Here is a 133,292-nt window from a genome sequence, read left to right as displayed (position 1 = left end):
TGATGCTTCTCATCTCTCTCTGTTCCTGTCTTTCTGTCCCTATCTATCCCTCTCTCTGACTCTCTCTCTCTGTCCCTGTAAAAAAAATAATAATAATAATAAAATTAAAAAAAAAAAAAGAGTGAGGTAAGTAAAGGAGATAGGGCTGGAAGTTAGTAGGGCCAGGCCACTCAGGGCTGAAGAACATGGCTGTTCTCTAGGGTCTGAGTCCAGAACTGCTTTTTATCCCTATTTGTGGCAGGGGTGGGCCATGCCCCTGATGCCAGAACTCCATCTGAGAAGCTGTGGGACTGAGCTCAAATTGCCCTGAAATCTAACCGTAGAGCCTTGCTAAGGCCCCAGTGGGAGCTGCAGGTGTGTGACCAGAAAAAGGGGAGGTATCGGATGTGAGGGCAATCTGGCTGCAACATCTGTTACCCCATTGATCGCCAGGGTTGATTCAGCTGATCTGGCTGGCTAGGCAGGTGTCCCCTTCCTCCCTCACCGCTCCATGTGCGGCCCTCCCGAAGCTGCGCACTTGGTCAAAGAGGACGACCTTTCCAGATAGAGGAAGGCCGTTCTTTGGTCAAGGGTATACGAGTAGCTGCGCTCCCCTGCTAGAACCTCCAAACAAGTCTCAAGAAAAAGGGGAGGTGTCCAAAGCTGGGGAGTCCTGAACCAGGAACCACCCAACCTACCAACGACTCACTGTGCTTCTCCTTGCTCTGGGCCTCAGTTTCCCCATCTGTCCTCCTCACAGCAGCCTTTAAACCATCCATCATATTTTGTGGCTCCCATCACACTCAAAGACAAATCCAAATTCCTCACTGCAGTCTACAAAGTCCTGTGAGACCTGGCCACCGAACCGATCCACTTGCTTCTCCCCCTCCACCGCAGCACTCGGGTCTAGCCACATTGACTGCTTTGCTCTTCCTGAGTCACGCCCTACTCCTTCTCAGAGCCATTCTACTTCCTGTTTTGTCTTCCTAGAGTAATGTCCCCCAGGTTTTCTCAGCCTAGTCCCATTCTCAGTGCTTGGTCCATCCAGTGTTTGGCATGTAGCTGCTCACTAAATATTTGCTGAATTCACAGGGATAGATGACAGGACCAGGGCTGGGTATGACAGAACTTCCCCATCACCACCAGGTGGTGTTGCAGACACGTCCCTGAGTCATGACCTTACTTGCATTCAGCCTCCAGATTTGTCCTTTAAGCAAAGCCTCACAGGGCTGTGCCAGGCGGTGCTTTGGGGCACCAGCTGACTCACCCCTACCCTGCCTGTCCCCCAGTGGCTACTGGTAGACATGGGTCCAAGGTATCCACAGAAGCCTGGAAGGAACGGAGGGCTGGCTGCCTCCCGTGGCCTGTACTTCTAGGCTCATTCTGGGAAGAAAGATATGCAGGCAGGAGGAGGTCCAGTAGGGAGAACTGGGATGAGGGACTCTGGGGAGGCCTTGGACTTGGAGTCTGTGCAGTGGGCCTGGGTTTGTATCCCACCTCCTTCAGACCACCTCATGACTTTGACAAGCCTGGTCTTGGCTCTGAACCTGTTTCCTCATCTGTCAACAAGGGACAGAAATATGAGTAAGATCTGCAACCCTGCCTGGCCGCCCTGTTAGGATGAGGCTGAGGGGCTTTTAGGGGGGCCTCCCTAGTGGTGGGTAGTGTGTGAAGGTGGTCAGTGTGTGGGTTTGGGGAAAAGGCAGGTGGATATCAAATCAGCACCCCCCAGGGTATCAGTCTCCTGCTCCATCAAATTAACTTCCCTAGGCATCCCTGCCCTGAAGCCTAGGACCTAAAGTGTATGTCTGTGAGTGCTGGGTATACATGTGTCTATGTTTGAATGAAATGCATCTTTATGTGTCCACACCTGGAAGTCCACAGATGAGCACAGGCTGCCTCTCACCTTGGTGGAAGAGAATGGGGGATTCCAGAGGAGAGGGGCCCCCCAGCACCTGGTAGCTAGATCTTCTCTCCATCCCTTCCCCAGAGCTCCCTGTGCTTCCTGATCTGCATTCATTCACTTAAGACCCCTCAGATTCTCCCTCATTCTCATTCCTGCCATCCTAATATCACAGGCTGTGGGCTTCCTGAGGGTCAGGGGCCAGGGATTAAGTCAGAGGGGCTCAGTACCCAAGCACCCTACTTCCTCCTATAGAGAGTCAGCCTGACTTGTTCCCTTCTCAAGATATAATTATTAACCACTTACTGTGTGCCAGAAGCTTTATATACCTGTTCATTATGTCCTCATGACAGCCTTGTAAGGTAACTTTACACTCATTTCATAGAGGAGATGAGGTTCTAGAGAGATGAAGTCACTTGGCCGAGACCACACAATAATTGGGATTGGAACTTGCTCCTTCTATCCTGGTTCCTACCCTTCTGGTAACAAGCCATCTGTCCAGCCACCTGGCTCTTCCTTTTTTGGCTCAAGTGACCCCCCTGAGGAGATGAGGCAGTAGCAGTGGTAGAGGCTGAAGACAGAGAGGTTGAAGTTTGGAGGTTCCTGAGCTGATTCAGCCTTGCTGTACACAGCCATCCAGTCTAGCCAGGAGGTTTTCCTCTGCACTTCTTTCTCCCAGACAAACTGAGCCAGACATCCCTCAGCTTTAAATGGCCCTGCTCAGACACTGCCTGAAGAGGCCAGCCTTCTAGGCCCGGCTTCAAGGCCACTTCTTCCTGGAGGCCCTCTCAGATGCCCCATCAGACGTGGTCTCTCCTTCAGCACTGCCCCTTGACTCTGGACTTCTGAGCCACCTGCAGGCAGATGCATGTTTAATTCCCAGGACATGGAACTGAGTTGTCAGGGTAAAGATCCAGTGAGTGCTTGTTCAGGAATAATAACAATGATAACAAATCTACTACCACTTGAGCGCTCAGTGTCCGGCCACTGAGTGTTTTCCAGGAAGGTTTTTTTGTTTTTGTTTTTTTAATTTTTATTTATTTATTCATTTTAGAGAAGAGAGAGAGTTAGAATGAGAGAGAGAGAGAGAGAGAGAGAGAGAGAGAGAGAGAGAGAGAGAGAAAGGGGGGAGGAGCAGAAAGCATCAACTCCCATATGTGCCTTGACCAGGCAAGCCTAGGGTTTCGAACCGATGACCTCAGTGTTCCAGGTCAACGCTTTATCCACTGCGCCACAATAGGTCAGGCTCCAGGGAGTTTTTGCAGCAGGTGTTCCTATAGCACCTCCATGTGAATTGCTTCCTATTATTATCCTCATTTTATTGATACAAGTGAGGAAACTGAGGCATAGAGAGGTGAAGTGACTCACCAAGGTCACTCAGCCAAGAAATGCCACAGGTACCTTAGCCGGGCAACTCAATTGGTTAGAGCATCATCCTTGTATACCAAGGTTGTGGGATCCTGGACACATACAAGAATCAACCTATGAATGCATGGGTAGGTGGAACAACAAATCAATGTTTCTCTCTCTTTCTCTCTCTCTAAAATCAATAAGTAATTTTTTTAAAAAAGAAAAGAAATGCCACAGGCAGGTTTCAAACTGAGTCTCTCTGGGCCCAGAGTCAGTGTCGCACTGAAGTGAACTATTAAGAAATAGAGATTCTAGCCTGACTTGTGGTGGCACAGTGGATAAAGTGTTGTCTTGGAATGCTGAGGTCGCTGGTTCGAAACCCTGGGCTTGCTTGGTCAAGGCACATATGGGAGTTGATACTTCCTACTTCTTCCCCACCACCCCTCTCTTTCTCTCTCCTCTCTAAAATGAATGAAGTCTTTAAAAAAAATAAAAAGAAACTGAGATTCTAAGGGCTTGTCCTCACTTGGGGCTGTGCGCCTTGGGGTGTCTCACACTACCACCTCTAGGGTGGGCTGGGCAACATAGGTCAATCACAATTGTCACAGGGCTGGAGGCCAGAGCACTCTGGATTCCAGCCACTGCACAAGTCACTGTTCTCCTTCGAGCTTTCATTTTCCTATTTGCTGAAAGAGGATTATGGCCTGTGCCCAGCCTCTCAGGGCAGTTGTGAGGATAGAGGAGTCAAGGCACCATTTTCAAATGGATTTTTCCAGGAGAACCTCATTTTCAGTCATCATCTTATCTAGAAGGCCACCATATGAAACTGATAAAAGAGCATGTTTTATCAGCATAAATTTCTAAGCTCAGAGTGCTGACAGGTCCTTAGCCTGAAGTCACTTGAGAGGGTGTGTGACAATTGTGATGGGTGTGGGTGAGAGTAGGGTGCCGTTGAGAGCTACTCCAGAAGTCAATCTATTTCTGCAGCTTACCTGAGCTTCATGACATCAAGAAACTTTGAGGCTCACAGGTATAATTATGTGTTTTTTTTTCTGAAGCCGGAAACGGGGAGAGACAGTCAGACAGACTCCCACATGCGCCCGACCGGGATCCACCCGGCACGCCCACCAGGGGGCGACGCTCTGCCCACCAGGGGGCGATTCTATGCCCCTCCGGGGCTTCGCTCCATCGCGACCAGAGCCACTCCAGCGCCTGGGGCAGAGGCCAAGGAGCCATCCCCAGCGCCCACTCGGGCCATCCTCGCTCCAATGGAGCCTCGGCCGTGGGAGGGGAAGAGAGAGACAGAGAGGAAGGAGAGGGGGAGGGGTGGAGAAGCAGACGGGCGCCTCTCCCGTGTGCCCTGGCTGGGAATCGAACCCGGGACTGACTTCCGCATGCCAGGCCGACGCTCCACCACTGAGCCAACCAGCCAGGGCCCATAATTATGTTTTTAAAAACTGAATTCAAGTCAAGTTTTAGAGATAGCTGTAAAGCTCAGCCAGGAGTTCTAGGTGTCTGCAGAGTCCACCTGATGGCCCTCAACCCTGGCTGTGGGACCCCGGGCAAGTGTGTTACCCTCTTTGGGCTTTAGGAGGTACAAGAGTCCACCTCCAGGAACCCACCTGTTTACCTTGGCAGGTCTGGATTTGGTGAGGGGAGACACTTGGCCAATGGCCTGGCTCCCCATGGCTCCACAGAAGCCTGGTCAACGTGGGTCAGGCAACAGAGCATGTGTGGAGAGAACTGGCCTAGGGACTCAGCTGGGATGTGGGAGACAGGGTGAGCAGAATGAGGTGTGGTGTGAAAGGGAGGGAACAGGGAGCTGACCAAGCTGTAAGAGTTTAAAAATAAATCCTGAGTGCTGTCAGTTATAGCCAGCCATGGCTCCCAAGGCCTGGTGACATCATTAGGGTACAGGATGTCCCTGGCAGGGGCTGGGGGTAGCAGATAGAACATGGCAGGGCAGTTGGGGGAGGGGGTCCTGATCTGCCCTTTCTGAACCTGGGAGCTATTTGTGTTTGGGGAGAGCCAGCCTGCGTCATACTGGGCTTGAGGGGTTGCCCAGGTTCCTCAGCATTTCTCATTTTGCATCTGAGAAAACTGAGGGCCAGGGAGGTTATGGCTTGTCTAAGGCCCCTAACTTTGAGAAATGTGGCAGCTCCAGAACTCAGAGCCAGAAGTTCTGGCTCTCAAATATTGGTTCTTGAAGCATGGTGGGCATCGGATGGGGAACCATTTGGGGAGAAGTCTCACCTAGATGGAGGGCAGCAGGAGGCAAAAAATGAATAATGGAGCCTGACCAGGCAGTGGCGCAGTGGATAGAACGTCGGACTGGGATGCAAAGGACCCAGGTTCGAGACCCTGAGGTCGCCAACTTGAGCGCAGGCTCATCTGGTTTGAGCAAAAGCCCACCAGCTTGAACCCAAGGTCGCTGGCTCCAGCAAGGGGTTACTCGACTCGGTCTGCTGAAGGCCCACGGTCAAGGCACATATGAGAAAGCAATCAATGAACAACTAAGGTGTTGCAACGTGCAATGAAAAACTAATGATTGATGCTTCTCATCTCTCTCCATTCCTGTCTGTCTGTCCCTGTCTATCTCTCTCTCTGACTTACTCTCTGTCTCTGTAAAAAATAAATAAATTAATTAATTTTAAAAAATGAATAATGGCTAGCACTTTGCTCAACACTGGTCAAAACTAACAGGCTCTTCCTGCCCATGCATTACCTCTGTTCCTCACTCTGACCCCAAGCAGGAACTGGCAGGGACTAATATTGTCCCCATTTTACAGATGAGGAAACTGAGACCCAGGGAGACAAAATCACCTACTCCAGGCCACACAGCCAGCACATCATACCCAGCTGGGGTGGGGGTCCAGTCTCCCCTGGCAGTCCCCAGCTTGAGTTGCTGATAGAGAGAAACCTAAGGTGGAAGGAACCAAGGTAGGTATATGAAGGTGGGGGAAAGAAGCACTGCCATAGGTTTACAGGGAAGGGGTGGGAGGAAGGCCCTACTGTCTCTGCTGTTGTGGTGCCCCCATTCATTAGGCTGCCTTCCCATCCCTTCGCTTCTTCACCCTTCCTCCATGGGGCTCTGTCCTCCCTGACATTCCTCCTCCTCCTCCTCCAAGGATTTGGTGCCCTCATGTACTCAGGACAAAGTCCAGCCTCTTGGCCTGGCTGAGACCCGCCCTGCACATCCAGCCTCATCTCTCACTACTTAGCACATACTTAGCACACTCTAAGCCTCAGCCTCACCAAACTGCTCACAGATCCCTACAGCAACTGCTATTTCAGGCCTCTGAGTAGCTGAACAAGCTGTTCCCACTGGCTGGAAGCCTCCTCCCGTATCTTCCTGGAGAACTATTCAGTCTCATAATTCAGCTCTGAGCCCACATGGCTTCTCAGACCACAACTATGCTTGTGAATGTGATCGCTGTTTGCTGCCCACCTCTCTTCCTGAAGCCATAGATCTCTGGGGGGCAAAAACTATATTGTATTTCTTTCTCCCTGCCGTGTCTATCTAGTGGATGAAGGAATGAAACTGAGTCCTGATTCTGCTCCTTTCTTGCCAGGGATTTTGTTCAAGCCATACCTCCTCTGTGAGTCTCATGAGTTGAGGATAAGGCCCATTTTGCAGAATTGCTGGTGAACAGTGATATTTACTGTACCCCTGAGTAGGCATTAAAGGGCTTTATTGTGGGGGTGTTGCTTGAAGCAGGCCACAATCAGATATCCTTGGGGCCAAGTCCTCTGTCTACCCTCCTCCCAGGCCATCACTTGCTCTGCCTTAACCTCTCCCCTCTGCCTGGTCTTCTATCCCACTCCATCAAATCAAAACAGGGGTGGTTCCATCCAGCCTCTCTCCTGCTCTTTGCTTGCTCCCTACCAGAAAGGCAGTCACAGACTCCTCAACCTTAGAAAGCCCAGGATTCCCCTAGTGAGCCTGCTTCAAGTGCAGAGTCGGGCCTCATCCCCAGGAGGCCCGTTCAGTTGGGCCTGGTATAGAACCCTGGAATCCGCATTGTTAAGTAGCCTCCCAGTGATCACAATTTAGCTTTAGAAACCTCCTTGGGATGGAGATGGGGGGGGGGGGGCGCAGTATAAAAGCCCAAGATGATGCCCTGCGCCGAAGGCGGACCCACAGCCTAGGAACACGCTGCACAAGAAGTGCCGGCAGGCCTCGGGGAGGTCTGCCGGGAGACGGATATAAATAACCGCGAGGCCAGGCCGGATGGAGGCAGGGTGAGCTGGAAGGCAAGCACCGCCGCTGGCGAGCAGAGGCGGCGACTGTGCTCAAGAGGAAAGGGGCGGCTCGGGCAGTGTCCTTTGGGCCCCCGGGGACCTTCGGGGAGAAGGCGGGGGCCCCGGGCCTCAAGGCGGAGCAGCAGGCTGACCTGCTTCCATATGGTCCCCAAGCGGGAGGTGTGACAGGGCTACTGGGCGCGGGTCCCGGGAAACGGGGAGGGTCTGGGAGCAGGGCCCCGCCCGACCCGGCCCTGCGCTCCTCTGAACTCCACCGCCTACCCCCTCCAGCTCCGGGGCTCCAGGGACGCGGAGAGCTCTGTTCTAACTCCCGAGGCCCAAACAGCTGGGCTTTGCCTAGGGGCGTCCCCACGGGTTCCCTCCCTCCGCGCTGACGTCCCGCCCCCAGCCGCCCATTACATAACCCTCTCCCCTCCCTCATTACTCCGCTGCGGCGGGGTTGGAGTGGGGAAAGGCAAGGCTGGGCCCTATCCTTTGGTGCAGCCTTACCTGGCCCAGCACCCCACCATTGCTTAGTGCCCAAGGGGAAACTAAGGCCTCTGTCTAGCGAGAGGGTGGCCGTGGGGATGGGATTACAGCCCTCCATAGGATTCTTGGGTCTCCAGGGCATCCCAGATTGGGGTGGGAGACACTGCTCCTCCTGGGGCCATGGCTTCTTTATCTGACCAAGGTTCCCTCCCTGACTTGGAGGCTCTGGGGGTGCCATGCTGGGAAATCCACCACAGCTGCTCCTTCCACTCCACTGTGCTTGAGCTACTATTGGGTTTCTTGAAATCTAAAGTCAGGCATTGAATCCCAGTGTGACTCATTCATTCCTTTACCTATACACTGGGTGATCTTGGGTAAACTTGGCCTCTCGGAGCCTCAATGTTCCCACCTATTTAATGGGCTATGATAGGTTCTTCTAGTGTTGTAGAGAAGAAGCAAGACAAGTCAGCACCTGCTGAACACTTACTTAGCAAGGAAGCTCAACTGTCCTAACCCTCTCCACACTCCCTGTAGGATATGAAACAGTGCAGGACCGGGGCCTGGCTCTTGGCTGGTAGGAGGTGCCCCTCTGGGCCAGTCAGCTCCCTGTAGGCCTTGGCTTTTGCCCAGGGACCATGTGGTGCAGGCCTGCTCTGTGGCCTGCTGAGGCCAGCTGGTCCTAGGGGGCTTGTCCCACAGGCTGATGGAGCACAGGGGACCTGCCCAACTGCCCTCTGAACAAGGCCCCTGGGAGCACTTGGGGGATCCCCTGCAGTGTCAACCATGGTCTCACTCCTTGAGTAGCCCACCTAACACCTGTTTTGAGGGCAGATTTAGGATGAGTGAGGCATCTGCTCAGGCCTCTGCTCTGCTGAGAAAACAAGAGAGCCTCAGTCTCTGCATCTGCAAAGTGGGGATAATCCCACCTCCCTCCTTCCCCTCTGTCCTGGTTTCTGCCAGGAGGAGACCAATGCTGCTATTTCTGCTCCCACTTATCCCATTTATTGGAGCCTGAACTGAGAACCCCTACTGGCTTTATGCTGCTTTTATCTTCAAACAGCAATCTGGGGTGAACCGGTGTTCTTTTACAGTTGAAGAAACCAAGAGGTAGAGTAACTCCAGCAGGTGGGATTACCAGTGGCCCCGGTTTGCCCAAGACTGAGAGATTTCCTGTGATGCATCACTTTCTTTCTTTCTTATTTATTTTAAGAAAATTTAATTTAAATTTATTTAATAAATAAATTTTTTTTTATTTATTTATTTATTTATTTATTTATTTACAGGGATAGAGAGAGAGTCAGATAGAGGGATAGATAGGAAGAGGGATAGATAGGACAGACAGGCAGAAATGAAGAGAGATGAGAAGCATCAATCATCAGTTTTTCGTTACGACACTTTATTTTTATTTATTTATTTATTTATTTTTTCTGAAGCTGGAAACGGGGAGAGACAGTCAGACAGACTCCCGCATGCGCCTGACCAGGATCCACCCGGCACGCCCACCAGGGGAGACGCTCTGCCCCTCCGGGGCGTTGCTCTGCCGCTACCAGAGCCACTCTAGCGCCCGGGGCAGAGGCCAAGGAGCCATCCCCAGCGACCGGGCCATCCTTGCTCCAATGGAGCCTCGGCTGCGGGAGGGGAAGAGAGAGACAGAGAGGAAGGAGGGGGGGTGGAAATGGGCGCTTCTCCTATGTGCCCCAGCCAGGAATCGAACCCGGGTCCCCAGCACACCAGGCCGACGCTCTACCGCTGAGCCAACTGGCCAGCAGCCTCGTTGCGACACTTTAGTTGTTCATTGATTGCTTTCTCACATGTGCCTTGACCGCGGGCCTTCAGCAGATCAAGTAACCTCTTGCTTGAGCCAGTGACCTTGGGTCCAAGCTGGTGAGCTTTTGCTCAGACCAGATGAGCCCGCGCTCAAGCTGGTGACCTCGGGGTCTCGAACCTGGGTCTTCCACATCCCAGTCCAACGCTCTATCCACTGCGCCACCGCCTGGTCAGGCTCTTTCTTTTTTTATTCATTTGAGAGAGAGAGAGAGAGAGAGAGAGAAAGGGGGAGGAGCAGGAAGAATCGATTCCCATATGTCCATTGACCAGGCAAGCCCAGAGTTTTGTTTGTTTTTTCTGAAGCTAGAAACGGGGAGAGACAGTCAGACAGACTCCTGCATGCGCCCGACCGGGATCCACCCAGCACGCCCACCAGGGGCAACGCTCTGCCCACCAGGGGGCGATGCTCTGCCCCTCTGGGGCGTTGCTCTGCGCGACCAGAGCCACTCTAGCGCCTGGGGCAGAGGCCAAGGAGCCATCCTCAGCGCCCGGGCCATCTTTGCTCCAATGGAGCTTTGGCTGCGGGAGGGGAAGAGAGAGACAGAGAGGAAGGAGGGGGGGTGTGGAGAAGCAAATGGGTGCTTCTCCTATGTGCCCTGGCCGGGAATCGAACCCGGATCCCCCGCACGCCAGGCCGACGCTCTACCACTGAGCCAACCGGCCAGGGCCAAGCCCAGAGTTTTGAACCAGTGACCTCAGCGTTCCAGGTCTCTGTGCCACCACCGGTACATAACTTTCAATGGAAAAACTGGAGTCACCCTACCTCTATGCCATACATTTTACAAGTGACAATGCCTGAGTTCAAAGCCTGGCAATCAGGCTCTGGAGGCCATACTCAGCAGCACCAAGCTATTTCCTTCAATCCATATATTCTGAGTGACTGAGTGTGTCCCTCCCCAACCTGCCCCGGCCCTTGCTGCCTGCCTCAGCTCAGGTATCTGGATCTAGTTTGGACCCTGCCAGGAGTGTCCTGTGGGAAGCAAGAGATGTCTCTGGGTTCAGCTGCTGAGTTCCTGGGACCCTCCTAGGCCCCTTGCTGGTTCAGGTGAACCTGAGGAAGCCCCCCCCCCCCGCATCCACCCATCAGCACCTTACCTTTCTGCCTACAGGGGAGGCTTGGGTTTCCACTGAGGGAGCCACTTGCCCCTAATATCAGCTGTGCCACTTTGCTTATTGGAGCTCAGTTTCCATACCTATAAACTGAAGGTGATAAAGCCTGCTTTCTGGTTGCTATGGGGACTCAGGACAACGTAGGTAAAGCTGGCACACAGGGGCCCTTGATACATAATTGCTGTTGTATATTAATGTGGTAATTATAGCAAACTACTCCATCAAGTGCTTCCTCTAGGAGGGTAACTATACTGAATGCTTCCCACACATTCAAGGCTAAAGAAGCAGATGGCATTTTCCAGGTGAAGATCTGAGTTTCAGAAAGGTCGTAACCTGCCCAAGGTCAACACAGTAAGGGTCAAGGCCAGTGTTGGCAGGGTTCTGTACTCTTGCAGAATTTACCTCGACTGATGGCAATTAGTGGTGGTATGGAGAAACTAAGTCACAGGGTAGGGAGAGATTGTTGAGCTGCCCAAAGGATACAGGCCCCTGCCTCCCTCCCAGACAAGCTGGTCCCCTCCTTGTTCAAGGTAGCAGGCCATGGTATAGGAAAAAGTTCTTTGCTCTGGCCAGGCTGCTCTCCCTCTAGTTGGCTGGCTGCCCATTCCCTCTGCCAGTCACTGTTCCCTGTCCGGCAGCCAAGTCGTGGAGCAGTCCAGGACATTGTGTCCAGAGAGAAGGCCAAGTGGGCCCCCCTACTGGTGGCCCCTGACCTCCTGCTCCGCCTCTTCGGGCCTTAGGCCAACCTGGCCCTGGCCCTGGCCCTGGCATGAGTAGGAGGCCAGAGCTGCCTTCTCAGAGGTCAAGACAGTCAGTGCCCCTGCTCCAGCCCACACCCTCTCCCCAGAAGACAACCTAATCTCTAGAGATTGGCTCCCTAGGGTTCCTCTCAGGATAAGCCACCTGGGCTCCTGAGAGGCCTATTTTCCTGCACTGTTGGTATTTTTTTGGTTTTTCTGTCTTCAAATCCAGCCAAGCCAAGCTGAGAGGCCCACTTAGACGGACAACCAACTGTGTCTACCCTCGTGAGCTGGGTACAACCTTGTCTCCCCACTAAAGAAAGTTGATATTGGGATTCATGCAAAGTCCTACAGCCAAGCTGAGACACCCCTCCCCCCCACTAAGTGGGAGCAGGACAAGGACTAAGGGACAGTGAAAGTGGGGAGGGTACAGTCTCAGAGAGGCAGGGGTATGTGAGACCCTTTTAGTTTATTTACCACTTGCCCAGAGACACATAACACCCACCCTCCAGGATGAGGAGTGCTCTGGCCACTCATGTTTGGTTGCCTTAAGGATATTTCTCTGCATGGCTTTTCTTGTTTGCCAGATGTATTGTTCATCTTGCCCTCTAGAACAGGGGTCCCCAAACTACGGCCTGCGGGCCACATGCAGCCCCCTGAGGCCATTTATCCGGCCCCCGCCGCACTTCCGGAAGGGGTACCTTTTTCATTGGTGATCAGTGAGAGATGCAAAGCATGGCATTGCTCACATACAGTACTACTTCCAGTGACGTGGGATGCACGCCTCATGGCTCCGGAAGCACGTCACATCACTTGTTACATCTAGCAGTGACAAATATGGAACCGGACATTGACCATCCCATTAGCCAAAAGCAGGCCCGTAGTTCCCATTGAAATACTGGTCAGTTTGGCCTGACCTGTGGTGGCACAGTGGATAAAGCGTCAACCTGGAAATGCTGAGGTCGCCGGTTCGAAACCCTGGGCTTGCCTGGTCAAGGTACATATGGGAGTTGATGCTTCTTGCTCCTCCCCCCTTCTCTCTCTCTCTCCTTTCTAAAATGAAAAAAAAAAAGAAAAAGAAAAAGAAATACTGGTCAGTTTATTGACTTAAATTTACTTGTTCTTTTTTTTTGTTGTTGTTCTTTACTTTAAATATTGTATTTGTTCCTGTTTTGTTTTTTTACTTTAAAATAAGATATGTGCAGTGTGCATAGGGATTTGTTCATAGTTTTTTTTTTATAGTCTGGCCCTCCAATGGTCTGAGGGACAGTGAACTGGCCCCCTGTGTAAAAAGTTTGGGGACCCCTGCTCTAGAACATGAATCTGGTGAGGACAGAACTTCATTTTGTCCCTGCTGTATTTCCTGTGCCAAAAATAGAATCTCTCACAGAGTAGGTAGGTGGTTAATACATACTTATTGAATTCCCATCAAACTTCCAATGACATTTTTTAAAGAAATAGAGCAAAAAATCATCAGATTTATATGGCCCCTTCACGATTGCAACAAAAAAATAAAATACTTAGGAATACATACTTATTGAATGAACAATTGTATTCAGTTGTGCCTTTCAGCATTTCAGACATGTTTGGGCTGCTTCTTCTTCTTCTTCTTCTTCTTTCTTCTTTCTTCTTTTTTTTTGACAGAAGACAGAGAGTCAGAGAAAGGGACAGATAGGGACAGACAGACAGGAACAGAGAGAGATGAGAAGCATAAATTCTTCCTTGTGGCACCTTAGTTATTCAATGATTACTTTCTCATATGCGCCTTGACTTGGGGGGGGGTACAGCAGACCGAGTAACCCCTTGTTCAAGCCAGCGACCTTGGGCTCAATCTAGTGAGCCTTGCTAGGGACAGGAGAGGGAGAGAGGAAGGGTTTAAAAATGGGAACAAGGAGCCTGACCTGTGGTGGCGCAGTGGATAAAGCGTCGACCTGGAAATGCTGAGGTCACCGGTTCGAAACCCTGGGCTTGCCTGGTCAAGGCACATATGGGAGTTGATGCTTCCTGCTCCTCCCCCCTGTCTCTCTCTCTCTCTCTCCTCTCTAAAATGAATAAATAAAATAAAAATTAAAAAAAGAAAAGCTACATATTAAAAAAATAAAAATAAAAAAATAAAAATGGGAACAAGGAAACTTGAGGATGTTGGTTATATTCTTTTTTTTTTTTAATTTTATTTATTGATTTTAGCGAGAAAGGAAGGGAGAGACAGAGACAGGAACATCAAGCTACTCTTGTATGTGCCCTGACTGGGGATCGAACCGGCAACCTCTACACTTCAGAACAATGCTCTAACCAACTGAGTTATCCAGCCAGGGCCACTGTATTTATTATCTTCATTGAATTGTTAATAGTCGTGGGTACATGATATATCAAAATGTACCAAATTATAATCTGCTAAATTGCTTTCTGTTGTTATATGCTAAATTGCTTTCTGTTGTTATATGATCAGTTTGCATTTTCTAGAATTTCCTATAAATGGATTCAGTCTGTATTTTTTGGGGGGAGGGGTCTGACTTTCAGAGTTATTATTATTATTATTATTCAGGGACAGAGAGAGAATCAGAGGAGGGATAGACAGGGACAGACAGACAGGAACAGAGAGATGAGAAGCATCAATCATTTTTTTTCGTTGCGCATTGCGACACCTTAGTTGTTCATTGATTGCTTTCTCATATGTGCCTTGATCGTGGGCCTTCAGTAGACCGAGTAACCCCTTGCTGGAGCCAGCGACCTTGGGTCCAAGCTGGTGGGCTTTTGCTCAAACCAGGTGAGCCCACGCTCAAGCTGGTGACCTCGGGGTCTCGAACCTGGGTCCCCGGCATCCCAGTCTGACGCTCTGTCCACTGCACCACCGCCTGGTTAGGCTCAGCATTATTATTTTGATAGTCCTCCATGTTATTGTATGTATCACTTTTTCACTTATGTTATGGCTGCATAGTATTCTGCGGTGTGGCTATACTGGATTTGGCTCAATCATTCAGGCCTTGAAAGACATTTGGATTGTTTCCAGTTTGGAACTAACAAATAAAGCTGCTATGAACATTTGTGTACAAATCTTTATATGGACATATATTTCCTTTTCTTATGGGTAAATATTTAGGAACGAAATGGCTGGATTACATTGTAAGTGTGTTTAAATGTTTTTTTTTTAAATTAAATTTAATGCAGTGACATTGATAAATCAGGTTACATATGTTGAGAGAAAACATAAAGGTTTTTTTTTTGTTCCACTTATTTTTGCATTTATTGTTTGATTTTTAAAATTTTTTTTACAGAGACAGAGAAAGAGTCAGAGAGAGGGATAGATAGGGACAGACAGACAGGAATGGAGAGAGATGAGAAGCATCCATCATTAGTTTTTTGTTGCAACACCTTAGTTGTTCATTGATTGCTTTCTCATATGTGCCTTGACCAGGGTGCTACAGCAGACCGAGTGACCTCTTGCTCGAGCCAGCCACCTTGGGTCCAAGCTGATGAGCTTTGCTCAAACCAGATGAGCCCGCGCTCAAGCTGGGGACCTCCACATCCCAATCCGACACTCTATCCACTGTGATTCTTTTACTTTTTTTAAAATTTTAGAACAGCTTTAAAAAATTTTTACTGACTGGCCCTGGCTGGTTGGCTCAGTGGTAGAGTATCGGCCTGGCGTGCGGGGGACCCGGGTTCGATTCCCGGCCAGGGCACATAGGAGAAGCGCCCATTTGCTTCTCCACCCCCCACCCCCTCCTTCCTCTCTGTCTCTCTCTTCCCCTCCCGCAGCCAAGGCTCCATTGGAGCAAAGATGGCCCAGGTGCTGGGGATGGCTCCTTGGCCTCTGCCCCAGGCGCTAGAGTGGCTCTGGTCACGGCAAAGCGACGCCCCGGAGGGGCAGAGCATCGCCCCCTGGTGGGCAGAGCATCATCCCTGGTGGGCGTGCCGGGTGGATCCCGGTCGGGCGCATGCGGGAGTCTGTCTGACTGTCTCTCCCCGTTTCCAGCTTCAGAAAAAAAAAAAAAATTTTTTTACTGACTGATTTAACAGAGAGAGAGAGAGAGAAAGAGGAATACCCATCTGTATGTGCCCTGACCAGAATGGAACTGAGAACCTCTGCTTTGGGACAATGCGCTAACCAACTGAGCCATCCGGCCAGGGTGGTGTATGTTTAACTTTTTTTTTTTTTTTTTTTTTTAAATATTTTATTTATTGATTTTTTTTTTTTAGAGAGAGAGGAGTGAGAGAGAGACAGAGAGAGAGAGAGAAGGGGGAGGAGCAGGAAGCATCAACTCCCATATGTGCCTTGACCAGGCAAGCCCAAGGTTTCGAACCGGCGACCTCAGTGTTCCAGGTCGACGCTTTATCCCACTGCGCCACCACAGGTCAGGCAATGTTTAACTTTTAAAGAAGTTTCCTAATTATTTTCCAAAGCGGTTGAACCATTTACATTCCCACCAGCACTGCATGAAAATTATTCATTCCTCTACATGTTTACTAACATTTGGCACAGGCGGGCACAAACTCAGGCAGACAGTGAGGAACAGAGCAGGGTTCTCCTGCCCTTGTGACTTACCCCCACCCACCCATCTGCCTCTTTTTTTTTTTTAAATTTTATGTATGTATGTATGTATTTATTTTACAGAGACAGAGAGTGAGTCAGAGAGAGGGATAGACAGGGACAGACAGACAGGAGCAGAGAGAGATGAGAAGCATCAATCATTAGTTTTTCATTGCGCATTGCAACACCTTAGTTGTTCATTGATTGCTTTCTCATATGTGCCTTGACCGTGGGCCTTCAGCAGACCGAGTAACCCCTTGCTGGAGGCAGCGACTTTGGGTTCAAGCTGGTGGGCTTTTCCTCAAACCAGATGAGCCCACACTCAAGCTGGCGACCTCGGGGTCTCGAACCTGGGTCCTCTGCATCCCAGTCCGACACTCTATCCACTGCGCCACTGCCTGGTCAGGCTCCATCTGCCTCTTTAGGGAGAGACAACCAGCATGTTTCAGGACACATATGGAGGGCCCATCCCATTCTGAGGCTGAAGGGTGGGCCCCTGAGAGGAGTAGTGGCAATCAGCATACTTTACAGAATGCTGTTTACCAGGAGACAAGCAGCCTCCCACCTCGGTCCACCTCGACTGAGGAGAGAGTGGGAACCAGCCTAGGCTCTGCTGCTTAGAGAATGGAGTTGCATTTTCTGCTCCAGCCTTGTCTTGCTGCTGGGTTTTGGCCTGTTGATTCAAGGACACATCTTGGACTGAGTTGGCCAGTGGCATTTGAGGATGGACCATAATGGCCCTGATGATGAAAATGATAAATTGTCATTTACTCTGGGCTGGCCACTGTGCTCAGCATTTCCCACTTATTATTTAATTTAATTTCACAAATAAGTGCAGTTATTATCCCCATTTTATTTGTCTTTTTTTTTTTTTTTTACAGAGACAGAGAGTGAATCAGAGAGAGGGATAGACAGGAACAGACAGACAGGAGCAGAGAGAGATGAGAAGCATCAATCATTAGGTTTTCATTGCGCGTTGCAACACCTTAGTTGTTCATTGATTGCTTTCTCATATATGCCTTGACCGTGGGCCTTCAGCAGACCGAGTAACCCCTTGCTCAAGCCAGTGACCTTGGGTTCAAGCTGGTGGGCTCAAACCAGATGAGCCCACACTCAAGTTGGCAACCTCAGGGTCTCGAACCTGGGTCCTCTGCATCCTAGTCCGACGCTCTATCCACTGTGCCACCGCCTGGTCAAGCTATCCCCATTTTAGAGGTAAAGAAATGAGGTGACCCTGGCCGGTTGGCTCAGTGGTAGAGCGTCGGCCTGGTGTGCAGAAGTCCAGGGTTCGATTTCCGGCCAGGGCACACAGGAGAAGCGCCCATCTGCTTCTCTACCCCTCCCCCTCTCCTTTCTCTCTGTCTCTCTCTTCCCCTCCCGCAGCCGAGGCTCCATTGGAGCAAAGATGGCCCGGGCGCTGGGGATGGCGCCTTGGCCCCTGCCCCAGGTGCTAGAGTGGCTCTGGTCGCAACAAAGCGATGCCCCGGAGGGGCAGAGCATTGCCCCCTGGCGGGCAGAGCGTCGCCCCCTGGTGGGCGTGCCGGGTGGATCCCGGTCGGGCGCATGCGGGAGTCTGTCTGACTGTCTCTCCCCGTTTCTAGCTTCAGAAAAATACAAAAAAAAAAAAAAGAAAAAAAAAAAGAAATGAGGTGACACAGTAGTTGAAGTGGTTTGCTTGAGGTCGCCCAGCTAGGGAGTGGCAGGGGTGGAACTTGAATCTGAGTCTTCTAAGGGAGCAGAGTCCAGATTCTTCCCTGAAGGGTATCTTCCTGACAGGTTCTCTGGGGAGGGGCCTTGGCCTTGCTTTTTTGCTTCCTAACTAACTCCTACTCTTTCTTCACCTCTGGATCCTGGTCGCTCAGTCCCTCTGAGCACATCTGCCCTGTAACTGCTGTCCCATCTGTGCTTCCAGAGCCGGTAAAATGCATACGCTAGGTGCATTATTTATAGTAACATAAATAGGAATGAGTGCAAGGGACCCGGCAGCCCATAGATGGGCCAGTAGCCTGGACACAGAGATATAGGGACAGGCTGTGCTTCTCCATGGCAGAACAGAGGAAAGTGAGACCCCTGGGATTGGCCTCATGTCTGGCAGGCACCTTGAACTATGGCTTCCCTCTGCTCAACAGACCCTGTGGGAGGAAGTGGTCCATGGAAGGTTGGACATCAAGGGCTCCTAGCACCCTATGCAGAAGTGCATATTTGGCTTGAGAGGTCCTAGGCCCGGGTCGTGCTTGGGAGGGGAGGGATCAGTTTTGGCCTGTTGGAGAGTGAGGGGCTTAAGAAGATCCCTATCTTTTTTTTTTTTTTAATATTTTTATTTTTTTTATTTTTATTTATTCATTTTTTTTAGAGAGGAGAGATAGAGAGAGACAGGGGGGAGGAGCTGGAAGCATCAACTCCCATATGTGCCTTGACCAGGCAAGCCCAGGGTTTTGAACCGGCAACCTCAGCATTTCCAGGTTGATGCTTTATCCACTGCGCCACCACAGGTCAGGCCAGATCCCTATCTTATTGATGCCCAGAAGAGCTGCTTGCCCATTGCCCAGCCTAGAGGCAGCAAAGTCAGCTCTCCCAGGTCTGTCCCAGTGTCACCATTCTGTAGCTGTTACATTTTATACATGAAAAAGCCATATATGGGTCAAAACCTCAGCTTTCCTACCTTCTAGCTTTGTGAATTTAGTGGGTAATCTAACTTGGAGCCCACTATTCCTCAAGGTATTGTGGAAATAATACTTGTATCACCAGTATCTGAGGGTGGAATAAGATTCAATTAATACCTGGCTGCCCTCCTTAACCCAGGGGCCTTGGGAGGGGAGAATGGGAATCCCTGCTGGGGAAAAAAGGTACCAAAGAAGGTTGTTGTTTCTTCCCCTTCCTCCCCAACCATGAGCAGCATTAACAGGGGCCAAGGGGAGAGGGAGTTGTTTCAACTCCTAGGGAAACTGGGTGGGGAGCTGGCTCCTCCCCAGCCCCATGTCAGGTGGGCCCTCTCACCCCTAAAGCAGCTCCAGCTCCTGAATTGCCCAGCTCAGACAAGAATCAAGTTTTGGGACAGAACCTGACTTAGGTGGGTTCTTCTCATCCTTGCCTCCTCCTAAAGGTTTAATGGTCTGGACTCAGCAAGTGCTAGATCTAGAGCTGGCTGAAGGGATTTGGAAGGTGATCCCTCTCTCCGCCTCCAAAGAATAGGCTGTTCCTAAAAGAGCCACCAATCCATTCTCAAAGCTCTTCTTCCAGTCCTGGCCCCACCGTCTGTGTGTGAAGGGAGCTGGTGCACTTGCTAACCTCCTGGAACCTGTCTCCAATGTGGAAAAGAACCTGCGGGAGTGGGTACTCTGGTGTCCTGTGTTGATGGGATAGGTGGTAAAAAATGAGCCTGTGACACTTATGCCCAGCCAGGGGTCAGGTGAGGATGAGCAATTTTCTTGAAACCGGCAGGGGCTGGGCCACTCCCACCCTCTCCATCCCAAATCCTGGCCCAGGAACAAAACAAGCCAGGAGCAAGCAGAAGGCTATTATGTATCATGCTTTTAATACAAACTTAAAAAAATCTGGAACAATATAAACTGTACAGATTTGATCAATCTTTTTTTGTTTTTAAACTAAATCTCTAAACACACCAACGTCCCATTCCAAAATATTGCACAACATTCTGAATACAAAACGCCAATTGTATTCCTCCTTCACTAACGAAAACAAGTTCATTGCCCTATTCCCCCAAGCCCCTCTCCGCATTGCCTCAATGCCCCCTTTCCATTCCTAGGGGTCAAACCAGAGAACCTACTACAGCTCATTGCACTGAGAAAAATACATCATTCTGGACTAAATGTTTACGTTCTTTACAAGACAATCCACCTTTTGATTTGTTCCTGGAAGAGGGGTAGACAGAGGATGGGGAAAGGGGAGAAAAAGGTTTTATTTTCCTTTTTTATTTTAAAGTTTGTTTTTCCTGAAAAAATATCTTTCTCTCCTCTTTTTAAGAAAAAATCTTGAAAAGAAAATTACATTTTACGTTAGAAATATACATATATTATATATACCTCTTACATTTTACAAATGTAGCAAATTATCCAATACAAACGGACACCAAAAAATGTAAAAAATAAAAAAAAAGGTCTTCCTACGAAACCAGGTAAATTAGTGCAGATTTTTGTTTTCATTTTCTTAAAAAAAATAAAATTGAAGCAAAAATGCCTAGATTTGAGACAAGATAGACTGAACTGGGCCTAAGAGCCCAGTACTGGAGTCATTCTCAACACACATTTTTCTTCATATTTCAAGACACTATGGGGTTGGTTTCGCCCTCTCCCTATATGTGGCGAGAAAACAAGCTGACCAGAAGTGGTGGGTATGTGTGCACAAGTTCGGGAGGAGGGTGCAGGGAGGGGGCATAAGGCAGCATCCAACCTTTCCCAGAGAGCAACAATCTGCCTGGGCCTGCCACCTGTGTCGGAGCCAAGGGCTAGGGAGAGTGGTCTAGACTGGGCATGCCCCTGAGAAGTCTAGGGGAACAGATTGGAGCTAGCTGGGCTGAGGAGCCAGGACACTGACCACTGGGGGAGGTAGAACTGGTGCCCAGTGCAGGGAGGAGGCTGGCAGTGTCTGTCTGGGCTAGACCCACTGCCACAGCAGTTGTCACTTAGGGTGGCTGGGGAGGATGGCATGGGGTGCCAAGGGCTTTGGTACTTTCCAGTGATGGGGGCTCTGATGCCATGTGACCCACTTGCTAAAAGCACTATGGCATGGAAGCTGGTCTACTAGGGTTGGGTTGGAGAAACAAGTTCTCTTCCAGCAGAGTTGGGGAGTGAATGTTTTTCTGAAGTCCAAACACCCCAAAGCAATGGCTAAGCCTGGCCTGCTAGAAGACTACTCTTCATGGCATCAAGGCCCAGTGGAGTTGGGTCAGCAGTGAGTGGGGATGGCAAGAGGACCAAAGTTCTCAAGCAGTCAGGGGTAGAAATGTACTAAAATATCTACCTCAAAAGGACCAAAAAGTCTCAATTCGAGGCTCAGGATTACTTATTACAGGCACTGACCCAAAACTCTCCTCTCCTCCCAAACCAGGGTACTTAGGTGAGCAGCTCCACTCCCTGGCTAAGGTCACATGACAGGAGGTTAGGCCTCAGAGGCTGGGTACTCACTCCCTCAGCCCCTCACAGCTAACCCTTTTTTTTGAGGGGGGGAGGGGATGTAATAAACAAAAGTGCACATCCCTTTGCAGTCTAGAAACCAGTTCCTCTGCAGTGCTTCCCCTGGGAGTGTCTTAGGCCCAGCCTTGGTCTCACTATACCATGTGAACAATCCTACAAAAGACAACCTGCCCTGGCCCATTCTCCAACCTCAAACATAAATAAGCACTTGCTACAACCCAAAATCACACCCAGAGGGGAAGTTTACATGGCTTGGAATCCTTTAGAACAGGAGAGCAAACCATGCACACACATATACTCAAGCGCCCCCACACCGGCCCCACCTCCCTACCCACAAGGTCAGGCCTAGGAAAGAAGGGGCTGTATGAGAGGCCACACGTATCAATGGCTGGGTCTCCAGGGACATGGTGAGAGTTTGGGAGGCAAGGTGAGGATGGTAATGGGGCCACAGTACAAAGAAGAAAGGAATTCAGACAGAGAGCTAACCTCCCGGCGTTAGACATCAGCTCTGGGGGGAAGAGTGTCAAATGGCCAGCCAGAAGCTCCGTGACCCATGCCTGAGAAGGAGTAGGGGCTGGGATCACACCTATTTGGGTGGCAGGATACAAGAAGACCTGCTGAGGTTGGATGGCTTTGAGTGAGAGGATAGCTGGGTGATGGATGCAGTGACATGGAACAGCCCCTCCCTGTTCTGAGGAGCACCAGGCCTCAGCTGCAGCTCTTCCTTCCCTGTGAGCTTGGACACACCAATCCTTAATCAGGTGTGTGAAGGAGAAAGGAAGGAAGAGAGCAGCAATTCACATCTGGACCATTCTTAGCATAGAAAGCCACTAATTAAGGATGTTATATAGAAAACTACATGTTAAAAAAATAATAATAATAAAGACTATAAAACCCAAACCAATGAAATAAATCAGAGGCAGGCAGGAAAACAGCAGGGCAGTTGAGTTAAACACGATTCAGGTGTGGGGTGTTGGGGAGCCCCCTCCCACTCTATGTCTTGGTTGCATCTTTTTTCTAGACGTGTGAGTGAGAAGATTGGGAATCTTGTATATTTTTCTTTTCCTCTTTTTTTTGGCCTTTTCTTTCTTTTCTCTTTTCTATGGTCTTGGGTGCTCCTGGCTCCGCAGGCAGGTAGGTGGTCAGTTGGCCAGCACAACGGGCTGGAACGGCTGGCTGGGATACTGCATGGTATTCAGGTTGTAGCTGAGGCCTTCCACAAAGGGTGTCTTCTCCAGGAAGAGGCTGTTGGCACCACCTCCAAATACCTGGGCCACGTCAAAGCTGCTGCTGTTGCAGGTGCTGGCCCCACTGCCCTGGCCATCGGCCCCATCAAAGAAGAGGCTAGGAGAGCCATCACCATTGTACACGAACTCCTTGGCATTGGGTGAGAGCTGGGACTGAGAGGCAGGGTTGGGCGTGATGAAGTTCAGTGAATGCATAGATAGAGAGAGGCTCTTAGGCTTCAGCAGGTTGTTGGTGGGAGAGCGGGCCATGCGAGGCTGCTGCTGTGGGGGCTGTTGGCCACCTGCCCCACTGCTGGCCACACCCCCACCACTTGCTGCCCCACCACCCTTCTTCATCTTGGTGGAGCCAAACTTAGTGGCAGCAAAGGAGGCAGTGGTAAAAGTGATGGGCTGAGCAGAGCGTGGGATGAAGGTGGGGCTGGGAGACTGGCCAAAGGATGGTGATGGGGAGTTGGATAGGGAGCTGTCCTGGCTGCCGATGGGCACAAATACCTGGGCATCAGGGTTGAAGCTGCTCTTAATCTCCTTGTCCAGCTCTGGGGCAACACAGCCTTCACTGTCATCCAGGTACAGCACTTTCACAGCCCCCTTCTCACCAATCTGGTAGGATACCTCAAAAGGGTCAATCCAGACGCTCAGCTCCTCAGGCACATTGGCCCGCACATCCTCCACTGCCAGGCCACTCCGCTTGGCAGCCAACTCCACCACAGGGTCCACTATCTCCCCAATGTGGACACAGCGAAAGCCAGAGCCCTTCAGTGGCTTGTCAGGGTACCAGTGGCCTTCATATTTCTTTTTCAAGAGCCGCTCTAGCTCCTCCCCAAACAGGTCTGCCCGGCGCCGGGGCAGCTTATTATACAAGTAGGAGATGATGAAATTCAGGGCCACTTTGATCTCCAGCTGCATGGTCCTTTCCTAGGCAGAGAATCAGTGCAGGGCACAGGCACAAGCCCAGGGCAGTGGTAGAAGAAGGAAGGTAGGCAGTTGTGGGCTCCAGATGGCTCTGGGAAACAAAACAGGGCATCATGAGTAGATACAGAGTCAGGGGGGGAATCTATGGCATAGGACAGAGAGAAAAGCACCAACTTCTGTTCATGGAGACGCAAGGTTCCATTTCTCCCCCCTAGTGACTAGCTTCATCGTGTGATTGTGGGTAAGTCATTTTTTCTGAGTCTTACTTTCATCAGCAACATGAGGCTATCATGAAGATTAGGTTAGTTCAACAATGTCAACCTCCTCACGCCGTACTTGATATTTAGTAGGTACTTGATTAAAATAAGCTATTATTTTTTTAAAAAATTATTTATTTATTCATTTTAGAGGAGAAAGAGAAGGGAGGAAAGAGCAGGAAGCATCAACTCCCAATGTGCCTTGACTAGGCAAGCCCAGGGTTTCAAACCTGCGACCTCAGCATTCAGGTCGATGCTTTTATCCACTGCGCCACCACAGGTCAGGCCAGCTATTATTTTTTTAAAGTAATTCTAAAGAAATAGGGATGCTGTGGTTTACATTATTTTGAGAATTCAGACTACTGAATGACTACTATAACTGACATGACAAAGACTGAGCTCTTCATGCAGCTGGAGAAAGGGAGGCTCCTTCCAACTTGTCTCTGCAATATCTTGGTGAAGTCATACTCCCAAATTGTGACAGGTCAAGACACAAGTTTAAAATCTTTAGTTTTCCTCCTTAAATGGAAAGGGATACAGGTCATTGAACAAGAAGGTGCACTGTCAACTTTGGACTCAGGGCTTGGACTCTACTCACATCTAATTTGTCATCCCGGGCTCCCTGGGTGTGTGTGTGCTCTGGCTCTCACTCTGAGTTTGTGGAACTGATTTAAGAGCTGCACAGTATAATGTAGGCAAACATTGCCATCAAGATGGCCTCCAAGAATAGGGAGCATGATCCCCAGGAAAAAGTCAAGACCTATCAAAACCAGAGGGCAGGGCCAACAATGAACTGCTGACATTGGATGCTTCAGGGTAGCAGAAGAAAGGAGAGGGAAGGAAGGTTCTGTTGGCCAACAAACCTTTAACCGCAGTACTAACGTGGCCTGAGGAAATCGCTGTAGTTTCTGGCTAGAGGATATGTGATGAGGGGAGCATACAGAAAAAAAATTTCCATCACTCCGTAGCTTTCAGCTAGGGATCCATCATCACTCAGTCTCCCAGGGACTGCCTGACCACCTGTCCTTGATATCAGATCAGATTTATCAAGTGTTCGGAGATCCCTGGAGAGGAGGCAGCCCAAGATAAACACCCAGATTGTTATTTTGGGATTCTCTGACAGCCAGATTGCAGAGGTCAAACAGGTTTATTCTCAAGTTCTGGGCCAGCTGCATGTCTCAGGAAGATGATCTGTAGGTCCTAAGAGCCAGTGAACCTCATCTCCCACTTTCTCCAAAAGAACAGCTCCAAACTCATGCTGTGGGTGAACTGAACTAAAAAGGCCACCTTTTCCAGAGCCAACAAGACCAGAACATGTTCCTAACCAGACCTCTGGGTGAAATTGCTGCTGAGCTCAGCACAGAGACAAGATTGATCTATGATCTGTCAAGGGCATCTTCTGTCCTGTGATAGTCCTGGAGCTGGAATTTGATAATCCCTCTGGGACCAGCACAGAGTATGCAGGGGCTAATTCTAGACTTGAGGATCTTCAGTTTTCTGAACACCTGCCTCAACTCACATCCCTGTAATTCTCAGACCTGGGCCATGGCTTTTAGGGGCATTTTTAGGACTGAATCCTCAAGTGAAGTTCTTTCAGATGAATTTCAGAGAAGATACACTGGGTCAATTTGGAGCATCACACTTGTTAGCTAGGTCTAGTCCTGCCCTCATTACAGGTCTGAGCAGGCAGAGGGTCACATGGGGAGTCCACAGAGGTGCCAAAGCATGGCCTCTTCCTCTTCCATGCCCTCCACAGGGATGCTCAGGATTCAGGAGACTCTTATCTCCCCTCTATCCCAGCCTCCAACAAAGACTTAATCTCTAAGTTGCTTCAAATATCTATTCATAGTTACTACAGATCAATTCCAGGGTGCAGTTCTTCAATTAGTTTTAGTAGAAGGAAGAAGAATGGTTAAGATAAGGGGCTCTCTGTTTTTGAGGACTGGGTTGATCATCAAAGGAAAAGATAAGTCACCAGGAACTTGGGCCTCACTCAAGAATGGAGGTATGTAAGGGCAACGGTAGCCTACTAGAGATGTCTAACACAGAGAATAAAAAGTTGTGAAGAAAGCTGACATTGGTTCCCAAGAATGAGACTGAAGTTAAAGACAGTGCATTCAGAAAAGTGAAACAGACCTGAATTCAGTATATGATACTTCTCAAGGGAATCACATAGCCTCTTGGTATGGTATGCAGATCAAAGGGCTCCTCTACTTTTCTAGCCTTCCCCAAACTTTGATGCATATTTGCCTTCCAAATTCCCTAAACCATTTAGTCTCAAAACGGCAGCATTTTAAATGCAGAACTAATTCACTGGAAAATAAGCCTCCCACCTCAAAATACAATAGAATCACCGTCATCAGCTCTGCCTAGCTAGCCTTTTTATGCAGCATCAGCAACTAAAGCTGCACACTAATTTATAACTCCGTGATGCTGCCACACAAACAAGGAAGTATATATAATGTCACCTTTGCCTCTTTAATTAGAGAACAGGCCAGGCCAGATGGCTGTAGGGTGGAACCTTACAAAAATGCCAGATAACCAGAATGAGATTTTCTGCTCTACCAGCTCAGGCTCTAATTTTGACTTCAAGAAGCTTATGGAACAGAGGATTAAAGAACTGGTGCTGTCTTGTCTTTAACTAAAGATAGAAGTGACCACTCTGATGAGTTTGATCTTCTTCTTCCTTTTTTAGGGGGTTTGGACCAATTCTAGAGCTTGTATATAAAATATTCATAGAATGTGGTTAAGATCAGAAAGTTTAGAAACAACAATCCTTCAATAAAAGGAACAAGTAGATCTGGGTTAAGCTGCAGGAGAAAGAACTCTAAGAACTTTTCCAACCTTGAGTCAAGGGCAAAAGGACAGAAAAGTGGCAAAAAGTGTTTTAACAATAGGAAATCTACCATTTTTCAATATATTAAAAAGTTGCACATGTGAAAATAAATTGTTCTCTTATTCAGAATCTTATATCCTTCACTTATTTCCAGCAGCAAAATTAATCCTAGAATCAGATCCTTTGTGCTGACTTGTGTTTTGAAAAAAAGTGCATAAAAGGACAAAAAAGGCCCTGGCCAGTTGGCTCAGCGGTAGAGCGTCGGCCTAGCGTGTGGGGACCCGGGTTCGATTCCCGGCCAGGGCACATAGGAGAAGCACCCATTTGCTTCTCCACCCCCCATCCCCTCCTTCCTTTCTGTCTCTCTCTTCCCCTCCCGCAGCCTAGGCTCCATTGGAGCAAAGATGGCCCGGGCGCTGGGGATGGCGCCTTGGCCTCTGCCCCAGGCGCTAGAGTGGCTCTGGTCCCGGTAGAGCGACGCCCTGGAGGGGCAGAGCATCGCCCCCTGGTGGGCAGAGCTTTGCCCCTGGTGGGCCTGTCAGGCGCATGCGGGAGTCTGTCTGACTGTCTCTCCCCGTTTCCAGCTTCAGAAAAATACAAAAAGGACAAAAAGGACAAAAAGTGGGAGGTGGAAGGCAGCTGAAATCAATGATACAGTAACAGAAATTCCAGAGAAAACGTCTAACAAAAATGCAAAGGAAGAATTTTAAGAAAAGTTTTGTCAGTTACATTTTAAAGGAGAAAAGGAGAGATAATGGCAAGGGAACCCACCAGGTTCCTAAAAAAATACTCAAGTACCTGAAGCCTTAATATCCAAATCCTTTTACAATCAAGCAAAACTGTTTTCAAATGAGTGTGAAAAGAGGAGTCAGGGAGTAGGGAGTAGTCCTCTATTTTGACAAGGCCAATATGTGTCACAAACTGGATGCCAGGGAGTGAGAGCTGAGTTCCAGGGGGGGGACAGGGGACATACCCACCCCACCGGTCCAGGAGCACCTGTCTGGCGGGTGTGGTTGAAAAGCTTCCAGGAATTGTGCCGACTGACTGCACGACCTCGCCCTGAGTTTCACACCTTATCCCCCTAACCCGGGCTGGCACAGCTCAAGTCTGACTGGAAGGCTCCCTCGCCTAATAGGGCCTTTCTTACAGCACCCCAGGTTCTTCTGAAGCTAGGAAGACTCGACTGAGCCCCAAGGTAAGTGGGCAAGCCGGCGGCGAAGTCGCACTCTGCACCCTGGGAATTGTAGTCTGGAAACCTCACGCTCGGGTTGAAGCAAGTGACCTAGTTTCTCTGCACACTACACCTCCCGCGTACTTTGCGAAGGCTCGGTCAGCAAAACTACGCATGCCCAGTAAGGGGAGCCGGCCGAGGGTTGGAGAACTGAGGAAAAGTTTCCGATGCACATGCGCGCTGTGGCGGACGGCCCCTTCCCCCGCCCACCGAATAATGTATTTTATATAAATTCTCTCCATAAGGCCTACATGCCGTATTGTTAGCACATCCATGTTTTGGTTTCCCGAGAGGCTGAACTTTTTCTCCCTTTCTCTTCACCGCCTCCCATGACAGCTGAATTAGGAATCTGCTTAAAAATGAGTTTTTCCTGGCTAAAGGCGGTGGTTTGGTATAAATTCGCATTCCTACCCCCACCCCTGACGCTTAATCTGTATTCCTGGGGCTTGGAGGTCTCCGTCTGGAGTTGCTGTAGGGGCGATGGATTAAAAAAGAAAAGAGCCTTTTCATTTAATGCCCAGCAAACTTGGCTCCAGCACCCCAACAGCCAGGAAAGGCAGGAATTAAAAAGCCAGTTCTCTCGTTCTCTCGGCCAAAGAAATTCCCAGTTAAACTGCAGGGAGGCGCAGGGCCGACAATCAGAAGGTCCGAAGCCAGCAGGGCCCAAGCCTCACGCCTTTTCCATCCCAAGTACGAGTAACCAGACCCGTTGAGGCAAATGGGAAAAGGTTCCCGGGCAGGGAAGGGAAAACTGTACATCTGACACCTGAACATCATCTAATACTTGAGTCTCCTCCCACTGCAAGGCCTGCTCTCTGACCAGACTTACCAGATCCTCGGCAAAGCTCCCCTACCAGGTGTTAAACCTCCCTAATCCTTCCTCCCACACAACTTCTTACGCTCTCCATTTAAGAGGGAGATGGGGACAAATGCCCAAGAAAGCAACAGGGGTGTTTTTCTACTAGAAAATCTAAGATGAGGGACCCACTCCTAGCGTAGGGTAGGTAGGAAGAAGAAAAATGTTACATACTAAGCAGGATCCCAAGAGCCCCGCCGCTGGCCCCTAAGTTGATACTTGTGTAGGGCTCTGGATTCTCTGGGGTGTGTGAAAGGGCCTGTCAGTTGCCCTTCCTCTCTCTGCTCCCTTCCCCCTCCCTTTCTGGTCAAGGACACAGTCCATCCTCAGGACAGGAGGAAAAGGAGCTTAAGAGTAGGGCTCTTCCTCCCAGACTTCATCAGGATCAAACAGAATCCACTCACCGGTATTGCTCTAAAGGTACTTTTTTCTGCCCAGTTTTTCCTGAAAACACTAAAGAGGATAAGAGCTTAAGCCCAAATGGCGAATTTTGGCTTAGTGGCCAAAGGGCAGTCACCAGTGACCGGTCCAAAAGGGGATGTCCACCCTTCACTCCTTAGGCTTCACAGGGCCAAAAATAAACCCTATTAATTATTACCCCTTTTCCCCCCACACGGGAAAAGAAACAAGCAAAGCCTGAATCCCCTTCCTTCCTCTGATTTATTTAATGGTGGTGAATTAGTTTTTTTGGAGGAACAAGAAAAATCAAGCGAGTCTATAGAATAAGAACTGAAGGAGGCGGACAGGGAGGAAGTGCACCCCACCCAGGAGGGGGTCACACTTGGAAGAGGGAGAGAAGGGGGCTCTAGGGTACTCCAGGATTAGGGAGAGCGTGAGGAGAGGTAATGGGTTACAAGGGGAAAAGGGAGTTCTCGAGGGGAGGTGGAAGGGGAAAGAAAAACGCTGGCCAGGCGTGAGGCGAAGGCGCGACAGCTACGTGAAACATCCAGCAAAGCGAAAAGCGAGAGTGGGAATGGGTGTGGGAAGCTGTTCGGACTGGTGGGTTTCAGGGGGCCCCCGCCCGCACGCCCCTCACGCACTCACTCGGGTCTCCGCGGCGGCGGGGCGGGCTGCCGACCGCGGTGCGGCTTCTTCCTCCAGGATGGTTGGTACTGAGCGCGGGACAGAGGTCGATCTCCCTTCCTCACGGGCGCCGATGTGTGTGTCCTTTTCTTCAATGTGGGTTAGGGGGAGACTTGGAGGGGCTATGGACTAGGACTCTCAATAATAACTCTTTTAGCTTTTTGGAGGTAGGGCTCACCGGCAGGCGGGCAGGCCAGCGGCGACGACGCGGGGATGGCGAGCCGGAGGGCGGCTCGTATCACGGGGTGGAGGACGGACCCGGCTGTGGCCGGCGGGCGGTCCTGCCCTTGTAGCCCCGCGTCTCCTGAGGCACTCACTTCTCTACACCGTCCACCAGCACATCCCCGCGCCCGGGACCGAAGTGAGCAAAGTCAATGAAAAGTTTCACCCTTAGCAACCCTGCGCACGGATCCGGCTTCCCCACCCCTGCGTGATGCGTCCCTCCGCCCTGCAGGGGCGGGGCTGGAGACGGGCCGGGACTACTTCGGAGGCGGCGGGCGGCTTAACCCCTAGTGTCACGAGGCCTGCGGCCGGCTAACTCATGGGCATTTGGCGACCCCTGCTCCAACACCACCCTCCAGTGACCGATCCCGTCTCAGCACTCGGATCTCAGCTCAAAAGTCAGCAAGGCCGCCTATCCTCCCCATTGTGGCGCCGCCTCGTAATTATTTTTTTCATAACCCAAAAGTGCTCATCGTGTAAGGTGTTTCCCCATGTTAACAGCGAGTTCGGTGAGGGCAGGGGCCTGGACACTTTGGGTGTATTGGATGAAGGGATATTGAGGGCAGGGGAGTGACCACGCTGTGTTCGGTCCTGCAAACCCCTCCTCCCCCGGCGAGTCCCTCCAGCTCTGGGCGTCTGACGTCCCCGCGGCCCTCACACTGCCCTAGTTATGGGTGATGGTGGCGGGGGTGGGGCGGCGTTGAGGAGATGACACGAGCTCTGCAAACGTTTCGGACCTTTCAACTCGAGTTGGCCTGACTCTGCCCAAGCACCTCGTCGTACTTCGGTGGGGAACGACCGTAACATCAAGGGAGGGCGAGGGAGAAACTGGGGCTCGGCACGCTGATCCGGAGAAGGGGGGAGGCGAGGGAGTCCGGACATCAGGAAAAGGAAACGCCTCTGCTGCCCCGTTACCTCGCGGCAGGCCCAGCCCCTCTGAGGACGCCTCCATTCTCTTCCCGGCTGGCGACCTCCAACGCAGGATAGTAGAAAGCCACATTTTTTTTTTTTGTGACAGACCCAGCCGGCGGGGGGTGACGCCTTCTAGTGCCAGGGGCACTGGGCTTGTGCACCGGAGGGTCCCTAGTGGAGCGGTTCGAGGCTCACCGAAGCCGGGACGTGGCGCTCTAGGCCCGTGCGCTCTAGCCTCTTGCCCGGGCTCTGGTCACGCGAGCTCCCGGACACTTGGTGACTGCGTGGAACGCGGAGTTACGGGTAGGGAGGCCGGTGCCCGGACTGTCAGGTGGCGAGTCCCGGGGCTCCTGAAGCTTGCGCGTCAAGTCCTCCCCTGTTCCTTCTTTATTTTATTTTATTTTTTTTAATTTTTTTTTACATATTTTATTTATTCATTTTAGAGAGGAGAGAGAGAGACAGGGGTGGGGGTGGGGGCAGGGAGCAGGAAGCATCAACTCCCATATGTGCCTTGACCAGGCAAGCCCAGGGTTTTGAACCGGCAACCTCCGCGTTTCCAGGTTGACACTTTATCCACTGCACCATCACAGGTCAGGGCCCCTGTTCCTTCTTTAATTGCTTATTCTCCAGTTCTCTCCCACCCTGACCTTTATTCTCTTTCCAGAAGGTTCCAGCCCAACTACAGTCGCTGAACCACGTGGGGTGGTGAGATCCGAAAGTTTCTAGATACGAACAGTTTGCATCCCCCCCCCCCCCCCCCCCCGTCACTCTTTGGCAAGGACAGAGAGCAATAGTAACGTGGGGGTTTTAATTCGATTTCCTAGACTGCAGCAGAGAACCGCCAACTGGAGGGCAAACTCCACGGGGGGCAGGCAGGTGCAAAGGAGCGGGAGCCATTGAGTCCCCATCCTCCACACTCGAATAAGAGCTTCGCCTCTTGGGGCACCTCCAGGGACTACTTGCCTTATGCGTCAGGGACAGACAGAGCGTCACATACACGCCCCCTCCGCTATGCGCCATTCCTCCCCTCCCCTTTTTTCCCTCCCACTTCACTTCACTTCTCTACCCTCCCTTCCTTTTCACTTGCCTCCCCTCCCTACCCTCCGCTCCTCTCCCCTCTCCTTTCCTATCCTGCGTGTTCCAACCTGGCAAAAGCCCCACCGATCCACACGGTGCCAGACAACTGAATAGCTAAAAATATAACTGGTGCTAGCAACAGCCTGCCCATTGGTCGGGTAGAGGGAGAGGCGGCATCTGATTGGGTTTTCGATTCAACGGGGACTAAGGTTGGAGGCAGAGAGCTGAGGAACCAGGGCCCTTGGGGAGAACGAGCATTTGCAAGCATTTGCGCAGAGAGGCATTGCAAGGGATTCTGGTATTTGTAGTAATTAGAAGGCAGCCATGGAAATAGGTGGGTTTGAATCCCAGTTCTACCACCAATTATTACCTTGATTTAATGTCAACAAATTTCTTTTTTTTTTTTTTTAATTCTTTAAAGCTCTAAACCAGGGGTCTCAAACTCGCGGCCTGCCGAACAATTTTGTGCGGCCCGCAGACTAATCCACGAAGTTCAAAATATTTTGGATAAAATTAAGTAAGCCTAGGGGCCTACTTGTATTTTTCATTTCTCTAGCATCCTAGCTAGATATTAGCTTAGTTAACAGCAGTTGTGATGCGAACTACAGTTTCTGGTCGTTTTGTGACACTGAGTAAACTGCATGTACGATTGTGCTTGTTGTACTGATTTTTTTTTTGTTTTTAACTGCAGTGAGAAAAGTGTTGCGTAACAGTTGCCTTTTGTAGACCTAGTGCGGCCCGCCGACCGGCTGTGATCTTGCTCTGCGACCCACATGCTGAGTTGAGTTTGAGACCCCTGCTCTAAACATTTCTATTTATTTATTTTATTTTTTATTCATTTTAGAGAGGAGAGGGAAAAACAGAGAGAGAGAGAGAGAGGAGAGACAGAGAGAGAAGGGGGGAGGAGCTGGAAGCATCAACTCCCATATGTGCCTTGACCAGGCAAGCCCAGGGTTTCGAACCGGGGACCTCAGCATTTCCAGGTCGACGCTTTATCCACTGCGCCACCACAGGTCAGGCCAACAAATTTCTTTACTTCATCAAACCTGTTTTATCATACTTAAAAGGGAGATCGTGGGGGATTAAATATGGTAACTGTATGCAAAGCCTGGCTCAAACAGTTGCTATTCTTAACCATTCTTACAAATTTACATTTTATACATTTGTGCTCAGTTCACTGTACATTCCACAATAAGAAACCTTATAAGACAGAATGATTAGAAAAGTGAGGGTGAGCTGAAAGGAATTCCAGGGTATCTCAGGAAGGGGTGCTGGTGGAGTCCATATAAGCCAGTGTTTCCCAATGTGGGGCCCACGGCCCACAGGGGGGCAATTCGATAGTCAAGGGGGGGCAATTTGAAAATGGACTCGGCACGACTAACTTTCGCCCTGGGCCATTTAAATGCAATGCTAGATATCGGTGCCAAATTTAACAAAAAATGCAATTCTTAAATAATTTCGGTAAATAATTATTAACTATAATTTCATTTGATGAGACCAAAATATCAACTGGGTGATTGGCGTCAAGTAAACTTCGTCCTGGGTTCACCGCGGAGCGTGCCGTCTGCCGCGGGGAACCCCGGACGTTTTAAAAACTCGCTAAACAACGCAGTTATTCTCACCTAATTGGCCCATCACAACTTCTGTAGTGTTTCACATCATTCAGTTGGTGTTAATTTGAAATAAGTGTCAGTCAAAACTGTTGTAAAAGCTCGTTGATTTAATAAATATACATATATATATTGCATAGATATAATTGGTATTTGATTTTATTTTTATCAATATTAAACTCTTTATTAAGTACTTCTTGCATTGGGGCTAGAAAGCAATAATATTTTATAAATATTACTGGGGCTATCATAGTGCATGCACGACAATTTTAATTTTAGAAGCATAACTTTCCATAAAATTTTGTCAAGTGGAAAAAATATAGATACCTTTTGATTTGTGGTGGTAGTGTAGTAAATGTGTTATATACATTTAAATAAATATGAATTTTTAGTATATGTTTACTCTGTCACATTGAATATATTTTAACGCATTTTAATGTTTTTTTTTTTATTTTTTTTTTAGATTTTATTTATTCATTATAGAGAGGAGAGAGAGAGAGAGAGAAGGGGGGAGGAGCAGGAAGCATCAACTCCCATATGCGCCTTGACCAGGCAAGCCCAGGGTTTTGAACCGGCAACCTCAGTGTTTCCAGGTTAACGCTTTATCCACTGCGCCACCACAGGTCAGGCGCATTTTAATGTTTTTAATTGATCTTATTTTTATTATACTCCATAGTAAAATGAGTGGTGCAAGCAAGAAAAAAATTCGTCAATATTTGGAGGAATATTTAAAATTTGGGTTCATACCTGCTGTTCATGATGAGCGGATTCCTTTTTGTCTTTTATGCCAGCAATGCTTGACCAAAGAATCAATGAAATGAGGTCATCTTGAGGCTCATTTGAAGGCGAAACATAGTGCTCATATTAATTCAGATTTGAGTTACTTTAAAACTTTAAAGAAAAATTTTGAAAAAAGAACATTAAAGTCTCTATTTACTGCTCATACTTCAACTAATAATCGTGTTCTTGAGGCTAGTTATCAAATTTCTTTATTCATCGCTAAAACTGGAGAAAATCACACTATAGGAGAGAATTTAATAAAACCGTCAATATGCCTGACCTGTGGTGGCGCAGTGGATAAAGCGTCCACCTGGAAATGCTGAGGTTGCCGGTTCGAAACCCTGGGCTTGCCTGGTCAAGGCACATATGGGAGTTGATGCTTCCAGCTCCTCCCCTCATCTCTGTCTCTTCTCTCTCTCTCTCTCTCTCTCTCTCTCTCTCTCTGTCTCTCCCTCTCCTCTCTAAAATGAATAAATAAAAAAAAAAAAAAAAACAAAAACAAAAAAAAACCCGTCAATATCAGCATTTCTTAAAACAGTTCTTGAAAAAGATGACAAAGATGTAAAAGCTATGCCACTCAGTAACAATTCTGTTAGCAGAAGAATAGACGAAATGAGTGAGGATATTGAAAAATAACTTATTGAAAAGCTGAAAACAAGAAAATTCTCCTTGCAAATGGATGAAACAACTTTGAGAGACAGTGAGGCAGTATTGATAACTTACGTAAGATATATTGATAAAGGACATTTTGCTGAAGAAATGTTGTTCTGTAAAAGATTAGAAAGCACCACTACCTCCAAAGATATATATAATAAGCTAAAAAACTACTTAGATGTCAATGATATACCAATGAAAAATATAACATCTTGTGCTGCAGATGGTGCTCCCAATATGATGGGCAAGAAAAAGGCTGCTTAAAATTGATGAAAGATGCGAATCCAGAAATGATTCTTGTGCATTGTGTTATTCATAGGGAAAACTTGGTAGCTAAAAACATCTTGCCTGTTCTGAATGAAGTATTACATACAGTAATAAAGTGTGTTAATGCTATTAAAGCTAGTGCCAAATGTGAGCGTCTTTTCAAGCTATTTTGTGAAGAACAAAATGAAGACCATGTGAGACTTTTACTTCATACTGAAGTAAGATGGCTATCTAAAGGAAACTGTTTGAAAAGATTTATGGAACTGTTTGATACTCTTAGTGATTTTTTAAGCGACAAACCTGAAATGAAGTATCTGTTAACAATAGATGGTAAAGCATTTGAGTTATTAAGCCGATATCTTTGAAAAACTAAATATATTAAATAAGCAACTTCAAGGAATAAAACTCTTGTCGATGCAAAAGCAAAGATATTTGGTTTCATTACCAATATTGAGTTATGTCAGAAACATATTAACAACAAAAACTTTAAACAGTTTCATTGGCTCCAAAAATGTGAAGTAACTGATACCGCTTTACTTGTTATTGTCAATCATTTGAATATTCTATCGGCTGATTTAAAAGAAAGATTTTCTGATTTAAAACAAATTGATTTCCCAACATGGATGATGCAGCCAATGTTAGTGGATTTGTCTGATATATCAAATATGCAGTATCAAGAAGAACTCGCAGAATTGCAAAATGATGAGTCAGTTAAAGCTTTATTTAATATCAAAGGAGCGATGGCATGGCTTTGTGAGGAAACAGAAATCAAATACCCAAATTCAACCAAATGTGCAAGAAAACTATTGCTACCGTTTCCATCTTCATTTTTAGCTGAATGTGGATTTAGTGCTGTAAATGATTTACTGGTAAAAAAAAGAAATCGGCTGGATATAACACAACGTGGAGACTTGAGACTAAAGCTAACCAAATTGGAACCTAATATAAAATCTCTGTGCAGCAAGCATCAAGCGCAAGGATCACACTAAATTAAAATAATAAATTAATATAGAAAAATCTGTATTAAAATTATTTGGAATTTAAATTTCTGTTTTTCATTATATGTTTTGAAATTTTACTTACTGTGTTAACAATTTCATAGTGATTTCTTCCTAGAACCTATCATTTATGTTTATTAAGTGAACAAATCAATTTTTTAATGTTAAAAAAACTATGTATGTTACATAGGGGGGGACATAAAAATTTTAGAAAGGTTAAGGTGGGGCATGGCACAAAAAAGGTTGGGAAACACTGATATAAGCAGTAAAGGATAGACAACTTCTACCATTCAGTGCAGACTGAGATAGGGTGTTGAATTCATGTGTTCATGCTTTTTTGTTTTGTTTTTTTGTGTGACAGAGATGAGAAGCATCAACTCTTCATTGCTGCTCTTTAGTCTCTTAGTTCATTGATTGCTTTCTCATATGTGCCTTGATGGGGGGAGGGAGCTGCAGCAGAGCTAATGACCCCTTGCTTAAGCTAGCTAGCAACCTTAGTCTCAAGCCAGCAACCATGGGGTCATGTCTATGATCCCACGCTCAAGTTGGTGAGCCCATGCTCAAACCGGCAACTTTGGAGTCAAACCTGGGTCCTCTGCGTCCCAGTCTGACACTCTATCCACTGTGCCACTGCCTGGTCAGGCCATGTGTGTCCATGCTTTCATTTGAATATCCCCTTCACTGCTGGAAACACAGCAGCCCTGAGCAACATCACTAAAAATCTGAGCATCCTTTTCAGTTGAGAGTCTAAGGTAAAGGGTTAGCATGTAAACAGGAAAAGATAAAACAGGGAAAAAAGGTAATTTGCCTTTTTTTTTCTTTTGTGACAGAGAGAGGAACAGACATACTGGAAGGGGGAGAGATGAGAAGCATCAGTTCTTTGTTGTGGCACCTTAGTTTCCCATTGATTGCTTTCTCATATGTGCCTTGACCGGGGGGTGACAGCAGACTGAGTGACCCCTTGCTCTAGCCAGAGACCTTGGGTTTAAGCTGGTGAGCCTTGCTCAAACCAGAAGAACCTGCGCTCAAACTGGCAACCTCAGGGTTTCGAATCTGGGTCCTCCACATCCCAGTCTGATGCTCTAACCACTGCACCACAGCCTGGTCAGGCTGTAATCACCTTTCTAAACTGCTGTCATTTATTTATTTTTTTATTTTTTTTTTAAGGTAGTTCGATTTTCAATTTTTTTTTTTATTATTTTTTTTAAAGATTTTTATTTATTTTTATTCATTATAGAGAGGGGGGAGAGAGAGAGAGAGAGAGAGAGAGAGAAGGGGGGGAGGAGCAGAAAGCATCAACTCCCATATGTGCCTTGACCATGCAAGCTCAGGGTTTTGAACTGGCAACCTCAGTGTTTCCAGGTTGACGCTTTATCCACTGCGCCACCACAGGTCAGGCGCTGTCGTCATTTATGAGAAAAGTTTTTCTTCCTCTTCCCAACAAGATTTCATCTTGCCAGAACCTGTGAGCTGAATTCCTACTCAAGCATTCCAGAGTCCCTTCCCATTTTGAGTAATTATTCCTTGAAAGGCACACACTATGTTTTAAAAATGGTGAGCTTCAGAAGCAACCATGTGCAGAGGGAAGAAGTGGGGGCAGCTCTGCTGTCTGAGTAAGCAAATTATGCCAGATTTTTTGTTGCCGTGACAAGTCAAGCTGGTCATAATTAGTACCAGTTCATTCTCAGGGGTGAGTCACTCCCAAATACAAATACACATGTCAGGGTGGGAAATTTTGTAGTTTTAAATAAGTTATGCAAAAGCCCTGGCTGAGTAGCTTGGTTGGAATGTTGTCCCAACATGGCAAGGTTGTGGGTTTGATCCCTGGTCAGGGCATCTGCATGAGTCAACTAATAAGTGCATAAATGGGTGGAACAGCAGGTTGATGTCTCTCCGTATCTCTAAAAATCAATAAATTAAAAAATTTAAAATTCCTCAGTTTGATTCTTTTGACCCACTGCCAAAGCAGGGCAGGAGCAAAGAAAGCCACGGCAGAAACACTTTGGAGAAGATTGGGTACACAGAGCAAATGATTTGCTGTTTATTAATCACAATCAATATAAGTGAATTCTAGTAAATAAGAAACCTATCTTTTGCTAAGACTCCAAAACTGGTGTTTGAATGAAAGTAACATTATTGTCTTGATGATGGCAGATAGGCCACTTAGGGATAGAGTTGATAAGGAACTGAAAACTTGGAAAAGATGGGAATTAGAATTTTTTTTTAGGTAGGAAAATTCCAACTAAGGAAAAGAATCTTTCACCTTTATGTCCCAGCTTCAAACTGTTACTAAACAGTAGGTCAGAACAGAGGGACAGTCTCTCTGAAATTTAGTTCAGTTCAATTCCTTGGGAAGTTAATTTTCTTAATTTATTTAATTTTTTTTATTTATTGATTTGAGAGAGAGAGAGGAAGGGAGAGAGAGGAACATCGTTCTGTGCCCTGACCAGGGATCAAACTGGCAACCTCTGTGCTTCAGGCCAAAGCTCTAATCAATAGAGCTACCCAGCCAGGGCACTTTTTTTAAAGGCTAATTGGCAGGCCATGATCTACATCTAGTGGATGTATTATTTTTGCATGATTTAATATATTAAAATTTAAAAAATGAGGTTGAGAGCCCTGGCTGGATACCTTGGTTGGTTGGAGCATCGTCTGGAAGTACAAATGTTGTCAGTTCAATCCCTGGTCAGGTAATAACAGGAACAGATCGATGTTCCTGTCTCTCTCCCTCTCTTGCAAAATCAATAAATAAAAATAAAGATCTGTTTACAATGGGCATTGAAACTGGCAATTGTTTGGAGTTGAATGGCAGCCCTCTCCTTTAAAACTGGGCCTGTGCTCCCTGATTCTCCCAAGGTCCCCACCACTCCTTATTGTTTCCCAGACAGGGAGGCCAAGGGTCTCATACCATTTATCATTGTGTTTGGACTATTCTTCTTACACCCCTCCCATTTCAATCAATTCTATTATTCACCCATACTCCTAAGTCTGTGGTCCCTTTTCCAGTTCATTGTAATAAGTAATTTTTTCAGTGGCTGCTAGTTGTGTGCCCTGTGGTGGAGGAAGGAGCAAGGATTTTATGATCTAATTCATTGTTTTTAAATTCTGGGTCATGATCCATTACTGGGTCATAAAATCACTTGGTTTCATGAATTTCAGCCACAAACTTTAGAATGGAAAAAAATGAAAATATTAGAGAGTACAATACACATAGTAAAGAATGACCAGGCGGTGGTGCAGTGGATAGTGTCAAAGTGGGACACAGACGACCCAGGTTCAAAACCCTGAGGTGGCCAGCTTGAACGTGGCCTCACCAGCTTGAGCGCAAGGTCACTGGCTTCAGTGTGGGATCATAGACATGACCCCATGGTCACTGGCTGGAGCAAGGGGTCACTTGCTCTGTTGTAGCCCCCCTCCCCGCCATTTCTCACAAATGAGAAAGCAATTAATGAACAACTAAGGAGCCACAATGAAGAACTGATTCTTTGCATCTCTCTCCCTTCCTATCTGTCTGTCCCTATCTGTCTCCTGATCCGTCTGTCACCAAAAAACAAACAAAAACCACAAATAAAAAAACAGGTAAGTACTGTTTCACAAAACTTTTGTTATGTGTATGTACTAGGAATGAACATAGTCCAACTGAGAGCTTGTTGTGGGGTTGGTGCCTCTAGAAGCATTCATGAGATGTCAGGCACTTAGAAGGAAGAGGTACCAAGTTGGCAAGCTGATGTCAAGGGGCAAGGGCATTTCAAACAAAGGAAAACAAGAGAGCCAAGATCACAGGGAGTGTGTAAGGAATATCCCTTCAATTGCCTAATGAAGAGCATAGAGAAATAGAGGGGCCTGACCTGTGGTGGCACAGTGGATAAAGCACTGACCTGGAATGCTGAAGTCCAGTTCAAAACCCCAGCTTGCCCAGAGAAGGCACATATAAGAAGCAACTACTACACGTTGACGCTTCCTGCTCATGTCCCCCCTCGTTCTGTTTCTTCCTCCTCTTTATAAAATTAATAAATATGGCCTGACCTGTGGTGGCACAGTGGATAGTGTTGACCTGAAATGCTGAGGTAACCAGTTCAAGACCCTGGGCTTGCCTGGTCAAGGAACATATGGGAGTTGATGCTTCCTGCTCCTCTTCCCCCTTCTCTCGCTTCACTCCAAAATGAATAAAAATCTTTTTTAAAAAATCAATAAATAAAATCTTAAAAATAAAAAGTAGAGGAAAACCTCAGGAGTAGGGGAGAGGGAACAATTTGGAGGACTCTTCAGTGCCAGGACTTAAATGTTTCTCTATGAAGAAGTAAAGACCCACTGTAAAAGAACCACCATTTATATAAAGACTTCCCAGTCAAGGACAGGCACTTAAAAGGTCAAGTTTAATCCTATGACTGAAAGAGGAAGACACTACTATCATTATTTAATAGATTTTAAAAAAGAGCCTGATTGGTGGTGGTGCAGTGGATAGAGTCAACCCAGAACACTGAGGTTGCCAATTCGAAACCTCGACATCCCTGGCTCTGAGCATCGACTTGCTGGCTTGATCCCAAAGGTTGCTGCTTTGAGCAAAGGAACACTGGCATGGCCCCAATCAAGGTATGTACCAGAAGCTCAACGTGTAACTAAAAGTGAGAGCAACTACAAGTTGACTTTCTTGCTCTCCTCTCAGAATCAATCAATACACAAAACTAAGTGAGAGCAACCATGAGTTGATGCTTCTCACCCTCTACAAAAACAAAAAACACAAAACACAAAGCACAGAAAGTCTAAATTGACTCAGTAAAGATCAATAGCAGAGCAAAAATCAAGATCTGATTATAAAGCCTACATATTTCTCAATACTTTTTTCAGCAGGAGCAATGTAATAAGTGCAATGTTTAAAGGAGATTAAATTTCCATGTGTGTATAGTGAACTTGAGAAACTGGAAGCAAGATGCTCATCCTTTTTAGAACCTAGAACTTAATACTTAAATAAATAAAATAGTAATAATCATAACTAGAAAAGGGAACCACTTTCTCAGGCTGGCTATGACAAGGTCAATTTCAACTAAACCTATGTAGGCAATGCTTACTTCAACAATGGAGAAAAACAATTTTGAAGACCATTTAAATTAATTTTTCCATTTTGACTTTTTGTGGCCATACACAGATCAATATGGTTAGAGATTAAAATTAAGCTTGTGATGTTTGCCCAAAAGAGAATTTGGTATCATGTCAATTAAAAAATTATTTTATTTTTTTGTAAATTTTCTTTTCTAAATTTATTTATTTATTTATTCATTTTAGAGAGGAGAGAGAGAGAGAAAGGGAGGAGGAGCAGGAAGCATCAACTCCCATATGTGCCTTGACCAGACAAGTTCAGGTTTCGAACTGGCGACCTCAGCATTCCAGGTTGACGCTTTATCCACTGCGCCACCACAGGTCAGGCAAAAAAAAAATTTTTTTATTCATTGATTTTAGAGATAGAGAAAAAGGGGGAGAGAAACATCAATTTGTTCCACTTATTTATGCATTCATTGGTTGAATCTTGTATATGCCCTGACCAACTCTCAATTTGCAAACTTGGCTCTCAGGATGACTCTCTAACTAACTTAGCTACCCTACCAGGGCTCATTATGTCAATTTTCAAAATCGAAAAGTAATTTCTAAATGCCAAGGTAGAAAAAACTAATTAAAAGCACCATTATTGTCTAAGGTGTTTTTATTTATTATTAAAAAAAAATTATCTAGGCCCTGGCCAGTTAGCTCAGTCGGTTGAGTGTCATCCCAAAATGACAAGGTTGCGGGTTCGATCCCTCGTCAGGGACCACATAGGAAGCAACCAGTGAAGGCACAACTAAGTGGAACAACAAATGAACGCTTCCCTTCTCCCCCGCCCCCCCCCCCCGTCTCTCTAAAAATCAATCAATCAATCAATCAAAAGTCAAGCCCTGGTCAAGATAGCTCGGTTGAAGCGTCATCCTGAAGTGCAGAGGCTGCTGGTTTGATCCCCAGTCAGGGCACATACAGGAACAGGGCTTGATATTCCTGTTTTTGTCTCTCTCCCTCTGCCTCTAAAATAAATTTTTAAAAAAGTTATTTTTAGGACGAGAGACAGACAGAAACATTGATCTGTTCCCATATGTGCCCCGACTGGGAATTGAACCAGCAATCTCCGCACACTAGGACCAACCAAGCTATCTGCCATGCTTTCTCAGGTGTTTTTAACTCATTCGTTCTATTGTATTTTTCTCTTAAATCTGAAATACTGTATACAAACCAAGAATGGGATTAGGAAATTAGGTGACAGAGTAGAGTTCAGAGGAATTCACTGGGCTAAGGTTGAACTTGCCACATTGGTGATTACTGTGGAGGTAATATGCCCTCTGACATCCTACTGGGAATTAATCTTAAATTTCTTTGCAAGACCGTTTATTTATTTTTATTTTTTTGTGTGGCAGAGACAGAGAGAGTCAGAGAGAGGGACAGACACACAGGAAGGGAGATGAGAAACATCAATTCTTTGCAGCTACTTAGTTGTTCATTGATTGCTTTCTCCTATGTACCTTGACGGGGGGGGGGGGGGGCGCAACAGCAGACCGAGTGACCCCTTGCTCAAGCCAGAGACCTTGGGTCCAAGCTGGTGAGCTTTGTTCAAACCAGATGAGCCTATGCTCAATCTGGCGACCTCAGGGTCTCGAACCTGGGTCCTCCTCATCCCAGTCCTATACTCTATTCACTGCACCACCGCCTGGTCAGGCTCTTTGCAAGACCTTTAAAGGCATTCACCCAGAAGCTGACAGAACACTTGAGGTGGTATTTTGTTGAAATTAAGAGTAGCTATGGCCCTGGTCGAATAGCTGAGTTGATTAGAGCATTGTCCCAAAGTGCAGTAGTTACTGGTTGGATTCTCTGGTCAGGATACATACAAGAACAGATCAATGTTTTTGTCTCTTTCCCTTCCTTCCTCTTTCACTAAAATCAATAAATAAAAATTTATAAAAAGAGAAAGGAGTAGCTATGGAAATATTAATAAATACAAGATGTGGACCAGCGTGGTTAAGCAAACCTGAAACTTTTTTTTGCAAAACATTTTGACTTACATTATACATTAAAACTAAAATTGCTAAAGAATCAATCACAAATTCTAATCCTAATCTGAAAATGATCTGTTCTCTGCACATTTTTGTTATACCATAACCTTCACCTGCTGCTTTAGAAATGCTTAGAGATCTCCCCAAACATACTATTCTATGCAGACTATTTACCCCCCAACAAATGCCGTCGCCTGTCCCCCCCACCCCCCCACCACTCATAGGTTCCAACGTGCTTCAAAGCCCAGTTTATTCTTTGGTTTTCTTGACTTCAATTATTTATTCAATACAGAGCACCTGCTATCTGTTGGGTAAAACAGACTTGCTTCCTGCCACCACAGAACACAGCCTACTAGCTGACGGTCAGTAATTACCAAATGCTATAAACAAAATGCTTATAGTGCTATGTAGAAGTATAAGGAGGAGGAACTAACTGAAATTGGGGGTCCAGAGAAACACCTTTAAGGAAATATTTAGCTGAGGTCTGAAGAACAAGTAGAAGTTAGCTGAGTAAGAGTGACCAAGCACTGGAGAGGGGTTAACAGGTAAAAAGCAGAGGTGGGAAGGACAGCACTGTTTTAGGAACTGAAAGGAGCCTGAGTGGCTGGAGTGCAGGAAATAGGTGTCAGGAGACAAGATGAGGAAGCCTTAAGGATTATCTTTAGCCCTACAACCATGACTTTCCCGTCACCTTCCTGAGGTGCCCCCAAGCTAGACCAAGAACCCCTCCTTTATGCATTGTCTGGGTTATACTATAACTGTTTCTGGTAGGCTCCTTTATTAAATTCCTAAAGGCAGAGATTATCTTAATTTTGAACACTTAATACATCAAAAATATAGTTTTGTTGACCCAAACCACAGAAGTCAGAAGACTCATTTCTTTCCTTGACTTTGCCACCAAGCTGCAGCACAATCTTGGGCCAAGCCCCTGGATCCTCAGAACTCACCTTTTTCAAATCAATGGTGCCTGTCCAAAGACCTACTTGACCAGATGTCTCAGATTATGAATGTGTCTCCTCAGGGTACCTCTCTTATAACCTCTAGTGAGCACATAGTACAGATAGTTGAGTTAGGGTAAAGTTATGTATGAATTTGCCCTCAGTCTATTAATTTACTTTAAAAAATCCTTAATGAGGGTGTATATGCACTTTACAGAACAACTAAATTCAGTTCTCCTATCTCATCAATCTGAATACATTTTGTTCATTCTTTCTACCATTACTGGGATATTCTCCAGTTCAAAATTAAGCTGGACAGGAAGAAAAAATAGTAAGTTCCTAAAACTGACTTTGGTTTACCTATAATGAAAGGCATGGATAGTTCTTTTGTTTACTTGTTTTTTTTTAGCAAAAGAGACAGGAAGAGAGATGAGTAGTTGTGGCACTTTACTTGTTCATTGATTGCTTCTCATATGTGCCTTGACTAGGGCAGGCAGTGGGGGGACTCCAGCAGGTGACCATAGGATCATGTCCATGATCTCATGAGCAAGCTGGAGAGCCTGCACTCAGCCAGATGAGCCTGTGCTCAAGCCAGTGACCTCGGGGTTTTGAACCTGGGACTTCAGAGTTCCAGACTGATGCTCCATCTACTGTGCCACCACCCATCAGGCAGGCATGGATAGTTTTCAATTCCTTCTAGTAGTAATAAGAAAACGAGATGCTCAATGAACCCCAATATCTCTTTCCTGAATCACAAATTAGGGTGACTCAAATTCCTAGAGTTAAAATTTAAATTGGATGGCGACCGACTACCAGAAAATAAACACCTACTTTATTAATACAATAGAGCAATCGAGTTTCCAATTTAGAAGAAAAACAACATGAACCAGCACCACCTGGAAAGTGTTACAAGATTGAATGCCCACACTGCTGATGTTTCATCAAAAACAACTGCCATCAGAGCTGCTCTAAGAACATGAGTAGCTTCATAGTCAACTCTTCAAAAAGAATACTAAAATATTATTCCTGTTTTAGAAGCTCTTGCTGTAAGTAAAGAGAACTTATCAATATGGAAAACAAAATTTTGCTTCTTGAATTCAAGAAAAACCTTGAACTAATCATTTATTCTTTGATACAGTCTACCAGAATACTCTAAAGAATCCTTTTCCATTCCTACCACCTTATCTGGGTGAGAGGAAAGGAAAGGGTGGAAAGGAGCTGGTGTACTGACAGGTGGTTTGGCGATGTTCTGTGCTTCATTCCCTTTCTGTTGGCAGTAGTAGGCCTCTTTTCTGGCAGCTACAGCAGCCTGATGAGGGGAGGAAGAAGCCACCCACCAATCACCTCTTCTTAAAGCCGTATTTTTTGCGTTCATAAAAGAGATCTGTCTTAGAGCTCCCCAAATTGACAATCTTTGGGCAGCCATCTCTCTGGAAAAGAAAAGAACGAGAAGTTGTTAAAAGTCTTTAACCCTATATTGAAAGGGATTTGACATAAAATTAACTTTTGGATTAACAGTCCAGGCATTCATCTTGCCATTTCAGTTATCCTACTTGATCAATTGTCAAGAACTTACTAAGTACCTTGAATGTCCCCAGGGCCTGTTACCCTCAATTCAGGGGCCTACACTTACAGGTTAGATTCTTTTTTTTTTTTTTTTTTACAGGGACAGAGAGAGAGAGGGATACATAGGGACAGACAGGCAGGAATGGAGAGAGATGAGAAGCATCAATCATCAGTTTTTTTTTTTCATTGCGACACCTTAGTTGTTCATTGATTGCTTTCTCATATGTGCCTTGACTGCGGGCCCTCAGCAGATCAAGTAACCCCTTGCTCGAGCCAGCGACCTTGGGTCCAAGCTGGCGAGCTTTATGCTCAAACCAGATGAGCCCGCGCTCAAGCTGGAGACCTCGGGGTCTCAAACCTGGGTCTTCCGCATCCCAGTCCGACGCTCTTTCCACTGCGCCACCGCCTGGTCAGGCACAGGTTAGATTCTTAGCCCACTTCTGTTGCTAAAATGATATAGTTGAGGTAGGATCTAAAAAATCAAGATGTCCACAAGGTTCTCTTCTAGTAAAAGGTTGGAAAAGGTTACAATCATCTACAGATGAAGCTCTCTACATCTCTTCCACTATCCCAAGAAAGGAGAGAATACCACCAAGGAAAAAACCTAAAGACTTTAGGAAATAGTACCTTACGTTTTATTTATTTATTTATTTTTGTATTTTTCTGAAGTTGGAAACAGGGAGGCAGTCAGACAGATTCCCGCATGTGCCTGACTGGGATCTACCCGGCATGCCCACTAGGGGGCAATGCTCTGCCCATCTAGGGCGCTGCTCTGTTGCAACCAGGGTCATTCTAGCACCTGAGGTAGAGGTCATAGAGCCATCCTCAGTGCCCGGGCCAACTTTGCTCTAATGGAGCCTTGGCTGCGGGAGGGGAAGAGAGAGACAGAGAGGAAGGAGAGGGGGAGGGGTGGAGAAGCAGATGGGCGCTTCTCCTGTATGCCCTGGTCGGGAATCAAACCAGGGGCTCTTGCACGCCAGGCCGATGCTCTACCACTGGGCCAACTGGCCAGGGCCTTACATTTTAAATATCACAGGAGAATACTGGGTTTGAAGTGTCCTCATTAATTCATTCAATTTGACACATGGTCTTGGGGGAAGAGTGCCCCTGTGCCATAGATGTTGATGGTTCTAACTCTGATTTATAATGACATGCGCCCCTGGCCATTTTGTGAGCTTGAGTGGTTTCAGTAAAGCCCCTCACGAGCTGTGTTCTGCAGAAATGATATTTCCATCAGTTAATCTTTTTTTGTTGTTGTTGATTTTTTCTTTTCTTTTTTTTCTTCCGAAGCCAGAAACGGGGAGGTGGTCAGACAGACTCTCCCATGCACCCGACCGGGATCCACCCGGCACGCCCACCAGGGGGCGATGCTCTGCCCATCTCCGACCAGAGCCACTCTAGCGCCTGAGACAGAGGTCACAGAGCCATCCTCAGCGCCTGGGCAAACTTTGCTCCAGTGGAGCCTTGGCTGCGGGAGGGGAAGAAAGAGACAGAGAGGAAGGAGAGGGGGAGGGGTGGAGAAGCAGATGGGCGCTTTTCCTGTGTGCCCTGGCCGGGAATTGAACCCGGGACTCCTGCACGCCAGGCTGATGCTCTACCACTGAGCCAACCGGCCAGGGCCTCCATCAGTTAATCTTGAATGATGGAGGAAAACTGGGGGAGTTGCTATTGGAAGAAAACCTTCACAGGTCTGATGATTATTAAACATCCGTGTCAAAAAAGGTTTCTTCTTGTGACACTGAGCTATAAAATGAATCAATGAAGTCCTTAGACATCTCATTTCTAATTCAGTTGATTTCTTTTTAGGGACTCATATCAACATTAAAAAAATGTCTGAAAACACAAAGAGCCAATATTAATATTTCATTATTTTCTAGAAAACATATACCACTTATTACATTAAGAACTACCATCTGTGGCCTGACCAGGCGGTGGCGCAGTGGATGAAGCATTGGACTGGGATGCGGAGGACCCAGGTTCAATACCCCGAGGTTGCCAGCTTGAGTGAGGGCTCATCTGGTTTGAGCAAAGCTCACCAGCTTAGACCCAAGGTCGCTGGCTCGAGCAACGGGTTACTTGGTCTGCTGAAGGCACATATGAGAAGCATGTGCAATCAATGAAAACTAAGGTGTCGCAATGAAAAACTGATGATTGATGCTTCTCATCTCTCTCCATTCCTGTCTGTCTGTCCCTATCTATCCCTCTCTCTGACTCTCTTTGTCTCTGTAAAAAAATACCAAACCAAAAATAACAACAAAAACCAAAACAAAAAAAATACTACCATTAAAAAAATAATAATAAAAGGAACTACCATCTGTGAAGTTTGGTGCGGGGTCCATTCCTACCAATGGCTCGTTAGGTGATCTTTAGTAAGTCACATAATCTGTATTAAAAGTCCTGGTACAGCCTGACCTGTGGTGGCGCAGTGGATAAAGCTTCTACCTGGAAATGCTGAGGTCGCCGGTTCAAAACCCTGGGCTTGCCTGGTCAAGGCACATATGGGAGTTGATGCTTCCAGCTCCTCCCCCCCTTCTCTCTCTCTCTGTCTCTCCTTCTCCTCTCTAAAAATGAATAAAAAAAAATAATAATAAAAAAATAAAAAAAAACTTCCCAGACAAGGAAAAACTAAAGGAGTTCATCACCACAAATCAGTATTACAAAAAAAATGTTAAAAAAATAAATAAATAAAAGTCCTGGTACAAATGAAGAAACAGCTGCCTCTTTTGACATTAAATACAACAGTGCATTAAACCTTCAGATATGCTATGAAATTTTGTGGTATGATGATAACCTGTTTAGGCTTATTGTGCTTTACTCACTTGTGTGACTCTGGGCAAGTCACCTCTCTATGGACTTATATTCCTCGACTGTAAAGTGGGTAGACTAGTCAATATTTACAAACTAGTATTCATCTAGCCATAATGAGTCCTGAGATGGCTGACCAGGCAGTGGCGCAGTGGATAGTGTTGGACTGGGACATGGAGGACCCAAATTCAAAACCCTGAGGTTGGCCCTGGCCGGTTGGCTCAGCGGTAGAGCGTCGGCCTGGCGTGCGGGGGACCCGGGTTCGATTCCCGGCCAGGGCACATAGAAGAGGCGCCCATTTGCTTCTCCTCCCCCTCTCCTTCCTCTCTGTCTCTCTCTTCCCCTCCCGCAGCCAAGGCTCCATTGGAGCAAAGATGGCCCGGGTGCTGGGGATGGCTCCTTGGCCTCTGCCCCAGGCGCTGGAGTGGCTCTGGTCGCAACATGGCGACGCCCAGGATGGGCAGAGCATCGCCCCTGGTGGGCGTGCCGGGTGGATCCCGGTCAGGCGCATGCGGGAGTCTGTCTGACTGTCTCTCCCCATTTCCAGCTTCAGAAAAATACAAAAACAAAACAAAACAAAAAAAACCCTGAGGTTGCCAGCTTGAGAGGGGGCTCATCCAGCTTGAGTGTGGGGTCACTGGCTTGAGCGTGGGATCATAGACATGACCCCATGATCACTGGCTTGAGCCCAAAAATCACTGGCTTGAAGCCCAAGGTTATTGGCTTTTACAAGGGGTCACTTGCTCTGCTGGAGCCCCCCATTCCACCCCTTTAAGGCACATATGAGAAAGCAATAAATGAACAACTAAGGAGTTGCAATAAAGAATTCATGCTTCTCATCCCTCTCCCTTCTTGTCAAAAAAAAAAAAAAAAAAAAAAAAAAAAAAGAGTCCTGAGAGGTGCAATAAACTGTGTACAGCTCCATTACCACTAATAGCCAAATTTAAAACTGTAGGATCTGGAGCTAGGCTACCTGAATCTTGATAAATTATTTACTTCCCTGTGTCTCTTTTTTGGTCACATATAAAACTCTTACAACAGCAGAACCTACCTCCTAGAATTAAGAATCAATAAATAGCCTGACCTGTGGTGGCACAGTGGCTAAAGAGTTAACCTGGAATGCTGAGGTTGCCAGTTCCAAATCCTGGGCTTACACAGTCAAGGCACATGCAAGAAACCATTACTACGAGTTGATGCTTCTCGCTCCTATCCCCCTTTCTAGCTCCTCTCTCTAAAAGCAGTAAATAAAATCTCAAAAAAAAAAACTAAAACAAAAACAAAATAGGCCCTGGTCAGTTGGTTCAATGGTAGAGCCTTGGCCTGGCATGTGGATGTCCCAGGTTTGATTTCTGGTCAGGGCACACAGAAGCAACCACCTGCTCATCCACTCCTCCCCCTCTTGCTTCTCTCTCTTCCCCTCCTGCAGCCATGGCTCAATTGGAGCGATTTGGCCCCTGGCACTGAGGATGGCTTTATGGCCTCTGTCTCAGGTGCTAAGAGCTTGGTTTGCTGAGCAACAGAGCAACACCTCAGATGGGCAGAGCATCGCCCCCTAATGGGCTTGTGGGGTGGATTGTGGTCAGGGCATATGCAGGAGTCTAGTCTCTCTGCCTCCCCTCCTCTTACTGAATAAAAATAAAAAACAAAAAAATCACCCAAAAAACATAATTACTTGTGTGTGTGTGTGTGTGTGTGTGTGTGGCAGAGACCGAGAGAGTCAGAGAGAGGGACAGATAGGGACAGACAGACAGGAAGGGAGAGAGATGAGAAACATCAATTCTTCGTTGCGGTTCCTTAGTTGTTCATTGATTGATTTCTCATATGTGCCTTGACCGGGGGGCTACAGCAGACCGAGTGACTCCTTGCTCGAGCCAGTGACCTTGGGCTCAAGCTGGTGAGCTCGAGGTCTCGAACCTGGGTCCTCAGCATCCCAGTCCAACGCTCTATCCACTGTCCTACCGGTCAGGCAAAAAACATAATTACTTATAGTAACATAATTACTTACAGTAATGTTTTATATATATAATGTATCAATAAACATATATAGAACAGTGCTTGGCATATGGTCAGCTCTCCATAAGATAGAAGAAATTGCCAAAACCAAATATCAGTAATTTCATAATGGTTCAAAAACACACAGTATAATTGTTTTGAAGAGAGGACACTAAATATTTTTATAAAAGGTGAGAAATAGCCTGACCAGGCAGTGGCGTAGTGGATAGAGCGTTGGGCTGGGATGCAGAAGACCCAGGTTCGAGACCCCGATATCGCCATCTTGAGCACGGGCTCATCTGGTTTGAGCAAAATCCCACCAGCTTGAGCCCAAGATCACTGGCTCCAGCAAGGGGTTACTCGGTCTGCTGAAGGCCCACGGTCAAGGCACATATGAGAAAGCAATCAATGAAGAACTAAGGTGTTGCAACGTGCAATGAAAAACTAATGATTGATGCTTCTCATCTCTCTCCGTTCCTGTCTGTCTGTCCCTGTCTATCCCTCTCTGACTCACTCTCTGTCTCTGTAAAAAATAAATTAAAAAAAAAAAAAAAAAAGGTGGGAAACCAGTCCTGGCCAGATAGCTCAGTTTAGACTCTAAACTTTAGAGCAGGGGTCCCCAAACTATGGCCCGCGGGCCGCATGCGGCCCCCTGAGGCCATTTATCCGGCCCCCGCCACACTTCTGGAAGGGGCACCTCTTTCACTGGTGGTCAGTGAGAGGAGCATAGTTCCCATTGAAATACTGGTCAGTTTGTTGATTTAAATTTACTTGTTCTTTATTTTAAATATTGTATTTGTTCTCGTTTTGTTTTTTTACTTTAAAATAAGATATGTGCAGTGTGCATAGGGATTTGTTCATAGTTTTTTTTTTATAGTCCGGCCCTCCAACGGTCTGAGGGACAGTGAACTGGCCCCCTGTGTAAAGTTTGGGGACCCCTGCTTTAGAGCATCCTCCTGATATACCATGCTTGTGGGATTGATCCTTGGTCAGGGCACACAGGAAAAGCGACCATCTGCTTCTTTTCCCCTTCTCATTTTCTCTCTTTTCCCCTCTCCCAGCCAGTGGCTCAACTGGTTTGAGCATCAGCCCTGGGCACTGGGGAGAGCTCAGCTGATTTGAGCAGATAGATGGGGGTTGCCAGGTAGATCCCGGTTGGGACACTTGTGGGAGTCTATCTCCCCTCCTCTCACTTAAAAAACCCCACAAATCTTTTAAAGATGGTACAAAATATTTGTGAGTTAAGCTAGAAGATATTTTAAAACATGTGCAAATGTCTGACTCACGTGTAAATAAGTGCTCTGGCAGTAGTTTTTTTAGCAACTACAATATGCGTGAATACTCAAAATGTAATCTTCACTTAGTCTTTCCAGAGAACTGACAGATTTCCCCATTCCTAGCACAGGGAGCTATTATTTTAGGCAGCTATGGCTTGAATTGAGTGCCCATGGTAAGTTCTTAATTTCTTTAATACTTAATTTCTAAAATTTCACAGAAAAGTAGACATTGTACTGCTGAGTGCTTATTTCCCTTATACTAAACATGCCCACTCACACATCACCAGGAGAACCCTAAGCTGTTCTACAGCAACCACCAAGGAGAACTCAGTGACTTTGTGTTGCTTTCCTGTGGAGGGATGTGGGCCCAGTCCATTTCTATGGCAGAAAAGCAAGCTACAAAAATTACCCTGTACCAGTGATGAAAACCTAGGACTTTCAAGTAAAACTTTAACATTAATATTAATCATGCACCAAAATATAACTAAAGGGAGATCCATACAGAACTGAAATGTAGCAAAAGGCAATTGAAATTTTTTTGAGGCAGAGAAAGAGAAAGTCAGAGAGAGGGACAGATAGGGATGGACAGACAGACAGACAGGGAGAGAGATGAGAAACATCAATTCTTCGTTGCGGTTCCTCAGTTGTCCATTGATTGATTTCTCATGTGTGCCTTGACCGGGGGGCTACAGCAGACCGAGTAACCCCTTGCTCGAGCCAGAGACTTTGGGCTCAAGCTGGTGAGCCTTGCTAAAACCCAATGAGCCCGTGCTCAAGCTGGTGACCTTGGGGTCTCTAACCTGGGTCCCCTGCTTCCCAGTCCGAGGCTCTATCCACTGCGTCCCTGCCTGGTCAGGCAGCAATTGAAAATTTTAAGATCTTGCGGGAGTCCCAGGTTCGATTCCCGGCCAGGGCACACAGAAGCGCCCATCTGCTTCTCCACCCCTCTGCCTCTCCTTCCTCTCTGTCTCTCTCTTCCCCTCCCGCAGCCAAGGCTGCATTGGAGCAAAGTTGGCCTGGGCGCTGAGGAATGGCTCTGTGGCCTCTGCCTCAGGCGCTAGAATGGCTGATTGCGGCAGAGTGACGCCCCAGATGGGCAGAGCATCGCCCCCTGGTGGGCATGCCGTGTGGATTCGGGTATGGCGCAGGGGGGAGTCTGTCTGACTGCCTCCCCATTTCCAACCTCAGGAAAAAAAAATGTAAGATCAGAAAAATATAATTACTGACAATAAGTCCACATCTTTCTTAAAATGGTAGCAAAGAATAATGAGCCCTGGCCGGTTGGCTCAGCGGTAGAGCGTCGGCCTAGCGTGCGGAGGACCCGGGTTCGATTCCCGGCCAGGGCACACAGGAGAAGCGCCCATTTGCTTCTCCACCCCTCCGCCGCACCTTCCTCTCTGTCTCTCTCTTCCTCTCCTGCAGCCAAGGCTCCATTGGAGCAAAGATGGCCTGGGCGCTGGGGATGGCTCCTTTGCCTCTGCCCCAGGCGCTAGAGTGGCTCTGGTCGCAACATGGCGACGCCCAGGATGGGCAGAGCATCGCCCCCTGGTGGGCAGAGCGTCGCCCCTGGTGGGCGTGCCGGGTGGATCCCGGTCGGGCGCATGCGGGAGTCTGTCTGTCTTTCCCTGTTTCCAGCTTCAGAAAAAAAAAAAAAAAGAATAATGAACAGGTGCTAGTGACAAGACCTGCTTTACTAACAAGCTTGAAAGTGAAATGCTAGCCATTAACTGTTTAATGAATACCCTTGATGTAAAAACCAGACTATATGCTGTTTTGGGACCTAAGGATAGTGTCATGTTTTCTATCTGAAAGTTTATCTTTAAAGACCTTCAAACTCTCAGTATGCATCCTTGAGATAACAAAATTTATTACTTCCTTTTTGTAGATTTCCCCAAAGGTACGCATAGCATGTTTGAAGCAAAGTTTTGAACCTGGGCTTTCTGGCTTTCAGTCTGGTATTGTTTTTTCTTTTCTTTTTTAGTATTTTTTTGGGTCTTAACACATGCACTCGTGCTCCACCTCCCCGGCGCGGCGGGCGAGACGGGCCGGTGGTGCACCCTTGGTGGACTGGCGAGGCCTCGGGATCCCACCTCCGCCAGCCTTCACCTTCATTGTGCCACGGTCTTTTTTTTTTTTAAATGTGTCTTAATGGGCGTCTCAAGCCAAGCCAGTGACCCCCCCCTCTTTTTTTTCTTGTGGGAGAGACAGAGAGAGTCAGAAAGAGGGACAGATAGGAACAGACAGGAAAGGAGAGAGATGAGAAACATCAATTCTTTCTTGTGGTTCCTTAGTTGTTCATTGATTGATTTCTCATATGTTCCTTGACCGGGAGGCTACAGCAGACCAAGTGACCCCTTGCTTGAGCCAGCAACCCTGGGCTCAAGCTGGTGAGCCTTGCTCAAACCAAATGAGCTCGTGCTCAAGCTGGCGACCTTGGGGTCTTGAACCTGGGTGCTCCATATCCCAGTCTGATGCTCTATCCACTGTGTCACCGCCTGGTCAGGTCAGTGACCGCTTGATCAAGCCAGTGACCTTGGGATCATGTTGATGATCCCACACTTAAGCTGGCAAGCCCACGCTCAAGCTGGAGACCTCAGGGTTTCGAACAGAGGAACCTCAGTGGGTGGATGCTCTATCCACTGTGCTACCACCAGTCAGGCAGCTGGATGTTTTTTCTAACAGGACTTTATAGAAGGAAGAACCAAACTTTCCACATGGTCTACGCAGCTAAAGATAATGATAAATTTGTGAATTAACTTTGAAAAGTATCACTTATCTTTTACATCTATCTAACTGTTCTGCTGTTCATTGAAATGGGAAAAGAATGGTAGAAATAGCAAAAGAAAGAGGCACATCCAATGAATATAGTGAGGTGGGTTAGTTAAGTACTTTGAGTTAGACCATGCATTCTGAAATGAGATGAAAACATCTTTGACAATATAGTGGTTTATAATCTAAAGCTCCTCCTAACCCAACAAAATCTTATACCTTAGTATTTAATTCTTTTTGTTAGGTAGAAAAATATTTAAAAAATATTTTTTTTCATTGATCTGAGAGAGACAGGTATGAGGGGGAGGGGAAGGGGAAGAGAGGTAGGTGGAAGAGAGAGGAGAAGAGAGCGAGCATGTGCATCAACTTGTTGTTACTTAGCTGTCCGCTCATTAGTTGCTTCTTCTATGTACCCTGATTGGGAACTGAACCCCTGACCTTGGTACGTTGGGACAATGTTCTATCCACTAAGCCACCTAGCCGGGGCTTTTTTTTTTTAATCTAAGGAGAATATTTAATTTAAATTTAAAATTTTCTTCTTAGGGACCAAAAATGAAAAAAAAAAGTGTTGAAACTAAAGAAAAAAAGTCGAGAAACACTGAGCTAGATAGACCTGGGTTCTAGTCCTTGATCTGCCACTTATTAACCATGTGACCTAGAGCCAAGTTGTTTAACACTTCTAAGCCTTAATTTCCTTATCTATATAATACTTGGAAACGAATGTGCAGCCTTGTATCTGGTACATAGCAAGAGCCCCATAAATATTAGCAGCTATTTTGTCCTGTTTGGAACAGCTGTGGAAAATGTTAAAGAAGAGGAGTAAAGGAATTAAGGGTTACAAGAGATTAAGATGATGCTGCATTAAAAGAAACTACAAATTAGTCCTCTGGCAGCAATGCCTATAGTATTCTTTTTTTTTTTTTTTTTTAATTTTTTAATTCATTTTAGAGAGAGAGAGAGAGAGAGAGAGGAGAGAGAGACAGGGGGAGGAGCTGGAAGCATCAACTCCCATATGTGCCTTGACCAGGCAAGCCCAGGGTTTCGAACCAGCGACCTCAGCATTTCCAGGTCGATGCTTTATCCACTGCGCCACCACAGGTCAGGCCCTATAGTATTCTTGAAGCTTTGAAAAGCTATAGAGAACATCCAGCTTAGTTTATTGGTCTAATTCCCTTAAAAATGATGAAAGTTTCAAGAGAGAACAATAGCAAGGGTTGCTTTGGTTGTGGGAAGATTTCTGCATAGGAAAAAATCTTAGACACTTAATCTACATGATACTGCAAGGCTAAGAGGCTGGATCATGTCACTGCACTCACTGCTTTGTGTTCCTTGGAAACTACTGCTGAGTAAATGTAAGAGAGGTGCCATCTCAAATATCCTCAGAACATTCCTGTATAATGTGAAGCAGGGGAAGTGACATCTAGAATAATTCTCAGGGACAGAATAAAGCACAAGGATCCAAAGGTATCAGGTCACACACATGTAGACAAGTAAGACAGCAATTAACATTTTTCCCCCTTGTAACATAGAAGCAGGGAGGCAGAAAGACTCCCGCATGTGCCCCAACCAGGATCCACCATGCTCTATCCATCTATGGCCCTTGCTCTGTTGCTTGGCAACCGAGCTCTTTTAGCACCTGAGGCGAGGCCATGAAGCCATCCTCAGAACCTGTGGCTACCCTGCTCCAACAGAGCCATGGCTGTTGGCAGGAGAGAGACAGAGAGAAGAGAAAGGGGGAGGGGTGGAGAAGCAGATGGTCGCTTCTCTTGTGTGCCTTGACCAGGAATCGAACCCAGGATATTCACATGCCAGGCTGATGTTCTACCACTAAGCCAACCGGCCAGGGCCAACAATCAACATTTATTAATTAAGCACTTTCTGGTAACAAACTTTTTCTAGGTAACAACTCTAGCTATAATCACAGAAAAGTTAAAAAAAACGTTCTTAACGGACTCTTTAGCTAGTTTAAGATTAATTGTACTTTCCTCTTCACTGTTGTTTTACCATAGTTTCACTGCTTATAGACTATAAATAATTATCAAACACCTACTTTGTACCAGTCTGTAGGGGGAACTCCTATAGATGACTCATAGGGGCAGCACCAAAAACATGTCTCCGCTTATACTACATGTCAGGCACCAGAGAATAAAGTGGAGAAAATGAGATACAAATACACAAACCAAAGTCCTTTCTCTAAAGGAGTGGAACCTAGCTGGTAGATCAGATTAAGCAGGATATGATTTGACAGTCAAAGGTAAATAAATGCAAACCAGAGTTTAGGGTCAGGAGAAAGTTCAAATCACCAACAGAGATCGTGTTTTTCAGACTTTATCTGTAGCACTTCTCATCTTCCTAAATAAGAGAAGACTTAACTGGGTAAGAAACAGTCTTATCTGGCCCGGTATGTCACACTCACTGGGGATAGAAAGGATCCAAATGCACAGACTACTGAGGTGGCTGAGTTGTTTCTCCTCAACATGGGCACATCCCAACAAAAGTATTTATAAAAGGACAACTCGAGGTAATCGGGACACCATTAGGTTAGGTCAGTCTGGGCTTGCTACTGATTAGCTAGGTGAGGGACTGTAAAGTAGGGATAATAATGATCCCTATTTAACAAAGTTATTGTGAAAAACAAGGAAGATAACATCTATATAGTACCTACTTTTTGGTCATGGGAACATTAAGAATTATATCTTTTTACTTATCAGAGATTAGGCAATCAGTTACCTTCATTAGCATACTCATACTGTATCACACTTCCTTTTGTGTCATAAGAAGAAACAAGCTGATTCATGGAATTTCTCCCCCAAGAAGTCTGTTAAAGAAAAACAGTAAAACTTGCCCTTTCAATAGATCTATAAGCCCTCTTTCCTGTATTTGGTTCAAGGAGTTGAATGGCTAGCCACTGCCACCACATAACATCAAGGGGCAAAAATGTCCTTAAACTCACAATCAGGCCCTGGCCGGTTGGCTCAGCGGTAGAGCGTTGGCCTGGCGTGTGGGGGACCCGGGTTCGATTCCCGGCCAGGGCACATAGGAGAAGCACCCACTTGCTTCTCCACACCCCCTCCTTCCTCTCTGTCTCTCTCTTCCCCTCCTGCAGCCAAGGCTCCATTGGAGCAAGGATGGCCCGGGCGCTGGGGATGGCTCCTTGGCCTCTGCCCCAGGCGCTACAGTGGCTCTGGTCGCGGCAGAGTGACGCCCCGGAGGGGCAGAGCATCGCCCCCTGGTGGGCATGCCAGGTGGATCCCGGTCGGGCGCATGCAGGAGTCTGTCTGACTGTCTCTCCCTGTTTCCAGCTTCAGAAAAATACAAACAACAACAACAACAACAACAACAAAAACCCTCACAATCAATTCCACAGCATCAAATCAAAGGCATTCATTAACCACTTAAAGCTGAAATCAACTTGAATTGTCTCAAATTCAAATGTCATTACATCCACCCAAGCAGTACTTAATGATAGTAAAGAAAATTACTGAGTGGCTATTACATACCATCATGTGCTGTACTATGACTTACAAATGCAGGGTGTTGTTCCCAAATAAAAATAATCAGAAACACATCAAAGGAATAGAGAGCATGCTCTCTAAATTGCCGGCGTTGTCAAAGATTTGATTGGCTTGCATTTTTACCCTTGATGGAAAACAACTGCCTTTTATTGGACTATACCCAGTTTGGCTCTCAGAATTTGAAGAAATTATAACCTAGGTGGCTAGCTGAACACAGTAATCTCCATAGACAATGAGAGTTTGCTATGGATAACACAATGTGGTTTTTTGTTTTTTTTTTTTTTCATTTTTCTGAAACTGGAAACAGGGAGAGACAGTCAGACAGACTCCCGCATGCGCCCGACCGGGATCCACCCGGCACGCCCACCATGGGGCGACACTCTGCCCACCAGAGGGCGATGCTCTGCCTATCCTGGGCGTCGCCATGTTGTGACCAGAGCCACTCTAGCGCCTGAGGCAGAGGCCACAGAGCCATCCCCAGCGCCCGGGCCATCTTTGCTCCAATGGAGCCTTGGCTGCGGGAGGGGAAAAGAGAGACAGAGAGGAAAGCGCGGCGGAGGGGTGGAGAAGCAAATAGGCGCTTCTCCTGTGTGCCCTGGCCGGGAATCGAACCCGGGTCCTCCGCACGCTAGGCCGACGCTCTACTGCTGAGCCAACCGGCCAGGGCTCACAATGTTTTTAAATAAAATAAAGATCAGATGAAAAGCTTAGAATATACTCACATCCTTCTCTTGGATGGTGCACTCCTTACAATAATAGGCATCAGAGACTCCGGGGCCTCCACAGATCACACAGCGTCCCTGATAGGAGCCGTAGTTACACTCATCACATATGCGTACCAGGGTGCAGGGACGCACATAAGAGTCACAGATCACACACTTGCCATCACCTGTGAGGAAAAGAGAATGGAGTTAGGCCCACTTACAAATACCTCAAGTGCTTTGCCCTCCTCCTATTATGGGGAAAAACACTAGTATCCTTTTGACAGTGGCTATAAGACCTACTTTGGCATTACAAAACTTGGCTTACTTAGGGATCCATCTAATCCCCACAACACATACGAAAAAGTCAATCAACTAACAAGCAAAGAGTTTAGAACAGCAGTTGGGAGATGATAAAGCCACATAATTACACAAACTGTGTGTGGATATGGGGTTACACCACTTCCTGAATTTTCTCAAAACCTAAACATAGTGGCTGAAATGTGCAAGTTGGAGTAGGGAGGTGAAGGAAGCCTTTGGTTGAAGCCCGGCATTCGGTGTTCACATGCTTCCAGGAACATCTGCTTCAAGTCCTTTGTGGCACCTCAGGAAAGGCTCGTTTGCTGGCTCCACAGAAACTGAGTGCAAGGGGAGGGGTGTTCAGGAGGGTGTGTTCCACTCACATTTTTCACACAATCTTCCGATGGCTGCAAGATCAAAGATGATAAACAGTACCATTAGAAGACAGATTCTGAAGAGAAAAAAATCCTCGAGCGTGGAATTGGGTACAGAAGAAGGGACTGCAGTGAACCCAAGCAATTTCATTCACCATATCCTCATAAGCTTTCCAAACCCACACTTTTTTTTTTTTTTTTTTTGTGGCAGAGACAGAGTCAGAGAGAGGGACAGACAGACAGGAAGGGAGAGAGATGAGAAACATCAATTCTTCGTTTCGGCTCCTTAGTTTTTCATTGATTTTTTTCGTATGTGCCCTTGACCTGGGGGTTACAGCAGACGGAGTGACCCCTTGCTCCAGCCAGCGACCTTGGGCTCAAGCTGGTGAGCCTTGCTCAAACCCAGATGAGCCCGCGCTCAAGCTGGCGACCTCGGGGTCTGGAACCTGGGGCTCCAAATCCCAGTCCGAGGCTCCATTCACTGCGCAACCGCCTGGTCAGGCTAAACCCACACCTTCTTGAAGCCCCTCCCAAGTCCTGGGCCATCCGAGTTTCTCCGGACTCCACCCTGGATACCCGCCTCCGGCTCCGGGCACGGGCGCCCTGCCCTTTTTTCATTGGACGCTACAAAGCCGCCACGAGGCGGGAAACGTAGCACCTCTGAGGCAAGACCCCAAGCTTGGGAACCCTCGCTTCCCAAACTCCTAATACCACCCCAACCCAGAGAGCAGCGGGAATGGAAGCTGTCTCACCAACACCAGCCTGCTTGCGGCAAAAGATCAAGTCTGGGTGATGTTTAGCCATAGCTCGCACTCAAAGCCGCCGGAAGCTTCGGGAACTTCCGCCCGACCTTTAACCCACATTGTTCCTGCCTTCTTTTCACCGTGATTGGTCCTCTACGCTTATAGGCCTAGATTTCTGCACCAAGCCCCGTTCGCTCTCGCGCGATCAAAACCTTAAATTCCAAAGAGGAGTTTCTGTCGTAGCTAACGGAGCAGGGTCTTGGCAGGTTTGTGAATCATAAGAAAAAAAAAAAAAAAGCCTTTCCCGGATTTGGATAGAAGAGACAAACTGAAGTACAAATATGTAATTTACATTTCTATAAGACATCTTTGTGCAGTTATTTACTTATACAAATGTTTTTATGATTTTTCCTCTTCTGTGTTAGTTGCTAATATAGGAGCTCCGCCCACTGCACTCGCGGGACTCTGGAGCCCTGCTTCACTGTGACGCCTTTCTCTTCAGGCCACGCCCTCTCCGCGAAGACTTTAAATAAGCAGTGTGTAACGTCACTTTCACGCGACCTAATCTTTGTCAGTGCACAAAATGGCGCCTTACAGTCTCCTGGTGACCCGGCTGCAGGTGAGCAAGTTCAGGGCCCTTTGGGTTCACGGAGGCCGGGTGCCTCCCACTATGCCTGCGGCTGTGGGCGAGGCGAGGCGATGAAGGCCCGATTGCAGTGACTTTGTGTACCTCTCCCGGCCATGGGCTCAACTCCTCTTCCCGGCCCTCCAGCTCCCGAGGTCAAGTCGTCCCCGCTCTGTCAGCTCTCCTAGCCCTGTCCCCGCCCCGCGGGAAGTGTGGGTCTAAACAGCAGCGGCCGAGTGAAGAATGGAGGCATTTCTTTCTCCTTTTTGAGAATTGTACTTTCCTTCCCTGTAGGGTTCCTTTCTGTTCCTCAAGGTGAGGACAAGGTTACTGGGGGTATGGTCGTTGTTCAGCCTGCTAGGCCCAGAGCCTGAAGGTCTCATTTCGCACCTCAGCAGTAGGGACTTGCTAACTAGGTGCATCTACAGTTGCCAGGCCTGGAGTCTGCAGAGAAAATTAGTATTCTGTTCCATCTGTTGAGGATCCTGCAGAACATAAAGCCAAGAATAAAAGGGGTTCGTTGAACCCAAGATGTAGTAAATAATAGTAACAGTAATCTTTTACCTTTGCACGAGATTGTAAGACTTGTACTTCCTTACCATATTTTGAGTCATGTAAAATTTGGTGAGATGATTGTTCTTATTTGATAAGTAATGAAACTAGTAGAAAGTAGGTGAAAGTTACTGCTATCACCAAAGTGGCCCGAATATCTTGTTCTATAGCCCCTCTGTTCTCCTTGTTCATAACAGTCTGTCTTTACAGAACTTTATGAGCCAGAGTTTGATTTTTGAACTAACACTTGTATTTTTTGAGAGTACCAGAATGGAGTATTTTGAATTCACAATTAGTTACCTTTAAGTTACTAGGTGGAAGGGTAAAGAGATTCAACAGATGACCTTGACCTTTTGTGAACCATCTGAGAACTGACTGGCAGATGGGTTTTTCACTCCTGACATAACAGCCCTACCAAGGTGCTATACTAAAAGGTTCAATGTCAAGCATGTATTTTGTTAATTAAAATAAAGCAATTATTTGTAAACATTCTCTGACAGCCTTTTAACTTTGTGAGTCTACTTTGAATCAAGTGGCACAACTTTGACTTAAAAAATTATTACATGCTGTACTCTCAGGAAGCATTGTGCTACTAGAAGTTTTTCTTCTTTTTTATTAGTTTGCTTAAATTTAAACCATATATTTAAAGTGAAATCATTTATCTTAAAATACTTCTGATCTCTCAATTCTGGGCAAAGAGAAGGGATTTCCTCCTAATTACTTCTTCAGAGCTTTTTTAATCTCCAGGTTTACAATGTGGAAATACTATATAGTTCTTTTTTCCTGATCCTGCTGTCTGTCCCATGATGTAGTAAAATCAGGAAAGATTATTTAAGATAAGTGGTTACAGAGTTATTGAGCTTGAAAAAGAGAACTGATATCACAGTATTTTTTAACTGAAAAACAGACCTTGGAAAGCATAAGTGTTAGACCAATATAGAAAGAGATCTGGGCTATATAGTTCATATTCCACCCTGACTCTAGCCTTAAACAAGTTACTTCTATATCTTAGTTTCTTTTTTTTTTTTTTTTTAAGATTTTATTCAGCCTGACCAGGCAGTGGCGCAGTGGATAGAGCGTTGGACTGGGATGCAGAAGGACCCAGGTTCGAGACCCCGAGGTCGCCAGCTTGAGCACAGGCTCATCTGGTTTGAGCAAAATTCCACCAGCTTGAGCCCAAGGTCGCTGGCTCGAGCAAGGGGTTACTCAGTCTGCTGAAGGCCCGCGGTCAAGGCACATATGAGAAAGCAATCAATGAACAACTGAGGTGTTGCACAAAAAAACTGATGATTGATGCTTCTCATCTCCCTCCATTCCTGTCTGTCTGTCCCTATCTATCCCTCTCTCTGACTTACTCTCTGTCTCTGTAAAAAAAAAAGAAAAAAGATTTTATTCATTTTAGAGAAGCGCAGGGTGGGGGGGTTTGGAGAGAGAGAAGGGGGTTAAGAGCAGGAAGCATCAACTCCCATATGTGCCTTGACCAGGCAAGTTTGGGGTTTTCAAACCAGCAACCTCAGCGTTCCAGGTTGATGCCTTATCCACTGCACCACCACAGGTCAGACTATATCTTAGTTTCTTTATCTGTCAATTGGGGATAACCTTTAACGAATGTTTTATTGATTATTTGGTGATTAGCTTCCGTTCAGATTGTTATGATTATTATAAAGTTATGAGAAAGGAGAGTGTATTTGTTTATAATCATCATGTAGTCCAACTTCCTCTTTTGCAGATAGACAATCCAAGATCTTGAGAGCCTGGGTGACTTCTAGGAGTAGAGTCAGGATTAAAATTCAGGTCTCTTCGTTAAGGTGAATGAACAGCGTTAATACTGCATTGCCTCCCAGTAGCCAGGCTATGTTAATAATGGCCAGCTAACATTGTCCTTTGAAAACCTTGTGAATTTACCTTTTTGTGTTTAGCTCCATTTGAGATGTGATGGTACTACCTTGAGTGTCATGTCTGCAGAACCCAGTCTATGCATTAATTTTTTTACCTCATTCACTGCATATTTACTAAGCACCCATGGATTGCTTTGGATACAATGATAATCAAAGCAGACAATTCCTGTTATAATGGAGTTTCCACTATATTCTAGTGTATTTTACTCCAGAGAGCCTTGGAGATCTTTCTCAGCCAAAATGTTTTTCTTTTGTTTGGACCAAAGGTGACTACTATCACTAAGAGTAGATAACGTTTACCTGACTGTGTACCACTAATCTTATATGAACCTGCGAGATAAGGCGAACCTATTATCCCTCTTATAGATAAAGCAGGAGTTCAGAACCTTTTTGACTGAGAGAGCCATGAGCGCCACATATTTTAAAATGTAATTCCATGAGAGCCATACAATGACCCGTGTATGTTATGCATTATCCAATAAAAATTTGGTGTCCCGGAGGACAGCTGTGATTGGCTCCAGCCACCCGCAACCATGAACATGAGTGGTAGGAAATGAATGGATTGTAATACATGAGAATGTTTTATATTTTTAACATTATTATATTTTTATTGAAGATTTGTCTGTGAGCCAGATGCAACCATCAAAAGAGCCACATTTGGCCCTGGCCGGTTGGCTCAGCGGTAGAGCGTCGGCCTAGCGTGTGGAGGACCCGGGTTCGATTCCCGGCCAGGGCACACAGGAGAAGCACCCATTTGCTTCTCCACCCCTCCGCCGCGCCTTCCTCTCTGTCTCTCTCTTCCCCACCCGCAGCCAAGGCTCCATTGGAGCAAAGATGGCCCGGGCGCTGGGGATGGCTCTGTGGCCTCTGCCTCAGGCGCTAGAGTGGCTCTGGTCGCAACATGGCGACGCCCAGGATGGGCAGAGCATCGCCCCATGGTGGGCGTGCCCGGTGGATCCCGGTCGAGTGCATGCGGGAGTCTGTCTGACTGTCTCTCCCTGTTTCCAGCTTCAGAAAAATGCAAAAAAAAAAAAAAAAAGAGCCACATTTGGCTCGTGAGCCATAGGTTCCCTACCCTTGAGATAAAGAAACAGGATTAGAGCAGAAACGTTAAGAGCATAGATTATTTTTAAGCGAGGGAGAGGACAGACAGAAACATTGATCTATTTCTTTATGTGCCCTGACCAGAGATTGAATTGGCGACCTTTGCATTGGGGCAAGGCTCTAACTGAGCTATCTGGCCAGGGTGAACATAGATTCTGATTTTTAAAAAAAATTTTTTTTAAGATTTTATTCATTAGAGGAGAGAGAGAGAGAGAGAGAAAGGAGGGGCAGGAACAGGAAGCATGAACTCATCATTGCTTCCCATATGTGCCTTGACCAGGCAAGCCCAGGGGTTTCAACTAGCAACCTCAGCATTCCAGGCTGACACTTTATCCACTGTGCCATCACAGGCCAGGCAAGAGCATAGATTCTTATATCACACTACCTTATTTGAATGCTGACTCTAATACTCACTAGCTATGACTTTGGGCAAGTTACTGCCCTTTTTTGTGCCTGTTTTAGTCATCTGTAAATAGTGCTTCAGATATCTAATAACCATAATTACAAAGTATTTAGAGCCCTACCTGTATGTAGCGGGTGCTATAGACTTATTAAGTAAACTGAATAAACTTGCCCTAGTGCCTTATCTCAAGCAGATGTTATTTGAATTGGCACCTTTCTGTTCTAAAGCCTGACTTTCCTTTGGCATCTAGACTGCTTTCCTTTGGCATCAAGATTCAGCCTGACTAGATGGTGATGCAATGGATAGAGCTTTGGCCTGGGACGCTGGGACTCAGGTTTGAAACCACAAGGTCACCAACTTGAGCATGGAATCAAGAGACATGACCCCATGGTTGCTGGCTTTGAGCCCAGAGGTCACTGGCTCGAAGCCCAAGGTCACTGGCTTGTACTTAAGGTTGCTGGCTTGAGCAGGGGGTCACTGGTTTGGCTGGAGCCTCCAGTCAAGGCACGTATGAAAAAGCAGTCAAAATGAACAACTAAAGTGCTGCAACTATGAGTGATGCTTCTCATCTCCCTTCCTGTCTGTCCCTGTCTGTCTATCTCAAAAAAAAAACAACCAACAAGATTCAGCTTGTCATCCAGAGTACCATTAATGCTTCATATCTGAGAACAATGCTCTTTAAGTTGGAAGTATTCTATCATTTGACAGTACCTGCTATCACATAGTATGATTAGAAACAGAGTGAAGAAGAAAATGGATGTGAATTTTTTTTTAGATTTTACTTAGAGAGGAGAGAGAAGAGGGTGGGGAGCGGGAAGCATCAACTTGTAGTAGTTGCTTCTCGTATGTGCCTTGACTGGGCAAGCCTGGGATTTCAAACCGGTGACATCAGCATTCCAGGTTGATGCTTTATACACTGGACCACCACAGGTCTTGCTGGAGGTGAAAATTTTTGAAAAGGGAGAGGTAAAAGTGTCTAGGACTAGGGTTCTGGTAGTGGAGATAGTTTGGAGGCACATGAGTTGGATGCAGAATGTGAGGGACAGGGAAAAATTAAGGATGTCTCCTAGGTTTGGGACTTGAGCAATTAAAGGATGGGTGAACTTGAATTCAGTAGTCGTGTGTTTGCACAGTACTTATAAAACTTAGGTGTGGCTAGTAGCTTGTTTAGAAATTCTTTTTATCAGCTCTCAGCAAGTTACCTGTATTTCATGGGTAAGGAAGCTGGATGGGGTCAAGTGTCTTGCTCAAGGGTCCCTCACTTGAGTATGAGCATCACGTCTGAAGTGAGGCTTGTTCTATCTCAGGCCTTTTCCTGGTACCTGGGGTCTCTAAGATAGCATCTGGGAAGTATTTACGATGAGTGTTGATGCTTGAGTGGTCAGTCTTCATTGGGTCCAGCTCTCTTTGACTCCTCTGGTTTGGAAGGCAGTGGTGGGCTCTGGGCCTTTCAGCATAAAGGAGGGGAGGGATTGCAGGGAGGCTGCTTGTACTCTTTAAAAAGCAGCACATAGACTATCAGGAACCTGAGGGAGACTCCTACCACAGATTTACCATGTTCTTCAAGCTAGGTCTCAGCCCTCTATGAACTTCAGGTTACACATCTGCAAAATAGCTACCTTCTTATTAAAAGGAGTCCTGAAGGCCTAATAATACCTGAAAAGTTCTATAAACTGTAATACACTATAAAAATTTGTGAATAGTTTCTGGTGTTATTTTAGGAATAGGCCATTTCTAATGTTGAGAATAAGGACAGACTTTTCCTCAGATTATTTCAGAATGAACCTGTAGAAACTCTTCTTTATTTGGGTGGGTGGGGGGTATGGAGAATGGAGAATGGTTTGTTTGGATTAAAGGAAAGGCACTTGCTTTTGAGCCAAGACTGGAATTTCACCTTTGCTGTGTGCCCCTGGGCAAGATAGTTAATAATTTAGAGCCTCAGTTTTGTAATCTGTAAAATGGACACAGTATCTTTTACCTCAGATGGTAGTTGTGAGTATTAAATGGGACTGTGTGTATCAAATACTTGAGGCAAATCTGGCGCAGGGTATAGGCACTTGGTGAATGAATGTTGTTGGTCTCTGTCTTAAGCTCCAGAGATGGCTTACAGCCTCCATAGCCCCAGCATTTACTTTCAGCTCATATGTTTAAAAAATACAGGCTCTAGGGAAATTGCTTATTCCTTCTGTAATCTCCCCATGGATATTGGGTATGTAGTAATTGTTCAGGAAAACCTTTTGGGTACTGCTCTAAGAGAGTTGGGAGATGAGGTAGAAGTGAACACACTGGCTTCCTGTTTCTTATTCTCTAAGTTGAAGGGCAACATTGAGAAAATGAGCTCTAGCCTGACCAGACAGGGCACAGTGGGTAGAGCGTCGGACTGGGATGCAGAGGACTCAGGTTCAAGACTACGAGGTCGCTGGCTTGAGCAGGGGCTCAGCCGGCTTGAACATGAGCTACCAGCTTGAGCGTGGGCTTGCCGGCTTGAGCATGGGATCATAGACATGACTCCATGGTCGTTAGCTTGAACCCAGGGTTGCTGGCTTGAGCAAGGGGTCACTCTCTCTGCTGTAGCCCCTGGTCAAGCACATATGAGAAAGCAATCGGTGAACAACTAAGGAGCTGCAGTGAAGAATTGATGCTTCTCATCTCTCTCCCTTCCTGTTTGTCCCTGTCTGTCCCTCTCTCTCTCTGTCTCTGTCAAAAAAAAAGAAAAAAAAGAGATAGAAAATGAGCGCTAGAATTACATTTACAGTATTTTCATCATTAAATATTAAATTCCTTGAGGGTTTTAAGCCCAGTAGGCATATTTCTGCTTTCACCCTGTGGAAACTGAGATAGTTTCTGATTGGGATCTTTCATTTCATGACCATTGCTGGGAGGTACCTGAGCGGTGTTAACAATTCCTTTAACCCCTGCCCCCCAATTCACCTTCTGGGCTTCTTCACCTTCTACTGGATATTTGTGTTGTTACTGTTATTCTTGTTGTTCACTGAGAGAGCTACAGAGCTGGTTAAAGAAGAGGTCTCTGCCTTTGATAGAGCTTATATGCTTACATGCTGGTGAGGAAGAAGTCATTTAATAGCCAAAACACCTGGCTGAAGAAAGGGATGGAGGCACATACTGGGTGGGGCTAGCCCCACACTGGACCATCCTGGACCTTGGATGCTGTGGTGGCATGTTTAGTCAGGCCACTGTGCCAATCAGTTACTGAACTAATTTTACAAATACTGCCTGTTTGTTCCTTACAACCACCCTAAGAAGTAGGTACTATTAGCCTGTTTTCAAGATTATGAGATTGAGACCCAGAGTTTAAATAGTTGTCTGAGGTCACAGCTTGCATCAAACAGCCCTAACACAGCCAGATTTTGAATGCAGATCTGTTTGGCTGCAGAATGCAGGCATTCTACTACTCAACCAGACTTTGTTCCCAGAATCCTCCCTTAGTGGTAGAGAGTAGAAACTAGATGTCTGTAGAGTAGGCTAAACAGAGGGGAGACACAGTTGGGTTGGCTCCATGCCCTGTTTGAATGTATGTCTATTTGGGACCGTGAGTGCCTCCTCCTCAGCATAACTTCAGAGCTTCAGAGGGAGAGGCTAAGCTGTGGGTCAGCCTCACGGGCTGCCTCCTGAGCTTGCAAGTGCATGTTGGTGCAGAGCTGCTGCCTTGCGGCCAGAGAACAGAGCTAAGGATTTGTGTGCAGTTCACTGTGTGTCTGGAGTCTCTGCTGCTGATGCAGAGAATTAGATGAGTGAATCTATCAACTGATTACTTAAAGGAACCTCCTACTGCCTTGGGAACCATTAGAGGGTGTGACTTGAAGAGAAACCACTCTGTCCCCTTTCTAAGCCTCTGAAAAGGGCTGCATCACTTTTGTGCCTGCCAGTTGCATAGCAACCAAGTTAGCTGATCGCCTCCTAGCAGGAGGGAATTGTTTAGCTTTGGATTCTTAGGAGAGGTGCTAGGCATAGCCTACCAAGGGTGGGAGAAAGTTAGAAGCATGGTGGTATGGGAAGATGCTTTTTCTTAAGAGGGTGTTGACTGGCATGCATTCCTGTGTTGTAGCACTTACCTGAGGCTTCCCTGCTAGGAAGAGCTGGGCAGGTAGTTGTTCCCTAAAGGGTCATGATCAGAGGAACCAGGGTCTTTTTTTTTTTTAGTGAGAGAGAGAGAGAGACAGACAGACAGGAAGGGAGAGAGATGAGAAGCATTAATTTTTTTGTTGTGGCTATTTAAGTTGTTCATTGATTGCTTTCTCATATGTGCCTTGACCAGGGTGCTCCAGCAGAGTGAATGACCCCTTGCTCAGGCCAGTGACCTTGGGCTCAAGCCAGTGAGCTTTGTGCTCAAGCCAGCGACCATGGGGTCACGCCTATGATCCTGCACTCAAGCCAGCAACCCTGCACTCAATCAAGTTGGTGAGCTGGTGCTCAAGCTGGCAACCTCAAGGTTTCAAACCTGGATCCTCTATGTCCCAGGCCAACACTCTGTTCACTGTGCCACCGGCTGGTCAGGCCCTCACCCAACATCTTGAAGTCATATTTCTGCCTCATAAAGTAGTGCATTCTCCACCACTGAACAGCGCCTGCGTAGATTGGATGATTTCATGTTAGGCATTCAAGGACAGAAAGAGTGGGTAAATGGGACCATTCTGAGGTGGCCTGTTCTGAGGCTTCTGGTGTTTAGTGGTTGGGAAAGGAGTAGAAGGCATAGTGGGAAAGAGCAGCCTGTAGTTCTTTCCCTAGTATACAGGCAAGCAGTGGATTAGTGGCAGCATCTCATTCTCCTAGGAGTACTGAGTAACAGCAGCTTACCTTTAATTAATGGATGCCTTCCAGGAACCCAGCTATCAAGCTCTATACTTTTCATTTTTTTTTCCCTTAAAGAATGCAATATATTCATAAAAGCTCTCTTTCCTTCTCTGTATTTCCAAGCAATACATTCTTTCTACTCTTCACAAAATCTCTGCTCTTTGTCCCCATTTTTCAGAAGAGGAAACTGAGGCTCAGTAAGGTGAAGAAACTGAGGGAGCTGAGATTCTAAGCCAAATCCATTCAGCTCTAGAATGGATGCCCTTTCTGTGACTTGGCACTGGGGTTGGAGTGTTTCTACAGTGGCATTGGACAGGTCAGAATGTTGCTGGTGGCTTGTCTTTCATGCTGAAGCAACTGCTTCAAGAGACCAGGCCTCCTTCAGGATCCCAGCTTGCTTGGACAACTCACTGGCTCTGAGTGCTAGTGCTCACTGACATGTTTCCTGAGACAGTGCTGGCATATGCCATGCTTGACAGGATGGACAGAAGGTCAGACTGGCCCAGTCAAGCTGGCCTCCTGCCTAAGAAGGTGTCAGCCCTTTTGGTTTGGACTGTTCTCTGAATACCAGTGGTCCCTATAGAAGATGCTGTCTTTTGGGAAGAGAGAATAGCATATCTGACCTTGGCCATCTAGGGAGGCTAGAGTCCTGAGTGGGTGTGTGCATGACATACTGTGAAATGGATCACTTTCCTGTGTGCTTTGGCTCTGAGCAGGCACTGATGGCTCAGCACAGCCTCTGCCAGAAGCACTCACAACTTGAATTTGAAAGCATGGTGAAGACACTTGCATTCAGATCACTGCTCTGTTGTGTCTGTAACCTTCATCTGTTCTTCACCGGGTTTTTGTTTGTTTGTTTTTTTAAGATTTTATTCATTTTAGAGAGGAGAGGAGAGAGAGAGAGAAACAGAGAGAGAAGGGGGAGGAGCAGGAAGCATCAACTCCCACATGTACCTTGACCAGGCAAGCCCAGGGTTTCGAATCGGTGACTTCAGTGTTCCAGGTCAACGCTTTATCCACTGTGCCGTCACAGGTCAGACTGGGTATTTCTTGAACAATTGCTGTATGTCAGACATTGTCCTAGACTCTGAGTATTCAGAGGTGATCAGAATGGAGACAACTTTTCTGCCTTTTTGGAACTTCCATTTTAGTGAGATTTCCTTTCTCATCTGTTTGAGTTACCATTTTCTCTTCTAAACAAGGAACACATGACCCACTTGGCACAGTTGTTGGAAGGGTGACATAAGGTAATCTGTGTGATCTTGCCAGGCACAGGTTTGCTTGCTCACTCTTTTTTCTTTTCTTTTCTTTTTTCTTTTCTCCGTTCTCTCTTTCTTTCTTTCCCTCTCTCCCTCCCTCCCTTCCTTCCTTCCTTCCTTCCTTCCTTCCTTCCTTCCTTCCTTCCTTCCTTCTTTCCTTCCTTCCTTTCCCCCCCCCCTTTCCTCCCTCCCTCTCTTTCTTTCCTTCCTGAGGTGAGGTAACCTTTAAGATCTTGCCAGACACAGGTTTCCTTTCCTTTTCCTTTTTCTTTTCCTTTTCCTTTTCCTTTCATTCATTCATTCATTCATTCATTCATTTTCATTTTATTTCTGGTCTGGGTCTCTGAAGTAGTCTTCTTTGGGTATGTTTTTCCCTTCAGAGTTTGTTAGAGAACAAATCTGGAGATTTGTAACCCATCCTGCAAGGGAAGGGGCACTACCAGACCAGGGAGCCAGACTCTACCAGAAGTACTCTGATAGGCCCCATGGAGATTGAGCCTGCTGAGCAGAAGACACTGTCTGGAACACAGTGAGAAGGGCAGCTAACTCCTATTTACTCCAAAACAGATCTGATGGCATCTGGTTACTGGTCACCCTGATGGGAGACTCCCACCCAAGTGTAAAATTAGGGAGTTGTTTTAAAGCAGAGGAAGCACTATGAGAAAACATGATTCTAGTTTTCAATGATTTTGTGTGTGTGTGTGTGAGAGAGACAGATGGGAGAGAGATGAGAGGCATCAGTTAGTAGTTGCATCACTTTATTTATTCATTGATTGCTTCTCATGTACCTTGATGAGGGGGAGTGGGCTCTAGCCAAGCCACTGACCCCTTGCTCTAGCCAGCGACCTTGAGCTGAAGCCAGTGACCTTGGGCTCAAGCCAGAGACCATGGGGTCATGTCTATTATTCCATGCTCAAGCCTGCAATCCCACGCTCAAGCCAGTGACCTCGGGATTTTGAACCTGGAACCTCAGCTTTCCAGGTCAATGCTCTATCCAGTGCGCCACCACCTGGTCAAGCAAAAAACGTTTTTAAAACTTATTTATTGATTTTAGAGTATGAGAGAGGAAGGGAGAGAGAGAAGCATTGATTTATTGCTCCACTTAGTTGTGTATTCATTAGTGGCTTTTTCTTCCCATTGATTTGAGAGAGAGAGGCAAGGGAGTGAAGAGAAGCATCAATTCACGTTCCACTTAGTTGTTCCGTATAGTTGTGCACTCTTTGGTTGCTTTTCATATGTGCACCCTGACCAGGTATCAAACCTGCAACCTTGGCATATTGAGACAATGCTCACACCAATTGATCTACCCAGCCAGGGCTTTTTTCTTTTTTTTTAATTGAGAGAGAGAGAGAGAAACATCTATTTGTTGTTGCACTTATTTATACATTCATTGGTTGAGTCTTGTATGTGCCCTGACCGGGGATCAAAACTGGCAATTTTGGTATATTGGGACTACACTCCAGCCATCTGGCTACCTGGCAAGGGCAGTGGTCGGCAAACCGCGGCTCGCGAGCCACATGCAACTCTTTGGCCCCTTGAGTGTGGCTCTTCCACAAAATACCACGTGCGGGTGCTACTTCGGTAAGGAATGTACCTACCTATATAGTTTAAGTTTAAAAAATTTGGCTCTCTAGCCTGACCAGGCGGTGGCGCAGTGGATAGAGCGTCGGACTGGGATGCGGAGGACCCAGGTTTGAGACCTTGAGGTCGCCAGCTTGAGTGTGGGCTCATCTGGTTTGAGCAAAGCTCACCAGCTTGGACCCAAGGTTGTTGTCTCGAGCAAGGGGTTACTCAGTCTGCTGTAGCCCCACAGTCAAGGCACATATGAGAAAGCAATCAATGAACAACTAAGGTGTTGCAATGAAAAACTAATGATTGATGCTTCTCATCCCTCTTTGTTCCTGTGTCTGTCCCTCTCTCTGAGTCTCTCTCTGTCTCTGTAAAAAAAAATTGGTTCTCAAAAGAAATTTCAATCGATATTTGGCTCTGTTGACTGATGAGTTTGCCGACCACTGGTCTAGGGCAATGTATGTTGTTATTAGGTTTTAGTAGCTATTGCTAGTTCCCACTGAGGAAATGTGACTAGTATTCTCTAATCCTCAAATTCAAGATTACTCTTTCCTTCAAGTCATTGCTCATACTTTGTTGTAAATATGTAGAATTTTGCCACTTTTGTGTAATAGGGAATACATATTCATGCACTTTAGAAAACTGACTTCAATCATCTGAAGTAGACCACAGATTGTACAAAATAGCATGGGTTATGCTTAGGAATAGATTTATATTTCTTTAAAAAAATTTATTCTAAAATTTATGTATGTAAAGTATTCAAGGTACAAAATTACATAAATATGAAAAGTTAAAAATTCTCCGTAATTTCGTCCTCCAGAGATAGCCACTGTTAACAGTTTGGCATCTGTTTCATTTTTGTTTGCTTTGATTTCTTTTTTAGTCAGTATTCAGTATTATTTATATTTCTTTCAGGCATACAGCATGGAAGATAGATTCATTTGATTTAATTCATGCATGTCCACATCAGTACTTGGAATTGTCGGGAGATACTTGGTCCAGTGTTTGAGCTTTAGAGCCAGGCTTCATTTGAATGCCGTCATTATTCCCTATCTGTGAGACCTTGGACGGGTCATTACCCCTCTCAGCCCTCAGTTTCCTCATCTGTTAAGTGGGGCTCATATACAATAAGGCTCTTTATCCATGTAAAATGTCATTGTCTTTGCTTAGGAACCTGTTCAGTGCAGGTACATTGGGTACTGTGGTGTCAGGGATTGCACAGAAGGGTAGATTGATACATTGTGGAACCAATGTTTGGAGTCACTGAGTATTAAATACCACTGGGTACCTGCCACCCAGCCAGGGAGTCTGGTGGAGGAGTGGTGGTGGTAGGTATCCCTGGATGGGTCTCAGGGAGTTATGCAAGTGTGTGTTTTATGTATTTTCTAAATTTCCACCATGACATATGTCCTACTTTTTAAAATGGGAGGAAAACCTTCAGTAAATGCTATGAAAAACAACAACAAAAACATGCTTGTGGCATTTTACATAATAATTGCCATTCTTTGGGGCCTGTTCATGTCATTTTTTTTTTGTCTTTTTTTTTTTTTTTTTTTTGTATTTTTCTGAAGTTGGAAACGGGGAGGCAGTCAGGCAGACTCCTGCATGCGCCCCACCGGGATCCACATGGCATGCCCACCAGGGGGCCATGCTCTGCCCATTCTAGCGCCTGAGGCAGAGGCCATAGAGCCATCCTCAGCGCCCGGGCCAACTTTGCTCCAGTGGAGCCTTAGCTGCCGGAGGGGAAGAGAGAGACAGAGAGGAAGGAGAGGGGGAGGGGTGGAGAAGCAGATGGGCGCTTCTCCTGTGTGCCCTAGCTGGGAATTGAACCCGGAACTCCTGCATGCCAGGCCGACGCTCTACCACTGAGCCAACCGGCCAGGGCCTGTTCATGTCATTTCATACTTCATGTATTATTCTCTTTTATAAATGAGGAAATGGGTTCAAAGGTGAAACCTGCAAGAGGGCACATAACTAGTAAATGGTAGAGCTGGACTTTGGAGTTAGATCTAAATTCTCTTCTCTGTGCTGTGTTGCCTCTTATAAACCACATGTTATAATTCACTTTTTGGGATGGTGAACCACACCCTCCCTGGCCCAGCCAGGTTTCCGGCTGACTTTCTTTTTGTTTCCTGCTTTGCCCTTTACCTCTCACCTTTTCAGTGATTTGTAACTCCTGCCCACTTCACTTGATGATCTGTGTCTTTCTTGTTACATACTGCCTGTCCTCCCTGAGTGCTTTCACACTCCTGTATATCCTCCGCTGCCCTGCTCAATGAAGCCATGCCAGGGTATCCCAGAGTTCATTGCTTCCTCTGCTGTACTTCTGCCTTTTCTGTGTGCTTCCTTCCTTGAATAAGTCAAAGCATTGCATTTACAGTATGTGCTGATCTTGGCCAGACTAAGGTATATGAGTGTAGGGACTGTCTTTTTATTTTCCCATTGATTTGAGAGGAAGGGAGAGAGAGGGAGGAAAGAGATGAGACTCATCAACTCTTGGTTGCTTCACTTTAGTTGCTCATTGATTGCTTCTCATATGTGCCCTGACTCCCGGGGGGCATGGCTCAAGCTGAGCCTGTGATCCCATGCTCAAGCTGGAGACACCATGCTGGAACTGGCAAACCTGTGCTCAAGCCAGTGACCTTGGGGTTTCAAGTCAGAGACCTCAGCATCCTGGGTCAACTCTATCCACTGTGCCACCACCATTCAGGCCAAATACTTTACATTTTAATAGGTAGTGCCTAATTATTTTTCAAAAATGTTGAATCAGTTTACACTCTAACCAAAAGCATCTGAGACTGGTAAAGTATTAATTTGTCTTGTTAGCAGTTTGCTCTCACAAGGTTAACTGAACCTGCTCTGTGTTTAATCCTGCTCAATAAGAGAGAACTGTTCGGTAAAGGAGAAGTAAACATTCACTAGTTTCACTGACTGATGTTGTTGTAGCACCTCCCGTGTGTCAGACCTGGTGCTCAGGCCTAGGGGATTTTCTTAAAAATAAACAGACACGGCCTGACCTGTGGTGGCACAGTGGATAAAGTGTCAACCTGGAATGCTGAGGTCGCCGGTTCAAAACTGTAGGCTTGCCCAATCAAGGCACATATGGGAATTGATGCTTCCTGCTCCTCCCCTTCCCCTTTCTCTCTTTCTCTCTTTCTCTCTCTTCTCTCTAAAATGAATAAATTTAAAAAAATTAAAAAATAAAATAAACAGACTCATTTCCTTCCCCAGTGGAGCTTGTGAAATACTGCAGAGAGCTCTTACAAATGAATGTCAAAAAGTAATATGTGGGGCCTAACCAGGCAGTGGTGCAGTGGATAGAGCACCGGACGGGGATGCAGAGGACCCAGGTTCGAAACCCTGAGGTTTCTGGCTTGAGTGCAGGTTCATCTGGCTTGTGCGAGGGTTTACCAGCTTGAGCACGAAGTCTCTGGCTTGAGCGTGGGATTGTAGACATGACCCTATGGTCGCTGGCTTTGAAGCCCAAGGTCGCTGGCTTGAGCAAGGGGTAACTCACTCTGCTATAGCCTCCTGGTCAAGGCACATATGAGAAAGCAATCAATGAACAACTAAGAAGCCACAACAAAGTACTGATGCTTCTCATCTCTCTGTCTGTCTGTGATTCCCTTCCTGTCTGTCTCTCTTTCAAAAAAAAAAAAGAAGTAATACGTGAGAATATACTATAATGGACTCTGATTGGGCTGGGAGTTTAAGTATGACTCTCTGAGAAAGTGAAATTAGTTTGGAACTTGAAGGATCAATGAGAATTACAACAAAGGGCAGATTGGGAAGGGAGTGGATAGTTAATTTACAAAAAAGAAAGTGATAGGTCTGTATATAAACATTGGAAAGATGTTTAAGATATGTTGATAAATGAAAAGCCAGTTGCAGAACAGCTTGTCTAATGTCTCATTTGTGTGAAAAACCGAGGGGCCTGCGAAACTGCCAAGTACACTTTATATAACCTCTCCAATCCTCATAATAGCTCTGTGTGGACATGAGTGTTGATCAAGGGGAAATTGTCAGGGATGACTCAGGTAGTAAATGGTGAATTACACTGAAACCTACGTCTCCCCACTAGGGTGGCCTATAGCAGGTTGTAGTTGCAACTACAGGGTGCCGTGTTCTATGCACAGGCTATTGAATTTGATGTGTCATTGGTGGATTCTTCACCCCTACCCAATGGGGCAGATAGTGAGAATTCCTTGGTGGATTTTGAGCAGGAGGGTGAGTGGAGCTAGAGCTGGCATTGGGAGGTCACTCATACTGTGGTGAGTAGGTGATTGGTGGTTAAGGGTGCTGTTCCTAGAGGTGTTGGCTTTCACCAGTGGGTGGCCTGAACAAGGAATGGCAACTCTGCACTTGTATTGGTTTAGATGCCGAAGTTGGCAGGGGTTGGATTGAAATGTCCAGGTGACACAAAGAAGGGAGCTTGGGACAGTAGCTTGAGCTTTGCCTTGTCCTTGCCTAGGGGTGTATTCCCGCTTAGACAAGGGAATGCCAGCTAGAAGGGAAGCAGCCGTGCCTTTCTCTCTGTCATTTCTTTGGGTACATTTATTCTTCCCTAGTCATGATAAACCCTGTGAAGTTTGTCATCCACAGTTTATTTTTTTTTAAGATTCTATTTATTGATTTTAGAGAATAGAGAGAAAGGCAGGGAGAGGAGTGGGAAGCATCAACTCGTAGTAGTTGTTTCTCATATGTGCCTTGACCAGGCAAGCCCAGGGTTTCTAACTGGCAGCCTCAGCATTCCAGGTCGATGCTTTATCCACTGTGCCACCACAGGCCAGGCAACATCCACAGTTTATTTTATTTTATTTTTTAATTTAATTTAATTTTTTTTTTACAGAGACAGAGTCAGGGAGAGGGATAGCTAGGGACAGACAGGAACGGAGAGAGATGAGAAGCATCAATCATCAGTTTTTAGTTGCGACACCTTAGTTGTTCATTGATTGCTTTCTCATATGTGCCTTGACTGTGGGGCTACAGCAGACCGAGTAACCCCTTACTCAAGCCAGTGACCCTGGGTCCAAGCTGGTGAGCTTTGCTCAAACCAGATGAGCCTACACTCAAGCTGGTGACCTCGGGGTCTCGAACTTGGGTCCTCCGCATCCCAGTCCGACGCTCTATCCACTGCGCCACCACCTAGTCAGGCCATAGTTTATTATAATAGACTCCATCATAGCAATCATTTATCTATTGCTGCATAACAGATTGTTGCCCCCAAACCTAGAGGCTTAAAACAACAAACATTTCTTGCTCAGTTTCTGTGGGCCAGGAATTTGGGAGCAGCTTGGCTGGGTGGTTCTGTTTAGGATCACTCAAGAAGTTGCAGCCTGGGCCCTGGCTGGCTGGCTTAGTGGTAGAGTGTCGGCCTGGCATGCAGGAGTCCCGGGTTCGATTCCCGGCCAGGGCACACAGGGGAAGCACCCATCTGCTTCTCCACCCCTCCCCCTCTTCTTCCTCTCTGTCTTTCTCTTCCCCTCCCGCAGCCAGGGCTCCATTGGAACAAAGTTTGCCCGGGCGCTGAGGATGGCTCTGTGGCCTCTGCCTCAGGCGCTAGAATGGCTCTGGTTGCAGCAGAGCAACGCCCCAGATGGGCAGAGCATCTCCCCCTGGTGGGCGTGCCAGGTGGATCCCGGTTGGGCGCATGCGGGAGTCTGTCTGACTGCCTCCCCGTTTCCAACTTCAGAAAAATACAAAAAAAAAAAGAAGTTGCAGCCTGGATATCAGCCAGGGCTGCGGTTACCTGAAGGTTTGGCTGGGGCTGGAGCACTCACAAGCAAGATGGTGTGTTCACATACCTGGCAACATGGTGTTGGCTATTGGCCTCAGTTTCTCAGTTTCTGGGTGGGCCTCTCCCAGGACTGCTTAAATGTCTTAACAACATGGATGCCATCTTTCCCCAGTGCAATCAAAGAATAACAGAGCCAGGTAGAAGCTTTCCTAAAGGGATGAGAAAATATCCAAAGCTTATGCATTGGGTTTTCCTCATTCTTCTGTCTACTCAGTGGAAGAATTATTTATTGAATCTCCAGTATGTGCTAGGTAGTCCAGGTACAGAGATAAATATGACAAGTAAAGCTTGATACCAATGCTTGAGAGCAGGTAGAGTAGCAGCTGTGACATGGGTAGTGCTTCACAATTTCCTGTCCATTCTCCTCTGACCTTCCCAGTAACCCTGTGATCACCAGAGCTGGTTACATCCCCATTCCTATCTCCTCTGGTGCTCAAATGATGGAGGATTTTCTGAAGTTGATAGAACTTGACTTTGACCCAGCAATCTGACTACAGAACCCTTGCCCTTTCTCCCTCCACAGCTGTGTTCCTTGTGAGTGCTGTATCATCTGTATCATCCCTGTGCCTCAGAGGGGGAAACTGAGGCTGCAGCCACTGCACAGCTCTTGACATTGTCATTTCTCAGTGTTTCCACTGCACTGGTCCCCTCAGGGGTGGACCACCCCAAGTCCTCCTTTGACAGTTGCTGTTGTCTTTCTTCTTGCAGAAAGCCTTGGGTGTGCGGCAGTACCATGTGGCCTCAGTCCTGTGCCAACGGGCCAAGGTGGCCATGAGCCACTTTGAGCCTGATGATTACATCCACTATGACCTGCTAGAGAAGAACATTAACATTGTTCGCAAACGGTAAGGCTGCCAGTGGAGCTGTGGAGACAGCCAGAAGTGCTTCCTGCCCCTTTCGGGCAGCATAGGAGGTGCCTGATTGAGGAGGGTTGATGATAGTGGCAGGATCAAGGCACTCTGGGTACAAAGGTCTTTTTTGAGGAATGGCATTTCAGATTGGTGATGGACCTTCTGCCCTCTCTGCCAAGGAAAATCTGTTATCAGGAAGCCTGGTGATATTGGCCATAGGGAACATCTCAGAGACTCTTTAGTGCTGTGGCCTGACTCGCTCAGACACCCTTTCCAGGTCAGGCTCTGACCCTAGGCCAGCCCTCTGGATCCACCTGGCCTAATTACTGGAGAAATACCTGAATTTCCTCTTCTGTGAGTCAGCCCAGAGGACAGCTTGGGTGGGATCTCGAGCATCTCTTTTTTTGGGGGGGGGGTCTCCCTTTCCTCATTTGGTAAAATGGCAGCTGTCTTTACACTGCTGTCCGTTGTCCAGGTCCTGGGTGAGAGGTTGGCTCCACCATGGGAGGATTGGGGTGGTGGGATATAGCAGTCAGCACTGTTCCTGGAACTTGAACGACTCCCCACCTGATGACAGTGACCTGGAAAGAAGTGAGAACATGAATATACCCATTTTACAGCCAAGGAACTAGCTCAGGTAGAGAAGCAACTTGCCTGAGGCCACATAGGGAGCAAGTGGTGGGACCTTGTCTCCAATGTCCTTATTCAATGCTGTAACCACACTTTGTCTCTTGACTGGTATCCTTACTTTAGTCCTAAGGGTAGGGACTATGTTAGTCTTCATCTAATTGTAGTAAGGACCTATCTAATGTTCAGCAAAGGTGGCCGTGCTAATAAGAGCTATCTAAGTATCCAGTTTGATCTAGGCACATCACGTACATGATTTCTATTCTTTTCAACAGCCTCTGTAGGTTATTGTTACAGTCCCTTCCTCATTTAGCAGGAAAGAAAATCAAATATCATTAGGGAAATATCCTGGATGCCTGTCTGGCTCCAGTGCCTCTCAGTGTCACTTCCAGTATTCTTGTTGATTTTATCTAGGCTGCATGTTAGAGTTACCTGGGAAGCTTTTAAAACTACCAACACTGGGCTCCCAGCGATTCTGAGTCCGGTTGTAAAGGCCTTACTCCTGAAAGTGTGGTCCATGGTCAGCAGCATTGGCATCCCCTGGGGGGTAGTCAGTGATGCAAACCTCAGGCCCCATCCCAGACCCACTAAGTCAGACCTGTTTCACAGCGTCTCCAGGTGTCTTGAGTGCCCATCAAACTGTGAGGAGTGCTGGTCAATTTCCCAGCTGGTTCTAACGTGTAGTCAGGGTTGCAAACAGCTGTCCTCATCGCGACCTTGTACAAATATTTTTTCCCCCAGGGAACAATATTTTATTTATTCTTGGAACACTCAGACCATAGCTCAGTGGAAAAATGATGGATTTTTCTTTAGTCTGCAGAACATTTCCACCTTGCTGTTCATCATGCTTGGAAGGAGAGGTAACACAGAAGTTTGCTCTGTGATAAAAGTGACAAAAAGTATTATTCACCTTTTAGTCTTTGCTTTAAAAACTTAACCAGCCTGGCCTGTGGTGGCACAGTGGATAGAGCCATCGACCTATAACACTGAGGCTGCTGGTTCGAAGCCCTGGGCTTGCCTGGTCAAGGCTCATAAGACAAGCAACCAATGAATGGCTAGAGTGAAGCAACTATTTCTCATCCTCCCCACCATCTATAAAATCAATAAATAAAATCTTAAAAAAAAAAAACTTAACCAAAAAACTGCCCTTTAAGGCACTGGTTTTTTTTTTAATTATATTACTAAAATTAACCAGAAAATGTTTTTCCTCCTTTGCCTATTTATTCCAACCCTGCATTAACCTAGAAAAGCCCATTAACTTTTGGCATTTTCCAGATTAGTACAGATAAGGGATATTCCAGTTTTCATTGTTGCCATAGAGCAGGGGTTCTTACTGGGGGTGGGGGTAGGGTGGATTTTATCTAGTGGGTAGAGGCCAAGAATACTACTGACATCCTACAACGCAGAAGACAGACTCATGACAAAGAATCATCTGGCCCGAACTGTCAGTGATGCCACAGTTGAGAAACCCGTAGGTTGAAAAAGAAGGGAGAAGTGAGGCTATTCTAAAAAGATGTAACTGAATTAAAGTATATTTAAGAATGTTTTGGAAATCCAGCGGACTTGCAGGGGGACTCTTTCTCCACCCTGTGTCCATGACAGAAGGTGTCCCGTTCTGTTTCTGGGAACTGGCTCTGTCATTTAGTGAAGCAGAGGGACAGAGGGATGTAGAGGACGTTTATGTCCTCAGTTAATCCTCAAGGAAATAAGATGATGATCTTGTCCTTAGGCTTCTCTCATTGTCAGGTTTTTTTATACAACTTCAGGCATTTGCTGGCAGGGTCTTTAGTCATAAAGTCCATGTGCTCTTTTTTATCTCCCCTGGAGTCCAGAAAGAGGGGCTGTGCTCGGTGCAGTGAGTCATTGCAGGTACCCAGCCTTTGAGCTGCTGCCACAAGACAAAGCAGGCTGGACCTCAGGCCAGTGCTGTCTTAATCCTAGGTTCACATGACAGCAGAATAGTAGAGGTTCTCAGAATTGCCCTTGCTCTGCTGTTGCCCACAGAGCCAGTGCCTTAGGGAACTCTTGTTCTCCAGGGATTAGGTAAACTTGGGAGTAGGGGGCTAGAACCCAAGCTAGCAAAAGAGGGGTTCTCTGCTTTCCCAGAGAGTCACACTGGTGATAACAGTAATGATAGTGAGTGACTGCGAGCCGGCCCGTGGTTTCCAAGTGACGTTGAGAGATGGTACAGGGGAGCCAGCTGCTTGGCTCCTTGCATTCTGCCTCTGGCACTTGCTAGCTCTGTGACCTGGGCAGGTTACTCACCTGTGCTTCGGCTTCCCCGTCAGTACTGTGAGGATAAATGAGATGTGCAGTGCTGAGCTAACAGTAAGTGCTGTGATAAGGGCAGCCTGTAGGGACAGAAAACAGACCTGTGGTTGCCTGGGGGGATGAGGAAAGGGGAAGGGCATGAGGAAATGTTGGATGTGATGGATGTGTTCATATGATTTCATATGTGTATGCATATGTAGGTTTCACAGTTGTATGCATATGTCAAAACATCAAATTGTATACTTTAAAGATGTGCAGTTTATTGCACTCAAATTATACCTCAGTAAAGCTGTTTTTTGTAAATGCTATCTGTTATCTCATTCCATTTGAAGCCCTGGACTTTAGAGATGGGTTGGTGAACTCCCTGTGGAGGGCATTAATGATCTGGTTACACAGTGCATTTAATACCAGGGACAGGTCTAGACCCAGAGCATCTGACTCCTTCTGTGATACTTTTTTTTTCTTGACTTATTGGGTATAAGTGGAATTATGCCCCTTCCTAGGAGGCTTCAGGTTTGGCATGAGCTGTGTGAGTGGTGGGAGGCTAAGCGTGACGTCCAGCCATGCTGCTGCGGCAGAGAGGGAGTGGCCCTGTGCTGCGTGGGCAGCCGGATTGCATGGGCGGCAGCAGGGAATCATCAGGGTGCCTCAAAGTAGGTGTTGAGAGTTGACTAGCACTGACCTCAGTCTACATGGGGGGACCCGGGGGAAAAGGAGGCAGTTGAGTCCTGCAGGGGGTATACTTCCCCGTGGGTCAGACGTGAACTGCCACTTTGGCTCTGAAGAGGAAGTGAAGGGTGAGACCTACAGGGAAATGGGGTCTGGAATGAAAGGGACCAGTGAGAGGCTAGAGGCGGTGGTAAGAGTTTCTGTTCTTGAGAGCTGATAGCCACACCTATCTTAATGAGGGGAGAGTAAGTGTGGGTAATGGGCACGGCTTTAGCATGGTAACGTCAGGAGGCCTCCAGCACCTGGGGTAGAGAATGTGGATAGAGAGTGGGGCAGGTTAGGTGAGGGGGTGCTGGTTGAGATCCTATCTTTGTGGGGCAGGTTAGGTGAGGGGGTGCTGGTTGAGATCCTGTCTTTGTGGGGCTTGACAGCACAAGGGAGTTGTTCATGGACAGAGAGAAGTACAGTATTCAAGGCGAGACTGGTTGCAAACTTGAGCTATTAACAGCATTCTGCTCACTCCATTCCTCATTTGTTGTTTTATGAAATGCTGAGGATACAGTGAGGATTAAATGATGTGTAATACATGTAAGAGATGCTCATCAGATAATAGTGATTAATTTGCTGAAAAAACAAATATGCTTTTGCTTTTAAAAAATCCCAGCCACCTTTTGTGATATGTCATTCACTTATTCATTAAGTAACTTTGGAGTACCTTGTAAGTGCCAGGTGCTATGCCATGTGCTAGAGATGCCACAGTGAGCAGGACCGCTCTGTCTCAACCCTCATGGAGTGGAGGGTCCCCTCCTTGCCCTCTGTTAGAGTGGCCATGTACACAGAGGGGAGATGCTGTGGGTGGCCAGGGAATTATGCAGATGGTACCAGGCACTCTATCCCATTTCCCCCAGATTGAACCGGCCTCTGACCCTCTCTGAGAAGATTGTGTATGGACACCTGGATGACCCAGCCAATCAGGAGATCGAGCGGGGCAAGACGTACCTGCGGCTACGGCCTGATCGTGTGGCCATGCAGGATGCCACTGCCCAGATGGCTATGCTGCAGTTCATCAGCAGTGGGCTGCCCAAGGTGGCTGTGCCATCCACCATCCATTGTGACCACCTGATTGAGGCCCAGCTCGGGGGTGAGAAAGACCTGCGTCGGGCCAAGGTGAGTTGAAGGCGGTGTTTGGGGGACAGTGGGTGTGACACAGGTTGAGACCAAAGTCCTCAAACTGGACATGGCCTTCAGATTCTAGTGGGCTTTTTCTTTGGATTAGTCTTCTTTTAAAAATTTATTTTCTTGCCCTGGCCGGTTGGCTCAGCGGTAGAGCGTCGGCCTAGCGTGCGGAGGACCCGGGTTCGATTCCCGGCCAGGGCACACAGGAGAAGCGCCCATTTGCTTCTCCACCCCTCCGCTGCGCTTTCCTCTCTGTCTCTCTCTTCCCCTCCCGCAGCCAAGGCTCCATTGGAGCAAAGATGGCCCGGGCGCTGGGGATGGCTCTGTGGCCTCTGCCCCAGGCGCTAGAGTGGCTCTAGTCGCAACATGGCGACGCCCAGGATGGGCAGAGCATTGCCCCCTGGTGGGCAGAGCGGCGCCCCTGGTGGGCGTGCCGGGTAGATCCCGGTCGGGCGCATGCGGGAGTCTGTCTGACTGTCTCTCCCTGTTTCCAGCTTCAGAAAAATGAAAAAAAAACAAAACAAAACAACAACAACAAAAAAATATTTTCTTGGCCCAGGCCGGTTGGCACAGTGGTAGAGCGTTGGCCTGGCGTGCGGGAGTCCGGGTTCGATTCCTGGCCAGGGCACACAAGAAAAAGCGCCCATCTGCTTCTCCACCCCTCCCCCTGTCCTTCCTCTCTGTCTCTCTCTTCCTCTCCCACAGCCAAGGCTCCATTGGAGCAAAGTTTGCCCGGGCGCTGAGGATGGCTCTATGGCCTCTGCCTCAGGTGCTAGAATGGCTCTGATTGCGGCAGAGCGACGCCCCAGATGGGCAGAGCATCTCCCCCTGGTGGGCATGCCGGGTGGCCCGGTTGGGCGCATGCGGGAGTCTGTCTGACTGCCTCCCCGTTTCCAACCTCAGAAAAATACCAAAAAAAAAAAAAAATTATTTTCTTACCCTGGCTGGGTAGCATGGTTGGTAGAGCATCATCCTGATATACCAAGGTTGCAGGTTCAATTCCCAAACAGGGCACATACAGGAACAGAGTAATGTTTTTGCCTGTCTGTCTCTAAAATTAATAAAAAAAATTTTTTTTTAAGATTTTTTTTTTTTTTTACAGAGGCAGAGATAGGGACAGACAGACAGGAACGGAGAGAGATGAGAAGCATCAATCATCAGTTTCTCGTTGCGCGTTGCGACTTCTTAGTTGTTCATTGATTGCTTTCTCACATGTGCCTTGACTGTGGGCCTTCAGCAGACCGAGTAACCCCCTGCTGGAGCCAGCGACCTTGGGTCCAAGCTGGTGAGCTCTTTGCTCAAGCCAGATGAGCCCACGCTCAAGCTGGCAACCTCGGGGTCTCGAACCTGGGTCCTTCTGCATCCCAGTCCGACGCTCTATCCACTGTGCCACCACCTGGTCAGGCTAAAATTAATAAAATTTTTAAATCGTATTTTCCCCTAATTCTTAAAATATTTTTTGTTCCTTGTAAAGATGTTAAAAAATACAGTGAAAATCTAAAAATAAAATCATCCTTAAATTTACTGCATTAAGGTATTTTCTTCTGGTTTTGTTTCTGTTACATTAGAAAAATGATGCAGACATCAGGTTCTGGTAAATGCTGCCAGTTGCTCTGGAGTGGGTAGTTTAAATTTACTGTTCTGCCAGCATCATGTGTGCACTCACTCACATTCTTGTCTGACTCCCAAAGACCCATCAGGGAGTTAGGCTGATATCTATAATACAAATTAAAAGAAATTTTTTTTATTGATTGATTTTAGAGAGAGAGAGGAGGGGGGGGAAGAAAGAGAAATATTGGCTTATTGTTCCACTTATTTATGCATCCATTGGTTAATCTTATTTGTGCCCTGACTGGGATCAAACCCACAACCTTGGCGTGTTGGGACAACACTCCAACCAACTGAGCTACCCGGCCAGGGCTATAATGTAAATTTGAGGCAGCCAAGGCACCATGCAGTGGTCCTACAACTGGATGGGGGCGGGGCATGGTTAGGGCCAGATGCAGCCTGGATCCCACTTGAGTGCTCTATTTTATTGATTGTCCTCCTTTAGAGGCTTTTTTCTTTTGCTGAACAAGATACAAGGGACTGTATGCCATGCTGAATTCCCCTCACCCTTCCTGTGAACCACATCCCTGCCCCTTCCCCCAGGCTGTGCTTGTGGTACCTTAGTGTGTGCTTACTCTTGGCAACAGCAGGTCCCTTCCATCCCCTGCAGTGGAGGTGGTCACCCCTTGTGGGAGGCTGTTGGCAGAAGCTGAATGCTGGCAGGGCCTCGGTCCAGCTGGACACAGCAAGGCATGCAGTTGAAAGTGCTCCAGCTCCCAGGGTCAGTATAGCTCTGAGAGCCCCTCAGGCCCATGGGAAATGCTCAGGGCAGTTTTCCCATTCTCACCCTTTCTCTCCACCCTGGCCCTCTGGTTCGTGTCCTGGTTGCACAGTGGCTTTTTCTCCACTTATCTGAAAGAGCCATCCTGCTGGCCAGTGGTTTCCATGTTAGCAACAGTGGTAATGGTCATGTGACAGGGGCTCCTGTGGTGCCCAAATCTTGGCATGGCCAGGAGCTGAGGCCTTGTCACCCCTCTGGGTGACTCAGACTTCATTCCCCCATTTATTTAACAAATGTTTGTTGAACATTAATTATATGCCAGGCACTGTGCAGTATGCTAGGGATTCAGTGTGAATAAGACAGGCCTTGCCATCATGGATCTTAGATTCTAGGAGGGAGACAGAGCTAGACAGTCACACAAATAAATAGGCGGTTGCCAGTGTGTGTATGTTATGAAGGGAAAGTGCAGGACTCAGAATAAGAAAGGTGTCTGATTTGTACTTTGGGGTGGAAAGGACAGCTCTTTGAGGTGTGACATGTATGCTAAGACCTGCCTGAGCAGACAAGTTGATGTTAACTGGAGGAAGAACATTCTAGAGAATAATGTGTGTAAAGGCCCCAAGGCAGGAAGCAACTCAGTGCATCCGTGGGATTGAAAAGGGGAGCTCTGTCTGTGGAAGAGTGGAGGGGATGGGGGGGTAGGGCAGGCATAGGGTCTTGTTTGAGGGTCATGGGCACCATTCTAGGAGTCATTGAAGGGTTTGAGTAGGAAGAGATATGGTCAGATTTACATGGTTGGGACCCTGAGAGGTAGTGACCTGTCCAGAGTCACACAAGTAGCCAGAGGGATCTAGGCTAAGTTCAGGTCAACACACTGCTGTACCCCTCGGGGGCCACCCCCTCTTGCACAGACATGCGTGCATATGTGCCCAGACACACGACCACCTGCCTCCTTCCCTTGGTACCAGCTTTATAAATGACTGATTTGTCAATGAAAAAGCCAGTGTATTACTAATTGGAAAGAGACTACTTTGGGGACTCAGGTTTCTTGTTTGCCACTTTTTCACTTGGCAGAACTAGATAGACCCTCAGAGGAGTGCCTGGTTGGTTTGGAGTTTAGATGAAGGGGATTACATGGTCTTGAGAGTGTTTTCTTGTGGGCCTAGGGGAGCTGATAGTGGGTCTCTCCTTGGCCTTGGAGCATAGCTCGTCTGTGACCAGAGGGTGGCAGGTCTCATTTCCTAGTTTCACCTTTGGGACCCTGCACAGTCTGCAGTAGTTCCATCCCTTTTGTCACTGGGGTCTCCCCTGTCCTGGAGCATGGTATGGCTTCCAGATGAACCTGGCCTCACGCCAGCATGCTGGGGAGCCTGCTATCCTCTGAGAAAGCTGCCTGTGATTACAGTCTGTGTACAGCCCACCCCGTTGCTTTGCTGGGATATGGAACCTGGTCTTTTGCCAGGCAGTCTTTCATTTGGGGCCCATTACCAAGTATTAAGCACCTGCGCCAGGCCAGATGCTGTCTAGGTGTTGCCATGCAATATGGGGAGGTGGTGTTATTTTATATCAGAATGTAGCTCTCAGTCCCTGGGGCTAAACAGGCCTGGTTTAAAACTCTGACTTCTCTGTTTAACTCTGGGATCTCCAGCAAGTTGTTTCCTCTTTGAGCCTGTTTTTGCATCTGTAAGATGGGCATGATGACAACACCTCTCTCCCTCATGGGGGTGGGTTGTGAGAATGTTTATAGCATGATGTCATCTCCGTAGCTGAGCATTTGGTAAATGTCAGTAGGGATTACAGATGAGGTACTGGAGGCTCAGTGGTGGAGGACTCAGTGCCAGAGGGTCTATTGGAGGTAGTATAGCCCAGATCCTTCTGCAAATAAAGAAACAGACCCAGGGCAGGGAAGGAACTTGTCCTGGACCCACTCCCTGATGAGAAGTCATAGAACTAGGGCTCTGTCTCTACTCCCAGTCCTGCCAGCTGAAACTGTGGGCCCACATCCAAAGCCCTTTGGATTTATTGTGAGAGCCTCCAGGAAGGGCCTGTCCTTATAGTGCCAGTATTTCAGTTACAAAGGGGGTGGGGTGGAGGGAGGAGGGCATGAGCAAGGGTCACCCGGACACAAACTGTGTTACTAATGCCCTGGTTATTGATTTGTCTCACTAGGACATAAACCAAGAAGTGTATAATTTCCTGGCAACTGCAGGTGCCAAGTATGGTGTGGGCTTCTGGCGGCCTGGCTCTGGAATCATTCACCAGGTAAAGCAGGGCTTGGCCTTTCTTTTGTGGGGGAGGGTGGCAGTCTGCCTTTAGGGAACCAGGGAGCACCTCCAGGCCTGCAGCAGCAGGGGCTCGGGGCTAAGGAGGGAGGAGGGGGAATTGGATGACAGCATTTTAGTCAGCCCTCAGGCTCCTCCTCCTTAATTTTTAAATTAATTTCCATTATGTCAAGTTATGCGTCCTCACTCTGCATGCAAGAAATTAAAATAGTCCTTCTGACTACCTTGATAACCAACATTTAAGTTTGACATGTTTCTTGCTACACCTTCTATAGTATTGTATTAAATTATTATTACTGATTTTAGGAAGAGAGGAAAGGAGAGGGAGGGAGGGAAAGGAAGAAATACCAATTTATTCCACTTATTTTTTGTTTTGCCTTTTTATTTTTATTTATTTTTTAATTAATTTATTTTTTACAGAGACAGAGAGTGAGTCAGAAAGAGGGCTAGACAGGGACAGACAGACAGGAATAGAGAGAGATGAGAAACATCAATCATTAGTTTTTCATTGCACGTTGCAACACCTTAGTTGTTCATTGATTGCTCTCTCATATGTGCCTTGACCGCGGGCCTTCAGCAGATTGAGCAACCCCTTGCTGGAGCAGTGACCTTGGGCCCAAGCTGGTGGAATTTTGCTCAAACCAGATGAGCCCGCGCTCAAGCTGGCGAAGCCGGGGTCTCGAACCTGGGTCCTCTACATCCCAGTCTGACGCTCTATCCACTGCGCCACTGCGTGGTCAGGCTGTTTTGCTTTTTTTCACAAGTGTTACTCCTGGTTGCATGGATAGCTAACACTGATGAGCACAGACTGTGTGCCAGGCACTAGACTTTAGCACTCTGTGGACAATAACTTCCTCAGGGCTCACCGAGACCCTGGGAGGTAGGAGGTTTTATTAGCCACACTTTACAGATGAGAAAACTGAGGCACGGAAGAGGAGTTGACCTACTTGCCCAGGGACACACTGGCTGATGTGGGGCCCAGGTCTGCATCCAGGCGTCTCGCCCTAGCATTATAGTATTGTATTATTGTCAGTGCTCCCCTCCACACTGCCGCTTGGTGGCCTCCCATCACACTCCTTGGGGTCTTCTTGCCCCTTCGTGGTATTCTGTAGGATAGGGATACCACAGGCCATGTGGCCATGTCGGCCAGGAGTTCTCTCAGGGTCTCTCCAGGTAGGAATTTTTTCTTGGTTGTTTGACAGTTGAGTCTCTGTAAGTGCAAATGTGTGTGTTTCTGGGGAGATAGTGCTTAGCTTTTCATCAAAGAACCACTGACCTGGTTTGTAGGGTGTGAACTGATTTGTGTATCCATTTGTCATCCATTGTATATGTGAAACCTGCCTCTTGGAACCTTTCCAAGGTGACCCTGCTCCCCACCTGCATCCCAGGCCTCACTTCCCAGGCCTCCTTCAGGATGAGTTGAGTTAGGCTGTAACCCGATCCTGTGAGCTCCAGCACTGCCTCACTCTGAAACCAGAGCCCACGGATCACTGCTCTGCCCTTTCTGCCATCACCGTTGCCAGAGGGGCTGCCTGGGAACAGCAGGTCCCATCAGTGTGCGGGGGCCAGAAAGCCCCTCAGCAGCAAGGCCAGGGAGGGAGGTGGACCCAGCCTTCACCTTTTGTTGCTAAGGGCAACCCAATCCAGGTGTCCCCCATTCTACCTTGGCACAAATGTCCAGGGCTTTTTGGAAGCTCCTCGACCAAAGTTTGGGGCTGTGAGTGATGGCAGCTCACACCTACCATGGGCCACCAGCTAAGTATACAGCCCTGGTGTATTTGTTCCTTTTAAAAGGAAATTCCCAGGGATCATGTGATCCTGGGCAGCTTTACTTTTCTCTCCCCTTGATGTCAGGCCATCAGCAGTTTTAATCCATCATGTCCAGGTCAAACCGTAACTCCTTTTCCTCTTTCTCGAATGCCCTGGCAGTTTCTCCTCCTTGTCTCTGCCTTCTGGGTACCCACGGCCCTCCCTCATACCCAGCACTGATGTGCTTTTGTGGGACCCTTTCATAGTATGACCCCAGTGTGTGCCACATGCTTTCCCAGCAGACTGTGTGCTCTGTGGGGACAGGGCCTGTGGCTTACTTCTTTCTCTCTAGTTCTGGGCCCGCAGCCAGGTCAGTACAGAATAGGTCCTCAGTGTATATGTGCGCTGTGTAGGTGGACAGCTGAATTTCCAGTTTTATGTTCTAGATGTTAGTTCAGCCTAAATACACTTCTCCTGCCATCACCCCACCCCCATTCATCCAGCCATATCCAGCTGACCACTGAGGTCACAGTCGCAACTGGCTTCATTGTGACACTTTGTACAGTCCATGGGTCTAAACTAGCCTCTCCCTTTGGGACATAGACCACACTTGTGATCTGCACCATGTGGGCACACTGAATTCTGTGTGTATGGTCTTCATGGATCAGTCTTTTACAACATTGAGGAGCTTTTGAGATGAACTAGTTTTAAATCTTTGTACATGGCTGTGGCAGGGAGGGCCTGAGAAATGAAACAGGTAACCAGTTTCCTCCAGCGGTTGTTTTCTCTTAGAGAATTCCTCTGTGTTGGCCTGTCCTCCGGGGAAGGAACCAGGTCTTCTTTTGCATTCCCAAGAGGAAGACCCCTCATATATTGTTGAGTCTGCTGGGCAGGTGCCTGGCCCAGGGCAGAGGCCTTGGGGGGTTTCTGTTATGTTTTAGGGAGCCTGCCCCACCATTTAATTGGTCCTGGCAGTTCATATAGCCTTTCACATCTCTGATCTCATTTGTCCTTCCCACAAATGTGTGTGTTGGGGGAATAATTCCATCTGATAGACGAGCAGTAGAAACTCAGATAAAGGATCTTGCTGCAAAATAATAAACAAAAATAACACATCTCCCAGGCACTGTTACAGCTTAAATGTGCATGCTCTCACTTAGCCATCACAGTAATCCAATGAGGTCAGCACTATTGTCTGCCCTTTTTTTTTTTTTTTTTTTTTTTTTGGTATTTTTCCGAAGCTGGAAACGGGGAGAGACAGTCAGACAGACTCCCGCATGCACCCGACCGGGATCCACCCGGCACACCCACCAGGGGCGACGCTCTGCCCCTCCGGGGCGTCGCTCCACCGCGACCAGAGCCACTCCAGCGCCTGGGGCAGAAGCCAAGGAGCCATCCCCAGCGCCCGGGCCATCCTTGCTCCAATTGAGCCCTGGCTGCGGGAGGGGAAGAGAGAGACAGAGAGGAAGGGGGGGGGTGGAGAAGCAAATGGGCGCTTCTCCTATGTGCCCCGGCCGGGAATCGAACCTGGGTCCCCCGCACGCCAGGCCGACGCTCTACCGCTGAGCCAACCGGCCAGGGCCTGTCTGCCTCTTTTTATAGAGGAGGAAACCAAGACTTGGAGAGGAGAAGTGACTTGTCTTAGGACCCACAGCTAATAGTAAGTGATGGAGCCAGAACTCAGACTCAGCACGTGGACTCCTGGCTGGGGCATTCCCAGCAGTGTCCTGCAGCCCTCAGTGTCCGGCACCTCAGGGCTGCACTGGGACAGCTGACCCCGTGCCACCATCAGATTTTCTGGGAGAAATGCTCACTGTCAGCACCTTCCCAGTTAGGAGGAGGGTGCATAAAGCAAACACTGCAGTGGAAAAGGCAATGAGGCAAATTGTCCTTTTCTTTGAGCAAGCTGCTTCACTTCTTAGAGCCGCCTACAGGCTGCTAGGGATTGGCTGTGGAAAAGTTCATAGCTGGTGCTCCTGTTGGGTCCCCAGAGCTTCCTTATGGGGGCTGGAGCCAAGTCAGGAAAAATTGTCTGCCCTGATGAGAAGCCAGATGGGCACACTCTACACATCCACCACACAAGGCAAGGACTATCATCAGGAGCACCTTTCGGTGGTCATGGTTGCCCACAGGCCTGTCACAGGATACATTCTTGTACCCCAGTTTATATGCTTCTCACCACAATCCTGGGGTCGAGATGGTGTGGGTGTTCTATTACTGTGCCAACAAAAGAGGAAACCGAGGTGCAGGGAGGCACTTACAGGCCCAAGTCATACAGTCAGGACTATTCATGAGCCCAGGCCTCCTGTCTCCAAGGCTCTGGCCCTTCCGGGCCTTACTGGAGGGGCCCATCTTGGAGGAATGCCTGGGAATGGCCCAGTGGCCAAGTGTCAGCAGGGTACAGTTTTATAGACCCCTTTTGGGCGCCCATTTTCTGCTGAAGTCTTTTAAAGCTGAAGATCTTGCCCTGGCCAGTTAGCTCAGTCAGTCAGAGTGTCATCCCGAAACATTAAGGTTGCAGGTTCAATCCCTTGCGAGGGCACGTAAGGGAAGCAACCAGTGAATACACAACTAAGTGGAACAACAAATGAATGCTCATCTCTCTCTCTCTCTCTCTCTGTAATATAAATCAAGAAATTATTTTGTTTTAAGCTTAAGATCTTGAATTCTTTTTCAGATCATACTGGAAAACTATTCATACCCTGGGGTTCTTCTGATTGGCACTGATTCCCATACCCCCAATGGTGGTGGCCTGGGGGGCATCTGCATTGGAGTTGGAGGTGCTGATGCAGTGGATGTCATGGCTGGGATCCCCTGGGAGCTAAAGTGCCCTAAGGTGAGGGGTAGGGAAGGGCTCACTTTAAGTGGTTGATGGGGATGAATGGGGGATGTGGAATCCAAAAGGGATGAGCGAATGGGTCAGCCTCATACCTCTTTGGGAGGGAGGCAGGGATAAATACCTGTATGCAGAAATGGGAATCCAGCTAATGGATTCCTAGTTGGCACATGGCACATGGCCTGTAATTGCTGTCTTGCCCCACCTATTCAGGTGATCGGTGTGAAGCTGACGGGCTCACTCTCCGGTTGGACCTCACCCAAAGATGTGATCTTAAAGGTGGCGGGTATCCTCACAGTGAAAGGTGGCACAGGCGCTATTGTGGAGTACCATGGGCCTGGCGTAGACTCCATCTCCTGCACTGGTGAGGAAGGTGCCACATGATGTGGCCCTCAGCCTGCCCTGGGCCATAGAAACACTGAACGGCTTCCCCTGAGAATCTGTCAAGTCAGTTTGGGGACTTGGGATGGACACCTAGAGGCTCAGGGGAGGTGGTTAGTCCAGGTCCCTCATTTAACAGAGGAGGAGACTGAGACCCCTTAAGGAGGACAGGGAACTTCCCTGTGGCTACACAGAATTAGGGGCTGAGCCAACTTCCGCTGCAAGGCTCTGGCCTTGGTACTGGGCCATCTTGGGTAATCCAGAAGAGGGATCCCAGAGAAGATGGTGGTAGGTGGTCACAGGAATGGGAGGGCAGGCAGAGCCAAGGCGTCATCCACAAAGCAGACCCTTTTCCCCATCTTCCCTTGGCTGGAGTTGCAGCCTCACTCGCTTCCCTTGGATTAGTAGGAGCCGACCCCTTCCTACTCATCACTCCTGCTGACCTAGCCTCGATTCCTGGGCCCTCAGAAATCCAGGGAGACTTGGAATAGGCCTTAGAGATGGTCTGGTCCAGATGTCCCCAGGTACCTGCCTCAGTATCACAGAGCCATTGTTCAACTGGCCCTTGTTCCCCTTCCATTGATGGAGGTCCCTCTTACAGGTTGCTCCTACTACTGTTGACAGCTCAGTTAGGAAGTTGGTAATAAACCCAGACCCATGTCCCAGCAGTCCTGTGAGTTCGGTATTTTGAAAGCAGTCAGGACTTTAGTAAGTCTTGCCAGTTCTATTTTTTTATTTATTTTATTTTATTTTTTTAATTTTTATTTTTATTTATTTATTTTTTTTATTTTCTTTTTCTGAAGCTGGAAACGGGGAGAGACAGTCAGACAGACTCCCGCATGCGCCCGACTGGGATCCACCCGGCACGCCCACCAGGGGCGACGCTCTGCCCACCAGGGGGGCGATGCTCTGCCCTTCCGGGGCGTCGCTTTGCCGCGACCAGAGCCACTCTAGCGCCTGGGGCAGAGGCCAAGGAGCCATCCCCAGCGCCCGGGCCATCTTTGCTCCAACGGAGCCTTGGCTGCAGGAGTGGAAGAGAGAGACAGAGAGGAAGGGGGGGCGTGGAGAAGCAAATGGGCACTTCTCCTATGTGCCCTGGCCGGGAATCGAACCCAGGTCCCCCACACGCCAGGGCCAAGTCTTGCCAGTTCTATATGGGGCTCTGGTCCAACCAGTGAACATCATTTCAGTCTTACTGGAATGTGCCTGGAAGCCAGACACATTTCCACATAGCACCATGGCGTGGCTGAAAGATCTCAGACCTAGACCTGAATGTCACACCTGCATTTGCTTTATGGCATGACCTGGACCTCTCTGAGCCACTTGCCTCACCTGCAAAGTGGACACAGTTGCAATTGGGCACTCTGGCCAGGTCAGCCTTCAGTACATGTGGTCAACTATTCTGCTGAGTAGGTCAGCCAGTCCAGAACTAGAACTTGTCTTGTAGTAGCTGAGTCTTTTGTCCTCTTCACTCTACCTAGTGGCTTCTCTGACAGCTGGAACAATGAACTCTGGCCCTCAGGCCTCTCTTCACTGGCCTTGGTTTTACTGTAGGCCATAGGGAAGAGTTTGGCTGCTGCCATTAGGTGGCCTCTGATCAAGGGAAGGTGTGAAGATGGTGAGCACATCTAGCAGGTGTGTGGGCCCTGCACCAGCTGCTCAGCCAGCCCTGCGGGGCTTTGTTCTACAGGCATGGCAACAATATGCAACATGGGCGCAGAAATCGGGGCCACAACTTCAGTGTTTCCTTACAACCACAGGATGAAGAAATACCTGAGCAAGACAGGCCGAGCAGGTAAGCCGGCAGGGGGTGGGGGTGGGGCACAGAATAGACATCAACTGTACCTTTCCTCTTAGAGTAGGTTTTTGGTTTTTTTTCCCTATTTTTCCGAAGCAGTCAGACAGACTCCCGCATGCACCCGACCGGGATCCACCCGGCATGCCCACCAGGGGGCGATGTTCTGCCCCTCTGGGGCTTCGCTCTGTTGCATTCAGAGCCATTCTAGCACCTGAGGCAGAGGCCACAGAGCCATCCTCAGTGCCCGGGCCATCTTTGCTCCAATAGAGCCTCGGCTGCAGGAGGGGAAGAGAGAGACAGAGAGGAAGGGTGGGGGGTGGAGAAGCAGATGGGCGCTTCTCCTGTGTGCCCTGGCCGGGAATTGACCCGGGACTCCCGCACGCCAGGTCAACGCTCTACTACTGAGCCAACCGGCCAGGGCCTTAGAGTAGGGCTTTTAAACGTGGTATTGTGACTGGGGTCAGGGGATCTGAAAAGCCCCTAAAAGTTTATGAAAGCTATGTGTTATTGTTTCGGAGTTGGGTGTCTTTAGTTCTCTTCAGCTTCTCTCCAGTTTCTGAAGAGCCTGGCATCTAAGTTTGAGATATCCCTGCCCCAGGGGTTAGAATTTAGTTTCACCTGAGAGGGTAGCCAAACATTGAATTTTCTCAACCTGTTGCCTGGTGCCTCCTACAAGAAGCTCTGGAAATGACATGGATCTGCTTCTGTTTATAATTCTTGTCTGCCCTAACAAGAGTAGGAGAGAAAACATTTGCAATAGGAACCACTTTCCCAGCCTCCATCACAGCATTCCTGAGCTCCTAGCTTACCTTCTCTGAAGCTCAGAGTTGGCAACAGGGCCTGTGGGAGGGATCATTCGATCTTCAGAAGGGAGGTGAGCAAGGGTGATTGGTGAACAGAAACCAGAGGGCTGTGGGGAGAGCTGTCAGTTTGTGTTTAAGCTCTGAGCACTTGGAGTCCTTCCTGGAAGGCCTTCCCTCCTTTCCATTACCAAGTAACTCTCCCTCAAAATTCTTTGCTTCTCATGTCCAGGAAGCCTCCCCTGACTCTGAACCTCAGTTGGTACTACTGTGTCCCCATGTTTCTATGTGCCCATCATATCGCATTGTCATGTCTGGCTCACCGATAGCTCCTTCACTAGACTAATACTGGATGGTTGGATGGATTGATGAGTGGATACGTGGATGATATCTTGTGACCAATTTCTGTTTTACATGCTTCAAACCTTCCTTCCTTGTCTATGTCAGACATTGCCAATCTAGCTGATGAGTTCAAGGATCACTTGGTACCCGACCCTGGCTGCCATTATGACCAGTTGATTGAAATTAACCTCAACGAGGTGAGAAAAAGAATTGGGCCCAAGGAGTTTCTGAGGGTGGGGAGTTGAGGCCCCATTTGGTATGCCCTGGGGAAGATCAGGAGGGTCGTAGCCTGTATACCAGCAGGGCTCTTGGGCCCCTGGTACTCCACTGCCCCTGCCACCTGCTGCCTGAATCAGACAACAGGGGGGTGGGAAGGGCTGCAGGAGGGCTATATGGCCAAAGGGAGAATGCAGGGGCTGTGGGTGGGGATTCAGAAACTGGTTCAGTTTGACCCACCTCAGCTTTAGCATAAGCCAAGATTACATTCTGGAGTTTGCTTGTTGTCAGAGTTCAGAGGTCAAGGCCCAAGATTCCCAGGTCTGAGCAGGATTTGGCACCCTGAGACCTGTAGACTAGTCTAGAAGACGCAGGCCACAGGAACAGAAGCAGTGGAGGACAGTGGGTAATGGTTTGGGCCCTGGAGCCAGTCTGCAGAGGTTCAAATCCTAGCTCTGCTACTTAAGCCAGTGACCTTCGGCAAGTTAGTCAACCTCTGTGGACCTCATATATAAACCCAAGGCAGTTTGGGGATTGAATGAGCTCATTCATGTAATAACATTTGCTAACATTTATTGAGTGCTTTTCCAGGTGCCAGGCACTTGGCTAAAGTGTTTCACATTTGTTGATAAGTATTATCACACATAAAGCATCCATTTGTCATAAGATTCCAAACGCACCATAGTATGGGAGGTAATGAACTTAGAAAGCTGACAACCTTGATTCATTCCAGACCTCTGCCATCTCCTATGTGACCTTGAGCAAGGCACATTAGCCCTTCATCTGCAGACTGGAGGTAATACAAGCCTGGCAGGGCTAGAAGGATCCCAGGAGCTGTGTGCATGGGATGATTTTTGAACCCAGAGAAGGGTAGTTGGGCTCCCAGGCCCTCTGTAGGGACTTGGTGAGCAGAAGCCAGCCTCTGAAGGAGAGAGGCTCCAAGGTCTGTTTTCCCCCCTCTCTGCTTCTCATGCCTTTTTTCTTTAGTTGAAGCCGCACATCAATGGGCCCTTCACCCCTGACCTGGCTCACCCTGTGGCAGAAGTGGGCACTGTGGCAGAGAAGGAAGGCTGGCCTGTGGATATCAGAGTGGGTGAGCACCTTCTGCTCTGTTGGGTTAATGGGCTTCAGGGCCAGTGGGTTTGCTCAGGGCTGTGGACAATCACCTGTTCTCATCATGGGGTACTTCCTAAATGTACCAAGTACAGCCATCCCTTGCCATATAGCAGTTCACTTTTTGAGGTCTCATTGTATTGTGGATTTTTAAATTGTATATATCTAATTTTGTATAGTAGATTTTTTGCTATATTGTGGGATTTTGCGGTATATAGGTATTTTTATATATTTAATTTTTATGGTAAAATAAGCATTTTCTAGGCTAAAAAATTTGAAAACAATATAAAATAATTAAACATATTAAAAGAATATTAAATCGAGCCTGACTGGGCAGTGGCGCAGTGGATAGAGCGTCGGACTAGGATGCGGAGGACCCAGGTTCAAGACCCTGAGGTCGCCAGCTTGAGTGCGGGCCCATCTGGTTTGAGCAAAGCTCACCAGCTTGAGTCCAAGGTCGCTGGCTCGAGCAAGGGGTCACTCAGTCTGCTGTAGCCACTCCACCCCCTGTCAAGGCACATATGAGAAAGCAATCAACGAACAACTAAGGTGCCGCAAAGAAGAATTGATGCTTCTCATCTCTCTCCCTTCCTGTCTGTTCTTCTCTCTGACTCTCTGTCACACAAAAAATAAATAAAATTAAAAATCAATAAATTAAAAAGAATATTAAATCAAAATACATATATTTACTAGTGAGTACCCATATAGAATTTTATATGTTGTTAAAATTATGTAGGTTTAAGAGTGTAGAAAGTGTTAAGAGCATAGGAAGTGTTTATAAGAGTGTGGGGAGGGTTTATAAAACCTTAAAATATATATAAAAAATAAAATAAATATAAGGTCACTTCTTTGGAGATTTTCACATATTGCAGGGGGTTCTGGAACCTAACCCCTGCAATAGACAAGGGACCACTGTACTGTCTGAAATTGTTCAGTTTTCCTTCAAGGCGTTTTAAAGAAATTATTTTTATTGGTATAAACGAAATGTGCTCATTGTAAAACACCCCTAGTCTCAGCCCTAGATCAGAAACCAGCTCTGGGAGCTCTCTAGGAGGTACAGTGTTTCTGGGCACATATGTGTATTGAATGTGTATCTTTGTTTTACAAATTACTTCATCACATGACCCAAGATGCCCGGTTCCAATTTACATATGAGGACACACTGGCATGTTGGTATCACTAACATCTGCTGCTGTCACAGTGCAGTGTGGCTGTAAAGAGCAGGGACCCACCTGGAGCCAGGTGGCCTGGGTTTGAATCTGGCTCTGGCACTTCATAGTTCAGTGGCCAGGGGCAAGTTACTTTGCCACCCTGTGTCCTGGTTTCCTGTCTAATTGGCAGTGATAATCATACTTACCCATTGAAGTTCTTGGGGAAAATGACGAGTTAATGTATGAACAGCGCTTTCTGCAGTGTGTGGCATAAAGTGCTGTACAATGTGTTCACCCTTGTTAATTGAAGTGAATAAAAAACACTTAGTGGTTTAATAATTAGGGAATAAATAGCTGAGTTGATGAGAAGCTGTATTGATATCTATAGATAGTTTGATGTCATCTAGTCTTTATTGATTTTTTAAAATAACTATAACAGACTTTTTAAGAAGAACTTTTTCCTGATTATAAACCAATTTTAAAAGCCAGAGAATTCTAGAAAGTCTAAAAGAAGAAAATTAGCATCACTTGTAAGCCCTCCCCCAACATTGGGCTGTCCATATTTTAGTATGAGCCCCCTGATGTGTACACACACAAGCAGATTATATTATTTTAAGAATAGTGGTGTGTTCAGTGGCCACATTGTCTTCTCTTAATTGGCTGGGTCTTGAGTAGCCTATTCTTTACTGTTGGGACAGTTAGGTTGCTTCCAACTTGTCTGTTAAGAATAGCCCCTGGGGGAAAAAAATAGCCCCCCTGGCCCAGCAGAGTTGATGAACACTTGACCAGGTCTGGATTGTTTGAGGTCAGGTGGAGACCTTTGGTCACTGTCTTCTCCTGACTTATGGCCCCACCACCCACAATGTACCAGGTCTGATCGGCAGCTGCACCAACTCCAGCTATGAGGACATGGGGCGTTCGGCAGCTGTGGCCAAACAGGCGCTGGCCCATGGACTCAAGTGCAAGTCCCAGTTCACCATCACACCAGGCTCTGAGCAGATTCGTGCCACCATTGAGCGGGACGGCTATGTGAGTGCCCACATGGTCCACCCCTGGCTCCCAAACCCAACCACTGCGTAATGTGGCTTCAGGACAGGACAAGCCATAACCTTGCTGGCTAGGGTTGGTTCAGATCCCTGAAGCTGCCCCAAGGTTCCAGTACAGCTCTTCATCCCTTTGTCGCATTCAGGGAAGGTGGCTGAACCACTCTTTCCCTGTCCCTGACAATTCCCTGTCCTCTTTTCTCCCCTGCAGGCAAAGGTCCTGAGGGATGTTGGTGGCATTGTCCTGGCCAATGCCTGTGGCCCCTGCATTGGCCAGTGGGACAGGTGAGAGGCACATCTTTGGTAGGACAGTCCTTAGTATCCAGGGGCATGGAGCCCCAGCTGTGGAATGGAGACATCATTAGGGTGAAGAGAAGAGACTCTAGCTCAGGCAGGACAGCAATCAGGCTGGGAGTAAAGCTGAAGAACCCTGCAGCAGGGCCGAGTGGCCCCTGGCTGAAGCCTGGTGGCAAGAAGAAGCCACAGAGGCCTTGTCTTACTGGACATGACAGGGGCTCTCACAGCCATTGGAGGGGAGGCAGTAGCTCAGGTCAGTGAAGTCAGGCCTTGGTCTGGGTTCTGCCTATGTCTTCCATGTGGTCTCAAGTGAACTTCAGTGATCCCTGAGGTTCCCCCTGCTCTCTCTGAGAGTCCTGCAGTGGAGACTTGTTTCAGGGTCTTTCCATTACCCCTTCTCTCAAGAGCTAGACAGAATGGTCCAGGAGACAAGGCCAGACATCCCTAACCGTGTCCTCTGACCTGGCAGAAAGGACATCAAGAAGGGGGAGAAGAACACAATCGTCACTTCCTACAACAGGAACTTCACAGGTCGCAACGATGCAAACCCCGAGACCCATGCCTTTGTCACATCCCCAGAGGTGAGACAGCCTAGCCAGATCCTGGCCTTGGACTGTTTGGGGGGGCCCTGCCCCTATCCAGTCAGGGGAGGTATGGCGAGATGGGGCTTGGGGCAAGGGCACTGACCCACGGGCTGGCTCTGGGAGCATTGGCATTGCAACGCAAGGGCTTATAGTAACAGAAACCAAGGCCTTGCCAGTACCAAGGAGCATACTCCCTTGGTGCCCCCTGCCTGGCCTCTCACGTTCCAGGAGTCAGAGCTGCTTGTTTAGTACAGTTGTGATCACAAACGGGAGCTGCAGAATTGCACCTGTCTGGTGCCAGCCCTGCTCTACCCAGCCATATGGGCCAGGCTGGGTCACATTTCTGTGCCCCAGGACCCTGTCAGGATTACACAAGCAAGCACAGGCACCACTGGTACTGTCTCTGAGCCAGTTGGAGGCCTCGTTACTGTGGACATGGAGTGAGCCTGGCACTTAGTCGGGCTTCAGCTTTAGCCATGGTTGGCATACAGCCAGTCTCTTGATTTGATTTTTTAAATGAGTGTTTCAGAAATAATTTTGTTTGCTAAAACTGAGTGGCAAGATGGCCTGTCATGTTTCCGGTGTGCTTCCCTCTAGGGCAGGGGTCGGGAACCTTTCTGGCTGAGAGAGCCATGAACGCCACATATATTAAAATGTAATTCCGTGAGAGCCATACAACGACCTGTGTACGTTAAGTATTATCCAATAAAAATTTGGGGAGTTGTCCTGGACAGCTGTGATTGGCTCCAGCCACCCACAACCATGAACATGAGCGGTAGGAAATGAATGGATTGTAATACATGAGAAATTTTTATATTTTTAATGTGGTTTTTTTGTTTGGGGTTTTTTTTTGTTTTGTTTTGTTTTGTTTTTTTGTATTTTTCTGAAGCTGGAAATGGGGAGGCAGTCAGACAGAGTCCTGCATGTGCCCGACCGGGATCCACCCGGCATGCCCACCAGGGGGCAATGCTCTGCCTATCTGGGGCGTAGCTCTGTTGCAACCAGAGCCATTCTAGCGCCTGAGGCAGAGACCATAGAGCCACCCCCAGCGCTAGGGCCACCTTTGCTCCATTGGAGCCTTGGCTGTGGGAGGGGAAGAGAGAGACAGAGAGGAAGGAGAGGGGGAGGGGCGGAGAAGCAGATGGGCGCTTCTCCTGTGTGCCCTGGCCGGGAATCGAACCTGGGACTCCTGCACACCAGGCCGACACTCTACCACTGAGCCAACTGGCCAGAGCCCGTTATTTTTTTATTATTATTAAAGATTTGTCTGCGAACCAGATGCAGCCACTAAGAGCCACATCTGGCTCACGAGCGATAGGTTCCCGACCCTGGCTCTAGGGACATATCATAGCATTTCTGTGCTAGGGCCTCCCCCAGCCCAGGTGGCACACCTGCAGGAGGGGAGAGTATCCCCAGCAAGGCTGGCTCTGCCCTGAGTGAGGCACTGAGGTCCAGACTCTAGTGGGAAGTGTTTCAGGACATACTGCCCTGGGATCATGAGCTCTCCACAGATCAGTGGCCCCAGAGCTATTCCTGCAGCTCCAACCTCTACGGAGAACTTGGAAATTGCCTGGGCTGTGATCTCAGAGATTTGTTTTTTGTGCTCAGTTTTGATCTAGACTTTGGCTGGGGTTGAGGAAGGGGAATGGTGTTCAGTGTTAACCAACAAACTGGCCACCTCCATTTCAGATTGTCACAGCCCTGGCCATTGCCGGCACCCTCAAGTTCAACCCAGAGACTGACTTCCTGACAGGCAAGGATGGCAAGAAGTTCAAGCTGGAGGCTCCCGATGCAGATGAGCTTCCTCGCACGGTGAGCAGGCCCTGCGCCCTCTGCTCTTAGCACCACTGGCTGTGTGCTATGTGCCCAAGACACTTTCATCTTGGCATCTCGGCCCTGCCTGTCTTGGGTAGGTGTGGGTGGTGTCATTAGTGAGAATGAAGCAGCTATATCTACTGGCAAGAAAGGACTTGGGTCATGGGGAACTTGCCTTCTATTAGAGAGGGGACTGAGGATTTGGCACCCATGTCCCTGTCCCCCTGCAGGAGTTTGACCCTGGTCAGGACACCTACCAGCACCCTCCCAAGGATGGCAGTGGGCAGCGGGTGGATGTGAGCCCCACCAGCCAGCGCCTGCAGCTTCTTGAACCTTTTGACAAATGGAATGGCAAAGACCTGGAGGACCTGCAAATCCTTATCAAGGTCAGCAATGTGGGGACGGGAGAACAGCCCTAGCCTCCCAGGGTACCCTTCTCTGATCAGTGGGAAGGCCATGAACCCATGTGTTCTCCCCCAGGCACAAGGGGAGGAGAAGGGCAGGGTTAAGATGTGTGTGTGTGTGTGGGGGGGAAGTAGGGAGATTTGGCTGCAGAGGAGTGAGAGCATCTACAGCCCAGAGTCCCTTCTTCACTGGCCCCGTGCCAGGCAGAGCTGGATCAGGCCAGATACTGTCTGCGGCTCTCAGCCGTCTGGCTGCAGCTGGTAAGGGCCACCTCTAGTGGGTGTGTGTGCAGTAAATGCACCATAGGAAGGGCAAGAAAGGCATGTGTGACCCAACTCAGCAGGTCTTCGCCCCTCAGGCTTAACCAAACAGGCTCTAGAAGCCATTGATTGCTCTGTTCCCACAGTTGGGTGTTAAGTGATGTGGCCTGTGTTTGCGAGTTGAGCAGACACAAGCCATTGTAGTGTAGCCAGGGGCCTCAGACCTATGCTGGACAAGAACTTATGCTGTTTGCCAAGGGGTCTCTAAGCAGTGACACAGCCAGTAATAAGACCATGGGATAGATCAAACTCCTCAGTCATCAGCCAGGCCCCAGACACATCTGGTTCTTCTTTCTCCATCCAGCATGAGGTCTGTAACTGGTCTTCCAGCCTCTTACAGGGAACCTGGGCCTTAGGGAGTGAGCAGACATATCTATTGGCTCAGTCTAGCCTCTGCCCCCTTTGACATCTCATTCCCAAGGCCTTTGAGGGGTGGGTGACAGCTTTGTCTGAGTCTTTTTGGCCAGAGGTGACAACACCAGGACTGTAGACCATGTATCTTTTTTGTTTTAGAGAGACAGAAAGGGAGAGAGATGAGAAGCATCAACTCGTAGGCACTGCACTCTTAGTTGTTTGTTGATTGATTCTCATATGTGCTTGAGACAGTGACCGCTTGCTCAAGCCAGTGACCTTTTAGGCTCAAGCCAGCAACCATGGGATTATGTTGATGATCCTGTGCTCAAGCTGGTGACCTTGGGGTTTCAAACCTGGAACCTCAGTGTCCCAGGTCGACATTCTGTCCAATGCGCCACCACTGGCCAGACTTTTAAAAAATCCTTTTTTTTTTTTGGAGCCCTGGCCGGTTGGATCAGTGGTAGAGAGTCGTTCGATTCCCGGCCAGGGCACACAGGAGAAGCGCCCATCTGCTTCTCCACCCCTCCCCCTCTCCTTCCTCTCTCTCTCTTCCCCTCCCGCAGCCAGGGCTCCGTTGGAGCAAAGTTGGCCCAGGCGCTAGGAAAAAAAAAATCCTTTTTTCTTTTATTGATTTTTAGAGAGAGAGGAAGGGAGAGACAGATAGGAACATTGATCTATTCGTTTATCTGCCCTGACCGAGTATCAAACCCACAGCCTCTATGCTTTGGGGGCAGTGCTCTAACCAACTGAGCTATCCAGCAGGGCCAGACCATGTATCTTGTACCTGCTTTTCTTTTTTTTACAAAGACAGAGTCAGAGAGAGGGACAGATAGGGACAAACAGGAAGGGAGAGAGATGAGAAGCATCAATTCTTTGTTGCAGCTCCTTAGTTGTTCAGTGATTGCTTTCTCATATGTGCCTTGACTGGGGGGCTATAGCAGACAGAGTGACACCTTGCTCAAACCAGCAACCTTTGGGCTCAAGCCAGCAACCATGGGGTTATATGTCTATGATCCCATGCTCAAGACAGCAACCCTGCACTCAAGCTGGATAAGCCTGCACTCAAGCCGACGAACTCAGGTTTCAAATCTAGGTCCTCTATGTCTCAGTCCGACACTCTGTCCACTGGGCCACCACCTGGTCAGGCGCACCTGCTTTTCTTGTTACTCTTCCTGGGTCCCAGCCACTGGAGCCTGCTTTGTGCCTCTAGGGGGCTTCTGCCCTCATCCACAAGTTTAGGGCCACACCCCAACTCTGTCCTCTTGACCCACCCACCCCAGGTCAAAGGGAAGTGTACTACTGACCATATCTCAGCTGCCGGCCCCTGGCTTAAGTTCCGTGGGCACCTGGACAACATCTCCAACAACCTGCTCATTGGTGCCATCAACATTGAAAATGGCAAGGCCAACTCTGTGCGCAATGCTGTCACCCAGGAATTTGGTCCTGTCCCTGACACTGCCCGCTACTACAAGGTAGGTCAGAGTCAGTGGGGTCAGAGGTGGCGATCCTCTGGCACCCCCTGGTGGCTGGGTGGGGGTATAGGGAAAGGGTGCTCTCCACCCATGAGCCCACAGGTAAATGATGTTGTGGTGCCAGGCAGGCAGTCCCGTGTGTGTCACCCCCATTGCACAAGAGCCTTGTGGGGTGGGTGGCACCTTCCTTTCCCACTATAGACAGTCAGGGCCCATGGCTCATCCCCTCAATCCCCTTAGGGCAGCGGTTCTCAACCTGTGGGTCGCGACCCCGGCAGGGGGTAGAAAGACCAAAACACAGGGGTCCCCTGGGTCGCGACCCACAGGTTGAGAATCGCTGCCTTAGGGCCTGATTCACCTTTGACTTCACCTGCCCTTTGGGAGATGGTGAGGAGGAGCCCCTCTCCAGCCCCTTGACCTGTGAACTTCAGGAAGCCTAGGGGCAGTGTGGGCAGGGGCCAGGTCCTCTTCTCCCTCATACTTCACTCCTCCCTCCCTGACAGAAACACGGCATCCAGTGGGTGGTGATTGGAGACGAGAACTATGGCGAGGGCTCAAGTCGGGAGCACGCAGCCCTGGAGCCCCGCCACCTTGGGGGTCGGGCCATCATCACGAAGAGCTTCGCCAGGATCCACGGTGAGCTGCAGCCCAGCCCAGCCCAGCCCCATCTGCTACCCAACCGTGGCAGTCCAAGGTCACCCAACCTGCCAGTTTCCAAACTGGGACTGAAGCCACATGCCTGTTTTCCAAGCCCGCCAGCCTCTGCCCCTTCAGATTTGTGTTGAGTCCAACACCCAGCTTCCCATCTCAGGCAAGCACTGATCTTGCTTCCAAATTTGTGGATCTAAACAGGTGAAATCCAGGGCACATGGTCATAGGGTTCTTTTTGCTGGTGAAAGTCTTATCAGGAAGGCTTTACAGAGACAAAAGCACCAGCACACACCTGTGCAGGCCCCCCAGGTGGTGGGACTAGGATGTCTCCCAGAGCCCTGGTGATGTTCCTACACAGAGAAAGGGTAAGGGGTCCTGCTCACTATGGACCGAGTATGCTCTCTGCCTTCCAGAAACCAACCTGAAGAAGCAGGGCCTTTTGCCCCTCACCTTTGCTGACCCAGCTGACTACAACAAGATTCACCCTGTGGACAAGCTGACCATCCAGGGCCTGAAGGACTTTGCACCTGGCAAGGTTGGGGGCCAGGGAAGGAGGGCACGTTAGCCATCCCATTCCTGAAGGGCCTTCCTGAGGGGGCAGTACAGGGCAGCCATCTTGCTTCCCCTTCTATACCTGGCCCCACCTGTATCTCTTCCCATGAGCCTTGACTCTAGCTGCAAGGGCCCTTAAATTCTCCAGGCAACCCCAAGAGAGGGAAGTGCCTTCCAAAATGATGATGGAGCCAACTCAGGCCCTCCTATCATTCACTCATTAGCCCATGCTTGGCACCCAGATGCCAACAGCTATAGACAGTCAGGGCCCAATTGACCTCAGGAACTATGCTAATCTGGTCTCACTATTGCCACTTTGGCCCAGACCTGACCTAGGACTTGGCTCACCTCTTGGCCCCCAAGGCCCCAGGGCGGTACCCTACCCTTCGTGACCCTCCAGCAGAACCTGGGGTCATGTTTCTAAGAGCCATCCACCCACACACCTGCCTTCTCTCTTGCAGCCCCTGAAATGTATCATCAAGCACCCCAATGGAACACAGGAGACCATCTCCCTAAACCACACCTTCAATGAGACCCAGATCGAGTGGTTCCGTGCCGGCAGTGCTCTCAACAGAATGAAGGAGCTGCAGCAATAGACCCCACTCTGCCACTGCCACCTGCCCCACTCCTCAGACTCGGCTCCAGCATTACAACTCCAGTTCTGCATGTCAGAACCAGATCTGATCCAACCCCGCAGTGGCTCCCTGCACCGAGATGGTGTGGCCAGGCTTCCTGCACTCCCCTCCCTCAGCCCACGGAGTGACCTGTGATTGCAGGGTGGTTAATCTGCCTTCCCAGTTTTTGTTTGGTTCAGATCTTGCAGTTCCGTGCAACTGTATTTATTTTTGATGACAAGACGCCCAGCTAAAATTTTTCTCTTGTCTGATCATTTCACTGGTGGTTGAAGGATTTTAAAGAAACTTTTGGTCTTGCAAGGAAAATAAGAATCCACATTCAGTGACTGTTCCTATGTGTGAGTGGTGGTGTCTGTGCTATTAGCAACTTCACAGTTTCGGAGGGGGGGAGGTGTCTTTTAACCAAAGTTGGTAGAGGCCCTCTAACCATGCCACAGCTGGACCTGTCACTACAGTGAAGGAGAATGAGCTGTCACACTTCTAAGCCCCTCTCCCTGCTCCTAACCCACATCTGCCTGCATGTCAGCCTCCCATACCTCCACTCCAGGCTGGGCCCAAATTGGAGCCTCCCAGGGAAAGGCCCTCTGCTTCTGTGCAGCTAAAACCAGGGCCCTAGTGCTGCTGTGCCAGAGCTCCCATGCCACTGCTCCCCTTCCCCTGGCCTGGGCATTCAGTCCTCCAAACACAAGTGGGCATAGTCCTTGTCTTCCATGCAGGCCAGCCTGTTAAGGTCAGAGCTAGTCCACATTGCACAATGTCCTGTAGCCCTCAGCACAAGGCAGTTGCAGGCACTGATCCACAGTAGCTCCTCCCCCCTGGAGCCATACCCACTGGCACTATGTGTGGATCAAAAAGGCCAGGGCAAGGGCCCCTTCACCAAGATAAGACTTACTACAGAACCAGTGTCTTTGTCCTGGCAGAAGTGGGTAAAAGGGCAGGAGGAACTTAGCAAAGACATTCTGAATAAATGGGGTGCTTCCCCTAGTGCCAGGATCTGGGGGTCCTCAGCAGACTCACAGGGTGTTCCTGGTGTGGCCACCTTCTGAGAGGGTGCTGTCTCCAGGCTACTGTACTGATGTGTGTGGGGAGGATACAGCTGGTCTCCGACCCTCACCTTGGGCCAGCAAAGCTCACAGCTTCTGCCTCCATATGCTAGTGGGAAGGAAAGTGCTTGTCCCTTAACCCTCAGACTCCTCAGCAACTGACAGCTTCCATGGCCCAAGGCAGTTACCCCCCCAGCCTCTTGCTCCCTGTATTACCTTAGAAGCCACCAAGCCCAGCCAGCCTGAAGCCTGGCCTGAGGCAGCCTGGCTCTCTAAAACCCCAAGTCCTGCCATTTCTGGGGGGCTGTCTTCACAAGTGGCCTAAAGAGATGGACATGTCCCACCTGTGGCAACATGACACTAGCTATTGAGACAGGTGGCTCTTCAACTGATGCAGCTGTTTATTAAATGTCTTTGCCATTACAGAGAGCAGGACTTCAAGGAAGAGAAGCAAGCCTAGGACAGCTGGGGAATGGACAAGCTGGCAGGGCCCTGGCCATGCCCTGTAGCTCCCTGCTATACACTCTGCTCCTCAGGCATCTGTGAAGCTGCTGTCATCTTCAGGCACCTCCTAGAGGGCTAGGATGGGGTCTGCTGACTGGGCTGGTCCACTCTCAAGTCCTAGGGCTAGCTGCTAGTCCACCAGGACAGAAGGCCCAGGCCTGGCTCACTAATGGATCCCTGCCAGGGAGAGAGAACAGGCACATTGCATCTACCTTCAGGGCTTGAGCCAACTGGCACAGAAGGCAACAGGAGCCCTTTGTCCATGGTTCCCAGCAGATGCAGAGCTCCCAGCTGGCACTTATGAACCCACAGCCAGACCCCTCTCCTGCCCCACCTTCTGAGGTCTGTACAGAAAGTACTGGTTTACTGAAGGCACAGCCCCTGACCCCAAGGCCTTGTAGTCTGGGACCATTCCTCATCCCCAGGCCTGTCCAAACCCAGGCACTAGCAGGCGAGTCATGGGCATACCCTCCCGAGCCACCTGGGGTCTCTTTCTTCCAGAAAGGCCTAGTGACCTTGAGCCCCAGCCACCAAATACACATAGATGGGATGCCCTGGGCCACCTAGATTTCTGACAAAGACACAGCCACCCCCAAAGCGAACAACCTGGGACCTACATTACAACAGAAAACTCTACTAGGAGGCCCCCAAAACCCTACTTTTGTCATGTGTCACTGAGTTCATGAGGGTAAAAGGCAAAAAGAAGCCAAGTCAAATCTGGCTGGTCAAAGCTCTTGGTGTTGAAGCAACCCTGAGGGTCACCCTCCCTGAAGCCCCACCCTCCTTGGGAATTTGGCTCCTCCCATATCCTCTTTTGGTTTCTTTCTCCTTCAACCCATTAACAGTGGCCTTGTCATCCATCTCTGGCTGTCCCTCTCTTGCGGCAAAAATGTGACTCACCCACCCTCAACTGCTCTGACAGCAGTAACCAAAAGGGTTATTACCCCAGTCTACAGAAACCAAGGCTCCCCGGGGAGAAGTGATGGCCAGAGACCACCCAGACCTGCACCCTGAGCTGCTGGGAGAGGGGCTTCTAGGAGCAGGACCCAAGTCACCCCACCACTCCATGGCTGGTTTCTCCCACCATACAGTCGTTTCTGGCCACACATCAGGACATCTCACCAAAAGCGTGTAAGGGGCCTCCTTCTTCGGCAGCTCCTCACTGGCAGTGGTAGCCACAGCGGAGCTGGGCCCGGTAGGGGATGTGTCCACAAAACTCTCGTCCACCACCCGGAAGCGGATCTCCTCACCGGTGTCCATGTACAGGTCGTGTGCGCCTTCTTCTGTCTCGTACTCCCACACCCACACCTGCTCGGCGTCATCGCTGGACAGAGCCCGAGTCAAGGCAACAACCAGGCCATGGAGGAGCTCCTGGAAGTCTCAGGAAAAACAGTCCCATGTGCAAGTGGTGAGGTTGGGCCAGTTCTCCCCCCCCCCCCGGGAGGAACAGGAGCTCTTGGGGACCAGGATTCAGGCTGGGAATATGGGGGCCTCCACCAAGCACCCACAGGCTTCCTCTGGTCATCAAAGCAGGAAAGGATACTTGACCACAGCCTATTCCTGAGCAGGGGCCCCTTCCTGCCGGGCCTGACTCAGTCTGCACATCCCCTCAGAGGCTGACTGCCAAATGCAGAATCATCTCCACCATCCACGAGGTGACCCCAATCTGTCAGTGCCTTAGGGTCCCCATCTATCAAACAGGGACTTTCGTGAGGCCCACCCTCACAGGGCTGTTATGAGGAGGTAAAACACAAAGAAAGTGCTTCCCAAGGACCCGCCACCGGCCCACCAATGTCAGTTAAAACGATCCTGGATTCTGTGCATGATGCAATTCCACCTCCCTTTCCACCTGCACCTTGTGACACTGACCAGGCAGGCAGCACAAGGACTTTCCCAGTTTTCAAGAGGTTGGTGGTGGGATGGGAGGACACGTGCCTGAAGGCCTGCAGCTGGCAAGAGGACCAACTGGGCTGGATCAAGTTTTCTGACAAATTCTGGAATCACACAGACCCTGTCCTTGGGCCTGCACAGGCCCAGCCAAAGTGCTGAACCAGCAAGGGGAACCCCTGGTCTCCCTACAGAGCCCATGCTGCCCTCTAGTGGCAGCCCCAGGGTCCTGCCTCTCCTATACCAGGTCCTGTGCAGGGCTCCACAGGTTAAGTCATGATAGGATGTGGTTCCTCACATTGAGCAGTCTCAGGGAGGATGTATAGAAAGACAGTTCCAGTGTAGCAGGTTGAGGGCTGGGATGGGGACAATGGGGAAGACCAGCAAACAACCCAGCCCAGGACCCTCACAGTCAAGCCCTCAAATGCTAGCTGTTGCAGACCAGGGAGGAGGGGAGGGGAGCCAGTCAAGGCAAAGCTCTCAAGGGAAGTTATCTTTGAGATGATTCCTGCAGGGACAACCTAAATAAAGTGAACTGGAAATTACCAGTCCCCTGCCTAGCATACCACAGACACAACCAGGTCTGACAGCCCAAAAGCACGGGCATCTGGACACCATGGTCATTGTGGGAAGCACAGATAGGTCGGTGCTTCAGGGTGAGCACAGAGGTCAGCAGCCTCAGAGCCCAGGACCCTCACAAGGAATGAGAACTGGCTGAGCTCCTCTGTGACCCACTTTAACTTTGGGAGGATACAATTTGGCCGGCTGCTGCAGTGATTCTGGGGGGATGAGAATGTCATCGAAGAACCCTAGAGAGACTGAAAGCAAGTGACAGCATGAGACAGGATCTCACAGTGGACAATTAAGCAAAGAGGGATCTGGATACTCTCAAGAGGCAAGCCACTTACTCTGTGCTGCCCATGGGGCAGGTGTTCCAATGGAAATCCAGGTCTGTCCCCAACCTCGGAGTCCCACATGGGCCTCTATCTATGCCACTCACACCCCTGAACAGCCACCACATTCTGAGGTGGACACCACATACTACATGGACCAGTGGGTGCTGAGGAACCTGTGTCACCTCCACCAACCAGCTCCAGGGCCCACCCTGAGGTCCTGAGGTCCGGCCTCACGGTGAAGCCTCAGCCGGCTGAGGTCCGCACCATTACTGAACACAAGAGGGGGGCTGACTATTCTCGTTCACAAGCTTCTCTGATACCACAGGAAGACTCTGCTTCTATAGCTGACCCTTGCCCTGACCACATGAAGCACAGAAACTAAAGGGAGACTGGCTGGCCCAGTCACTGTCCCAACTGCTGTTCCCATCATGCTCCCGGGTCTTGTCTGAGGAGTCTGGGTGGCCATTACCGTGCACTCCCTCAGGGCTGCAGCCTTTGATCTTTCCAATCAGGATCTCGTCCAGGAATGGATGGAACACCACATAGCGAAAATGGACTGGAAATGAAGCAAGCATGTGATAAGCAGCCCTCACTTGCCAGCACACTGACCCAGAGGACCCATGGCTGCTCCAGGAGCCTGCCTAGCTGTCCACATGGAGTCCCTCTGTGGGCCCAGACCCAGCAGCTGAGCCAGAGGGACCTTCATGCCATCCCCTGCAAGGCCACAGCTCATCCCTCATAAGATGCCAGCAGCAATAGCCCCAGAACTGCGAGCTGGCTCCCAAGTCCATCTGATAATTCACAACTGAGCCCAGATTCTGGTCCACTGCTGATTGCAAAGTCAATTCCAGGCCTGACCTGTGGTGGTGCAGTGGATAAAGCATCAACCTAGAAACACTGAGGTTGCCGGTTCAAAACCCTGGCTTAGCCCTGGCCAGTTGGCTCAGTGGTAGAGCGTCGGCCTAGCGTGCAGAAGTCCCGGATTCGATTCCCGGCCAGGGCACACAGGAGAAGCGCCCATCTGCTTCTCCACCCCTCCTCCTCTCCTTCCTCTCTGTCTCTCTTTCCCTCCCGCAGCCGAGGCTCCATTGGAGCAAAGATGGCCCGGGCGCTGGGGATGGCTCCTTGGCCTTTGCCCAGGTGCTAGAGTGGCTCTGGTCACAACAGAGCGATGCCCCGGAGGGGCAGAGCATTGCCCCCTGGTGGGCGTGCCGGGTGGATCCCGGTCGGGCGCATGCGGGAGTCTGTCTCTCCTCGTTTCCAGCTTCGGAAAAATACAAAAAAACCCCAAAAAACAAAAAAACAACCCTGGCTTGCCTGGTCAAGGCACATATGGGAGTTGATGCTTCTCTCTCTATCTCTCTCTCTCTCTCTCTCTCTCTCTCCCCCTCCTCTCTAAAATGAATAAATAAATTAAAAAAAAAGTCAATTCCAACCTTCCTTCAGACTCTCTCCTTTAAATTCCAAAAAGGAGGCCTGGCCATATAGCTCAATTGGTTAGAGCATCATCCTGATAAGCCAAGGTTTTGGGTTTGATCCCTGGTCAGGGCACATACAAGAATCAACCAATGATCTCGACCTGTGGTGGCGCAGGGAATAAAACATTGACCTGGAATACTGAGGTCACCAGTTCGGAACCTCAGGCTTTCCCTCTCCTCTCTGCACTCTCTAAAATGAATAAATAAAATCCTTAGGGGACAAAAAATCAACCAATGAATGCATAAATAAGTAGAACAACAAATTGATGTTTCTCTTTCTCCCTCTCTAAAATCAATAAATTAAAAAACAACTATCTCGCCTGACCAGGCGGTGGCGCAGAGGATAGAGCATCAGACTGGGATGCGGAGGACCCAGGTTCAAGACCCCGAGGTCGCCAGCTTGAGCGTGGGCTCACCTGGTTTGAGCAAAGCTCACCAGCTTGGACCCAAGGTCGCTGGCTCGAGCAAGGGGTTACTCGGTCTGCTGTAGCCCTCCCCCCCCTACCCCCGGTCAAGGCACATATGAGAAAGCAATCAATGAACAACTAAGGAGCCGCAACAAAAACTGATGATTGATGCTTCTCATCTCTCTCCGTTCCTGTCTGTCTGTCCCTATCTATCCCTCTCTCTCTGTCCCTGTAAAAAACAAAACAAAACCCAACTATCTCCTGTCATAAACAGCAGTTTATATAAATAAATAGATAGATAAGTTCTAAAAAGGACAGAAGCACCTGGCCAAGGCCCTGAATGATTAGTGAAGTTGCCCTAGGCACAGCTCTGACCTGGAATGAAATGTTAAAAGTGCCCTCAAATTAAGGGGGGGGGGGGCGGGGAGAGAGCTGATAATCCAGCAAAAATGCTTCTGTAGGTTCTCGCGCCCTGCCCTTGGTGGTCCCCATTTGCCAAAGCCCAAAGAACAAGTTAGGTTTGTGCCTGCATCACCTACTCTGACCCCAGAGCCTGGCAAAAGCCATCTCCTTGTCACTCCTGCATCTTGCTTAAAGTTCTAGGGTGGAGGGGAGGTCCACGATGTATCCACCACTGGCCTGAATTCAGCCAGGGCTAGAGAATAACTAGGGGGCTGACCCTTGCCAGTCACCAAGTGACCATCTCGATCCGATCATGCCAGCTATCTGTCACTCTACTACTGCATAGAGGCTGGGCAATCAGCTCACACAACTGTCTTGCTATTAGGAGACTCCCAGTCTTGCCCTAGTGCTGAATACGCCTGCCTCAGAAGGTTTAATCCCCAAACACAGGCTTCAGCCACTGCACCCTCAGGTTGTCTGGTCTGCCAAGGGACAGCAAGGCCCACATGGCCCCCATCTCCCTGCCAGGCTGCCTCTTCATGGCTCCACTGGGCAGGACAGCATGGGGAAAGGACAGAGGGGGCATCAGGTAATCCCTCATTGTCTGTGAGGAGACAAACATGAGTCATCTAAGACATCATAAAGATGACAGGTCCCCATCTGACCTCACAGAGAGCAGATGAGGGCAGCCAAGGGTCACCTAACCACAGGATGGAAAAATCCTGTCCCCCATATGACACAACACCAGTTCAGCTTAATAAATCCCCACAGATCCCCTACCCAGTCTGTGCCAGGCTGATTTGGGCACCAGACTTATGAGGGGCAGGGTGCAGGACAATATGATCCTCTGCCCAGGGAACAACCACATTCAAAAGCACGTGGTAAGCCATCCAGGAGGCCAAGAGATGACTGATGAACACACTTTTGGGATACAAGGGGAGAGTATTTCATCTCCAAGGATTGAAGTGCTGACGTGTGCTCTACCGTAGATGACACTCGAGGACACCACACTGCGTGAAAGAAACCACTTACAAAGGGCACATATTTTATGATTCTACCTCTATGAAATGTCCAGAACAGGCAAACAAAAACAGAAGTAGATTAGTGGTTTCTAGGGGCTGGGAGAAGTAAATGAGTGACCACTAGGAGTACAGGGTTTCTTTATTGGGGTGATGACAATGTTCTGGAATTAGGGGTGATGGTTGCACAGCACTGTGATTATACTAAAAGCCACTGAATTGTATGCTTATAAAAGGGTAAACTTTATGGTATGTGAATTATATCTCAATTTTAAAAAAACAGGTCACAGGGTCAGCTGGAGGGCCAGTCAGGACAGTGTTGTGTTGGGGGCTACCTCTCAAGAGCCCTAGCTGAAGTTCTGGGATCTTCAGCCTGCAGATGGGAAGCCTGAAAAGTCAAAAATGATGGTCAGAAGGGCCACCAAGAAGAGGAAGACTTTCTTAGTTGTAGGCTTGAGCAAAATTTGTCCCAGAAGACATAGGGTTGCCTCACTGAACTGCACACTTGAAAATAGTTAAATGGCCTGACCAGGCCATGGTGCAGTGGATAGAGCGTCGGACTGGACACAGAGGACCCAGGTTTGAAACTTCAAGGTCACTGGCTTGAACGCAGCTCACCAGCTTGAGAGCAGGGTCGCTGGCAAGAGCATGAAATCATAGACATGACCCCATGGTCACTGGCTTGAGCCCAAAGGTTGCTGGCTTGAAGCCCAAGGTCGCTGGTTTGAGCCCAAGGCTGCTGGCTTGAGCAAGGGGTCACTCGCTCTGCTGTAGCCTTCCTTTCCCAGGTCAAGGCACATATGCAAAAGCAATCAATGAACACCTAAGGAGCCGCAAAGAAGAACTGATGCTTCTCATCTCTTTCCCTTCCTGTCTGTCTGTTCCTATCTGTCCCTCTCTGTCTTTCTCTGTCTCTGTCTCTCTCTCACACACACACATACACACCAGGGTCATCAGCTTGATCCTGAGAACACCAAGGCCGCTGGTTCAAGCCCTGGTCAGGGCAGGTATGAGAAGCAACCGATGGGTGCACAACTAAGTGGGATACAAGCTGATGCTTCTCTATCTCTCTTTCTCCCTCTCTCAAAATCAATGGGGGAAAAAAGTGGTAAAGCATAAATTTTATGTCATAATATGTATTTTTTATCACAACTAAAAAAAAAAAAAAAAAAAGCAGGCCCTGACTGGCTGGCTCAGAGGATAGAGCATCAGCCCAGCATACAGATGTCCCAGGTTTGATCCCCAGTCAGGGAACACTTGAGAAGTGACTATCTGCTTCTCTCTCCTCCTTTTTTCTCTCTTCTCCTCCCACAGCCAGTAGCTCAACTGGTTCAAGCATCGGCCCCAGGCACTAAGGATTGCTTGCATGGTTTGAGCATTGGCTCTAGACAGGGGTTGCTGGGTAGGGCCAGGTCAGGGCACATGGGGAAGTCTGTCTATATCTCCTCCTCTCACTTAAAAAAAAAAAAAAAAAGGGGCTGGCCAATTGGGCCACTGACACAAATCACACACAATGACTGACATCTTGTGAGCACTTCCTCTGTACCAAAGTCTGCACATGGTTTTTCTCGTTTACTCCTCACGCTCATTATCTGAGGTGGCTACTACTATTACTATTACTATTACACTATTTTTCCTGATGTGGAACCCAAGTCTTAGAGAGGTAAAGCAATCTGCCTGGGTAGAAGTACAAGGAACAGAAAAACTGGCAAGTGAATCTTCAAAGGCAGGATGGTGGTGCTAAGCCCTCTCTCAGCACGTTCTCGGCCAAACCCCGGGTGAGAGCAGGACAGGGGAAGGAGGCCCAAGCCAGGGTCAGCCTCAAAGCAGGGCGACTGATCCCCACTAGAAATCAACAACTCACCTTACACAGTGCTCAATAGGCCACGAGGACCTTTATAGCTGCCAACGTTAACCCTATTTTACAGATGAGGAAACCGGGGCTGAGGAGGGGAAGTTACTTGCCCAAGGTCCCACCAGGGAGGCCAGAGCCAGAATTCAAATCTAGGTCCATGAGGGGCCCAACCCAGTGCTCTAATCCTCATAACTCACCCCCTCAAAAATGGGTGACCTGGGTAAATGGAGGGGGATGAGGAATACCAAGTGAAATCTTATGCCCACTGGCAGAAACAACCAAATCAATGGATAGACTTTCTTCAAATTAAATGTTTTCCTTGACATCTGGTGCCTCATATTGTCTCCTGGACAACCAACGCCCACATCCAAAGGTAGAGAGTGGGTTCATCTCGATAGCACCCTCCTCTGTAGACAGGCCCTTGTGACACTGTCTTATTTTTCAGCTAATGAAACTGCTCCTAGCTCCTTCAAACAGCTTGTTTCTCAGGGCTCTCTGCAGAGCACAACAGCATCCATGAAAGCTAATTAAGTCTCTAGATCCCTGGACACGGTCACCAGGGCAGCCTCATGGCACGCTCTGGAATGCTCACACCTCTGTCTGTGCCAAGAGGCTGAGCAGGACGGGCCAGGGTCCAGTGTCCCTGAGTGAGAATCACCTGGTTCCTGGTTAAAACAGTCTGTGGGCCCCACCCCAGAGATTGTGATTCAGCAAGTCTGGGCAGATATGCCGAATCCCATGCCCAGACTCTGACTAGCCCTGAAATACCTAAATGGCCCACTTGTCCTTTGCTTCTGATTTGGTTGAGCCCAAGCAGGAGAGTAAATGCCCACACCCTCCCTGAGAGCTCTTCTCACAGTAGCCCTCCTTCTGTTTCTCCGTCCCTCTCTCCTATCTGCTAGCCACCCCTCTCATCCCTGGTGCACATGCCTTTTAATGTGACTGCATGGAGAGGTGGACCCTTTTTCTCCATCCTCTGCTGCTGCTGCCACCGCAGCCTCTGCAGCCTTCAGCCATGTGACCTGCTTTGGCCAATGGGATATAAGCAGGGGCTCTCTTGCCTAGTCCAGCCTACTAAAAGGTGAGACCATGTGGAGCAGAGGTGAGCCATCCCAGCTGAAGCCCCAACCTCACCACCAAACAGTCCTCCAACCACCGGACACATAAGGCCAAGCCAGTGCAGAAGAAACCACCTAGCTGATGCACAGATTCAAGAGAAAAAGTTCACATCAACAAGCACTGAGCACTCACTATGCACCAAGGTCCTGTCCTAAGAGTTTTGTGTGTATTAATTGAGTAACCCTCACAATAGTCCTGTAATATAAAAACCACTGTTAGCTGCATTTTACATATGAGGAAACAAGGCACAGAGAGGTTACATATTCTGATAAAGTGAATTAAGTGGCAGAGTTTGGATTTGAACCCAGAGGCCACACTTTTAACCATTACATCCTAGTGCCCCTCAAAGTCCCTCACCCTCAACCAGCCTTCCTCTAGGAAGGACAGGTGTGCTCCCCTGCATACTTTTAAGCCAGCAATGATCTCTCCAAGTGTCTCTGCCTGCCTCTCACCCCCATCAGACTGACCAACCTGAGGGCCAGGCAAAGAGCAGGACTCAGGAGCAGATGAGACTAAAGGAGGCATAGACATAGAGCCCCAATCTCGAAGCTGGAGAGGCCTTGAGAATCACCTCATCTACTTCCCTTTTTTTTTTCTTCTTTTTTTTCCTTTTTTTACAGAGACAGACAGTGAGTCAGAGAGAGGGATAGACAGGGACAGACAGACAGGAACGGAGAGAGATGAGAAGCATCAATCATTAGTTTTTCATTGCGCGTTGCAACACCTTAGTTGTTCACTGATTGCTTTCTCATATGTGCCTTGACCGCAGGCCTTCAGCAGACCGAGTAACCCCTTGCTGGAGCCGGGGACCTTGAGCTCAAGCTGTGGAATTTTGCTCAAACCAGATGAGCCCGCGCTCAAGCTGGTGACCTCGGGGTCTCAAACCTGGGTCCTCTGCATCCCAGTCCGACGCTCTATCCACTACGCCACTGCCTGGTCAGGCTCTTTTACTTTTTTTTAAATTTCCATTGATTTTGAGAGAGGGAGAGAGAGAGAGAGAGAGAGAAAAAGGAAGGGGGAGAAAGATAGGAAGGGGATGAAAGAGAGAAAGGAAGAGGGAAGGGGGGGAAGAGGGAGAGAGAAACATCAACTCATTGTTCCACTTAACTGTTCCATTCAGTTGTGCACCCATTGATTGCTTCTCATCTGTGTTCTGACCAGGGATTGAACTTGAATGTCAACATGCTGGAACAATGCTCTATCCACTGAGCCATCCAGCCAGACCACCTCCCATTTCTTTCTTTCTTTTTTTTTCTCACAGAGACAAAGAGAGAGTCAGAGAGAGGGATAGATAGGGACAGACAGAAAGGAAGGGAGAGAGAGATTAGAAGCATCAATTCTTCGTTGCAGTACCTTAGTTAGTTCATTGACTGCTTTCTCATATGTACCTTGACCGTGGGGCTACAGCAGACCGAGTAACCCCTTGCTCAAGCCAGAGACCTTGGGCTCATGCTGGTCAACTTTACTCAAACCAGATGAGCCCGCGCTCAAGCTGGCAACCTTGGGGTTTCGAACTTGGGACTTCTGCAACGCAGTCTGACGCTCTATCCACTTCGTCACCGCCTGGTCAAGCATCTCCCATTTCTTTTTTTTTTTTTTCCTGAAGCTGGAAACGGGGAGAGACAGTCAGACAGACTCCCGCATGCGCCCGACCGGGATCCACCCAGCACGCCCACCAGGGGCAAAGCTCTGCCCACCAGGGGGCGATGCTCTGCCCCTCTGGGGCGTCGCTCTGCCACGACCAGAGCCACTCTAGTGCCTGGGGCAGAGGCCAAGGAGCCATCCCCAGCACCCAGGCCATCCTTGCTCCAATGGAGCCTTGGCTGCGGGAGGGGAAGAGAGAGACAGAGAGGAAGGAGGGGAGGGGGGTGGAGAAGCAAATGGGCGCTTCTCCTATGTGCCCTGGCCGGAAATCGAACCTGGGTCCCCTGCACGCCAGGCCGACGCTCTACCGCTGAGCCAACCGGCCAGGGCCAACACCTCCCATTTCTTATAAACGAGGAACTGAGACCCAGAGAGAAGATTCCGCCCACTGTTACCCAGTCAATTCCTGGCAGAGTCAGGACTAGCCCCCAGGTCTCCCAACTTCCAGATGAGGACTCCCACCACCAAAAACTGAGCCTCAAAAACCCAGTGCCCCAAGAGGAGAGGGTACGCACCTTTGGTGTGCGACGCGCCATCCCCAGGAAACACATAGGCATCCTCCAGCTTGGTGATGTCGAAAAGACAGATGCAGAGTCCCACGTTGTACACAACCTATGTGCATCAGTGTACACACACACACACACACACACACACACACACGGTGATCCCTGAGGCCCAGCTGCCAGGCAGTCTCTGAGACCCACCACCTCAGAGGAGATATCATCACCCCCATCTAGTAGCTGGAAATGAGCTGGGGCATTGCTGTAACCTCAAAAGGAGATAGAGTTCTGGAAAGAACAGAGTCTTTGGTGACAAGGCTGATCCACTTTACAATGCCAGCTCCACCATTCACTATGTGACATCCAAGGTCACCTCTCTGAGCCTCAATTTCCCCAACTGCAAAAATGGACATGCCAGGTTCGCAGGCTTGTTAAATAAAGAAAATGGAAAGCCCTTATCCCAGTACCTGGCTTACATGCTAGAAATAATAATAGTCAATCAAGAATCACTATTATTACTAGTATGGATCAGTGGTAGGGAAACCACTGTTAAACCTTCAAAGCAAGGTCCCCAAGTCCTTGCGAGAGCTCACAGCTCAGTGAAAATCAGAACCACAGCTAATATCTGTTTTGCTCACAAAGTCTCAGAAACACAGACATGACTACAGAGACTGAGGCAGTCAGAGTGACACATAGCCAAGGTCCCAAGAATGGGCAGAGAACTCCCACACTCCATACCCACCCCAGGATGCTCCAAACAACTGGCCACTTGCTTGGTGTCTGTTAATCTGCCACCAGTGTCAGCACCTCCCAATTAGAGACCTTGCAGAACTGTTCAAGGATGAGCAAGAACCTCAGAGAACTCAAGAGTCCTCGCTAGATCTCACCGCAATGAGGCTAAGTCCAGCACAAGCTCTATGCTCTTGGCCAAACCATGGACTTCTCTATGAGGTCTCTTCTCAAATGACTTAATAATTCAAATACAGAAAGATTTGCCTGAACAGGCAGTGGCGCAGTGGATAGAGAGTCAGACTGGGATGCAGAGGACCCAGGTTCGAGACCCCGAGGTCGCCGGCTTGAGTGCGGGCTCATCTGGCTTGAGCAAAAAGCTCACCAGCTTGAACTCAAGGTCGCTGGCTTGAGCAAGGTGTTACTCGGTCTGCTGAAGGCCCGTGGTCAAGGCACATGTGAGAGGGCAATCAATGAACAACTAAGGTGTTGCAACACTCAACAGAAAACTAATGATTGATGCTTCTCATCTCTGCATTCCTGTCTGTCTATCCCTCTCTGACTCTCTCTGTAAAAAAAAAAAAAAAAAGATTTGTTTCAACAGGTCACTGAAGGACCCATACCACAAAAGCAGGACATTCCTTTCTCGGATTTTGCATACCTTCTCTCTCTACAGTGGTCACCCCCCCCACACACACACACACAAAACTCCTTGCTTTCTACATCACAAAGTAACCAGAAGCCATCTACTAAGCACTCTATGAGTTCTCGCCACCACCACAAACTACCCAGATCTGCACAATCCTTCTGTGAGCTCAGACTCTATGGAAGGGACTTAGCTCCTGTCTAAACCCATCCAATGTTCTTCTTGCTGGCTCCTCCCTATCTATCATCTCCTGCTGTTCTACAGATGAAGACCAAAACCCCACGAAGTCCCGCAGGCCCTGTGTGGCCTGACCGCTGCCACCGTGTCAGCCTGGCCAGGCCATACCGGCCTCCTCCATGCCATGAAAGTGCAGTATTCCCTCCAAAGGCCACAGGGCCTTTGCAAATGCTGTTTTGTCTGCCTGCACAGCTCTTCTCTCTGCCCAGCCCCTCCCACCACGGAAAAACTAATTCCATAGTTAACTCCTCCTCACCCTAACAAAGTAGACTGTCATCCTAGTTGTAGGTGAAGTTCCTTTCTTCCACTAGCTTGTGAACACTTGTCTTCCGCAGACATTACTTCAACTTGTCATCAGACTCAACTGTGGGACCCTCTCATTTGTATCTGCTTTTCCCATCACACTACAGGGCGAAACCTTGTCTGTGTCATTCATTCAATCAACAGAGTAGTTATGAAACATCTACTCTGTGCCTGGCTCTGCATAATATGGAGGAATATCCCCCAATAAAACTGTGGGGAAGAAGACAGACAAAGGCCCCTGCCTTCATGGAGAGGAAAAGAGAAAAACAGTAACACAGTAAACAAATAAAAAAAATAGAGTATAGTAAGAGCTAAGAAGGAAAGAATGATATACACAGAATAACTGAGGAGGGTTACTACAGAAAAGGCGGTAGGTAGACCTCTGGCGAGCTGGCACTATGGCACATAGACCTGGCACAAAGAAGTTGCACATAAATTTCTTTGCAGGAATGAATGGATAAATCTACTGACCATCCATTTTCACAAAAACAATGTGTGGTTGAACAGCAATTATTATTTCTATTTTACAAATGGAAACTAAGGCCCAGATTGCAAAGTAGGTTGGAAGTGTGAAATCTAGCAATTCGCAGTTACAAGGGCCTTTCTCAAACCCAGTTTCCCTTTTGATTCCCTCTACATCGTTGTGGGGTAAGGAAAGAACGGGTGAAGAACCAGGGTTCTGAGATAAGCCTTGCCCAAGGCCAAGACTTGGTATGAGCAAGGCCAGGCCTGCAGCATGCGGGTGGGCAGTGGTGGGCCTTCCCGTGACAAAGCTCAGCAGCAACCCGGTAGGCCCAATACCTTGTTAGCTAACTTCTTATTCAGTTCCTCGGCAATGGAGTCGTTGAGCTTTCTGTCAAACTGCCACGGAGGGATCCGCACAGTGTCCAACATCTCCACCAAGACGAACATCTTGGCCGACGCTGGGGAGTCTGGGAACGGGAGGGTCAGTCAGACACCCGGGCCTGGGTCTCCGGGGATTTCCTGAGCCCCCTCCTTCGCGTCCCAATCGCTGAGGCACGCCTCTGGCCGGCAGTGGGGCTGCGTGGTAGGGCCTGCGGCGCCCCATGCAGGGGCACTTTCCACTACAGCAAAGGAAGGAAACTGATGCTCAGAGCGAAGGATCTTAATCCAGCATGAAGTGAGTGCGTACCCACCAACACACGAGCCACGCACCACGCGCCGGCGGCATGCACCGCGTACCTACACGCAGCGGACGGTCGCACGGCTTTGGGCGAGAGTACCAATCCTATCGCTTCCGGAGAATGGACCAATAGGAAGCATCTCCCCGCCCCGGACGTAGGGCGTTGCTGCCTACTGGTTCCTTCGCGAAGAGGGGAGGACCCTGGATGGGGAGGGCATCGCGGAACTGTCAACACTTTTTGGTTGCTAGGCGACCTCATTGTAACCAATCATCTCTCTCCTGTGCTATATTCTCCTTGCGGTTCTCAGGCTGTCCTCTGCCCCCCGCCCCCCAGCCAGAGTAATCGCTTCAAAACCCAGGCATAATACCTGACCTATGGTGGCCCAGTGGATAAAGCGTCAATCTGGAAATGCTGAGGTCGCCGGTTTGAAACCCTGGGCTTGCCTGCTCAAGGTACATATGGGAGATGATGCTTCCTTCTGTCTCTCTCTCCTGTCTAAAATGAATTTTTAAAAGAAAAAAAAACCCCAAACACAATATAGTACTCTGGACACTGGGAGAATTGACCGGAAAGGAACAGGCAGGGCCTTTCTGGGGTAACAGAAATGTTCTATATCTTCTTTTAGGGAGCGGTTACATAGATATACAAAATTCCCAAAACTCATGTAACTCAACACTTGGGATCTTTGCACTTATTGTAGGTAGATTACATCTCAATAGAAAAGTGGTAATAAGCCCTGGCCGGTTGGCTCAGCGGTAGAGCGTCCGCCTAGCGTGCGGAGGACCCGGGTTCGATTCCCGGCCAGGGCACACAGGAGAAGCGCCCATTTGCTTCTCCACCCCTCTCTGTCTCTCTCTTCCCCTCCCGCAGCTAAGGCTCCATTGGAACAAGGATGGCCCGGGCACTGGGGATGGCTCTGTGGCCTCTGCCTCAGGCGCTAGAGTGGCTCTGGTCGCAACATGGCGACGCCCAGGATGGGCAGAGCATCGCCCCCTGGTGGCAGAGCTAGCCCCATGGTGGGCGTGTCTCTCCCTGTTTCCAGCTTAAGAAAAATGAAAAAAAAAAAAAAAAAAAAAAGAAAAGTGGTAATAAGTTGGGACCAAAAACCACCCCAGTAGCTTCCCACTGGACTAATAATAAAGTGTAAACCTTTATGGTAGCTCACAAGGCCCTTCAGGGTTTCACTCTCCCCCAGGTTCCAGCCTCATTCAACTTGATATGATAGTTAATTTGGGCTTGGGCTAAGATAATTTAATAACTTGTTCAAGATCAAGGGCTGCTAAGTCTAAACCTCCACACTACACTGCCAGCTGTGTTAGTAAAGTGACCAATTTTCCTCCTTGAGGACAGTCCTTCTTTTGTAAGTTCCATCCTCCCTCAAAAAGTGTCCTCCTATAATGTCCTCCTTTTTGATATTGGAAGACTAATCTGTAAATGTCCGTATTCAATTGATGCAGAGACGATCCATTGCATGTGATATGACGTATTTGTATTTGACATGACGATTCCTCAAGGATCAGTACAGTGCAGCAAGAAGCAATTATGAGACACATGTGCTCCACATGGGAGACCTTGAGAGAGCGCACAATATACCAAGCACGCAAATGGCTTTGTGTACTTCTTACTGAAACATGACATGGCACATACAACATTGTAGACTCACGATTATTTTTTTCTCAATGAATATTCAAACATAGGTAAGCACAATTCATGTTTTATTAATTCATTATTTATTTAATAATTTCCAAATATGTATAATTTTATTTACAAGTATTTTCCCAAAATTTGAGTTTTAAAGTGGAAATCTAACCTCAAACCATATCTATTAATAACATATTTTGATTAAATAGTTGCATAAATCAGATTTTTAAAATTATTTTTATTTATTTATTCATTTTAGAGGAGAGAGAGAAAAAGAGAGAGAGAGAGAAGGGGGAGGAGCAGGAAGCATCAACTCCCATATGTGCCTTGACCAGGCAAGCCCAGGGTTTTGAACTGGCAACCTCAGCAGTCCAGGTCGATGCTTTATCCACTGTGCCACCACAGGTCAGGCAAAACAGATGTTTTTTAATTAGAAAATGATAAATATATCCGAATATTACTCCACATTAGTGGTTTCGTTTGATATTTAGTTTCACTAAATTAGTACTTTTTTCTTACAATTATTATTAAAAATTAATAGGCATATAAGCATAATTATAATTAAAATATTATAAATGTTTATTATGCGCTTATCATATTATAGTGTATTGTTGCAATGAATAAAATGTTTCTTTTATTTATGATATTGTTTTCTTCAATTTATTTTTGTCCTTTTCATTGTAAAAAAGTTGGTCACTTTAGTGTTAGGCTTACTCGTGGGGTTACCAGCTGCAAGCACTTTGCCTAATTGATACGTGAGTGTGTGGCTGCACCATGTGTGTATGGCCTCTATAAGGCTACTGGTGCTTGTGCTAGAGTGAGATTCGGGATTGCTGATGCATGAATTGCCTGCCTGCCACTGTGAGGGGCCATTTTGTGGTTTGTTTGCCTGAGAGACGGTTTTCCCTGCCTGAGTGCTTCTCCACCATTGTGAGACTTTATTAAATGGAATGGCCCAACCTTTTCCAGCTCCGCAGTTTAACTACTGTCTGCCCAAATCCAATGTGGACCTGCCTGGCGTTGGCTACCGGCATTACATCTGGTGCAGCGAGCAGGATTTGGAGCAGATTAGTATGGAGCCTGCGACATCCTTGAGGGGTGGAATAGAGGAGTGGCTGTTCCCAGTGGTTTTCCTGGTGGGGACCTTGGGATGGGTGTTTTTTACAATCCTGCAAGAAGAAACCAAGGGCGAGGTCAAAAGCTCCAGGATGAGCTGCATACTGAGTGCCAATGACAGTGTGAACTGGAGCAAGTACTGGAGAAGGAGGCCAACCAGGTCAAAGAGTTGCAGTGTGAGGTGCAGGCTGAGCTCTAATGGTGCCTGAAACTGGTGCAATCTCTGGACAAAGATTTATGGGTTCGTGAGTTGCAGTTTGCCCTGGAAGCTGAACGTTGGCAGTGACGGCTGTTGGAGAAACAACTGCTGGTTCAGGAGCTCGAGAGTCAGCTTCAGGCTGAGAGCTGGCCGCCACAGAAGCCAAAGTGGGCGCAGAAGATGGAGCTGCATTCCTGCCAGTGGAGTGGCTCTGAGTTGGCAGGAGCAGGCGTTTTCAACTCTTCTGAGGGGGAGGCTCAGACTGCAGTTGCCACCTGCAGACTCAGAGCACAGCCTGTGGTCGCCAAGAAGGTAAAATCCTAGCAGCAAATAGTCCCTCAGGGGCAACCACAGCCTCCTCCACAGATAGTGGAGCACTCTGTGGTCTAGCCTTATTATACCCAGATAGAGCTGATGGAATTGGGGGCACAATTCAGGAAGAAATCCATGGAGCCACTGGCAGCCTGGCTACCAAGGTTGTGAGACATAGGGATGGATGGCATCATGCTCTCTGAAACAGAGATGGAGAAATTGGCCATCATTAGCACACACTCCTCCTTGAGGCAGCATCTTCAGAACTGCCCTGACAACTGAGGAAACCATACCCTATTAGAATGGGTGATGGCTGCCAATTGTATGGTCTGGCAGAATGCTGGGGACTTGCTGGGGGCAGTGAGTAAGTGGCAGTGCTATAGTGAGTTAGTAAAGGTCCTTCAGAAACTAGGTATGAAGAATGCTGTTTTCAATCCAGGGCCCCTGTGGACCAGACAAGGAAGTGTTTATGGCCGGATGCAGGATCTTATCCTCTGCAATGCTCCATCAGCCCTTTTTGGGTCACTAGTGGCTATCCTGGGCCCCTATGTGAGAGCCTGTCAATGTGGTTACACAGATGGTAGCATTTTTATTTATTTATTTTTTTTAATTTTTATTTTAATGGGGTGACATCAATAAATCAGGGTACATACATTCAAAGAAAACATTTCCAGGTTATCTTGTCATTTAGTTCTGTTGCATACCCATCACCCGAAGAGAGATCATCCTCTGCCACCCTCCATCCAGTTCTCTCTGTACCCCTCCCCCTCCCCCTCTCCCTCGATGGTAGCATTTTTAGGGGAGCTGGAGGTAGCACGGAATCACAAAACTGTGAGGGTTGCTGCCCTTGCTTCCCCTCTGACTAGCAAGAGGAATGGGCCTGTGAAAGTTACCAGAACACAGATATGGGTAGATTTAATTGTGGCTGAGGCAGATAGGGAGAAATTGGATGGCAAGCCTAATAAAGGTTATTTTGGAGCTTTAGTAGCAACTTAAACCAGGACAGAGATTCCAGCCGCTGAGATGAACGACCCCAGCAGCTACCAATAAAACGGTTGGTGTGTGGGTGACATGATTACAAAATTATATGATAGAGACTACTGAAGGAGAGGGAGGATCCCCAAGATGCATTGTTCCAGTTTGAATAGGACAAAGGCTGAGGGACCCATCTAACAGGGATGGGTGGGGACCGGAGGCCACACATGGAACTGGCTATCCACCGGTCCCCTTCTAACGTACAATGGGTATTGGCCTTGGTGAATACAGGTGCAGAATGTTCCCTTCTTCTTCTTCTTTTTTTTTTTTTTTTTACAGAGACAGACAGTGAGTCAGAGAGAGGGATAGACAGGGACAGACAGACAGGAACGGAGAGAGATGAGAAGCATCAATCATTAGTTTTTTGTTGCACATTGCAACACCTTAATTGTTCATTGATTGCCTTCTCATACGTGCCTTGACCGCGGGCCTTCAGCAGACCAAGTAACCCCTTGCTCGAGCCAGCGACCTTGGGCTCAAGCTGGAGAGCTTTTTTTTTGTATTTTTCTGAAGTTGGAAACGGGGAGGCAGTCAGACTCCCGCATGCGCTCGACCAGGATCCACCCAGCATGCCCACCAGGGGGCAATGCTCTACCCATCTGGGGCGTTACTCTGTTGCAACCAGGGTCATTCTATCTAGTGCCTGAGGCAGAGGCCATGGAGCCATCCTCAGCGCCTGGGCCAACTTTGCTCCAATGAAGCCTCGGCTGTGGGAAGGGAAGAGAGAGACAGAGAGGAAGGAGAGGGGGAGGGATGGAGAAGCAGATGGGCGCTTCCCTTGTGTGCCCTGGCCGGGAATTGAACCCAGGACTCCTGCATGCCAGGCCGACGCTCTACCACTGAGCCAACTGGCCAGGGCCAGCTTTTTTTGCTCAAACCAAATGAGCCCTCGCTCAAGCTAGCGACCTCGGGGTCTCAAACCTGGGTCTTCCACATCCCAGTCCAATGCTCTATCCACTGTGCCACCACCTGGTCAGGCAGAATGTTCCCTTGTTTATAGGAGCCCAGAACAGATTACTGGGACCCCAGTGGCCATTGACGGGTATGGAGGCCAAACTGTTCAAGTGAAGCCATTAACAGCCATTAACTATTCCACTGGGGATAGGAAAAGTGCTTTTTAAGCCATATAAGGTATTTGTATCCCCTATTCCTAAACATATTTTGGGGGTAGATGTCTTACAAGGACTGTGGTTGGAAACTACAGCCAGAGAGTTCCACCTGCAAGTCTCGGTTGTGAAGGCAGTGTTGTGGGGTCACGTAGCACATTCCCCCTTGCAATTACAGGTTCCCTGGCGTGTGACTAGCACGAAGCAGTACTGCCTGCCAGGCAGCTATGAAGAAATCACTGGGATAGGCCCCGGCTGGCTAGCTTAGCATTAGAGCATTGGCCCTGCGTGTGGAAGTCCCGGGTTCGATTCCCAGCCAGGTCAGACAGGAGAAGCGCCCATCGGCTTCTCTATCCTTCCCCCTCTCCTTTCTCTCTGTCTCTTTCTTACCCTCCCACAGTCAAGGCTCCATTGGAGCAAAGTTGGCCTGGGCACTGAGGACGGCTCCAGAATAGCTCCAGTTGCCTCGCAGCAACAGCCCAGATGGGCAGAGTATTGCCCCCTGGTGGGCATGCTGGGCAGATCCTAGTCAGGCGCATGCGGGAGTCTGTCTCTCTGCCTCCCTGTTTCTCACTTCAGAAAAAATAATAATAATTAAAAAAATAAAAAGAAAAGAAATCACTGGAACAGTCCTTGAACTAGAAAAGGTGGGAATTATCTGGCTGGCACACAGCCCTTACAATTCCCTACTGTGGCCTGTGCGCAAACCAGATGGAACCTGGCGAGTGGATTACAGAGAACTTAATAAAGTTGTTCCCCCTTTGCATGCTGCTGTACCCTCAATAGCTAACCTGATGGATCGGTGAAGCCATGTGTTGGGGACAAACCACTTTGTGGCAGATTTGGCTAACGCCTTTTTCTCTATTGATGTAGCTGCAGAGAGTCAAGACCAATTTGCCTTCACTTGGGAAGGGTGGCAATAAACTTTAGAATATTACCACAGGGCTATTTGCATAGCCCCACCTTGTATCATGGGCTGGTGGCTGCTGACCTGGCTAAAGGGAAACAACCAGAGGCAGTTCATATGTATCATTATATTGATGACATTATACTAACTAGTGACTCTTCCAGAATTGGAGCAAGCAGTCCCTACCCTGCTATCCCAAATGAAAGCGTATGGCTGGGTGGTCAACGAGGGCAAATTACAAGGACCTGGGTTATCTGTTAAATTGTTGGGAGTTGTCTGGTTGGATAAGACAAAGGTTATCTTATCTATATAATAGATAAGATCCAAGCATACCCTGTACCCACCCACTACGGTAAAGCAGTTACAGGAATTTCTAGGGCTGTTGGGGTATTGGCGAGCATTCATACCCCATTTAGCTCAGTTACTGCATCCCTTATATCATCTTATTTGGAAGGGGGTTTGCTGGAATTGGACTGAGCAGGCACAAGGTGCATTTGCAGCAGCTAAGAAAGATGTCAAGGTGGCACAGGCCTTAAATGTGTTTGATCCTGCCAGTCCCTGTGAGCTTGATGTCCATGTAACTCCTGAGGGGTTTGTGGCAACGGACAGAGAGCCTATGGCAACCTATTGGGTTTTGGTCCCAACTGTGGAAAGGTGCTGAAGTCCATTACTCATTAGTGGAAAAACTGTTGGCAGCTGTGTATACTGCCCTCCTAGCCACTGAGAGTATTACAACCACAATTCCAGTTATGGTCAAGACCACATACCTATTGCAGGATGAGTGAGAAATTGGGCAACCAAACCTCGTATTGGTATAGCCCAAACCTCCACCCTGGCCAAGTGCGATGCATACTTGCAACAATGCTATGCTCTTAGCACAAGCCCATTGAGAGTAAAACTGCAGGAAGTCTTGGATTCAGTCACCTATGTGACCTTAGAATCAGGTGCAGCTGGGGTTCAGGAGGCAGAACCTGAAGTCAGTCCCTACTAGGAGGGGCACATTGCCCATTGCTGAGGATGCCTGGTATACTGATGGTTCTAGCAGGGGCCAGGTGGACGACCATAGCCTTCTATCAGCCACTGAAACTATTTGGATGGACACAGGTACAGGCCAAAGCAGCCAATGGGAGGAATTAAGAGCCATATGGCTAGTTGCCCATAATGAACCTTACCTCTGGTGATTTGCACTGACAGCTGGGCTGTCTGTCATGGACTGGCCCTTTGGATTGCTACTTGGCACATTAACCAGTGGATGGTAATACACCGTCAGCTATGGGGTCAGGCCATGTGGCAGGCTTTATGGGAAATAGGACACCAGAAACAGGTGATAGATAGTACACCATGTCACAGGGCATGCCCCTCTAGCCCATCCTGGGAATGATGAGGCTGACACTTTGGTGAGGGTGCAGTGGTTGGAGACTGTGCCTGCAGGTGACATGGCTCAGTGGCTCCACCAGCATCTGCTCCATGCAGGACAAAAAACTATGTGGGCTACTGTTAAGGCATGGAACTTGCCTGTGTCCTTTGCAGAGGTACTTGCAGACTGCGAGCAATGTGCAGTGTGTTCCAAGGAGCACCTGCAGAGACAATCTGTATCACCTGGCCAGATCCAGAGAGGTTGTATTCCACTGACACGGTGGCAAATAGACATCGTTGGACCTTTACCAAAGTCCAACGGGTACTGGTATGCAGTCACACGTGTAGATACTGCCGCCGGTCTGCTTACTGTTTACCCTGTCCATAACCCAGACCAAAGGGCAGTCATACAGGTTCTGGACTGCCTGAGTACTGTGTACAGGCAGCTGCTGCTCCTTGAAAGTGACAATGGTACTCATTTCACGGTTTTTTTGGTGAAGCAATGGGCTCAAGACCTAAGGGTGGACTGGAAGTACCATGTCCCCTACCACCCACAGGCTGCTGGTATCACTGAGTGGTATAATGGATTCTTAAAGCAGGGACTGTGACAGGAGGGCAGCACTGGCTCCCTTACTGTATGGACACGCTGCTTGTGGACAGTACTCCAGATTTTGAATGAGAGACCTCGACGGGGGCCCCAGCTCCGGTGGAGGCCCTTCTGCACTGGGCAGCTGCTCTCATCTAGTTGCAGATACTCACCAAAGATGCTTTGCTCAAGCCGGGCTTTGGACATCAGGACAACATGCTTTTGCCTGCCCCAAGTCCTGCTTAAGGCCAACGGCTTAAATGGGCATGGCCCTGGACTGTACAGGCCCCCCACCTATGACGGGTGGTCTTGTTGGCACCGTGGGGTAGGGGGCTCGAGGTGGACTTCCAGTTAACTCCATGGACAACCAGTACCTGGCTGCCTAAGGTAGAAGTGTATTATCCCTTGAGTGCTCAGGGGGACAGGATTATGAAGGACACCTTTGTAATTTCTTTATGGCCCATTATGAGTTCTCCCACTTTGCTGCACATAGAACCAGCAGATCCTGGTGTACAGGCCAATAAGGTTTGGTATGCCCACCCGGGGTGGCCTCTGGTACCTGCTACTGTGCTGTCTGCAGACAGAACTCTGGCCTGGATTCTGCCAGAAGGGAAAGATTTACCTCTCTTGGTACTGCTGACCACTCTATCATTTCACCCATAACTGTGTTTGTAACTCTGTTGCTGACTATACTGTTTTGGTTTTTGTAATGTACCTCACTCCTTGCATAGGGACCATCCCGGAAGAAACCTGTCCCGTAGATTGTGAGCCAAGAAACCCTAAAGAGGTGGAATGTGAGGCAGCTCTGTTAGGCTTGCTCGAAGGTTTACCAGCTATAAGCACTTTGCTTGATTAGTGCATGAGCACATGGCAGAGGCACGTGTGCATGGTCTATGTAAGGCTATGAATGCTTCCCTTGGGCGCTGATTATCCCAAATCACTCTACCACTGCCACCATGAGGTGTGGTTTTCCTTGCTCCCTTACCCTTACTACAAATAGCAGATTTTCCTTTGTTTATTAGCTCTTTCCCTTTTGTTGTTTATTTGCTCACCTCCAATAAATAGATATGGCCCGAACAATTTCTGGCTCCATAGTTTCTCTACCATCTGCTTGAATCCAATGTGAACCTGCCTGGCCTCAGCCACCAGTATTAACATCATCTCTCTCCCTTCCTGTCTGTCTGTCCCTGTCTCTTTAAAAAAAAAATTTTTTTAAAACCTAGCCTGACCAGATGGTGGCACAGTGGATAGAGCATCGGGCTGGGATGCAGAGGACCTAGGTTCAAAACTCTGAGGTCACCAGCATGAGTGCAGGTTCATTAGCTTGAGTGCAGGGTCCTGGCTTGAGCAAGGGGTCACTCTCTCTCTGCTGTAGCCCCCCCCCCCAGTCAAGACACATATGAGAAAGCAATCAATGAACCACTAAGGTGCTGCAATGAAGAATTGAGGCTTTTCATCTTTCTCCCTTACTGCCTGTCTGTCCCTGTCTGTCTGTCTCTCTTTTGCTAAATAAATAAATAAATATAAAGAGCCTTGGGGTAAGTGGCAGAAGCACTTGGAAATGCATGATACTGATTTTACACATACAGAGATCTCTCTCTATGAAACTGGCTGCAGTGGTCCTGAACTTGACCTTCCCTGAATCCATATTTTTATGTATAGGTCTGTCTGCCTCTCCTAGGATCTGAGCTCCTTGAAGACAGGGGGAAATGCTACTTCTGCTCTTTATTCCCACAATCCTGTAACATCTTTCTTAGGAAGCATTCAGTAAAAGTGTTTAGGAGATTATATTCTTTCTCTCAGATATCTCTCAAATCTTCCCTCTTCATTCTATTCCCACAGCTTCTGCCCTGGTTCAGGCCTCTTCACTGTTCCCCTGGAGCTTAGCCACATTCCTAGCTTCCGGCCTCAGTCCTCCTGCAAGCAGCTGCCACTGTCACAAAAGGCTTCCCTCATGAATACCCTTTGCCCACAGAAAGGTCTGGATTGAACGCAGCTCAGGCCCTGGTTGGGTTGCTCAGTGGATAGAGTGTCATTTCTAGCTCGCCAAGGTTGTGGGTTCAATCTCCAGTCAGGGCACATATGAGACGCCACCAGTGAGTGCACAACTACAAGGAACAATGTGGAACAACAAGTTCATGCTTCTTTCTCTCACTCTCTCTCTCT

The 133,292-nt window shown here is 48.1% G+C and overlaps 4 protein-coding genes, 1 long non-coding RNA gene and 1 other non-coding gene across 9 annotated transcripts; 3 read left to right on the top strand and 3 right to left on the bottom strand.

Annotated features, from left to right (window-relative positions):
• Positions 1 to 19,687: 19,687 nt before the first annotated feature.
• TOB2 (transducer of ERBB2, 2) lies at positions 19,688 to 30,113 on the bottom strand. The gene is made up of 2 exons (XM_066257094.1): positions 29,708 to 30,113; positions 19,688 to 23,574 (listed from the first exon to the last, which is right to left on the bottom strand). Exon 2 carries the CDS (start codon positions 23,475 to 23,477, stop codon positions 22,467 to 22,469), a length of 1,011 nt encoding a protein of 336 aa, XP_066113191.1. The 5' UTR covers positions 23,478 to 23,574; positions 29,708 to 30,113; the 3' UTR covers positions 19,688 to 22,466.
• Positions 30,114 to 30,234: 121 nt separating this feature from the next.
• Positions 30,235 to 34,592, top strand: LOC136324356 (uncharacterized). Its single transcript, XR_010729076.1, has 3 exons — positions 30,235 to 31,183; positions 32,802 to 32,970; positions 34,244 to 34,592. It is a non-coding gene; the product is annotated as an uncharacterized lncRNA (long non-coding RNA).
• A 10,492-nt stretch (positions 34,593 to 45,084) lies between these two features.
• PHF5A (PHD finger protein 5A) lies at positions 45,085 to 60,455 on the bottom strand. Its single transcript, XM_066256964.1, has 4 exons — positions 60,326 to 60,455; positions 59,583 to 59,606; positions 58,921 to 59,087; positions 45,085 to 45,704 (listed from the first exon to the last, which is right to left on the bottom strand). Exons 1-4 carry the CDS (start codon positions 60,375 to 60,377, stop codon positions 45,615 to 45,617), a joined length of 333 nt encoding a protein of 110 aa, XP_066113061.1. The 5' UTR covers positions 60,378 to 60,455; the 3' UTR covers positions 45,085 to 45,614.
• A 342-nt stretch (positions 60,456 to 60,797) lies between these two features.
• On the top strand, positions 60,798 to 107,385 carry ACO2 (aconitase 2). The gene is made up of 18 exons (XM_066256855.1): positions 60,798 to 60,935; positions 79,044 to 79,180; positions 83,662 to 83,920; positions 88,428 to 88,520; positions 92,967 to 93,125; positions 93,339 to 93,489; positions 95,197 to 95,301; positions 96,552 to 96,643; positions 97,650 to 97,755; positions 99,798 to 99,955; positions 100,181 to 100,254; positions 100,736 to 100,847; positions 102,540 to 102,662; positions 102,896 to 103,051; positions 105,025 to 105,216; positions 105,720 to 105,852; positions 106,281 to 106,402; positions 106,881 to 107,385. Exons 1-18 carry the CDS (start codon positions 60,900 to 60,902, stop codon positions 107,013 to 107,015), a joined length of 2,343 nt encoding a protein of 780 aa, XP_066112952.1. The 5' UTR covers positions 60,798 to 60,899; the 3' UTR covers positions 107,016 to 107,385.
• Positions 107,386 to 108,474: 1,089 nt separating this feature from the next.
• On the bottom strand, positions 108,475 to 122,972 carry POLR3H (RNA polymerase III subunit H). Of its 4 annotated transcripts, none has more exons than XM_066256924.1 (7): positions 122,900 to 122,972; positions 122,525 to 122,655; positions 119,824 to 119,920; positions 111,854 to 111,940; positions 111,243 to 111,306; positions 109,724 to 109,925; positions 108,475 to 108,778 (listed from the first exon to the last, which is right to left on the bottom strand). In XM_066256924.1, exons 1-7 carry the CDS (start codon positions 122,913 to 122,915, stop codon positions 108,725 to 108,727), a joined length of 651 nt encoding a protein of 216 aa, XP_066113021.1. In that variant the 5' UTR covers positions 122,916 to 122,972; the 3' UTR covers positions 108,475 to 108,724. The 4 variants fall into 4 exon arrangements, with proteins under 4 accessions (XP_066113021.1, XP_066113047.1, XP_066113030.1 ...); XM_066256950.1 differs by having other exon boundaries at positions 122,927 to 122,970; XM_066256933.1 differs by having other exon boundaries at positions 122,877 to 122,968.
• A 629-nt stretch (positions 122,973 to 123,601) lies between these two features.
• On the top strand, positions 123,602 to 123,677 carry TRNAA-AGC (transfer RNA alanine (anticodon AGC)). The gene has a single exon. It is a non-coding gene; the product is annotated as a tRNA-Ala (tRNA).
• The last annotated feature ends 9,615 nt before the right edge of the window (positions 123,678 to 133,292 follow it).

This window comes from Saccopteryx bilineata, chromosome 1 (assembly GCF_036850765.1).
Source record: "Saccopteryx bilineata isolate mSacBil1 chromosome 1, mSacBil1_pri_phased_curated, whole genome shotgun sequence".
Classification (NCBI taxonomy): Eukaryota; Metazoa; Chordata; class Mammalia; order Chiroptera; family Emballonuridae; genus Saccopteryx; species Saccopteryx bilineata.
This window is presented reverse-complemented; position numbering and strand designations above follow the sequence as displayed.

Bases quoted from the DNA above. Each gene is read 5' to 3' on its own strand.
- TOB2 (XM_066257094.1), bottom strand. From the start codon at position 23,477: ATGCAGCTGGAGATCAAAGTGGCCCTGAATTTCATCATCTCCTACTTG.
- POLR3H (XM_066256924.1), bottom strand. The intron at 111,941-119,823 runs GTGCGTACCCTC...CTTCATTTCCAG, and splicing joins TGGCGCGTCGCACACCAAAG to TCCATTTTCGCTATGTGGTG. The intron at 111,307-111,853 runs GTAATGGCCACC...ACTTGCTTTCAG, and splicing joins CAGCCCTGAGGGAGTGCACG to TCTCTCTAGGGTTCTTCGAT.
- PHF5A (XM_066256964.1), bottom strand. From the start codon at position 60,377: ATGGCTAAACATCACCCAGACTTGATCTTTTGCCGCAAGCAGGCTGGT. The intron at 59,607-60,325 runs GTGAGACAGCTT...TTGATCTTGCAG, and splicing joins CCGCAAGCAGGCTGGTGTTG to CCATCGGAAGATTGTGTGAA. The intron at 45,705-58,920 runs GTGAGTATATTC...TTTCTTTTCCAG, and splicing joins GCACCATCCAAGAGAAGGAT to AGAGATGGCTGCCCAAAGAT.
- ACO2 (XM_066256855.1), top strand. From the start codon at position 60,900: ATGGCGCCTTACAGTCTCCTGGTGACCCGGCTGCAG. The intron at 99,956-100,180 runs GTGAGTGCCCAC...TCTCCCCTGCAG, and splicing joins CCATTGAGCGGGACGGCTAT to GCAAAGGTCCTGAGGGATGT. The intron at 100,848-102,539 runs GTGAGACAGCCT...CCTCCATTTCAG, and splicing joins CCTTTGTCACATCCCCAGAG to ATTGTCACAGCCCTGGCCAT.